The 144179-nt window shown below is 43.8% G+C and overlaps 2 protein-coding genes across 4 annotated transcripts; both read right to left on the reverse strand.

Annotated features, from left to right (window-relative positions):
* Positions 1-2628: 2628 nt before the first annotated feature.
* Positions 2629-95908, reverse strand: C2H3orf20 (chromosome 2 C3orf20 homolog). 3 transcript variants are annotated; one of them, XM_025376587.1, is made up of 17 exons: positions 95755-95908; positions 87937-87993; positions 87079-87295; positions 85902-86042; positions 80191-80310; positions 66746-66878; positions 65404-65685; positions 55938-56090; positions 54698-54818; positions 47734-47865; positions 41762-41885; positions 40074-40326; positions 11027-11330; positions 8723-8830; positions 7103-7245; positions 3475-3609; positions 2629-2874 (listed from the first exon to the last, which is right to left on the reverse strand). In XM_025376587.1, the coding sequence occupies exons 3-17, from the start codon at positions 87194-87196 to the stop codon at positions 2790-2792; spliced, it is 2352 nt and encodes a 783-aa protein (XP_025232372.1). In that variant the 5' UTR covers positions 87197-87295; positions 87937-87993; positions 95755-95908; the 3' UTR covers positions 2629-2789. The 3 variants fall into 3 exon arrangements, with proteins under 3 accessions (XP_025232372.1, XP_025232371.1, XP_025232369.1); XM_025376586.1 differs by having other exon boundaries at positions 87937-88098; XM_025376584.1 differs by having other exon boundaries at positions 87079-87692; positions 87937-88098.
* A 2118-nt stretch (positions 95909-98026) lies between these two features.
* On the reverse strand, positions 98027-119350 carry CCDC174 (coiled-coil domain containing 174). The gene is made up of 11 exons (XM_025377803.1): positions 119224-119350; positions 116527-116631; positions 115410-115510; positions 112093-112151; positions 109266-109443; positions 105871-105966; positions 104052-104194; positions 103477-103571; positions 102815-102947; positions 100599-100751; positions 98027-99789 (listed from the first exon to the last, which is right to left on the reverse strand). The coding sequence occupies exons 1-11, from the start codon at positions 119263-119265 to the stop codon at positions 99491-99493; spliced, it is 1404 nt and encodes a 467-aa protein (XP_025233588.1). The 5' UTR covers positions 119266-119350; the 3' UTR covers positions 98027-99490.
* Positions 119351-144179: the final 24829 nt, after the last annotated feature.

Raw genomic sequence — 144179 nt, forward strand, 5'->3', positions numbered from 1 at the left:
GACACTCACAAGTGCCAGGATAGTTTATGAATGATGCCATAGCAACACCCTGAACGTTACGTTATATGATTCCTGGAACTCCCTGCCCCTTTTCCAGAAAGTTCACAAATAACCCACCACTTATGTAGCATATAATTAAGAGTGGGTATAAACTAGCCCTGCTCTGTCTATGGAGCAGCCATTTTGCTGTAGCTGTTGCTGTAATAAACTTGCTTTCTTTCACTGTGGGCTGCTTCCTAAGCAAAGCCAAAAACTATCCTGAGTTGAGCCCCAATTTTGGGGTTCACCTGCAGATCAAGGGATCAGACACCATGATCCCTGGGTTTCCTCCTTGTACTAGTTTTTCTTGGATGCCTGAGCAAGAAGGGAGAGACTCTGCTCCCATTTCCCAGAGGCCATGTGCTGCTGACCATTCCATGTCTCCCTGACAGGCTGATAACCTGGGAGGTGAGTAATGGGATGCCAGCTACTCAGACACAGGACACACACAGCAACGCCTCCTCACAAAACCTGCCCTGTAGGTTTTAGCTCTAGCTGCACCCTCACTTCCTCCAAGGAGTCTTCCTAAAAACTGAGTCTTGGCTAGAGGAAAGAGCTACTCCGTGGATGGAAGAGACGGGAAGGTAGTTGGTAGAGGCTGCCTGCAAAGACTGGGGGTGAGGCAGCAGCAGATGTGCCAGTGTTTGCCCTAGAGCATTCATGTGCATTGGGCCACAGCTTTTTCCTGAGAAAGACTTGGACCTCCCTATAGCCAGAACACCAACAGAAGGAAGCCTGAAGAGTCCAAAAACAGTTTATGGCTCAGTTCTCAGTTAATTGAGCACCTTTCCATCGTGCCTGGTTTGTTGGGGGCATCTTTGAGGGGTGAAGCCTTATCCTACTCTCCTGGGGTTTCCATGGAGAGAGGCTTCCCCTTTTCTCCCTCCTCCCTAAGGTGCATTTGATTCTGCAGCCCTGGACATTCGCTGGGCCTGTTCCACCAATGGGAGGCGTCCTGCCCATGAGCAGCTCAGTTTTGCCCCTTTCAGTGTGGTGAGCACCGTGGGCAGGGCCAGGGCCTGCCGTTCAGAGACAGGTCTGTGTGCACAGTGCACGTGGCTGTTGACGTGCACATGCAGACTGCTTGGCATATCCACGCAAGCACACCTGAGCATACTGCCCACACGGCAGGTCTAGGGTGGCAGGGGAGAGGCTTTGTTTCAGGCCCTTAATGAGCCAAGGTCTCCATTCCAGCCTTTACCAAGGTCTTGCCTTAGGGGCTGGAAGGTGCCAGCCTGCAAGGACAGAGGTGGAACTTCTTCCCTTGCCCTCCAATCCTTATCTGTCCTTGTGCTGAGAAGGGGAGGAGGAGAGAGTTGTTAGAGTCCCTGGAACCTGTGATAAACATCAAGGTCCTTCAATATCAAAGATACAAGCTTACAAATATTGCAAGTCATTTCAAATTCATTTCTAGAAGAACAAGTGTATAATTCAAAAACCATTTTTGAATGATACAAAGGATAAACATTAAAGCTTGAAAAATTCAGATTAAAAAAGCTTATATTACAGAGGAAACATAAGCATTTCTAAGTGCAGCATCTCACTAAATGCTGCCTGCAGCTCAAGGCCTGAACTCTGCTCTGGGCTGGGAGAACAAGGCTGACCTTCTGGAGTCCTCAGCTGCTCCCGGAAAGGGCTCCGGTGAACCCAGACAAGACAGCCCAGAGCCGTGGGCCTAGAGCAGGGGTTCTCTCTGTTCCTCACAGGCACCCTCAGGGGCATGGGGAAACTTAGCACCCCAGAGGGGGTACTGTCTTGGGCCCCTTGCTGCTGGTAGGGATTTCTAAGGCCTGTGGCTCAGGGAAGAAGCCCAAAATGCACCAAATGGCACTGTGGCTGGGCTCAGTGGGGATGTCGGCCCCCAGGAGGCCACAGGGCTCTGGCTTTCAGGGAGTCACTGAAGGGTCCCTAGGGGTGAGCACTCTGTCATTCAGTCTCCCAGCCTGCACCATTCCCATCTTACTCAGATCCCCTCTCAGTGATTTCTTCCCCGTCACCCTCTTCACTCCCTCCTCACTCCACACTTGCTTCTTCCTGCCCCCTCCCTTCTTACTTGTTCCCCTCTCCCTCCCCTCCGCTCCTTACTTGTTCCCCTCCCCACTCCCCTTTCCTTGTTCCCCTCCCCTTCCTCCTCCCTCCTTGTTTATTTGTCCTACTCTTCCTCTCTCCTTCTCCCTCCTCCATCTTCTTTCTTACCCTCTCCCTTGCCCGCTCACTTGTGTCTTCCTCTGTCTCCTTGCTCCTCCTCTCATTTCTCCCTTTGTCTCTTCTTCCCTGTCTTTGGCCTTTCTCTCTGCCTCTTCACTGTTCTGTTCTTGCTGTGTTTTCCACCTAGGCTATAGACTGAGCCTCCCCCACCCAGGAAGGGTAGGAGACCCAGTTCAGTCCCATCTGAGCATCCTAGGCGTTACTGGGACACCTATCCTGGAGCTACCCCTTGGAGGGAAACATTTCTTTCCTTGAGCGTGGGAGGGCCTCAGCTGACTTAACTGGCCGCAGAGGAAGCTCTGTATTGGGGAAACCGAGTTTCCAAAGACTTGACCTGGAACAAGTCTGTTGGGGGCCTCACAGCAGACAGACTGAGCTGGGTCTGTCCTTCCCCAGAGCCTCACCCTGATGCTGGAGGTCCGCTGGTTTATTACAGAGGCTTGGAGGACAGGGTGGGAGACCGGGGAGGCAGGGCTGGGCTGGCAGGAAGCCCCAGCACCCCGGTCCGGGGCCTGGCTCACTTGGCTGCCGCCAGGATGGCACTACTTCTTGGAGGCCTGCTTCTTCCCGCTGGTTACCTTGCTGTTCCTCCTGAGAGGATGTAGCTCCACTTCAGGCTCTCTTGCCCTAAAGATCAAAATAGAGAAAGCGACTGCTGAGGGCTGGGCGGGGGAAGGGCTGTTCTTCACAGTGCCCAGAGCCCAGGCCTGATAGGGCCAGGAGGGGCAAAGCCCTCTCCCTTGCACAGGTGAGGCTGTCTGGGTGCTGCTCCAACCAGAGCGTCCCGGTGGCACCTGTGACCTTTCTACATGCTCCTAATTTTGCTTTTCTATCTTCATGAGAAATATGTGATCTCCACGCCATGCTGAATGCGTGATTCATTTCATGGTTACCAGCACCAGTAGTCAGGGGCTTTTAACAGGTGCAGCAAGTTTCTTGCAAAGAGACAGCAGGGCCGTCTCCACCCTTCTCAGACTAATGGGTCTGGGCTGTGGGGTTTTGCTGCAAAGTCCTCAAAGAGCCTCTATCTCTACCACCCAGACCACTGCGAGCAGCTCCAGGGCAGCCTGCATGCCCGCCCAGTATTGTGTTGATTACACAGGCTAGATGTCAGGGATGGTTGGACATGACCCAGGCCTGGGGGGAAGTGACTTGCCCAAGGCCAAATAGCCCCGAGGTGGCCTGCTGTGTGCCATGCCCATTCTGGCAGCGGGTGTGGTCACCTACTTCTCAGCCTCCAGAGGTAACTCCTTCTCCACATAGTCTTCCAGGGCCAATGAGGAGCTGCTTCCTTGGATATCTTCTGACTCGGCTTTCTTGGCTGATTCAGAATCCTCCAGGCTCAGCACAGAGCTGGGAACACTGCAGGGGAGGCAGGGTTGGGGGGCAGTGCTCAGGGCCCAGGGTGTGCTGCACGCTGTCCCGTCAGTGTTCTGGGAGCCTAGACAGACAAGGACACACGTGCTCCTCCTCCTGAGGGCGGCGAAGGGAGAATCTGACCTCTTCAGGGACCCAGTGACACGCTGGAGGTTGGCTTCCCTGGCTTCTGTTTTGGGCTGGATTGGCCCTAACCCACAGGCTGCTATACCCACACCCCAACACTGACCATGGCAAATGCCTGCGGTGGGGTGGGAGGGCTCCATAAGTGACCACAGGAGAGATGACAGGAGGCAAAGGAAATGTGTCATCATGTGTAACATTGTGGGCTGAACACATGCCCCCCAAATACATATGTAGAAATCCTAAACCCCGAGACCCCAGAATGTGGCCTTATTTGGAAATAGGGTTGTTGCAGACATCATTAGTTAAGATGAGGCCATACTGGAGGAGGGTGGGTCCAGTCCAGCATGACTGATGTTCCTTTACAAAGGGGAAATTTGGGAGAACGCCATGTGAGGATCACAGTTCTGTGGCCACAGGCCAAGGAGCTACCAGGAGCGGGGAGCAAGGCCTGGGACGGAGCCGCCTAGCGGCTTCTGGGAGAGCGTGGCCCTGCCCACACCTTGGTCCAAGCTTCTGGCATCCAGATTACAGGAACGGCTGCTATGGCAATGCTTTCAATTAAAGATTCCATTTCCTTTTTTTACCTAAGTGCTCTTAAACCATCAACCCACTTTATTCTAGGATTAGGAGGAGTCCTACTGGTTAATAGTTTCACAAATCTGCCTCTTTCCATTTCCAAGAACCTAGACCATCTTGTGTGCATGTTTCTAGTTTGTACGTATGCGTGTATGTTTCTATCTAGTTTGTGTGTGTCTGGTTTGTGTATGTGTGTATAGTGTATGCATGTGTATTTATGTCTAGTTTGTGTATACTTCTGTGTCTAGTTTGTGTGTGTTTGTGCATCTAGTATGTGCTGGAATCTAATGTGTGTGTGTACATGTGTGTCTAGTTTACATGGGTGTTTATAGTTTGTATGTATGCGTATAATTTGTATATGTGTGTATCTGGTTTGTGTGTGTGTGTGTGTGTGTCTAGTTTTCTGATTCTTTCCTCACCATTCCTGAACAATTGTTGAAGACTACCATTGTTGTAAGCATACCATTAAGTCCTTTCAGAATCCTTAGATATAACAGATAAGGAGACCAGAGCTCATTTTAATGATAATAATATCACTAACAAGGGTAGGTGGTAATCTCAGTAAATGTGAGCTATGTGCCAGCACTTCCCATGTGCTGACTCCTCTAATCCCCATAACCCAATACAGTGAGTCTCACTCTACAGACAAAGAAGCTGGCGCACTGAGAGGGTGAGTGTTTTGCACAGGTCACACAGCTATAAAAGGTGGCCAGATTCCTTAAGCTGTCATTTCCTACTAAACAGTGTCTTCCTTTTGAAGACATCTAGAACCAAATAAGAGCTATGTCTCTTTGTAACTACTTTCTGGCATCCCCCACTGTGATCGTCTGAATGTCTATGTTCCCCCAAATTGATATGCTGAAATCCTTATCCCCAAGGTGATGGTGTTGGCAGGCAGGGCCTTTGGGAGGTAAGGCGGTTATGAGGGTGGGACCCTCATGAATGGGATTAGTGTCCTTATACAAGAGGCCCCAGAGAGACCCTCGTCCTTTCTGCCATGCAAGGACACAGCAAGAAGGTGCCATCTATGAACAGGAAGCAGCCCCTGCCAGACACTAAATCCACTGGCGCCTTGGTCTTGGACTTACCAGCCTACAGACAGTGGGAAATAAATGTGCAACAGGCTAAGACATTCACTCCCTGTGCACCATACCAGGCTAGCCTTCTTCTGAATGTTTCTGAAAATGCCCTTGCTGGTCCTCTTTGGCATCTTCCTGTAGCCTCAGCTCATCTTCAGCCTGGGCCCTTCCCAACAGCATCCCCCTGTCCTGTCCTGTCCTGTCCTGACCTTGGTGCGTCTGTCTTTCTCCCTGGGATTGTTGGTGACTGGTCTTCAAGGACCACCAAGCCCTCTCCCTCTTGGAGTCTCAGGCAGTGGAGTCTCAGTGACTTTTCTGTCTGCACCTTTCAGCATCTGCCCCTCCTTACCCTCCACAGGCTCCTCCTGGGCCTGCCTTCCCTGCTGAGTGCTCTGAGTTGCGGGGGTCACTTGGCATGACCTCCTCAGTTCCTCCAGAAGTGGGTTCCCCAACTTGGACAAGACCCAGACTCAGCTTACTGCAGTGAGATGGGCATTAAGGACTCCTAGAAAACTGAGGGTCCTGTGTGGGAGTTGGGGGGTGCCCAGACTCAGTGCTGTGGGGGTGCGGTCACAGGACTTAGGGCTGCATACCCCAGGTCTGCGTATAAATAACTTTCCACATGCCTCATCATTTGCTTCACAGTTCACAAAGCTCTTTAACAAACACACTTTCATGAGATCCTCACAGCCTCTCAAGGTGGGCATTATTTCCTCATTTTGAAGATGAGGAAACAGAGGATTAGGGAGGTAAACTGATTCCCCACAGTCACCCAGCCAGTAGAGTGCAGCAGGGGCTCCAACCTCATCCTGCAAGTGTCTCACTACACCGTGCTGCCCAGGCGGTCTCAGATCTGCTCATGCTCCCCTAATGCAGTCTTCAGGCGCTTCATGCAGCGCAGGCTCCTTCCTGGACTAGGCTGTATTCTTCTCGAGCCACTCAAAGCTAGGTCTCTCGGCTCAAGAAGATCATCTCATGAGAGCTGGGCCCAGAAGGTGCTCAACAAGTTGGCATCACCTTGTTGAAAAGCCCAAGCTCAGAAGCCCAGAGGCAGATTTAAGCTAGCACTTCCTGTTATAGGGGCCTGGGATCACTTCACGGATGGCCTTTGTCTGTGTGGGGAGGCTGAGGCAGGAGGATCACTTGAGCCCAGTCATTCAAGGATGCAGTGAGCTATGATCGTGCCACTGTACTCCAGCCTGGGCGACAGAGTTGAGACCCTCTCTCAAAACAAACGAAAAACCAAAGCAGAAGCGGGGCCCAGCTTGCACATGAGGTGGTGGTAGGGTGTGGTGGGACAGAGAGGGGGGTGTAGCCAGAGCTCCTGCCCACCAAACCTGTCTAGATTATTCCAACAGAAACAGGCACTATGCAAGCATTCCCATGTCCCCAAGATCTCCAAGAGGGCCCTTTTCCCAAACTTGTGTCCCAAAGAAACCCACAACATGGCCTTGCTCACACACCGCCTCCCACTCTGCACCCGCTCCCATCCCTCCCCTGCCCACCTGTGAAGTCCTCCTGCTGCAGTTTTTGCCATGTGTGCCACAGGTGGAGGCCTCCCACCTCCAACCCCCCTCCCCACTCCATCCCTTCCACCCCGCCTGCTCCCCTCAGTTCCCCTTTCACAGCCCAAGTCTCCTTTCTGCCCTCCATCCCTCCCCAGGCCCATCCCTCAACCTGCGTGTTTCCTGTTTTACTTGAATTTGTAGTCGTCCGGCAGGAAGTAGCCCATCTTGCAATCCTTTTGAGACCGGAAGATCTGTTTCAGCAGATTCTGCTTGCTGAGGCCATATCCATTCAAAACACGGCCCCCAAAAAGGAGCTTTCCCCCGGCAAACATCTGTTGACAGGAAGGAAACGAGGAGAGATCCTCAGCACATCAGCACAGCAGTGTCCACTGATAAGACACGCGAGTTTGGAATTTCACTAGGACAGTGCCACAGGCCTCTGAGAGCTTGCACCGTGAGGCAGGCCTTGGGCGGCTGGGGAAGGAGTGCTGCCCTCCATGAGTTGCCGAGGGAGGTAGGCTGAGTCCAGCCCCTGTCCAGCCTGGGATGGTGAGGTTGCCCTATGACTTGGGGGCCTGGGCAGGGTTTTGGCTCAGCCATACCTCCCTGGGCAACCTGGGGAGGGCAGCTCTCCTTCCCTTCTGCCTGCTTGACCACCCAGCTCACATGCACTTCACATACAGCCCCACAGAACCCTGCGGCCAGAAAGCTGGTCCCCTGCTGTGTATGTACCTTTCAGCTCACCCCATGGAATGGGAGCCCCTTGAGGGCAGGGCTCCCACCCCTACAGGTCAGTCCCCAACAGGTAGACACCTATCCAAATATTTCTGTGCAAAAATATTCATGACAGCGTTATTTGTTATGGCAAAAAAAATAAAATAAAAATAAAAATAACTTAAATGTCAATAAAAGCAGCACAAATAGATAAAATGACAGACTCTTCACTTTGGGAGGCCAAGGCGGGCGGATCCCAAGGTCAGGGGTTCGAGACCAGCCTGGCCCATATGGTGAAACCCCATCTCTACTAAAAATACAAAAATTAGCTGGGCGTGATGGCGGGCACCTGTAGTCCCAGCTACTTGGGAAGCTGAGGCAGGATAATCACTTGAACCCAGGGGGCGGAGATTGCAGTGAGCCGAGATTGTGCCACTGCACTCCAGCCTGGGTGAGAGTGTGAGCCTTTGTCTCAAAAAAAAAAAAAAAAAAAATGACAGACTCTTACACAGTGGTTAAAACTCAGGTGTTACAAACTATATAAGGACATGGGGAAATGCTCATGGTATTTTAATTTAAAAAGAAGAATTGCAAAGAATATATGCAGAAAAGGACTGCAAAGGTCAGACACCAAAATGTTAGCATGTGGTGGTCCTTGCAGGTGCCAGGTACATATCTGTGGGATGAGCAAATGAGACTCTCTGAGTGATCTGATGATGTCATTATTTTCTAAATTGTATTTTCTAAGCTTTCCATAATGAGCATGTGTAAGTATTTACAGTGAACGTTTTTAGGATAAAGCCATTTAAAAACAAACAGATGAAGGGAATTTGATTTGTTAGGATGAATGTCACCTGTCCCTTCAGTCTCCTGGGATGGAGGACACATGGGGTCCTGGGCTCCAGCCCCAGCTCTATGTGCTGGGTGACTCTTGGTCAGTCTTCCTGCTCTCTGGGCCTCAGCCAGGGTGGGGAGATAATTCCACAGCCCCTCCCTTCTTCTCCTCTCTCCTCCTCCCACATTTGTGATTCTACAGGAGCAGAGGTGGCTGCAGCTGGGTGGCAGGCAGTGGATGGCAAGTTCCTGCTGGCTCACCAGAATCATCCCCTGCACCACAGAGTTCTTCTTCACCATCAGAGGAGGGTCCTCCTGCAGAGGGCTGTCCAGGTCATACTGCAGCAGGCGGTAGGAGTCATACCGGCACTGCCAGGAGAGAAATATGAGAACTGGTCACCCCCATGCCAAGAAGATGTACCTGAATTGCCATATTCCTGGCTAGGCCAGGTTCCCCCTGAGTCCTGGAGCCCTGTACAACTCCCTCTCTCCAACTCCTCCTGCTCCAGGAGCCCTTGGGCCTGCATGCACACCTCCCATGACTGTCCCTTGAGGATGTCCCTGGATCTGATTAGAGCCCGCTAGGGGAGAAGGCCATTTCTGAGGTGGCTGCCCCACATGTGACGCCCACTAGCCTGGCCCTCTGGGGTCCACAGAATGTGACTGCTCCCTTGCCCTCGGGGTAGCACTGCAGAGGTTTGAAGATGGGAACTGTGTTCTTGGGTGGACCCGTTTCCAGGCTTTTGAGTCTACTTTACACAGCATAAAGAATTCCTCCACTCCCTACCCACTGCTGGCAAGCCCCTCAGGACCCTCCCAGTCACTATATCCAGGGAGAGGACCTGAGCTGAACCCATACCTCAAGGTAGGGTCTGGGCAATTCAGAGGAAAGCTGGCCTCTCGCCTCTCCTTTCTGGATGCCTCAGATCTATTAATACAGCCAATGTGCTGTCTTCCTGTTTTATCTGCCTTTGTTTCCAGGTGCCTCCAGCTATCCTTTCACTCTCCAATATGAAACTCAGAACCACACCCAATGTTCTAGCTGTCAGGGAAAGAGAAAGCGGGGAACATTTCTGCATTCACCAAAGACACCCTAATCTGACACCTGCTTCCAAGTCTGTCCTCTAGGCCTGCTGCTCACTGCTTTATGAACTGCCTCAGGCCACGCCCTGTCCTCACTCACGCTGCCCATGGCTGGGGTCGGCCACCTGAGCACTCCAATTGCTTAGGGACAACTATTAGCAAACAACAACTAGCCCCATGATAAGCGAAAGTCAGTTCTAAGCTCCCCCGTGGGCAGGATTTTATCTGTCTCTACATGGACAGACACACAGAAGGAACTCAATACATGCTCACTGGATTCAACTAAATTGGAGGTTGGCTCTGGAAAACAAACATGGCTTTGCTGTATGGGACAAGTGAAAAGGCTTGTGGCTGAATCTATACTCTTGGACTGAGATGGTCAAAGGGCTACTGGTGTCTGCTCAGAAGGTCTGGAGCACAGACCCGAGGGTGGGCATGCCAGAGTCAGGGAGGGGCTGCTCCTGGGAGGAGGGTGTCCATGCAGAACTCCCACCCCTGGTGTACATGAAAACCCAGAACTCTGCAGAAATGGGCAAACACAGCAGATACTAGGAGACTGGAGGGCAAAGAGGGCTTGAAGGAAGTCACCACGTGGACACCCAGCTCATGTGCTCATGTGCCATCCTTTGCTCCAGTTGGTCTGGGGTTGGGGCCAGCCTTCAAACTGTGCCAATGCTGCTGGGAATGACTGCACGCTTGGAGGGTTACATAGGCCTGATAGGTGGGAACAATTCTACTGCAGCAATGAGTAGGCTGGAGTGCGTTCCATGGGCCCGAAGACTCCCTTTAGACCTCAACCACAATCAGCTGGGACCTTGAGCCGTGCTTCTCTCCTGTCCCCCTTCGCACAGGCCACCGCCTCTTCCAGGAACATTAATCACCTGCCAAAACCCCACTCAACCTGGACAGCCCTCCGGACCCCCAGGAGGCAGCAGGCACATGTTCCCAGGCTCCTGCGTGCCCAGAGCTCTCCTCTCACGGCCTCACTGGTGGTGCTGGAGTTGCTGCCACACTGGGAGCTCCTCTAGGGCCCAGTTTGCATCTGAGTCATGCTGGGTTCCCAGGGCCTGGCCCATGCCCAGCACACAGTGGGTACTTGTGACAGTCTACAAATATTTTCAGAGCCCTGAGGATTCAGTGGTGAGGATGGCCCATGCTCTAAATATTCACACCAACAAACAGTCACAAACTGGAAGGAAAGGACAGTGCCCTGATTTTGTCTCAAGGGTCAGAAGAGGGCCTGACCCTTACATGGTGACATTCACCCTGGAGCTAGAGGATGAGTGGGAAGGAGAGAAGCAGGGGGAGGGAGGACACTGCAGACAGGAGAGTACACACAAAGGCCCCAAGGAGAAAGGAGCTGAAGGAGGATGGCCCCTCAGGCAGGTGCTCAGCCAGTCCTAGCACTGTGGGGGTCTTCTCGGACTGCCCCACTACCCCTACCCCTGGCCTCCAGGACCTCCTCAATGGGCCCGGACCAACCTGGATGCAGGGGGAGCCGCGGCCCCGCTGCTGGTGGCTGTAGAGCGTGTTCAGCAGCCACTGGAGCTGCCCAGTGCTGGTGTAGTTCTGGCTTGAGATGATGCCAAATACCAGCACCTGGCTGGGGTCTCGGGGCGCCAGCAGGAAGCGCTCCAGCTCCACGTCAGAGACCAGGGGCGCCTTCACCAGGCACCTGCAGCCAGCACGGGCGTCTTCCTTAAGCATGAGCTTCCGCAGCACCACTGGGCAGTCTGAGGGCGAGGCCGCCCACCTGGTGGGGCTGCGCCCCTCGCGGGCCTTCCCTCTGCAAGGAGGAGCACAGTGCACAGGGGCCCTCAGCAGGTGGTGGAGGTCTGTGGTTCCCAGAGCCCCCTGGCTCCTGACGGTCAAAGGGCCTGCTGCAGGCAGATTTTAGTCTGGGCCCTGCTGCCAATGTGCTGCACCACCTTGGACAGGTCCCCTAACCTCTCTGGGCCTCTTTCTACGATGCAAAATGAGAATAACAAGTTACTCCTTCACCCATCCATTTGGTCAAAAAATGCTTTAGTGTCATCCTTAACTCCTTTCTCTCACACCCAACACATCCCATCTAATCTGTCAGCAAGCCTGTCCTCTCTACACTCAAGACAGACCCACAATCTGACTTTTCCTGCCCTCCAGCCCCATGGAGGTGGTCCAAGCCTCCTTCATTCTTGCCTGGCTGCCTGCAAATGCCTCCTAATGGGTCCTGTGTTTTCTTCCCCGGCCTGTCTTCAGTGTGTTCTCTGACAGAGGGATCCTGTTAAAACCTAGCTCACGTCATGTCACTACTCTCTTCAAAACCCTCCCGTGGCTTTCTACCTTTTACAGAACAAAAGCTGAAGTCCCTGCCATGTGCTTCAAGGCTGTAAGAATCTGTCCCCTGCATTTTGTCCTTCTTACATCTCTTACTCTCCAGGATTCCCGCCTTTGCTCACTGCACTTCGGCCACACTGGCCTCCACTTGTCCTTTGGTCTTGGAGGACAGTGGCCTTTGCTGTTCCTCCATAGAGCCATCTATGTCACTCTCTCAAGGCTCTATCCAAATGTTACCTTCTTAATGACATTTTCTGAGTGCCCTATTTCATTCCTTTTCTCCCAAGACTCTTTCCCTTCCCTGTTTTATTTTTCTTCTTAGCATTGCTTGCTATCTAACATATCTTTTACTTTTAAATTTTATTATTGCACTTCTCTGTCCTACTAGACTGCAAGTTCCATGAGTTCATGAATTTCGTGTGTTTTGTTCAGTGGAATAAAGCAGTAGCATTTGAAAAATAGTAAAGATTCAATAAATATTCAAACCAATATTCGTTGGGCCCCTACTATGTGCCAAACACTGTACTGGGTTGTTGTGAGGGTTGTGGTATTTACATGGGAATAAGCACCACCCAAATAGAAAGTGTTGCTGTGATTCTACCTTTATCAACGTCTATTCCAAGACTGTGGATGCTGATGCTGTAAAATGCTAAACATGACGAAAGGCAGTAGCATGTTTAGCATTTTACAGCATCACAATCTTGGAATAGACATAGTCTTGGTTAACTTTATAACAACTCTGTGCAATAGGCAGGACAGAAACTCTTATTGCCATTTACAGATCAGAAAACAGAAGGTTCCCACCAGGTGAATGGGTGCCCAAGTTCATATGATAATTAAGTGGCAAGGGCTAGGATTAGAAACCAGGACATCCTGAAACAAGAGCAATGCAAGATGAGCATTATTTCTCAGGGGCTATTAATAGTGATAAGTACTTGCTGAACAAACTTGTTAAGAATATGTCTTATTCAAGAACCTGCATATCTGGAGCAGAGCAGGGGGTGGGGGAGGCTGGATCTATTAATTATAACTTATCCAGGGATAAGTTCAAAATAATCAAAAGTTTAAATGTGGGGCAATTAAGCCATAACATTTCTACTAGAAAATATGGGGAAATTATTCTATAATTTTAGAGCAGGGAAGGCTTTTTATAATTATGACTAAAAAATCCAGAAGTCATAGTAGAAAAAGACTGATAAAGTCAACTACATGAAAGAAAAAAGCCTCCAGAATCCCTCTGTGACAAAAAAATACACAAACAAAAAAACCCAAAACTATCATAATCAAAGATGAAAGACAAATGACAAACTGAGAAACATATTTGAAACTCCTAACATAGAATAGTGGTCAATGTCTCCACTATGTAAAATACTACAAATCAATTAGAAAAAGTTAATAACCCAATAAAATATGGACAAAGGTAGTGAACAAATAATTCACGGAAAAGAATATAGGTTTTAAAAATTAGAAAGGAGGGAGGGCTGGGTGCAGAGGCTCACACCTGTAATCTCGGCACTTTGGGAGGCTGAGGCAGGAGGATCACTTGAGGCCAGGAGTTCCAGACAAGGCTGGGCAACATAGCAAGACATCATCTCTACTAAAAATTAAAAAATTAGCCAGCCATCGTGGCACATGCCTGTGGTCCCAGCTTCTCGGGAGGCTGAGGTGGGAGAAATGCTGGAGCCCAGGAGTTCGAAGTTACAGTGAGCCATGATCACACCACTGCACTCCAGCCTGGCAGACAGAGCAAGACCCTGTCTCTAAAATAAATAAAAATAAAAATTTAAAAATAAACTCATAAAAAGAGGGGAGTGAAGCCACTAAAAATGGTTGTTACTCTAATTTTGGAACTCAGAAACCACATCCGTTGACTAGATCAACAATGAAGCTGGCAAACACTGTCAGAAACAACTTTATCCAGAGTTCTGGTATCTAATGAAAAAACGTGCAACAACCAGAGGAATGCTTAAATAAGAAAGATGCTGCTAAATTTTGGTAAGACAGCATTGTAGCATTTTTAGCTTACTCCCCTACCATCCTTCATAGCCCTGCTCAGTAGCATCCACGGAATGACAGCCCCTGTTCCTGGTGCACCTTGCTAGTACTGGAGGGGACAATATGAACCTTGTTCTCAAGCAATTGCAGTTCTGTGGGCTGGCCTGTCTGGAGGTTCCCTGAGGGATCAGCTCAGAGCTTGACTTTGTTTTATCTGCCTTGCAACTTTCTCAGGGCTGGAGCAGCCCCTCCTGGGAAGCATCTGTCAGGTGCATTTAAAGAGAAAGATACCAGACACGGCCTCCTGGTGCAAGGGGTAACAGATGAGGCACAGATAGGTAGGCTAAAATGTCTGGGAAGAAAGAGGTTGGGGAAGGAGGTATATGGGAGAATAAGGCTTTGAAAGGCTCACATGCATACCAGGGAATATAGGTACCAGGTTTGGAACCATGTTTTGAAAAGGCCTGAGAACACACTAAGCTTTCATCTCTGGCTGACCATTGGACTTTTTGAAAGTAGAAGGTGAAGGCTAATGCAGATTAGTCTTGATGTGAAGAGCCTGACTAAAAGCACTGAATGAATGCCTCAATACACAGCCAATCTGCAAAGACTGGACGAGTTTTGTTTTTGTTTTTGTTTGGGCTCCAGATAATCTCTATTAAATCACTAGCTGATCCCTTACCTAACTGAATGGAGACTACACATTACAAATGTCTTTATAAAGATAGTTTGGAAAAGTAACTAAACAACAAACAGCTACAAACTACAACAAGGAGCAACAACAAATCATAAGGAAAAGGGGAAATTTGATTTCCAGGGTTACCAAATTCTAATATTTAAAATGTTCAGTTTTCAACAACAACCAAAAAAAAAAACCTGAGGTGTGCAAAGAAACAAAAAAGCATAGACCACTCAAAGGAAAAAAATGTACTAGAAACTGTCCCCAAGGAAACCCAGAGATTGGACTTACTAGACAAAGACTTTAAATCAATAGCTTAACTATATATATATTTTTTATTATTATACTTTAAGTTCTAGGGTACATGTGCACAATGTGCAGGTTTGTTACATAGGTATACATGTGCCATGTTGGTGTGCTGCATCCATTAACTCATCATTTACGTTAGGTATTACTCCTAACGCTATTCCTTCCCCAGCCCCTGATCCCCCAATAGGCCCTGGTGTGTAATGTTCCCCTCCCCATGTCCATGTGCTCTCATTGTTCAACTCCCACTTATGAGTGAGAACATGTAGTGTTTGGTTTTCTGTCCTTGTGATATTTTGCTGAGAATGATGGTTTCCAGCTTCATCCAGGTCCCTGCAAAGGACATGAACTCATCCTTTTTTATGGCTGTATAGTATTCCATGGTGTATGTGTGCCACATTTTCTTTATCCAGTCTATTATTGACGGACATTTGGGTTGGTTCCAAGCCTTTGCTATTGTGAGTAGTGCAGCAATAAACACATGTGTACATGTGTCTTTATAGTAGCATGATTTATAATCCTTCGGGTATATACCCAGTAATCAGATTGCTGGGTCAAAAATATTTCTAATCCTAGATCCTTGAGGAATTGCCACACTGTCTTCCACAATGGTTGAACTAATTTACAGTCCCACCAATAGTGTAAAAGTGTTCCTATTTCTCCACATCCTCTCCAGCACCTGTTGTTTCCTGACTTTTTAATGATCACCATTCTAACTGGCATGAGATGGTATCTCACTGTCATTTTGATTTGCATTTCTCTGACGACCAGTGATGATGAACATTTTTTCATATGTCTGTTGGCTACATAAATGTCTTCTTTTGAGAAGTGTCTGTTCATATCCTTTGCCCACTTTTTGATGGGGTTGTTTGTTTTTTTCTTGTAAATTTGTTTAAGTTCTTTGTAGATTCCGGATATTAGCTCTTTGTCAGATGGATAGATTGCAAAACTTTTCTCCCATTCTGTAGGTTGCCTGTTCACTCTGATGATAGTTTCTTTTGCTGTGCAGAAGTTCTTTAGTTTAATTAGATCTCATTTGTCTATTTTGGCTTTTGTTGCCATTGCTTTTGATGTTTTAGTCATGAAGTCTTTGCCCATGCCTATGTCCTGAATGGTATTGCCTAGGTTTTCTTCTAGGTTTTTTACGGTTTCAGGTCTTACATTTAAGTTTTTAATCCATCTTGAGTTAATTTTTGTATAAGGTGCAAGGAAAAGATCCAGTTTCAGCTTTTGACATGTGGCTAGCCAGTTTTCCCAGCATCATTTACTAAATAGGGAATCCTTTCCCCATTACTTGTATTTGTCAGGTTTGTCAAAGATCAGATGGTTGCAGATATGTGGTGTTATTTCTGAGACCTCTGTCCTGTTCCATTGGTCTATATATCTGTTTTGGTACCAGTACCATGCTGTTTTGGTTACTGTAGCCTTGTAGTGCAGCTTGAAGTCAGGTAGTGTGATGCCTCCAGCTTTGTTCTTTTTGCTTAGGATTGTCTTGGCTATGCGGGCTTTTTTTTGGTTCCATTTGAAATTTAAAGTAGTTTTTTCCAATTCTGTGAAGAAAGTCGTGGTAGCTTGATGGGGATAGCATTTAATTTATAAATTATCTTGGTTAGTATGGCCATTTTCACGATATTGATTCTTCTTATCCATGAGCATGGAATGTTCTTCCATTTGTTTGTGCCCTCTTTTATTTCGTTGAGAAGTGGTTTGTAGTTCTCCTTGAAGAGGTCCTTCATATCTCTTGTAAGTTGGATTCCTAGGTATTTTATTCTCTTTGTAGTAATTGTGAATGGGAGTTCACTCATGATTTGGCTCTCTGTTTGTCTGTTCTTGGTGTATAGGAATGCTTGTGATTTTCCCACATTGATTTTGTATCCTGGGACTTTGCTGAAGTTGCTTATCAGCTTAAGGAGATTTTGGGCCAAGATGATGGGGTTTTCCAAATATACAATCACGTCATCTGCAGAGACAATTTGACTTCATCTTTTCCTAATTGAATATCCTTTATTTCCTTCTCTTACCCGTCACTCACGGCTTCCCTTGGCTAGGAAAGGGAAAATCCCTGGACCCCTTGTGCTTCCTGGGTGAGGCAACACCCTGCCCTGCTTCAGCTTGCCCTCTGTAGGCTGCACCCACTGTCCAACCAGTCCCAGTGAGGTGAACCAGGTACCTCAGTTGGAGATGCAGAAATCACCCATCTTCTATGTTGATCTCGCTGAGAGCTACAGACCAGAGCTGTTTCTATTCAGCCATCTTCAACCACTTGACTATATTTAAAGAGCTAAAGGAAACCATGGAAAAACAACTAAAGGAAACCAGGAGAACAATATCTCACCAAATAGAAAATATCAATACAGAGACAGAAACTACGAAAAGTAATCAATCAGAAATTCTAGAGTTAAGTAAAATAACTAAAATAAAAATTCAATGATAGATCTAAGCAGGCAGAAGAAAGTGTCAGCAAACTTGAAGATAGGATAATTAAGATTATTTAGTTTGAGGAGCAGAAAGAAAAAAGAATGAAGAACAATTAACAGAGCCTAAGATACCTGTGGGACAGCATCAAACATACCCAAGATACATAACGGGAATCCCAGAAGGACAGGAAAGAAGCAGAAAGAATATTTGAAGAAATAATTGCCTAAAACTCTCCAAATTTGATGAAAGACATAAATCTACATATCTAAAAAGCTTAACAAATTCAAAGTGGGACAAATTCAAAGAGATCTACATTGACACACATTATCATAAAATTATCAAAAGACAAAAATCTTGAAAACAATGGGAGAAGCAACTCATCAAGTTCAAGGAATCCTCAATAAGATTAATAGCCAATTACTCATGAGAAATTATGGCTGCTAGAAGGCAGTGGGAGGACATATTTAAAGTGCTGAAAGAAAAACAAGAAAATAAAACCCTTGTCAGCCTATAATTTTTTTTTTTTTTTCATTTTTTTTTTTCTTTTATTGAGACAGGGTCTCATTCTGTTATCTGGACTAGAATGCAGTAGCATGATCATAGCTCGCTGCAGCCTCAACCTCCAGGGCACAATGATTCTCCCATCTCAGCTTCCTGAGTAGCTAGGATGACAGGCATGTGATACTACTCCTGGCTGTTTTGTAGAGACAGGTTTTTTGTAGAGACAGGTTTTCACCATGTTGCTCAGGCTGGTTTCAAACTCCTGGACTCAAGAGATCTGCCTGCCTAGGCCTCCCAAAGTGCTGGAATTACAGGCATGAGCCACCACACCCAGCTTCAGCCTAGAATTCTATATACAGCAAAGCTATCCTTCAAAAATGAAGGAGAAAGTAAGACATTCTCAGATAAATGGTTTGTTGACGGTAGGCCTGCACCACAAAACATGCCATTGAGTCCAGGTTGAAATGCAAAGATACTAGATGGTAACTTGAAGCTATATGAAGAAATAACGAACACTGATAAAGGTAACTACATAGGTAAACATAAAAGAAGTATTGTCATATTTTTCAGTTTGTAACTTTTATGTTTTTTCTGTTTTATTTAAAAGACAAATACATAAAACAACAATTGTACATATGTGTTAATGGGCACACAATGCATAAAGATGTTATTTATAACAATGTCAACATAAAGTGGAGAGGTGGGAATGAAGCTGTACAGGAGCAGAGAACTTTGTATGTTACTAAAGCTAAGTTGGTATTAATTCAAACTAGATTGTTACACATTTAAGATGTTACTTATAATCATCAGGGTAACCACCAAGAAAATAACTAAAATATATAGAAAAATAAATGAGAAGGAATTCAAAACCATACAGCAAAAAAATCAACTAAACGTAAAAAAGGCAATGATGGAGGAATTGAAAAACAGAAAGATTTCTAGAAAACTAACAGCAAGATGGCAGAAGTCCTTCCTAGTCAGTAATTACTTTAAACATAAATGGATTAAAGTCTTAAACAAAACTCAGATCAGTGGAATGGCAATCCAACTGTAATCCAACTACATGCTCCCTACATGAGATGCATTTTAGATTCAAACATACAACTAAAGTTGCATGCAGTAGCACGTGTCTGCAGTTCCAGCTACTTGGGAGGCTGAGGTGGGAGGCTCTCTTGAGCCCAGGAGTTTGAGGCCAGCCTTGGCAACATAGTGATACCCCATCTCTAAACAAACAAACATACAGCTAAGTTGAAAATGAAAGATTGAAAACAAACATTCCAAGCAAATAATAACCTAAAGGAAAAAAAACCCAGGAGTTTGGTTATACTAATATCAGACAAAAATAGACGTTAAGTAAAAAATTATTATGGGAGACAAATGAGGGCATTATATATTGAGAGGACAGTTACTCTATCTAGAAATATAACAATTGCAAACATATACACATGGAACAATAGAGTCCCTAAATACATGAAGCGAAACTTGACAGAATTGAAGGAAGAAATAGGCAGTTTTATAGTAACAGTTAGATACTTTAACATCCCACTTTTGATAATGGATAGGATAACTAGACAAAAGATAAAAAAGGAAATAGAAAACTTGAAGAACATTATAAACCAACTAGAACTAATGGACAAATACAGAACATTCGATCCAAGCACAGCAAAACATACATTCTTCTCTATTGCACATGGAACATTCTTCAGGACAGACTATATACTAGACCACAAAACAAATCTCAATAAATTTTAAAAGACTGAAAACATTATAAAGTTTTTTTTTGAGCACAATGATACGAAATTAGAAATCAATAACAGAAAGAAATTTGGAAAATTCACAAATATGTGAAAATTAAGCAACACATTATTAACCAACAAATGGGTCAAAGAAGGAATCTCAAGGGAAATTAGAAAACACTTTAAGGAAATGAAAACAAAAACAACGTACCAAAACTTAAGGGATGCACTGAGAGCAGTCCTCAGGAATATTTATAGCTGTAAATGCCTACATTAAAAGAGAAGAAAATCTCAAACCAATAATCTAACCTAACCTTAAAGTAGAAAAAGAAGAACAAACTAAACCCAAAGCTGGCAGAGGGAAGAAATAATAATGATCGGAGTCAGTTGAGGTAAATAAATAAAGAATAGATAAACCATAGAGAGAAACAACAAAACAGATTTTGGTTCTCTGTATAGAGCAGACTAAATATTTAGCTAGACTGACTAAAAGAGAAGAGATGCAAATTACTAAAATAAAAAATGAAAGTGGGTCATTACTACCAACCTTACAGAATTTAAAAATTATAAGAGAAAATTGTGAACAATTGTATGCCAACAAATTAGATAATCTAAAAGAAATGGACACATTTCTAAGACACGCAAATGATCAAAACTAACTCAAGAAGAAATATATAACCTGAATAAGCCTCTAACAAGTAAAAAGATTGAATCAGTAATCAAAAACCTCTCAAGAAAAGCCTGGAACTAGATATTTTCACTTGTGAATTCTACCTAAAATTTAAAGAAGAACTAACACCAAAACTTCTCAAACTCACCTAATAACAAAAGAAACGGAAACCTCAGCATTACCCTGATACTAAAGCCAGACAAAGACACTACAAAAAAGAAAAACAGACAAATATCCCTTATTAATATAGATGTAAAAATTCTCAGCAAAATACCAGCAAAGAAAAGTTTGACTAAGATGTCATATTAAAATTATTTATAGAATATATATCATATATATATAATATAAAGCCTGCCTTTGTCTTCCTAGCCTCAACATTTTTTAAAAAAGGTCAAATCTGAGATTCCTATGGGATCAATTACTATTCTTGCTGCACTTATGTAAATGACCAGACTAAAATTGCTGAGACTAAACTTATTTTACAAATAAAATTGCCTTACTCTGATTGTCGTTGGTAGAAATTGGGATGACTGAAGAGAAAAATTATGTTTCCAAAGAAAAACTATAATATACCTGTTATTAGATTGTAGCCCTGTGCATTGTTTTCAAGTTTTTATTATCTACCTGTAGACTAGACGGGATCCTAAATTTGTCTAGGCTTCTTCAATCCAGTTTTCTCTCATTGAATTACTAAGGACAGGAACTGCTCTTTCCTAAAGACCTGTAAACTGAGGCTAGATAATTTGGTGTAAACTTCAAAAGACAAGGTTTATGCTTAATGGGTGGGCCACACAGAGAGTTTAACAAAGTCAGCTGGTGCCATAACCACCATAACCAGAGATATTCAAGCTGCAATATTGCCAACTTCATGCTATAGATAGCTTTTCCCAAGATGCCAAACAAGACTTCATATCATAATGAGACTCTTACCCCTTGTAATACCTACCTTTTTCACTGAACAGAGTAATGGCTGTAATCAAAATTTCAGAGTCAGTAACTGCTATGAGTAACTTGACAGAACCTAACGTAATAAATCCTTTAGGCCACCTAGTCGGTAACTTTGACAACATCCCTAACTTGTTCAGATTGCATTAGAAGTCCCTTTTAGAGTTGCCACCCTTTGCTTTAATTCAGCCCAGTCATAAAATGCTACTCAATGGCTACAACAGTTCTCACCTAGTTCCCAGTTCCCCCATGGTCTTTTGATTTGTTTAGTTAATTGCCCTTAGGCTTGGGCTCTTGGTTCAAAACTGAATTTAGGATACTGTTGCTGGTTATTTTTTGTATTATGATCTTTAAGCTCTGTTCTTGTTGTCTGTCTAATATTTGTAAAGCCAGTTCTTCAAACAGGATAATGTTAGCTCAACATTTTGAGATGATTGCTTAATGCCCATGGGTTTAAGAAGACAGAACTCAATGACAAACTCCAGGCAAAACTGCCCAAATAAAGTTTTTTTCCTTCCTTATGGCCTCTTTGTTGCTCAATTGTGTCTACGGTCCTTGACTTTGACTCCATTACCTTCCCCACAATGTGAGACCGGAGACCACTGGAACAGGTCCATCCTGGCACTGAGGGACAACTAGCCTAACTTCAAGATAGTTGATCAGTGATGCTTTCAGAAAAAGATCTTGACCAAGAGGAGGAGATGTGAAAATGGATAATATATGTTGCAGTTATCTTGTCGTAACCAATTAAATTAAAGACCACGGGGAAAAAACAGTTGGGGCACAAGAGCCTGCTCAGGGATTATACCACAACCCATTTGCTGAAATGACCTCCTATAACCTTAAGACTAAATTTACCTAGTAGCAGCTTAAGTGAACTGCTGTGACTCTAAGACTACTTTTACCTACTGCTATCACTCACCAATCAGAGTTTGCCAGATCCCCAAAACTTTGCTAATGCCAAGGAGCTTTTCTTCCAAACAATATGTAACATTTATCTTTCGAATAAAACCCCCAACCTTCTTTGTTATTGGACATATCAAAGACCGCCTGGTTTGTGTGTATGCCTGCAATTGCAATTTTGTTTTCCCAAATAAAAGCTCTTCTTTAGAGATTCATCTCTATATTTTTATTTGACTTTGACAGTATGATTCCTTTTATGTAAAACATGGAGAATGGGCAAATTCATAGAGACAGAAAGCAGGTTAGTAGTTTCTAGGGAAGGGAGAATGGGAAGCGACTGTTTAATGGGTACAAAGTTTCCTTTTGGGGTGATTAAAAAAAGTTTTGGAATTAAATAGTGGTGATTGTTGTATGATGCTGTGAGTATATTAAATTCTGCTGAATTGCACACTACATTAAACGGTTAAAATGGTCAATTTTATATTATGTATATGTTGCATGTAACTCATAAAAATTATGTAAAGAAGCTCAACTTCACCTTTAATAATATAAATACAAATTAAAACTATACTAAGGTAACATACTTTGCTGATGAGAATGTAAATTGGTATAATCTTATGGTGATTAATTTGACACCATCTCTGAAAATTATAAATGCACATGACCTTTGGTATAATAATTTCACCTTTAGGAATTTATTTACAGATATAGTGGTACAAGTGTGGTATCACAAATGTATATGGTTACTACCTCCATTGCTTGGAATAGAAAAAAAGGATTGGGCTAATCACGGAACACCTATACAGCGGGTATTATATAGCAAGATGTAAAATAATGACAGCTATTCATGACATATTGTGAAAAAGTAAAGTTCAGAACAGTGTTTTTAATATAATGCTTTTTAAGCCAGCAAAGGGGAAGAAACAAGGCATATTTGCACTTGCTTGCATGGGCATAAGGAAACTCTAGTTGGGTTTTGCCAGTAGCGGCACCCGCAGGAGATCAGAGGGAAGGAAGAGCATAAGGTTGGAGAGCCACTTCCCTAGTTCCCTCCCTGTGGGGTCATGCACCTCTCAACTGCAGGCCAATGGCTCTGTCAGAAGGTCCTCCCTCACTGCTCTCTCTCTGTCTGGGTTCTGTAATTTGTCCCGCACATCAAATCTATCGTCTTCAGCCTGGCCTCACCAACTGCTCCCCTTCCTGCTCTAACAGGCAAACAGACTTGTCAGTTGCTTCCTTACTTCCCACTAACGTCCCTGAGGATATCTGGAAACATTAACACATGACTACATTTTCACAGCACTCACTCTTATAAAAGCACATTTTCACAACTAAGAAACAGTCTTCGCTATTCACAGGAACCTGGAGAGTACATAGGAAGGAGGAATTACTATCCCAATGATATTGTTTGGCTGTGTCTCCACCGAAATCTCAACTTGAACTGTATCTCCCAGAATTCCCACGTGTTGTGGGAGGAACCCAGTGGGGAGGTAACTGAATCATGTGGGCTGATCTTTCCCATGCTATTCTTGTGATAGTGAATAAATCTCATGAGATCTGATGGGTTTATCAGGGGTTTCTGCTTTTGCTTCTTCCTCGTTTTCTCTTGTCGCCGCCATGCAAGAAGAGTCTTTCACTTCCCACCATGATTCTGAGGCCTCCCCAGCCATGTGGAACTATAAGTCCAATTAAACCTTTTTTCATTCCCAGTTTCGAGTATGTCTTTATTAGCAGTGTGAGAACGAACTAATACAGTAAACTGGTACCAGTAGAGTGGGGCATTGCTGAAAAGATACCCAAAAATGTGGAAGCGACTATGGAACTGGGTAACAGGAAAGGTTGGAACAGTTTGAAGGGCTCAGAAGACAGGAAAATGTGGGAAATTTTGGAACTTCCTAGAGACTTGTTGAATGGCTTTGCCCAAAATGTTGACAGCGATACGGACAATAAAATTCAGGCTGAGGTGGTCTCAGATGGAGATGAGGAACTTTTTGGGAAGTGGATCAAAGGTGACTCTTGTTATGTTTTAGCAAAGAGACTGGTGGCATTTTGCCCCTGCCCTAGAGATTTGTGGAACTTTGAACTTGAGAGAGATGATTTAGAGTATCCGGTGGAAGAAATTTCTAAGCAGCAAAGCATTCAAGAGGTAACTTGGGTGTTGTTAAAGGCATTCAGTTTTATAAGGGAAGCAGAGCATAAAGTTTGGAAAATTTGCAGCCTGACTATGTCATAGAAAAGAAAAACCCATTTTCTGGGAAGAAATTCAAGCTGGCTGCAGAAGTTTGCATAAGTATCTAGGAGCCTAATGTTAATTTCCAAGACCATGGGGAAAATGTCTCCAGGCCATGTCAGAGAACTTCCTGATAGCCCCTCCCATCAGACCTGCAGGCCCAGGAGGACAAAGTGGTTTTGTGGGCTGGGCCCAGGGTCCCCATGCTGTGTGCAGCTTAGGGACTTGGTGCCCTGTGTCCCAGCTGCTCCAGCAGTGGCTGAAAGGGACCAACATATAGCTTGGGCTATGGCTTCAGAGGGTAGAAGCCCCAAGCTTTGGCAGCTTCCACATGGAGTTGAGCATGTGGGTGCACAGAAGTCAAGAACTGAGGTTTGGGAACCTCCGCCTAGATTTCAGAAGATGTATGGAAACGCCTGCATGCCCAGGCAAAAGTTTGCTGCAGGGGCAGGGTCCTCATGGAGAACCTCTGCTAGGGCAGTGCAGAAGGGAAATGTGGGGTCAGAGCCTCCACACAAAGTCCCTACTGGGACACTGCCTAGTGGAGCTATGAGAAGAGGGCCATTGTCCTCCAGGACCCAGAATGGTAGATCCAACGACAGCTTGCACCATGCACCTGGAAAAGCCGCTCAAAACCAGCCCGTGAGAGGAGCCAGGAGAGAGGCTGTATCCTGCAAAGTCACAGGGGCAGAGCTGCCCAAGACCATGGGAACCCACCTCTTGCATCAGCCTGACCTGGATGTGAGACCTGGAGTCAAAGGAGGTCATTTTGGAGCTTTAAAATTTGACTGTCCCACTAGATTTCAGACTCTCTTGGGCCCTGTAACCCCTTTGTTTTGGCCAATTTCTCCCATTTGGAATGGCTATATTTACCCAATACCTATACTCCCATTGTATCTAGGAAGTAGCTAGCTTGCTTTTGATTTTACAGGCTCATAGGCAGAAGGGACTTGCCTTGTCTCAGATGACACTTTGGACTGGACTTTTGGGTTAATGCTGAAATGAGTTAAGACTTTGGGGGACTGTTGGGAAGGCATGATTAATTTTGAAATGTGAGGACATGAGATTTAGAGGGGCCAGGGGTGGAATTATACGGTTTGGCTGTGTCTCCACTGAAATCTCAACTTGAATTGTATCTCCCAGAATTCCCACTTGTTGTGGGAGGGACCCAGTGGGGAGGTAATTGAATCACATGGGCTGTTCTTTCTCATGCTATTCTTGTGATAGTGAATAAATCTCATGAGATCTGATGGGTTTATCAGGGGTTTCTGCTGTTGCTCCTTCCTCATTTTCTCTTGCTGCCACCATATAAGAAGAGCCATTAGCCTCCCACCATGATTCGGAGGCCTCTGCAGCCATGTGGAGCTGTGAGTCCAATTAAACCTTTTTTTGTTCCCAGTTTCGGGTATGTCTTTATCAGCAGCGTGAAAACGAACTAATACAACCAACTTGACAGAAACTGAGATTTTGAAAGTCTCAATGTCTTAGACAAGAAAATCTGCTCCTAAAGAGGCCAATTCTCATAACATCTTCAGGATTTTAGAACTAGGTTCTATGAAGTGAGAAGACTTAGCTCTGAGATTAAAGGAGAAAAGGACTCAGAAGCCCACTGACCAATCTTGCAAAAATTCATACCAGTGGTTCTGATTGGATACTGGGGTCTCTCCATCTGGGCCAGTGTCCCCACTCACATACATCTCAATGTACCCTGATGGGGATACATTTGCAATTTGTACATTTATTCTCATCTAACCCCTCCCAAACCTACTTTTCCCTCAGTCTTCGCATCTGAGTCAGTGACGCCATTATTACTCAGTTATTTAAGCCAAAAATCTAAAAGTCCTCCATAAATTTAAAATTCTCTTTTCCCTACTACCATCTTTGACAGCATATCACTAATGTTACTTTCTAGGTTGGTGCAAAAGTAATTGTAGTTTTTGTCATTAAACGTAATGACAATTAGTTTTGCACAAACCTAATTGATTACTAAAATAGTCTTCTAACTAGTTTGCTTCCACTTTTGCTGAGGTAGGAGGCATAAGTCAGAAACAAGACCAAATTGAGGACTAGCTAAAGCAGGGATGAGGTAGAAGCAGCTTTCCATCAGACATGCCTACCAGTGTGTCATGTCAGTTTACCATTGCCGTGGCAACACCTGGGAGTTACTGCCCTTTTCTATGGAAATGACCTGATGACCCAAAAGTTACTACCTCTATCCTAGAAATTTCTGCGTAACCCACCACTTAATCTATATGTAATTAAAAGCGGGTATAAATATGACTGCAAAACTGCCCTGAGTTACTACTCTCAGCACGCTCCCTATGGGGTTTCCCTGCTCTGCAGGAGCAGTCAGAGAGCTGTAACACTGCCAGAGCTGTAACACCTCTTCAATAAAGCTGTTTTCTTCCACCACTAGTTTGCACTTTTAATTCTTTTCTGGGCAAAGCCAAGAATCCCCACAGAACAATCACAGGTGTTTCACTTCCGACAATGGCTGACTTAGGGTATTTTAGACCAAGCCTCCTTCTCAGAAAACACAGAAAGTTCAACACAGCGTATATTTAAAGTATGTCTAAGTGCATTAGAGTCACAAGTCAGTGAGGATTTTCAGGGCTAGGATCTGGAAAAAGAGAGAAACTAAGGAAAGTGAGCATGACATTTAGAACTCTTTTACCCTTCAAGGCAAGTGCTGATTTTGAAAGTAAAGTAAACCTAGGGATGACAGGCAGAGAAGCCAAGCAGAGCTCCTGACATGTTCATGAAGCTGGAGAGAGAAAAAGCGGGAATTCAGGGCCCACCAAGGTAGAAGACTCTGATAAACAACCCTGGCTTTCTGTTGAGGACCTGAAGAGCTATATGAGGAGTAAAGGTGAAACAAAAATAGACAAGAGCTCACAAAGGCTGAAGCACAGTTTCAATCCTTGTTTGGATGAGAGTCATCTGCCCCCAGCCTACTTCCCTGTTGAAAGCAAAGATAAGTCCTCTCCAGAAGAACATGATATCATCCAGAGTCTTAAATTATGTCTACAGTTTTTCATACACAATATCTGGCATACTAAAGCATATTAGATACAAAGTCAAGGATTGGCTGAAAATAATGAGAAACAGACTTATAGAAATGCAGATATTAGAATTATCTGACATAAGCTTTACAGTAGCTATGATTAAAATGTACAATTAAATAAGAAACAAGATGGAGAATTTCAGCAGAGTATAAGAATAAAAATGAATCCACTGGAAATTCTAAAACTGAAAAATAGAATACAATCAAGAACTCAAAAGATGAGTTTTATCAGCAGATTAGATACAGTTTAAAAAAAAGCATTAGTAAATTGGAAGACAGGTCAGTAGAAAATACCTAGGCTGACCAAAAGGGAAAAAAAGGATGAAATATACAGAACAGAGAAAAAGAAATACAGACATACTTCATCTTACTGTGTTCTACTTTATTGCATGTTGCAGATGCTGTGTTTTTTCAGAAATTGAGTATTAGTGGCAACCTTGTGTTGAGCAAGTCTATTGGCATCATTTTTCCAATAGCATGTGCTCACTTCATGTCTCTGTGTCACATTTTGGTAATTCCTGAAATATTTCAAAATTTATTATTATTATATCTATTATGGTAATCTGTGTTAAGTGATCTTTGATGTTACTATTGTAATTGTTTGGGAACACCAATGAACCATGCCCATATAAGATAGCAAACTTAATTGACAAATATTGTGTGTGTTCTAACTGCTCCACCAACCAGCCATTCCCCTGTTTCTCTCCATCTCCTTGGGCTTCCCTATTCCCTGAGGCATAACAATATTGAAATCAGACCAACTATTATAGTAACTCTATAACGATTTCTAAGAATTCAAGTGAAAAGAAGAGTTGCATGCACCTCACTTTAAATCAAAAGCTAGAAATGATTAACCTTAGTGAGGAAGGCAAGTTGAAAGCTGAGATAGGTTGAAATCTAGGCCTCCTGTGCCAGTCAGCCAAGTTGTGAATGCAAAGAAAAGTTCATGAGGAAATTAAAAGTGCTATTCCAATGAATGCACAAGTAAGACAGCAAAACAGCCTTATTGCTGATATGGAGAAAATTTTAGTGGTCTGCATAGAAGAGCAAATCAGCTATAATATTCTTATTAGCCAGTGCCTAATCTGGAGCAAGGCCCAAGCTCTCTTTAGTTCTATGAAGGCTGAGAGAGGTGAGGAAGCCACAAAGGAAAAATTGTAAGCTAGCAGAGGTTATTCATGAGATTTAAGGAATGAAACCATCTCCATAACACAAAAGTACAAGGTGAAACAGCAAGTGCTGATTAAGAAGCTACAGCAAGTTATACAGAAGATCTAGATAAGATCATTGATGAAGGTGACTATACTAAACAACAGATTATAAATGTATACGAAACAGCCTTCTACTGGAAGAAGATGCCACCTAGGACGTACATAGCTAGAGAGAAGTCAAGGTCTGGCTTCAAAGCTTCAAAGGACAGGCTCTCTTTTTATTAGAGGCTAAGGCAGCTGGTGACTTTAGGCTAAAGCTCATTTACCATTCTGAAAACCCTAGAGCCCTTAAGAATGAGGCTAAATTTATTCTGCCTGTGCTATATAAATGGAACAATGAAGCCTGGATGAGAGCAATCTATTCACAGAATAGTATACTGAATATTTTAAGCCTACTGTTGAGACCTACTGCTCAGGAAAAAAGATTCCTTTCAAAATAATACTGCTCATTGACAATGCACCTGGCCACCCTAGAGTTCTAATGGAGATGTACAAGATTATTGTTTTTATGCCTACTAATATAGCATCCATCTTGCAGCCCACAGATCAAGTAGACTTTCCAGTCTTGTTACTTAAGAAATACATTTTATAAAGCTATAGATGCTGTAGGTAGTGATCCCTCCGATGGATCTGGGCAAAGTAAATTGAAAACCTTTGGAAAAGGATTCACCATTCTCGATGCCATTAAGAATATCTGTGAGCCAGGCACAGAGGCTCATGCCTGTAATTCTAGCACTTTGGGAGGCCAAGGCAGGTGGATCACCTGAGGTCAGGAGTTTGAGACTAGTCTGGCCAACATGGTGAAACCCCGTCTCTACTAAAAATACAAAAATTGGCTGGGCGCGATGGCTCACACCTGTAATCCCGGCGCTTTGGGAGGCCAAGGTGGGTGGATCACCTGAGGTTGGGAGTTCAAGACCAGCCTAACCAACATGGAGAAACCCCATCTCTACTAAAACAAAAATACAAAAAAATTAGCCAGGCATGGTGGCGCATGCCTGTAATCCCAGCTACTCAGGAGGCTGAGGCAGGAGAATGTCTTGAACCTAGGAGCCAGAGGTTGCGGTGAGCCAAGATCGTGCCATTGCACTCCAGCCTGGGTGACAAGAGAGAAACTCCATATAAAAAAAAAAAAGAAAAAAGAAAAAAGAAAAAAAAGCCGGGTGCGGTGGCTCATGCCTGTAATCCCAGCACTTTGGGAGGCCGAGGCGGGCAGATCATGAGATCAGGAGATCGAGACCATCCTGGCTAACAAAGTGAAACCCTATCTCTACTAAAAAAAATACAAAAAATTAGCCGGGTGTGGTGGCGGGCACCTGTAGTACCAGCTACTGGTGAGGCTGAGGCAGGAGAATGGCATGAACCTGGGAGGCAGAGCTTGCAATGAGCAGAGATCATGCCACTGCACTCCAGCCTGGGCAACAGAGTGAGACTCCATCTCAAAAAAAAAAAAAAGTTAGCTGGGCATGGTGGCAGGTGCCTGTAATCCCAGCTGTTCAGGAGGTTGAGGTAGGAGAATTGCTTGAACCCAGGGGGCAGAGGTTGCAGTGAGCCAAGATCACACCACTGCACTCCAGCCTGGGTGACAGAGTGAGACTCTCTCTCAAAAAAAAAAAAAAAAAAAAAAAAAAAAAAGAGTATTTGTGATTCATAGGAGGTCAAAATGTCAACATTAACAGGAATTTGGAAGAAATTGACTCCAACCTTCATGGATGACTCTGAGGAGTTCAAGACTCCNAAAAAAAAAAAAAAAAAAAAAAAAAAAAAAAAGAGTATTTGTGATTCATAGGAGGTCAAAATGTCAACATTAACAGGAATTTGGAAGAAATTGACTCCAACCTTCATGGATGACTCTGAGGAGTTCAAGACTCCAGTGGAGAAAGTAACTGGAAATGTGGCAGAAATAGCGACAGAGCTAGAATTAGAAGTGGAGGCTGAAGATGTGACTGAATTGCTGCAATCTTATGAATAAACTTAAACGGATGAAAAGTTGTTTCTCATGGATAAGCAAAGAAAGTGGTTTGTTGAGATAGAATCTACTCCTGGTGAAGATGCCATGAACACTGATGAAATAACAAAATATTTAGAATATTACATAAACTTAGTTGATAAAACAGCAGCAGAGTTTGAGAGGACTGACTCCAATTTTGAAAAAGTTCCACGGACAAAATTCAAACAGTATTAAATGCTACAGAGAAATCTTTTGTGAAAGGAAAAATTAATTAACGCGGCAAACGTTTTTGCTGTCTTCTTTTAAGAAATTACCATAGCCACTCTAACTTTCAGCAACCACCACCCCGATCAGTCAGCCTCAAGGCAAGACCCTCCACCAGCAAAAAGATTAGGACTTGCTGAAGTCTCAGATGTGCATTAGCATATCTTCAGCAATAAAATATTTTAAAATTATGGTATGTACATTGTGTTTTTAGAGGTAATGCTATTGCACACTTTATATACTATGGTATACTGTAAACATAGCTTTTATATGTACTGAAAAACCAAAAAATGTGTGTGATTTGCTTTATTGTAGAGGTCTGGAACCAAACCCACAATATTTCCAAGGTATGCTTGTACATGAAACTCAGTAAAAAGGTGTACCTGGAGTCCTAGATAGACAGAAAAGAAAGAGAAAGTGGAAAGGTGAGGAAGGAGGTAAAGAAGGAGGAAGCAAGGGGGAAAAAGAGAAAAAAGGGAGAGGAAAAAGAGAAAAAAGGGAGGAGAAAAAGAGAAAAGAGGAGAAATATTTAATGAAATAATGGCTGAGAATTTTTTCTAAATAATGAAAGCATCATATCAAGAAGTTCTACAAACAGGGTAAGTACAATGAAAATCACATTTAGGCACATCATAGAAAAGCCTTTAAAGAAACATCACTAACTAAAGGTGAGAGAAAAGACAGCCAGAGAAAAATAGACGCAATACTTTCAAAGAGCAACAATAAGACCAACATCTAAATCTTTAATAAAATGGTAGAAGCCAGAAAACAGCAGAAAGACATCTTCAAAGTGCTAAAAGAAAGTAATTGTCGGCCGGGCGCAGTGGCTCAAGCCTGTAACCCCAGCATTTTGGGAGGCCGAGACGGGCGGATCACGAGGTCAGGAGATCGAGACCATCCTGGCTAACATGGTGAAACCCCATCTCTACTAAAAAATACAAAAAACTAGCCAGGCGAGGTGGCGGGCGCCTGTAGTCCCAGCTACTCTGGAGGCTGAGGCAGGAGAATGGTGTAAACCCGGGAGGCGGAGTTTGCAGTGAGCTGAGATTCGGCCACCGCACTCCAGCCTAGGCGACAGAGTGAGACTCTGTCTCAAAAAAAAAAAAAAAAAAAAGAAAGCAATTGCCAATCATGGGAACATAGAAAATACCATTCAAAATGTAGGTAACGGGCCAGGCGCAGTGGCTCACACCTGCAATCCCAGCACTTTGGGAGGGTGAGGCAGGTGGATCACTTGAGGTCAGGAGTTTCAGCCCAGCCTGAGCAACATGGTAAAACCCCATGTCTACTAAAAATATGAAAATTAGCTGGGCATGGTGGCACATGCCTGTAGTCCCAGCTACTCAGCAGACTGAGGCACGAGAATCGCTTGATCCTGGGAAGCGGAGGTTGCAGTGAGCCGAGATCATGCCACTGCATTCCAGCGTGGGTGACAAAGTGAGACTCCGTCTCACAAAAAAAAAAAATGGCCGGGCGCGGTGGCTCATGCCTGTAATCCTAGCACTTTGGGAGGCCAAGGCAGGTGGATCACTTGAGATCAGGAGTTCAAGACTAGCCTGGCCAACATGGTGAAACCTCATCTCTACTAAAAATACAAAAATTAGCCAGGCATGGTGGCACATGCCTGTAATCCCAGCTACCCAGAAGGCTGAGGCAGGAGAATCGCTTGAACCAAGGAAGCAGAGGTTGCAGTGAGCCGAGATTGTGCCACTGCACTCCAGCCTGGGCAACAGAGCAAGACTCTGTCTCAAAAAAAAAAAAAGTGCAACAAAAACATATTCAATCAAAAACCAAAAAATTCCAGCATACTTTAAGGAGAATTTGAAGACAGCTATTCAGACAGAAGGAAAATGATCCCAAATGGAAGCATGAAGAAAAAAGAAAAGAAGGCACAAATGTCTAATATTAGTTAATGTGAAAAGGAGTATCATCACAGATCTTACAGTCACTTAAAATATCACAAGAGAATATTTTGAAAAACTTTATTTCAACATATTTAAACATTTGGATGAAAGATTCCTAGAAAAAGCCAACTTACCAAAATCAACATAAAAAGAAATTTAAAATCTGAATAGTCTTATGTGTAAAATAAAGAACAATGAAAAGAGTAAATATGTGGGCAAATCTAAATATAAACTGTATAAATACGTTAATAATAGGCCAGGTGCGGTGGCTCACGCCTGTAATCCCAGCACTTTGGGAGGCTGAGGCAGGTGGATCACTTGAGGTCAGGAGTTCAAGACTAGCCTGGCCAACGTGGTGAAATCCCATCTCTACTGAAAATACAAAAAATTAGCCAGGCATGGTGGTGGGCATCTGTAATCCCAGCTACTTGGGAGGCTGAAGTGGGAGAATCATTTGAACCCAGGAGGTGGAGGCTGCAGTGAGCTGTGATCATACCACTGCACTCCACCCTGGGTGACAGAGTGAGACTTCGTCTCAAAAAAAAAAAAAAAAAAATTCATAATAGTGTCTTATGGGGTGGTTTATAACATATATATAGAATTAAAACATATGACAATAGTGCAAAATAAGGGGTAAATGGACAAAGTATTCTAAGACCATTGCATTGTCTGCAAAGTGGTAAAAATGCTAGATTATATCATACTTTAGTAATTAATCATGGATTTGTGTTATAGTCTCTCGAGTAACCACTAAAGAAATACTAAAGTAATGTTTACAAATTTAAATAATAGATGGAGAAACTTAGAATAAAAACACAAAAAAAACTTTCATTAATACACAATCAGGCAAAAAAGGAAAGAATAAAGAATACAGAGCAAGTGAGTCAAACAGCAAACAAACAGTAAGGTGGTACAGATATTTAAGTAATTATATTAATGTAAAAATATTAGCCCAAATATTTAAGTAATTATATTAATGTAAAAGGATTAAATACTCTAATTAAAAGACAAAGATTGAAGGACTGAATTTAATTAAAAAACAAGAAATAAATAATTATTTCAAGAGACCGACCTTAAAATAAAGGAGCAGAAAGGGTGAGAGTAAAAAATTAAAAAATGAAAAAAGATATATTATGAAAAATAACAAAAAAGAAAATTCATGCAATTATACTAATACTAGAGAATATAGGATGTAATACACAAAGCATTTCTAGAGATAAAGAGAGTTCTTAATACAAAGAAAAATTCACAATGTTTACAATTCTAAGTTTGCATTTGTCTAATAACATAGTTTCAAAATACATACAGCAAAAATTGACAGAAATAAAAGGAGAAATAGAGAGCTCCAAAATTATCATGAAAGATATTAACACACTTCTATCAGTAAATGATACAAATAAGAAAGTATTTATAAGTATATATAAGAGTTAAGCAATATGATTAATAAATTAAATTAATAGGCCAGGTGCAGTGGCTCATGCCTGTAATCCCAGCACTTTGGGAGGCCGAGCCGGGCAGATCACGAGGTCAGGAGATCGAGACCATTCTGGCTAACACGGTGAAACCCCGTCTCTACTAAAAATACAAAAAATTAGCTGGGTGTGGCGGCGGGCGCCTGTAGTCCCAGCTACTCGGGAGGCTGAGGCAGGACAATGGCGTGAACCTGGGAGGCGGAGCTTGCAGTGAACTGAGATCGCACCACTGCACTGCAGCCTGGGCGACAGAGAAAGACTCCATCTCAAAAAAAAAAAAAAATTAAATTAATTTGACCTGACATTTATAAAATGCTGTACCAAAAAACTGCAGAATATGCATCATTTTAGCTCCACATGAAACATTTACCAAAATTGACTATGTGCTGGGCCACAAAACAAGTCTAAGCAAATTTCAGAGGATTGAAATTATGCAGTTGTTTTCTCTGACCACACACAATTTAATGTTAAAAAGAAAAAAATGATAACTAGACAATCCCCAAATGGTATAATTACGTTACACACTCTAAATATCCAATGGGACAAGAAAGAAATAATGAAAAATTACAAAATATTTTGAGCTTAATAATTACCATATGGCATATCAAAGCTTGTGGGATGCAGCTAAAACTGGACTTTGAGGGAAATTTATAATATTATATGTATTTATTCAAAAAAGATAAAGAAAAAGTCCAATTATCTAAGCATCCACCTCAGGAAGTCAGAAAAAGAATTAAAAAAGAAAGTAGACAGAAGGAAATAATAAAGATAAGAGTAAAAGTTAATGAAATAATAAGACAAATGTATGAGAAGATCAACAAAATTAAAATTTGGTTCTTTGGAAACACTAACAAATCAATAAATCCTGGGACTAATCAACGAGAAAAGAAAAATGGCAAAAATAATTAACACTAGTAGTGTAAAAGAGGGTATCACTAGAGATCAACATAGTCATTTAAAATATTGCAAGAGGATCTTTTTAAAAACTTCAACATAGGCCGGGCATGGTGGCTCATGCCTGTAATCCCAGCACTTTGGGAGGCCAAGGCGGGCGGATCATGAAGTCAGGAGATCAAGACCATCCTGGTCAACATGGTGAAACCCTGTCTCTATTAAAATAGAAAAATTAGCTGGGTGTGGTGCTACATGCCTGCAATCCCAGCTACTTGGGGGGCTGAGGCAAGAGAATTGCTTGAACCCGGGAGGCAGAGGTTGCCCTGAGCCAAGATGGCGCCATTGCACTCCAGCCTGGCGACAGAGCGAGACTCCGTCTTAAAAAAAAAAAAAAACTTCAACATATTTAAACATTTAGATAAAACGGTAAATTCCTAGAAAAATCCAACTTATCATAATAAACACAAAAATCTGAATAGTCCTATATCTACTAAAAATAAAAATTTTAATTAAAAACTTCCACTGAAAGAAAATCCCAGGAAGAGGTGACTTCACTGGCAAATTCTATCAAATATTTAGGGAAGAAATAATCCATATGTACATAAAGTCCACTAGATAATAGATAAAGAAGAAATACTTCTGACCATAACATGACAAGAAAGGAAAAATTATTGACCAGTCTGCCTTATAAGCACAGATGCAAAAACTCCTAAAGTAGTAGCAAATCAAATCTAGAAGGAAATATACATAAAAAGGAAATATATCATAACCAAGTTGAGTTTATGTCAGGAATATAAGATTGGTTGGACATCCGAAATATATCCATATTAACATCAACAGAATTCACCACAATAATAGAATAAAGGAGGAAAATTATATGCTTGTCTCAATGGACAAAAACATTACAAGAAAGGAAAACTACAGACCAATAACCATTATGAGTATAGATGAAAAATTCTTCAACAAGATACCAGCAAATTGAATCCAGCAATACAGAAAAAGAATAATACATTATGATCAAGTGGAGTTTATCCCAGGAATGCAAGACTGGTTCAACATGTGAAATCAAAGTAATTCACCATATTAACAAAACAGAGTCTAGAAAGAGACCCAAAGGTGCAAAGATAATTTAATGGAGAAATTTATCTTTAAAAAAAAAACTGTTGGAACAATTGACTATCCATATGTAAAACAAACTTCAATTCATACTTCATACCTTATATAAAAATTAACTCAAAATGGATCATAGACCTAAAACATAAACTATAATAAGCTTTTAGAAGAAAACATAGGAGAAATTTTTGTGACATTGGGTTAGGCCAGAATTCTCAATCTTGGCACTATCGACATTTTGAATGTCATAATTCTTTGTTATGTGGAGCTGTTTTGTGTATTGCTGGATGTTTAGCAGCATCTCTGTCCTCAACTCACTAGATGGCAGTAGCGCCCCCTCCCTAGTCATGATAATAAAAAAAGTTTCCAAACATTGTCAAATGTCCCCCATGGGGCAAACTCATCTCTGGTTGAGAAACACTGGGTTAAACAAAGGGTTTTTAGACATGACAACAAATCACAATCCAGAAAAGAAAAAACCCATTTCAATCAGACTTCATCCAAATACATTTTACTCTGCAATTACACTGTTAAGAGAATAAAAAATTAAGTCAAAGACCGAAGAAAATATTTCAAGTCACATATCTGATAAAAGACTTATACCCAGAATAAAGAACTCTCAAAACTCACAATAAGAAAACAATCCAATTTTGAAATGTGCAAAAGATTTGGCTACTTCCCCAAAGAAAATATACGAACGGTAAATAAACCATGAAAAGATGCTCAACAACTTTAGTTTATAGGGAAATACAAATTCAAATGATAATGGGATATTACCGCATGTCTATTGAATGGCCAAAAAACCAAAAACAACAAAAAACAAACCCCAACAATACCAAGTGCTAACAAAGATTTGGAGCAACTGGAACTCTCATACATTGTTGGTGGACATGGATAATGGTAGAGCTACTTTCACAGCTGGCATTCTTACAAAGTTAAACATGCATTTACTATAAAACCAGGCAATCTAGCTCTTAAGTATTTACCTAAGTGAAATGAAAACTTAGGCTCACATAAAAGCCTGCTCATGAGTATTTATAGCAGTTTTATCATAATCAGAGAAAGCTGAAAACAATCCAAATGTCTTTCAGTGGTTGAATGGATAAACAAATTTTGCCCATCCATGCCATGTATTATATACAGAAAAAAATTAACATTACAAGGCTTGAGGCTGTTATCTTTAGACAAACTTCTTTACAACATTAGCCCTTGGCTGGTGTCTGGGAACTTGGCACCCTGCTCTATGCCTAGACTGCAAACAATGTGATTTACGCTGAACACCGGTTTTCCTTCTGGCAGCCTGGAATTTTGCTAGTTGCTAGGCTTAGGGTGCCTATGCGACCAGTAACCACTAAAAAGCCTGGGTTTTGGTCCCCAGTGGGCTTCCTTAGCAGAAACATTGCACACATGTTACTGCATTTTTTTTCTGCTAGAGAAAGGAGCATGCTAGGTGTGTCCTCTCACTGTGCACCAGAAGACATACCTGTGTCCTTCAGATTCTACCTGTATCTTTTTCCTTTGCTGATCATATCATGTATCCTTTCACTATAATAAACCTTATCCATGAATACAACTATACAATAAGTCTCATGGGTCCTAGTAAATCTCCAAATGTGGGGGTGGCGTTGGCACCCCCGAGACAGAACACTACTCAGCAATAAAAAGAAATGAACCGTTGATCCATGTAACAATATGGATGAATCCTGCATGTATTACACTAAGTTAAAGAAGATAGATTCAAAAGGCTGTATACAGTATAATTACATTTACATGACATTCTGGAAAATGCAAAACTATATCTACAAAGAACAGATTAGTGGTTGTCAGGGATTAAGGGTGAGGGAAGGGTTTGACTACAAAGGAACAGCATAAGGGAATTTCTTTCTCTTGGTTGGTGGTTGATGGAATTGTCCTGCATCTTCGCTGTGGTGTACGTATGTATAGTGAAAAACAGAGTATATATAGGGTTTGGTACTGTTCACAGTTTCAGGCATCCACTGTGGGTCTTGGAAAGTATCCCGAGGATAAGAAGGACTGCTGTATTTAAAACTGTCAATGAACAATGGAGGGTGCTCAGCCTCTATAGTCATCAGGGAAATGCAAATAAAAAACCATTTCATCACTAAGACAACACATTTCATTATTACAGAATGGCTGTATTAAAATGATTGACCATACCAAGCACTGGTGAAGATGTGGAGCAACTGAACTCTCAGAAACACTGCTGGTGGGAGCAGAACGTAAAACCACCATGGCGGAAAACGGACAGTCTGTACAAGAAGCTGAACATACACATACTCAGTGACAGCAATTTCACTGAGTATGCCAATCAATAGTGGCACAGTTTGCTATTACCAAAACAACCAAATATTCATTAACATAGAATGCATACTTTCTGGTGTATTTACAATAGATTATTATCAAGTAATGAAAAAGAAGAAACTATTGCTATACATAACATGCACACATCTCACAATCATCATGTTGAGACAAAGACGCCAGACACCAAAGACGACACACCAAAGAGATCTATTTTAATCAGGTTTTAGAAAACAATAAAAACTAATCTCTGGTGTTAGCAATCTGCCACCTCGGAAGGAAGGTGAGACTGGTCATTTGGATGGGATAAAAAGGGGCTTCTAAGGAGCTGGTAATGCTCTATTTCTTGACTTGGTGGTTATAGGATATGTTTACTTCGTGATATTAATTGAGCTACACACTTAGGATTTGCTCATTTTTCTGTATGCATTTTACATTTTTAAAAAAGTTAAAACATGAAAAATATTTTAATACTTTTTTAAAGTTAAAAAGAGATAAATCCCAAGCTGGGTGCACTGGCTCACGCCTGTAATCCCAGCACTTTGGGAGCCCAGGTGGGTGGATCACATGAGGTCAGGAGTTCGAGACCAGCCTTGCCAACATGGCAAAACCCTGTCTCTACTAAAAACACAAAAATTAGGCAGGCGTGGTGGCGCATGCCTGTTGTCCCAGCACTAGGGAAGCTGAGGCAGGAGAACCCAGGAGACAGAGGTTGCGGTGAGCTGAGATCATGCCACTACACTCCAGCCTGGGTGACAGAGCGAGAATCTGTCTGGAAAAAAAAAAAAAAAGATAAATCTGATGATGTCACTTCCTTATGGAATAGCCTTCCATAACACTATCAAGACTACATGACCAAACTCCTGCCTACATCTCGGTCCTTAATTCGCATCGTTATCCCCTTCTTCACCACACTCCAGCCTCACTAGCCTTCTTACTCTCTCATGCATACCAACCTCACTCCTGTCTCAGTGTCTTTGGACTTGCTGGGCCCTTGGCCTGGTGTTCCTTCCCCATATCTGTTCCTGGCCACCTGTTTATCATCCTTTGCATCTGGGTTTCAATATAATCTCTGAACTGCCTTCCCTCACCCTCTACCACAGCCCATCCCACCTCACTTTCCAGCCATTCTCTATCCCAGATGCCAGGCAACATTTTCTATAGAGAGCCAGGTAGTGAATACCTGAGGCTTTGCAGGCCTGACCTCAATATGTCCACTGTCATGAGGAAGCGGCTGTAGATGATATGTGAATGAGTGGGTGTAGCCATGTTCCCAGAAAACCTTATTTATGGATACCGAGTTTAAATTTTTATATCATTTCCCCTGTCATGAAATCTTTTGATTTTTTTTTCTCCTTCAAGCACTTAAAAATATAAAAACCATTCTTAGCTCACCCACAAAAATTGGCAACTGGGCCAAATTTGGTCCATAGCCAACCCCTGCCCTAACCCCTTACTCCGATTCTTTTCTTCCTAGTCCTTATCGCTGCCTAAAATTATTTCATTTGTTCCTCGCTTTACTTGCTCTTGGAATTTAAGCTCCAAAAGAGAGGGGCCCCACCTGTTGGGTTCACTATCCTGTGCCCACTGCCCATCACAACACCCGATGCTGTGGAAGACGTGAAAGACCAAGCCAACCTGGATGTGACCTTGGCTTTGGTGTGGATTTTGGTGGTCTTCTTCCGAACTGGGCTCACAGAAGCAGACTCAGGCTCATCCTTCAAAGTCTCTGCAACTGAGGATTCCAGTTGGCCTGACGGAGATCGTAAAAGATTTTCTCCTGAGTGTAAACTTAGCTTGGGGAGCCGCTCGGGATGAGTTCCAGATTTCATCTTGAACCGAACAAATTCTGCCTCCTCCTTTTTGGTGGGATATTCAATGGTAAACAGACCTGTTAAAAAGACACTGCTGTCATTTTCCCTTCATGGCCAGGACTCCTCTGTCCCTGGTCCCACACTGGAAACATCTAAGTGCACCTTGGCTCACCCCCATCTCCTCCCCTCCGCTCTCACTGATTCTCCGGCACCTCCCCTCTGCTGTCCAGTACAGTGCTCCTGTCCCAGCACACTCATCAGTGACACTGCCAAATGTTGGGTTGTAAGAATGTAAGAATGAATAGGTCTCCTTTCGTACTCATTCTTCAAGACACCTAGCTTCAATCTCACTCTCCCCACCCACGCTGGGGCCTGTTCCATTCAGCCTGTGTGTGTCCTCCCCAGCACCGAATGTAAAGGCTAACTACACAATACATTCCTGGGCCATGCTGTTCCTTCCTTGAGAGTGTTGTTCCCTGTGTCTCCAGCTTTAAGTCAATTCTATCTACTTTCTTGGTTATATTGTATTTATTTATATTCTTGTCTTGCTTTCCCTACTAGACTGGAAAACTTCTAAGGCCAGGGACCTCTCGTCTCTTCACTCACCAGCATTTCTCAAATGTAGGTGCTGAGCATGCAGAGGTACCCCAAGACAGAATTCCCAGCCTCCGGAAATTCCGAGTGGGGGAGCAGGATGGGGGACCTAGTCACAATGCTAAGTAGTAAGATGTATAATTAGAACATGTACAAAGTGCTGTGGGATCCTTTCTTTCATGTGGGTGGAAAAAAAAGAAAAAATAAATAATTAAGTGCTATGGGAGCCCAAAGGAAGTGTGACCCATTCTGCTAGGGAAGTCAAGGAAGGCTTCCCAGAGAAGGGGCGATCGAAGTCTCTGGGGATAAGGAGAAACTCCCCTCCATGCCCAGCCAGGGGGTGGCACAGAATAGGGGTCAATGTATCTTGTTCCCAGGGCCATCAGCAGTCCGTAGAGGGGCTCAGAGGTGGAAGGGTCCTGAGGCCCCCAACACTGGCCTTGGGGCATCTCTGTGGGCCTAACAGGGACAGCCTAGAGAGGTGACTGCATTTTTCTCTTCTGAGATCCACAAACAGAATGGAGGAGCAGGGGCTCCAAATGGATGATGGGTGATATGTGAGACGGAGCTAAAGGTGAATGTAGATGTGGGGTGGGGACCAAGAGGGACGCAGCCAGCCACTGAGAAACCCAGGAAAATAAGACAATCTCATGGAGATGTGCAAGACACTCCGGGAGAGAGCTCAGAAGTGCAAGTGGGCCCACGTCACTATTCCTAGCTGTGTGGCCTTAAGTCATCTGAGCCCAATGATCCCACCTGAAATGGGGAAATATCTCTGCCATGCCTACTTCCCTGAAGATTCAGACTGAAGATGGAATGGGCGGTAAAGTAAAGGTCTGTCCCTTGAGATGACCTGCTGGAATCTCAGGACTGGGGAGGCCAGCAGATAGGCCTTCGCCCACCTTTTAGCCTCCTTACCTGCGGCCAGCAAGACAGAGTTAATGAACTGAGTCACTGTCTTCTGAAACCGCTTCTTGATCTCAGCCAGGGCTCGGTTCATCTTATGCACCTTGTCGTCCATGTTGCTGATTCTGCGGTTCAGCTGCAGAGAGGCAAAGGAGGGGGCACGTGTCACCCGCCCCTCGAGGAGCCAGCTGCCTAGCCCAGGATAACTAACACTTGCTCTGGTTCAGAGGATGTGCTACTGCCCGCCCCACAACCCCTACCTGGAACACACCTCTCTCCCTCTCAGCCCAGTGAGTTCCTGCACACAGGCCCAGGCCCGACTCATGGCCTCTCCTGGGAGGGTTTTCCCTGATTCGACTGGGAAGAACTGCTTCTTGCCTTGGACTCTCATCATGCTCAATGCAGCTTGAAGACGGAAGTTAGCACTTTGCCAAGTGATAGCTGTGTTTGAGCCTATCTTCCCACTAGACTGCAAGCTTCTGGAGGGAAGGGACCGAGTCTTGGTCTCCTGTGTGTCTGAGTGCTTGTCACGCAGGCGCTCAGTAAATGCTATTGCATTCATGAGTAAGTGGACGATAAAGCCCTCTGCAGAGCTTTCTCTGCCGGCCTCCCTCTGCAGTGGATGCTGCGGTGCATCCCCCAGGAGCCCCTTCATCCCTCCAGCTGTCAAAACAGTGGCTGCTGACAGTGCCCAGCTGAGAGCCTGCCTCTGGCCAAGGTTACAGAGGCTGACTGGTCACTGCAGGCCACAAAGGCCCAGGACTCTTGCTTCCATTTGGGATTATGCTGAAGGATCATTCTGGCTGCAGGGCTCCCCACGGGATTGCTGAGGACTCTGCCATGGCTGCCCTCTCTCTCTGCCTTCCTTCAGACCCTCAAAGGGGCTGTTCCCAAGAGCAGTCCCCAGTAAACTCCTGCATACTTGGCTCCATTTCACAGTCTTGGTCAACATCTGCTTCGGCTTTCTATAATGCAGCACTGTTTTCAGAATCTGCCTCAGTGTATTGGTCTGTTTGTCCCTATGTTACATTTCCTTAAGACAGTTATGCTCTTTGAATTACTGCGTCATTTTAAATAACCTCTCAGTCTTCTACTACACTTACGTTGGGTTTTCCAGGAGACCCAACCTAAGACCTGCTCTGAACAGCTGGGGCATGTCAGTGGCACTGCAAAATCAGGCCCAGATTCCAGAGGTAGTTACATTCGATCTTTCTCTCTAGGAAGCCTTCCGATTTCCTCAGCCAACAGCAACTGCTCCCTCTGCTGAACTTCCACACGTGTCCCTTCCTGTTCTTTCTGCCCTGGGTCCTGTTCATTTTCTTTTTTTTCCACTTCCTTTGTCCCTAAACTCATTTAGCTCCTTGAGAGGAAGATCTATCATCTCTACATCTCCCACGTAACACAGAGAAGGTAGGAAAAAACATTTCTCCTATGGAATTTAAGCCTCAAGTGGCAAGAGTGGGGTGGGCAGTATCAGATTTCCTGATGAACAACAAAGTCAGCCCATGAGTTCTTTATGCTGCAGGCAGGAAATCTATGAAGGATGTCCCCAACAAATGGCAAAGCCTCAACCATCCTTCTGATTCTTGGCCCCAGTTGCTGCTTCTGTGCTCATCTTATTTATTTATTTATTTGAAATTTATACCCAGCCTCTTTCCAAAAAGGACCTGAGGTGGCACACTGGGCTAATAAAGCATTTAAACAGAGGCTGTTGTCTCGCTTCCTAAGTGCTGCCTTGATGGAAATATTTAGTGAGGAGCCAGGCCTCAGGGCTGTAAAAGCTGGGACCGCTATTCTGCCTGTCTCTCTGATGGGTGGCTCTTTCCAGGGCAATGGGTGTCTGGGGAAGACATTTAACAAGCTTCTCAGTGACAGGGACTTGGAGGGAGGAGGCTGCTCCCGCCCCCACCTCCAGCCTTACAGGGCGACCATGGTTTTGCTAACGAGTGATCACCAACCCCAAATAAACACCCACAGAAGGAACTGAATGGACTGTAAAAGTGGGGGTGTGTTAAAGCAGAGTGGGCCCTTATGCATCACCACACGGATGAGAAAACTGAGACCCAGACAGGGAAGGGACTGGTCCAAGGCCCTATGGCCTCTTCCTAGCCGAGGCCTTCTGCCAGCCCCAACACTCAGCACATTTTCTTGGAAGCTCCCTGCAGCTCTCACGGTCCAAGAATCCAAGATAAGCTAATTTTCTAAGCCTCAGGATTTCATGTAAAATATCCTGAGATGCTTAACCATGTGGTTAAGGACAACATTTGGAAATCCCATTACCCACAAGAAAACATATTTACTCATTGTTTCTGTTTATCTTGTTAGAAAGTTGTCATACATAATACATATGCTTGCACTCTCAAAAGAGGTTATGATCAGAATTATTTTTTTGGCAAGTCAATCTTGGTCAACATCTGCTTCAGCTTTCTATAATGCAGCACTGTTTTCAGAATCTGCCTCAGTGTATTGGTCTGTTTGTCCCTATGTTACATTTCCTTAAGACAGTTATGCTCTTTGAATTACTGTGTCATTTTAAATAACCTCCCAGTCTTCTACTGCACTGTCAAACCATGCCTTGATAAGCTTCCCTTAATAGAGACTCTACCTTCTAGCCCAGCATGCTCCACTAGAAATATAATGTGAGCTACACGTGTAGTTGAAAACGGTCCTAGTAGCCACATTAAAAACATTTTTAAGAGGGAAAATTAATTCTAATTATCTATTGATTTAAACCAGTATATCAAAAATAGGGTTATATCAACATATCATCAAAATAGTCAATTATTGAGAAATTTTACATTCTCAATTCACACTAAATCTTTTTTCTTTCTTTCTTTCTTTCTTTTTTTTTTTTTAGAGATGGAGTCTCGCTCTGTTGCCCAGGCTGGAGTGCAGTGGCTCGATCTCCACTCACTGCAAGCTCCGCCTCCCGGGTTCACACCATTCTTCTGCCTCAACCTCCCCAGTAGCTGGGACTACAGGTGCCCGCCATCACACCTGGCTAATTTTTTGTATTTTTAGTAGAGACAGGCTTTCACCGTATTAGCCAGGATGGTCTCCATCTGCTGACCTCGTGATCCGTCCACCTTGGCCTCCCAAAGTGCTGGGATTACAGGCGTGAGCCACTGTGCCTGGCCAGCACTAAGTCTTTGAAATGCAGTGTGTGTTTCCATGAAGAGCCCATCTCCATTTGGACTTGTCACATTTCAAGGGCTCAATCGCCATGTGTGACTCATGGCTACAATATCGGACAGCACAGCTCTAGACTTCTAATTCCATCTTGAGGAGGTTGCTTTAAGGTAAGAAAATAAGACTTGAATTCCTAGGGGCTTTTCTAGGCCTAAGGGGCTAGTTGGGTACACAGACTGAGAGTGATTTCTCTCAGCTGCTCATGGGGGTCTTGAATTGCTTATATCTTGGTTCTCAGCTGCATTCCAAATTTCAGAGATAATCAGACAAGAGGTTGCCAGAAAAATGAAGCATTGCTGCAATTTTATGAGAATAAATAATTTTCTAATATCCATTGCCTTTGATAAGAAAAGTAGATTCACACTTTTAAAACGCAATCTAAAAAGGTTTCCAAGAAACATAGATAGGTGACTTTGTACCCGGTGCATACTTAATCACTTAACAATAACTTTTTCTGGCCAGGCACGGTGGCTCACGCCTGTAATCCCAGCACTTTGGGAAGCTGAGGTGGGTGGATCATTTGAGGTCAGGAGTTTGAGACCAGCCTGGCCAACATGGTGAAACCCCGTCTCTACTAAAAACACAAAAATGAGCTGGCGTGGTGGTGCGCACCTGTAATCCCGGCTGCTCGGGAGCCTGAGGGCATGAGGATTGCTTGAACCTGGGAGGCAGAGGCTGCAGTGAGCCAAGATTGCACTACTGCACTCCAGCCTGGGTGACAGACAAGGCTTGGTCTCAATTAAATAACAATAGAATAGAATAGAATAGAATAGAATAGAATAGAATAGAATAGAATAGAATAAAACCAATGGCCTTTCATGGTGAGAGTGTGGAACCAAATTGACAGGGCAGATGTATCAATAAGCAAGATCATTCATCTCAGCCCAAATGGACTCAAATTCTTGCCTGTAGTTTGCTCTTTGAAGTAACCAATGCATGCTGGATTCACAGGTACCTGCGTTTCTCCAGTGCTTCCTCTTCTCCTCTCCTACCAGATTCCACACGACCCTCTGGCACACAAGAGTCAAGCTAGATGATAATTGGTGCCCATGCTTTTGCCCCTTCCATTATATTGAGAGAATTTCAGAGTTTAGAGGGAATGAGACTTCTTTATTTCTACATCTCCAGCAGCCAACTTGGCCTGCTGCAAGTGATAATAAATGTTTACTGAATTTGTTAATGGATTAATGAAGGTGAAATGCTGCTGGAATGAAAATGTAGGGGGGGAGAAAAAAAAACAGATGCAATGTTTTCCTCCAGGAGTAACAAAGGAGACCCCTAACAAATGCCCACACCCTATGTCCTTATTGGACATTGGGTTGGTTGCCCTTGCTGGGCTCTGCCAGCTTTGAGCATCTGTCAGCTTGTGGCATACAGTGGCAAGTGCCCACACAGCTTAAGAGCTTCTTGCTCAGGATGATCATATAATCTATCATCCAAACCAGGACACTTCTGAGGGGAACACATAGTGCCGTTTACAATTGCTCCAGGTGTGTAATTGCTCCGGTATAAACTGGGACTGGCTCTAGGCAAATTGAGAAGTGTGGTCACCCTGCTTTTGCTTCTAGGAGCCTTCCCTTAGTGGGCAGAGTGCCCTGTGGGGAGCTCAAATAGTCTGCTCTACCCACCTAAGCTTTGGTTACCCCCATCTTGTGTTGAGGTCAAGTGTTCTCTTTCGGGATATACACTCAGGGTGTAGGGACTGTGTCCTCTTAATCCTCTCCACCTCTCTCCCTGATGTTGCCTTGACATCACCAGGTACACAGTAGGATCCATTATGACCCATTGAATGGAAGAATTGGACTCCCAGTCACCACAGTATTCTCATCCACCCAAAAAATATTTGGTAAAGACTTAATTTGAAGTAGTCCTCATGCTGGGGGCCCTGGGACAACAGACATCAGAGGGAATCACAGGGAATTTTCAATTTGTAGGGCAGATAGACTTGAAAATAAAGGAGTCTAGAATGGAGGTTGTCACTGCTAGCGGGGCTGAGCAGAGGGAGAGACTAACTCTACTTGGGATGGGAAGAGGGTGGTAGAGAAGGTCATCAACATGCACTGGTAGTTATTCTACTCAGTATCATTTCTTCTGGTAACAGCACTTTGATTTTCCTTTAGGGAAACTCTTCTGCCTTATCCTTTGCCCAGGTGGTTCATTTGAGACTAATCTTACACCTTGGCCCCAGGATGGACATAAGCCTCAAGCTTGGCCAATGGGAGCAATACATACGCCTGGCCACAGGAAATGTTTCACATATGGGCAGTTAATAGAGCCAATGAGTGTTGATGCTGGCATTTCTACTGGAGTGTGTAGGAAAGAGAAGTCCTTCTTCTTCCAGGGGCACTAAAGCTGGTATAATAATAGCCCAGAGATGTTCATGGTCATCTTGTCATCAACAGGAAAAATCTCCTTGAGAAGGAAGCCAACAAAGAGGAAAGCAGAGCCAAGAGATGGGAAGATCTGGTGGAATCATTTCAGGGCCTGGATCCAGCCATGCCTGAAGGTGCATATTGACAGACTTCTCAGTTTATTGAGCCACTATATTTTTTTTCATGCTTAAGCTAGTCCACACTGGATTCTGTCACTTACAACTGGGAGACTCTTAATTGATATAAGAAGTTTCACAGAGAAGGTGGTACTAAGAGTAGGCAGTGAATAATGGCAGAGGAAGAGGCAGGGCTTTGCATGGGAGGGTGGTGGGGAGTAAGGGCAAAAGCCCTGAAATGTGAAAAAGCAACTCACGTTGAGATGCCCAGGGGTCAGGGCAGGGTGCCTGGTCTGCCTTGCCTTACCCGTTTTTCATATGCCATTCCATGAGGACAGTTGTTTGCCGACACAGCAAGTGTTACTGTCTCATTCAGGGAGGTGAAGGTGACCGTGATGGAGTCCTGTCCCAGCACCTTTAGCTTCATTTCCTCATTCACCTGTAGATGAAGAAACAGTACTCAGAGAATCCCTGCTTCTATGGCCCCAGCCACCCCTTCCTGACCCACTACAAAGCACAAAGCCCCTGTTGGCTCGGGGCAGAAGATTTGTAAGAGCTTTCCAGTTCTTAGGTTAGAATTCAGCTTCATGGAGAAGACAGAACAATTCCAGGCTCCCCTGGGGGACCCACTGAAAAAGTAAATGATGCTTTCTTATTCCTGCTCCTTCCCTTTCCAACTCAAGCATGAAACCCACTGTGACTGGCAGATGAATCAGCTTCAGTTCTGGTAAAGATGAATTGGGAATGCAGCTTGGATCAGAGGGTAACCCTTTATCCCTGAATCAGACAGATGTGTCCACTCAGGCACCAGGTCTGACTCTGACTCTTGTCCTACAGCGGTAGGAAGGTGACCACTTGGCAGGAAGCACTGGAAAGCCGGCTGAAGATGAGTGGGAAGATGTCAAAGAGGACCCAGAAGGGCCTGGGCCACACATACTCAGCCCCTTCCCCTAAAGTCAACAAGTATGTCATTACTCTTCCCCTGAGGAGGAGCCAAAGATGGGTGGAAAAGGGGCAGCTACTCTTTATTATCACTTCCAAAAGAGTGGGATTTCCTTTAAGCAGTACCAGACTGGAGATTGTGGGGGAATGAGTTGCCCTTATAACAACTCACTCCTTACTGAGAGTTCTGTGGTCTATGGGTGAGTCCCAGTTCTGCCTCCTGATAACAAGCCAGTTGGCTTCGCTGAATCTTAACTTCTTCCACATGAAATCACTGAGTGGCTATTATCAGGATCAAATGAGATAAAAATGCTGGAAGTGGCTTTGTAAGCCATTAAAGCCTATGCCCAGCATGAGCAGATATTGTCAGGGCAAGGTACAATTTGAGGTAGAGCAACTCACATTTAAGGCTGTTGAACAATTTGCATGTGCAGAGCACAATTTATATGCAGGGACCCTCCCGGAGAGCCTCAGAGTGTGCAGCCCTACACTGCTGTGCTTCTCTCAGTCTTCAATGCCCCTGACCTACAATATCCCCTTACCTACAAATACCCCCAGGATGCCTCTGAACCAAAAACAAAACAAAACAAAACCACTCTCTGCTTTGCTCCTTCCATTTCCTTCTACTATTTCAGTTGCTTACCCCAGGGTCTACACTTAACTTCCTTACTTCTGAGTTTCTTCCTCACACCCTGCAGCCTGGAGACTAGTTCCCTCCAGCACCCTGAAAGCACTGAACTATGACATGCCAAGTCTTTTGACATCTTCAAACTTGATCACTCTCACTTAAAAGAAACTGTCGGCCGGGTGCGGTGGCTCACGCCTATAATCCCAGCACTTTGGGAGGCCAAGGTGGGCAGATCACGAGGTCAGGAGATCAAGACCATCCTGGCTAACATGGTGAAACCCCGTCTCTACTAAAAATACAAAAAAAATTAGCCAGGCATGGTGGTGGGCGCCTGTAGTCCCAGCTACTCAGGAGGCTGAGGCAGGAGAATAGTGTGAACCTGGGAGGTGGAGCTTGCAGTGAGCTGAGATCACACCACTGCATTCCAGCCTGGGTGACAGAGTGAGACTCTGTCTCAAAAAAAAAAAAGAAAGAAAGAAAGAAACCCTCCTTTCTCTTGTCCTCCTTCTAGAGAGATGTAGTATAGAGCCATGGTTGGGAGCTCAAGCTTAGCAGTTGAGCAGGGGTCAAATCCCAGCCTTGCCATTTACCAGTTGGGCAATTCTAGACACATTGGTTAGCTTCTCTGAGCCTGGGGACAATAATAGTAAAAAGTAAGGTAAAAGTAAAAAGTTTTATCCCATGAAATTTTCTCATGGGATGGTTAGCCAATTTCAGCAGATTTCATAGCTTAGCATAGTACAGCTTTTATTTATTAATTTTGCCCCCTGGATGGTTTCTCTTTCTCTCCCCCAAACGCCCAAGTATGGCAGCTCTATAAACCACAGACTTGTCTTCTTGAGAGTTTATTAGCCAGCCCATTATACTTATCCATTATCCCCAATCTCTCACACTAGGTCAGGGTCCATGTCACAGTAGCCCAGAGAGATATGGCCACTGAACCAAATAAGCATGTCTAAAATCATTTTGGTCACTGATCCTCTCAGAAACTTCTCTGTTTCCGCCCAGACACATAATCCATCATGGAGTCATCTACAATTCTCTTTTCCTTTCATCTACCCCTTACAGGCCATGCCTGTGCACCACTGAGTTATTTTATTGAAATGACCCCTTTAAAAAATATTGCTGCTATTTTTAATGCTGTTGGGTCTGGCTAGTAACTCCCCAACTAGTTTCTCCACTAGCCCACCCACTGGTCTCTCTCCAGTCAACCAAAAATGCTAGACTGAGCATTTCAGTCCTCAGCTTAAAAATTAACCAGCTGGTTCTACTCCCGGTATAGCTGAGTCAGTGTCTGACAGGCTGCCTTCCTCATAGATAACTATAAGCTTGAAAAAATTAAAAAAAAAAAAAGCAATGACGTAAAGGCTATGAAGAGTGAACAAATGCAGGCAGACTTTGAAGAGGAGTCAAAATTTAAAAGAAAGGAGCAGCATGGGATAAGGTTTTGTTTTGCAGCTTTAGCTTGAGGGCAGGCCACAGTCATGGCCAAACTCCACCATCTTTCTGGCCTGAAGAACCCAGAGGACAGAACCTGGAGCAACCACAGTCATGGGAAACTGTAGAAAGAATTCCAGAAAGGACAGCACCAGAGAAGGAGAGGCCAGAATTCTGTGTATAAACTGTCCCTGTCTCTGGCTGATCCTTGAACCATGCTTGAGCAGGGAAGACTCAAGACACCTTACGCTTGAAGAAACAAACAAACAAACAGAAAAACTGAACGGAGATGTGAGCTTCTGCAAGTGAAACAAAGTTTGTGGTTTCAGTCTAACCAAGTTCATTGCCTATTAAAACAAGAATATCAACACTCTTCAGAGAAATACACCAGAATTCAGACACTCCACTACGTAACATTCATAATGTCCACCTACAGTCCAAAATTATTCAATATGTGAAGAACCAGTGAAGTGTGAGCTGTTCTCAAGGCAACAGATAATCAACAGAGGCCAACTCTGTCTGATAACACCCAGACATTGAAATTTTCAGACAAGGACTTTAAAACACTGATTTAACTACACTAGATGAGGTAAGGGAAAATGTACTTGTAAGAAATTATAAAATACAGAATCTCAGCAGAGAAATAAAAAAATATAAAAGTAACTAAGTGGAAATTCTAGAGCTGAAAATATGTAAATCTGAAATTTTAAATTATTATATTATTATCGTAATAGTAGAATGGAGATGACAGAATAAATTCACTGAACTTGAAGACAGATCAAGAGAAATTACCCAATCTCAAAAGTAAAGAGAAAAATAATGTGAATAACAACAACATAAGAGAGCTTCAGGAACCCTTGGGACAATATCAAAAGGTCTAAAATAGACATAATTAGAGTCTCAGAAGAAAAGGAGAAAGATTGGAGCAGGTTTTTTTTTCTTTCTTTTTTTTTTTTGAAACGGAGTCTCGCTCTGTCACCCAGGCTGGAGCGCAGTGGCCGGATCTCAGCTCACTGCAAGCTCCACCTCCCAGGTTTACTCCATTCGCCATTCTCCTGCCTCAGCCTCCCGAGTAGCTGGGACTACAGGCGCCCGCCACCTCGCCCAGCTAGTTTTTTGTATTTTTCAGTAGAGACGGGGTTTCACCAGGTTAGCCAGGATGGTCTCGATCTCCTGACCTCGTGATCTGCCCATCTCGGCCTCCCAAAGTGCTGGGATTACAGGCTTGAGCCACCGCGCCCGGCCTGCAGGTTTTTTTTTCTAAAGAAGATTTAGAAGATTCCCCAAATTTGATGAAACAAATTTAAATGAATTTACAGACTCAAGAAGCTCAGTAAATGGAATAAATATGAAGACAACTACACCTAAATGTATCAGTTAAACTTAGAAAACCAAAGAAAAGAGAAAATCTTGCAAGCAGGTAAAGAAAATAAACAGTGACTTGAATAACTACAGACTTCTTATAAACGATGGAAGACAGACACAGTGGAACATCTTTAAAATGCTGAAAGAAAATAAAAATCGGCCGGGCGCGGTGGCTCAAGCCTGTAATCCCAGCACTTTGGGAGGCCGAGGCGGGTGGATCACGAGGTCAGGAGATCGAGACCATCCTGGCTAACATGGTGAAACCCCGTCTCTACTAAAAATACAAAAAACTAGCCAGGCGTGGTGGCGGGCGCCTGTAGTCCCAGCTACTCGGAGGCTGAGGCGGGAGAATGGCGTGAACCCGGGAGGCGGAGCTTGCAGTGAGCCGAGATCGCGCCACTGCACTCCAGCCTGGGCGACACAGCGAGACTCCGTCTCAAAAAAAAAAAAAAAAAAAAAAAAAAAAGAAAATAAAAATCATCCCAGAATCATATCCAGCAAAAATATCCTTTAATAAAGAGTTTTTTTTTTATCATGAAAGAAAACAGAGACTACATTGCCAGAAGATACACACTTCAAGAAAGCCAAAGGAAGTTCTTCCGGCTGAAGAGAAATGGTACCAGAGGGAAACCTGGATCCTCAAAGAGTAATGAAGAACAATGGAAATAGTAAACATCTGGGTAAAAACAAATTGGCCCCTGCAGCCTCCAAGACAGCATGCAAACTCCCCAGCCTGACATCCAGTGCCTCCCGCCTCCACCTGACACCATACATACCTCTTGCTCCACCTGTCTTTCACAAGAAGCACTTGTGACCTCTTAAAAATTACACATTTAGTCCCAACTTCAACCTTTGCAGATTCTGCTCCCACTACTTAGAAGATATTTTGCCTTCTCCTCCTCTCTATGTGAATCACACACACTCACCCCCATGCTACAACCCCAGGGCCACCTTCTTTTCCAGGCCACTCCTGACTTCACATGCCTCTATTGTGCTTTTCTGCATGCAGCTCCAGGAAATATATTACAGTGAACTAAAATGCATTACTAACACACTTTACTGATGTCAAAGCACTTTCCCCTCCATTATTTCATTTCTTCTCATGAAAGTACCATGAGGCCGGAGGGCAGTTCTGGTGACCCACTTTGTATAGATGAGACAACTGAGACTCAGAGAAGCTGAAAGGTTTTTGCAAAGTTGCACAGCCACAGTCTGGCAAAGTTGGCACTAGTACTTAGCTCCTCAAATTCTTTTCACAGTTCTCTGCTTGGCCACACTAACACACAACTTATGATGCCTGCCTTCAACTGATTTCTAATCTTGGATTATAAACTTTTCATACAGCTATGAAAAGTTAAACATTAAGTAAACAACACAACACACCCCTAGACTGGGGATCTCAGACCTGGCCACGCCTCAGAAATGTTTGCGAAAACCACAGAAATCCAAAACTCCTAACATACCAACTGAGTCAGGGTTGCTCTGGGGCTGTGCCTGGGATCTTTATTTTATAAAAAGTCCCAGAGGTGATTCTGATACGCAGCCAGAGACGAGAACCTCTTCCTAACATTAATTACCAAGTGACTCATCCAAACTGTGTGCACTGTGGGAAGAGAGAAATGGGTGTGGGATGGGATGGCACAAAGGAGGGGAGTCTGGGCAGGGCTTTGAAGGAATTTGGGAGGCCATTTGCACTGGCAAAGAGAGGAGGGGGTGCATTTCAGGCCAAAGGAGTAGGAAAGGTGAGACATGTTCAAGGGAGTGAATATTCCTGAGCAGAGGTGTGGTCTGAGGAATCAGAGCATAAGGAGAGTCAGTGGCCAGTGTAGAGGATGAACCAAGAGAACAAGAAACAGGAGACTCCAGGGGTCTGGAGCCCTCCCATGCACTCCGAGTGCTTGTGTCCGCAACCTTACTGTGGGGCTTTTCTCTCAGGCCAGCTTGAGTGGATGCTATGTTCTGTGATCTTTCTCTGAATCCCAGCACTCCCTTCTCTCACAGTTCTTACCTGTGTCTAATCTGTGTTCTTATTACTCCCTTAGACTTCTGAGTTCCTTGATAAGTTTTGTTTCTCCTTCCATCCTCTGATTGGTGATTCTCAGCTGGGGGCAATTTTGCCCCCCAGAGGCTACATTTGGTGATGCCTGAAGATATTTTTGGTTGTCACAACTGGAGAAGGGGATACTACTGGAATCTAGTGGGATGCTAAACATCCTACAATGCACAGTTCTACCAAAGAAGTATCCATCTCAAAATGTCATTAGTGTCAATGATGAGGAACTCTGCCACAGATAAGTGACAAGCACACTTAGTTGCTTTATTAATAAGTTTACTAATATATTATTAATAATTCAGCCCTCTTTATTATATGTTATTTAATTAATCTTCGGTGAATAATTATCTGAACAGCCAAATGAATGAAAAGAGTTTGTATCTATCAGTCACTTTTGACTTCTAGATTGTTTTATTTTATAGATAATAAAATAAAATAAAAACAAAAACTGAGGAGACCAATATAGAATTGCTAATTTTTATTATTGCCACACATAGGCATTAAAAATAAAGCTATCAACTACTATAACCGTGACTTCATAAAACATATTTTAACAGTAAAAATAGAATAATATTAATAATAAAAATTACACAGGAAGGATATTACCAAGAAATGTCTGTAAAGCAGCCAATAGTTTAGGCTGGTGAAAAGTTCCCTTCAGCCAACCTGGACCACCATCCACCAACTTGGGAGCCTCTGAATAAGATTATGAGCTCCTTCAGGGCAGGATTCCTGTCTTATGGGTAGCCCTGGGCTTTTAATGCTAGGCAGTGCATGGCAGGATGCCAAGGCCCTCCCTGTGACAGTGATGCTCACTGCCACCCAACCTGTGCTGCCCATCCATACCTTGTATTCCAGGGAAAGCAGAGTCTCCGTCCTGGAAGTCCAGCTCCATTTGTGGACTACATAGCCCTGCTGGTCATTGGTGGTCCCACCTTCCTCATCCAAGATTAATACATATGGGCAACTAGGAGAGATACAGAAGTGAGTAGCTGCCACTGGGCCCCTGAAGGAAGCTCTCATCACTGCAGGCTATGGGCAGGCAGGTCTGTAAGACTCAGTTCCAGGCTGGAGGAATGGTGGAACCCTGCAGGCAGCCTCACTTTCCCCACTTGCTATGGTCTGAGGCCCCTTAACACCTGTTGATGCTACTGGAGGAGCCCATTCTGAGAGAGATGATGAAGGCTCAGGTTAAACACAAGAGGGGAAGAAATGGGATTTGTGCTCTGTTGCCTAGTAGCCCAAGTGTATAATAGGCACCAAGATGGGAACTGGAATACCTATAACATAAGAGTAAGTCATTTCTTCCAAGAACAGTTCCTTATAAAAAGTCAGGCAAATCCAGACATGGTGGCTTATGCCACCCAGTGTCATCCCAGCACTTTGAGGGGCTGAGGCAGGAGGACTGTTTGAGGCCAGGAGTTTGAGATCATCCTGGTCAACACAGTGAGACTCTGTCTCTACAAAAAGTTTAAAAAATTATCTAGGCATTGTGGCGCATGTCTGTAGTCCCAGCTAACCCAGGAGGCTGAGGTGAAAGGATCACCTGAGCCCAGGAGTTCGAGGCTGCAGTGAGCTATAATCATGCCACTGCACTTCAACCTGGGTGACAGAGTGAGAGCAAGACCCTGTCTCAAAACAAAAACTAAAACAAAACAAAAAAGAAAAGCCAGACAATATCAACTTTTGGCTGGCAAGAATATGCACTTCTCTTAAAAGATGCCACAGAAGTAGTGTGTTCATGCCTCTCCGTCCACTCCTGGTACAAAACATTTTTTCCACTAAATAATTCTTCCATTAATATAACTAACAATCAAGATCTTAGTACTCTGGGGTACCAAGTGGAGTAGGACTTGGGAAGGTGTCCTTCTCATTGGCTGTGGCATAGACACAGCAAGGAAAGGCTGAGCCTTAAAGTTCCTATGTCCCTGCAGAAACAGCCTCAGCCCTGCCTCACTGCCTTACTAGACCTCTGGACACCGCCTGGCTTCTTCTTTAACCAGGGACTCATAGTCACCACTTCAGTCCTCCCTCCATCACCCTCAGAGGTACTTCCATGAGACTAGTACTCTTCCAGTCTACTTACCTGGTTTTTAGGTTGTAGTGAACACAGCCCTGACCTTCAGCATTGAATAGGGCCAGCAAGGAGAAGCCAGGTATGTCATTAAAGAGGCAAGTGATGGTTCTCCCTCTGCAGCATGTGGGGATCTGACATATAGCGATGTTTCCAGAGGGATAGCTGGCAGAAATGTTCAGGTAGAACTAACAGAAAACCCCCCTCTCAGTTGTCCCATTGAAGCAAGTCCACATGTCAAAGTGGTAGCTATTTGGTGCATCATTCTCCATCTTCAAACACCCTCCTTGCATTTTGCATAGGTAACAATTATATGATCATGGAACCCAATAATGACCTAGCTGTTTTTCTGTATCTTCTTTCTATTTTCTCACAACCACCTTGTGGTAGGTAGTATTATCTTCCTCTCACAGATGAGTAGGGTCCCCCTGGGTCTAATGGGTTTCCTGAGACATGGAACTTTCAGTGTAAAACCTAAAAAGTCCCAGGCAAACCAGGATGAGTTGGTCACCCTATAGATGAGGAATCCAAAGTGCAGAAAATTATCTGCCTCATGTCACATCACAAGGAAGTGGCAGAGCCAGGACTTGATCTCTAAGGCCAGCAATATTTCTAATGCTGTCAGGCTGCTCCCACTTCTGACAAATCAAGGGGGACAGGTAATGTCTCCCTGTTCATTTTCTAGTAAAGAGGCCCCAAGAAGCACTGGTCCTGACTAAGGAGGACATGGTATGGGCAGGACATTCCTGTGTGCAGGAATTTCACAAGCAGTACTCCAGACACAGACGCATTTCAGAATGAAAGCAGAAAGAAAAGGAAATGAAGAAAAATGAAGATTCTCAGGGACCTACAGGAGGCCATCAAGCTTACCAACATATGAATAATAGGAGTCCCAGAAGGAGAGACAAGAGAAATTAGGGTAGAAGGAATATCTGAAGAAATAATGCTGAAAACTCCCCAAATTTGATGAAAGACAATAATATACATGTTCAAGAAGCTTAACAAACTCCAAGGAGGATAAATTCAAAGATATTCTCATTGAGACACATTATAATTCAACTGTCAAAAGACAAATACAAAGAAGGAATCTTGAAAGCAGCAAGAAAAAAGAGATTCATCATATATAAGAGACCTTCAATAAGATTAATGGCTGATTTCTCATCAGAAACCATGGGGTTAAGAAGGCAGCAATATGAAATACCTAAAGACCTCAAAGGAAAAAAATAAAACTGTTAACCAACAATTCCATATCAAGCAAAATTATCCTTCAAAAATGAAGAAATTAAAACATTCCCAGATAAACAAATATTGAGGAAGTTAATCACTAGTAGACCTGCCCTGCAAAAAAACACTGAAGGGAATCCTTCAGGCTGAAATGAAAGGACATTTGTATGAAATGAAACTCATACAAAGAAAAAAAGAACACTGGTAAAGTTAACTATATAAGTAAATATAAAATCCAGTATTGTATTTTCAGCATATAATTTTTCTTTTTTTCCTATATGACTTGAAAGATAAATGCATAAACAATAATTGTAAACCTATGTTAATGGGCACACAATGTATCTATAAAACATAATTCTTTGATAACAACATAAAGGGGAAGGGATAGAGCTATATAGGAGCAGAGTTTTATATATTATTGTGGCAAGTTATTAATTCAAACTAGTGTGTTAATTGTAATACACAGGTATATTAGTTTCCTAGGGCTATCATAACAAAGTACGATAAACTGGATGGCTAAAAGCAACATAAATTTATAATCTCACAGTTCCAGAGGCTGAACATCCAAGATCAAGGTGTCAACAGGGTTATGCTTTGGAAGGCTCTGGGGAAGAATCCTTCCTTGCCCCTTACAGTTCCTGGTGATTGCCAGAAATCTTTGGTATTCTTTGGATTGTACATGCTTCATTTCAATCTCTGCCTCAGTCATCATATAGCTTTCTTCTGTGTGTGTGTGTGTGTGTGTGTGTGTGTGTGTCTGTCTGCTCTTCTTATAAGGACACTAGTCATTGCAGTAGGGCCCACCCCAACAATATGACTGCATCTTAAAATTTACAACTTCAGAGCCCCTATTTCCAAATGTGGTAATATCCTGAGGTTCCATGTGGTTACAAATTTTGGGAGACACCATTCAACCCATTATACCAAGATAACCCTAAGGAAATAACTTAAAAATATGGAGAAAAGAAAACGAGAAGTAAATCAAAATGGCATGCTATAAAAAGTCAGACACAAAAAGAGAAAGTAACGAAGGAACTGAGAAACAAAGATGGTATAAGACATATAGAAAACAAATAGAAAACTTAAAGAATTAAGTCCTTCTGTATCAGCAATTACTTTAAACAGAAATAGATTAAACTCTCTAATCAAAAAGGCCAGAGCTGAGACATGAGAATCGCTTGAGCCCAGGAGGTGGCGGCTGCAATGAGCCAAGATTGCACCACTGCACTCCAGCCTGGGCGATAGAGTGAGACTCAGTCTCAAAAAAAAAAAAAAAAAAAAAAAGGCTGGCAGGATAAATTTTTAAAAACCAAAACACAGTTCAACCATATGCTGTGTCTAAGGGACTCACTTTAGATCCAAAGACAAAACTTGGTTGAAAGTGAAATGATAGAAAAAGATATTCTATGCAAATTGTAACCAAAAGGGAGTAGGGGTGAATATACTAATACCATGCAAAATAGATGTTAAGTTAAACATTTTTACAAGTGACAAAGAAGGACATTACATATTGAGAGAAGGGTGAATACCTTAAGAATATGTAACAATTATAGAGATATACACACCTAATAACAGAGCCTCAATATATATATAAATTTAAAAACTGACAGAATTAAAGGAAGAAATAGTTCTACAAAAATAGTTGGAGACTTCACTACCTCATGTTCAATAATGGATAGAACAACTAGACAGAAGATCAATAAAGAAATAGAGGGCTTAGGCAGCTTGCAGTAGCTCACGCTTGTAATCCCAGCACTTTGGGAGGCCAAGGCGGATGGATCACCTGAGTTCAGGAGTTTGAGACCAGCCTGGCCAACATAGTGAAACCCCATCTCCACTAAAAATACAAAAAAATTTAGCTGGGCATGGTGGTGTACACCTGTAATCCCAGCTATTCAGGAGGCTGAGGCAGGAGAATCACTTGAACCCGGGAGGCAGAGGTTGCAGCCAGCCAAGATTGCACCACTGCACCCCAGTCTGGGTGACAGAGTGAGACTCCACCTCAAAAAAAAAAAAAAAAAAAAAAAGAAAGAAATAGAGGATTTGAACATACAGAATCCCACCCAACAACAGCAGAACACACATTCTTCTCACACTCACATGGATCATTCTCCAGTACAGACAATATGTTAGGCCACAAAACAGGTCTCAATAAATTGAAACCATAGAAAGTATCTTTTTTGATCACAATGGAATGAAACTAGAAATCACTAACAAAAGAAAATTGTGAAAATTCACAAATACATGAAAATTAACACACAAACAATAGGTGGATAAAAAAATCACAAGGGAAATTATAAAATACTTTGAAGTGAATGAAAACAAAACACAACATATCAAAACTGATGTGAGAAAGGCAAAGCAACACTCAGAAACAAATTTATAGCTGCAAATACCAACATTAAAGAAAATGAAGATCTCAAATCAATAACCCAATTTTCTACCTTAAGGAACTAGAAAAAGAAAAGCAAACTAAAGCAAAGCTAGCAGATGGAAGAAAACAATAAAAAAATCAGAGGGGAGAAAAACAGAATTGAGAATAGAAAAATAGAATGAACAAAACCAAAAGTTGCATCTTTGATAAATCAAGAAAGCACAAACTTCTAGCAGACTGACTAAAAAAAAGACTCAAATTCCTAAAATCAGAAATGAAAATGGGACCTTACAGAAATAAAAAAAAATCCTAATAATACAACAATATGAACAGCTGTATACCATAAAGTTAGATAACCTAGATGGACAAATTCCTAGAAACACATAAACTACCAGAAGTGACTCAAAAAGAAATAAAAAACCTAAATAGAACTATAGCAAGTGAGGAGATTAAATCAGTAATGAAAAATCTCCCAACAAAGAAAAGCCTAGCACCAGATGGCTTCACTGGTGAATTCTACCAGACATTTAAAGAATTAATACCAATCCTCCTCAAGCTCTTCCAAAAAATAGAAGAGCAGACCTGAACACTTCCTAACTCATTCTATGAGGCCAGGGTTATCTTGATACCAAAGTCAGACAAATACATAAAAATAAAACTTCCCATATCCCTTATGAATATAAACATAAAGTATCTTAACAAAATACCAGCAAACCAAATTTAGCATCAGCCTATCAAAAGGATTATACACCATGAGCAGGTGTGGTTTATCCCAGGAATGCAAGTATGGTTCAACACACAAAAATCAATGTAATGTACCATAGTAATAAAATGGCAGGGGTTGCGGGGGGAATCATGATCATTTTAACTGATGAAGAAAAAGCATTTGACAAAATTCAATACCTTTTCATGATTAAAAAAACACTCAACAAATTCAGAATAGAAGGGAACTCCTGCAACATATTAAAAGCCATATATGGAAAAACTCACAACTAACATCATAATCAATGATGAAAGAATGAAAACTTTTCCTCTAATATAAAGAACAAGACAAGTAGGCCTGCTTTCACCAGTTCTAATCAAAATTGTACTGAAAGTTCTGGCCACAGCAAATAGCGACAACAACAACAAAATAATAAAAAGCCTCAAAATTGGAAAGGAAGAAGTAAAATTACCTCTGTTGGCAGATGACATGATTTCATATATAGAAAATTCTAAAGAATCCACACAAAAAAATCTAGAGCTAACACATAAATTTAGAAAAGTTACAGATATAAGATCAACACACACAAAAGAGTTGCCCTCATGAACACAGGATGTCTTTCCTGTGTTTTTTAGGTCTTCTTTAATTTAATTTGGCAATGTTTTATAGTTTTCAGTGTACAAGTTCTGTACCTCTTTGTTATTTATTCCTAAGTATTTTAATCTTTCTGATCCTGTTGTAAATGGCATAATTTCCTTTTGTTCATTGCTTTTTGTTCTTGTTTATACACCATTTTGTACTGCTTGTTGCCAGTGCTCATGGGTTGGAAGAATTAATATTGTTGGCCAGGTGTGGTGGCTCATGCCTGTAATCCCCGTACTTTGGGAGGCAGAAGTGGGTGGATCACTTGAGGTCAGGAGTTTGAGATCAGCCTGGCCATCATGGCCAAACCTCATCTCTACTAAAAACACAAAAATTAGCCAGGCGTGGTGACACACACCTGTAGTCCCAGCTATCTGGGAGGCTGAGGCAGGAGAATTGCTTGAGCCTGGGAGGCAGAGGTTGCAGTGAGCCGAGATGGCACCACTGTACTCTGGCCTGGGTGACAGAGCAAGACTCAGTCTCAAAAACAAACAAACAAACAAACAAAAAACTATTAATGGTATCACTCCCCAAAGTGATCTACAGAATCAAAGCAATGCCTATCAAAATCTTATTGGCTTTTTTTTGTAGAAATGGAAAACCTGACTGAAAATTTACATGAAATGGTAAGAGATTCCAAGCAACCAAAATAGTCTTGAAAAAAAAAAAAAAAAAGTGGGAGACTCACACTACCTTATTGCAAAACTTACTACAAAACTACAATAGCCAAAACAGTGTGGTACAGGCATAAAGACAGACATATGTGTTAATGGCTTAGAATTGACAGTCCAAAAATAAACCCATACATCTATAGTTCTATAGTCAATTGATTTTTGACAAGGGTGCCATGATCATTCAATGGGGAAAGAATGCCTCTTAAATAAATGGTACTGGGACAATTAGCTATCCACACACAAAGGAAAGAAACTGGAACCTTATCTTATACCACATACAAAAATTAACTCAAAATGCTTCAAAGACCATAAGACCTATAAGTATAAACCTCTTAGAAAAAAACACAGGGGGCCGGGCATGGTGGCTCATGCCTGTAATCCCAGCACTTTGGGAGGCCAAGGTGGGTGGATCACTTGAGGTCAGGAGTGAGTTCAAGACCAGCCTGACCAACATGGAGAAACCCCATCTCTATTAAAAATACAAAATTAGTCCAGCATGGTGGTGCGTACCTGTAATCCCAGCTACTCGGGAGGCTGAGGCAGAAGAAACACTTGAACCCAGGAGGCGGAGGTTGTGGTGAGCTGGATCACGCCATTGTACTCCAGCCTGGGCAACAAGAACAAAACTCTGTCTCAAAAAAAAAAAAAAAAAAAAAAAAAAAAAGAAGAGGAAAACACAGGCGTAAATGTTATAACCTTGGATTTGGCGATGGTTTTTTAGACATAAAGCCAAATGCATAAGCAGCAAAAGAAAGGTGGAAAAAATTGGACTTCATCAAAATTTAAAAGTTTTTGTGCATTAAATGATGCTACTGAGAAAGTGAAAAGACATCTGACAGTACAGGAAAAAATACTTGCAAAGCATATATCCGATAAGCATCTAGTATATATACACAATATGTAAAGAACCCTTACAACTTGTTTTAAAGAAAGACAACTCAATCAAAACATGAGCAAGGACTTCAATATACATTTCTCCAAAGAAGATGTACCAAAACACACACACACACACACACACACACACACACACGAAAAGATGCTCTACGCCATTCATCATTAGGTAAATATAAGTTAAAACCACAGTAAGATACCACTCACACCCACTAGAATGAATGAATGCAGTGAACATTGAGACGGGTCTGGGGTCTGAAGCTGCCAAGTGCAAACCAATTACAGCTTAGAGCTTTATGATATTCCCATTGCAGACATACCTTTTTTTTTTTTTTTTTTTGAGATGGAGTCTTGCTCTGTCGCCCAAGCTGGAGTGCAGTGGCTCGATCTCGACTCACTGCAAGCTTCGCCTCCTGAGTTCATGCCATTCTCCTGCCTCAGCCTCCTGAGTAGCTGGGACTACAGGTGCCCGCCATCACGCCCGGCTAATTTTTTGTATTTTTAGTAGAGACGGGGTTTCACCATGTTAGCCAGGATGGTCTCAATCTTCTGACCTCATAATCCGCCCGCCTCGGCCTCCCAAAGTGCTGGGATTACAGGCGTGAGCCACCACGCCCGGCCCAGACATATCATTTTTGCCTGAGTGCTTGACCAGCAATCTCTATGAAAACAGAATCGACTACTGAACCCAGTGTTCTATGGAAGCCATTAGGTGAAAGAAGAGCTTTCCAAACATTTTCTGTACTTGAGAGGGATCAAATAGCTGCACATGTGTTCTGACTATTTGAACACGGTAACACAGAATTTCTCCTTTAAGATCACTGGGTTCAACTTCCTCATCTTATAATCAAGGGAAGTGAGGCACAGAGATCAAGTGACTTGTGTAGGGTCACCAAGAAGAACTGAGCTTAGAGCCCTAGTCTTTTAGGACTCCCAAAGAGAAGAGCATTAATTGCCAGGAGGTGAGCACTGCTGGCGTGTGAGTCAAGAGTGCCAGCAGCAATGGATCAAAAGTTTGGGGGATCTCTCAGACCATTTGGGGGTAGGGGTTGGGAAGGTGTTCAGAATTCTGGGACAAGCGAGAGAACAGAGATTCCTGCAGGCTAGGGTACTGTGCTCTTATCATACACAAGCCCACCCTCTTTCTGAAGCCCCTGATAGAAGACTAATTCATAGACACAGCTTCATGAGGAGCTCAGGGAGATCATCCTATTAAATGCAGCGAAGAGTCAGAAAGAAGTGGGGGTGGGGCACAAGACAACCCATTGCAAGCAGCAGCTGCTCTCGAAGGAGTCAGCTGTGTTCAATACTGTGGACGTGTTGCAAGCAGGGCCGAGCAGAGTGTGATGAATGGATTCATTTACGGTCTGAGAAACAATGAGACTTCTTTGACAGAGCGCTTAAATCCTCAATTCCCAGTTCAGTCAAGAGGAGGACAAAGGAAGCAAGGAGGCTGCTGCCAGGAGAGCCTAGTTGGGGGCCTTGGCCTTTGTGAAAGTGGTTGAGACAGCCCAGAGACCCATCCTCTCCTCCAAGAAAGGGGCAGGGGATCCTGAGTGCCCAGTGATTGTATTATTAAAATGAGATCCACTTCCATCGCCCTCTACCCTGCTCTGTGCTGGAGGAAATAATCCTTAAAGGTATAAAAATGGTACCCAAGAGAGGACCCTAAATTGAGGCAACGAGGCCCTGAACCCAGGCCTAGCTTGGCCACAGAATTCCTTTTGTGGCATACAGTCAGTTACACCATGCCTTTGGGTCTCAGTTTACCCATTTCTGCAGTGAAGGGGCAGAAACAAATGACTGTGTTTTCCATCCGTGACATTTTATGTAACTCCAGACTGCGTAACCTGGAATAAGTGCTTTGCCCTCTCAGGCCTCAGAGTCCTTGTGGCCAATGAAAGACATCTGTGATCTGGTCCAGCTCTAGAACATGTTGGGTTTGGGCAACAGGACCTCCAAAAAGAACATAGGGTACAAGGTGACTTCCAACCCAGACATTCTCTAAAGGGAGCCCTCTCTTTTGCTTTTATCACCCAAATTCAAACTCCTTCTCTTCACTTTAAAAGGAGCAATTAAAGTTGCTCCCTCTGAAGTACAAATGGTCTATTAACTTCATTATCTGAATTCATTGCACGTGATAGCTACTCGATACACATCTGTGAATGAAGAAAATAATCAGACTCAAATCACTCTGAGGTATGCACAGCCCTCAGGGCTCACCCTCCAAGGAGATTTGTCTTTTCAAACTCAGATCCAAATACAGGCTTTGGAGGTTGGTAAATGCCCTGCAATCACAGGTAACGCCTTATAGGTATGTGTAGATAAGTGCTTATTTCTAGGGAGAAGGTCTATAGCTTTCATCAGATTCTCAAAGAGAAAATGTTTCTCCTTTTGTTGCTCCTACATCCAAGGTTGGGACACAGCTAGCACTAGGCTCATGAGCCCAGTCAGATCTCAGCTGCAGAGCAGTCAGGGCCCAGGAGATAGCGTATTTGGGGTGAGGTCTCAGGCTCCAAGGATGTGGATGGGTGAAGTATGCAAGGACCACAGGGCTTAACCACTGAGCCAGGGAGAGAAGGATGAAGGTTCCCAATTGTTTAAGGCCTCCTAACTCCCTCCTCTCCACTAGAGATGATTTATTTTGTGTCTTTAACCTTGTCTCAACTGAGAGGTCCTCAAAGGCAGGGACTTTGTCTGCATTCACAGCCTGCACTGACAAGCTTCTCACAGGTAGCTGGGGTTTGGTATGTTCATGTTGATCTGAACTGAACTTGAGGCTTGAAACTTCTTACCTCCTCCTCTGACCTCCTGAGTTTGATCTAGACAAACTTTTAATACCCAAGAGACCCACCACCAGGTTTCTCTGATAACTAAAAGGCCCAAGGAAATATTTAGGCTGTGTCAAGTCCTGGAGTTCTCTGGGGTTGAGTAGCTGGGGAAATAGGGTGGCACCAAATAAAAGGATACTAAACAAAGGAGGAGCCGTCATAGAAGGTGTAATGAAACTTGAAGGCCTTCTTGGGCGCCTTCCCCTCTTGACAATGCCGACTGACGAGATGGTTGGCGGATGATGGGTGAGGTGTGGGGGTGAGAGTCTGAGCACTTGCGGTGGGAGGGTAATGTAAACCTGGGGTCTGAGAGTCTCCTTTGCGGGCCATCATTAGATGAGAGGGCATCTTTGCCTTGTAGTTTCGTAAGATCATGGGGTAGGAGATATTCCTCCCTTTCCACGTGGCCCTTTCGGCTTCTCTGCAGAGAAGGAGACCAATATATTGTCTAGCCTCTTGGTTCTCACGCACCAGGGATGCTCTCTACAGCCCCTCCTTAGTACCCAAGACCCCTATCCCATTCCCCTGTCCCCAAAGTACACGTCCCCAACCCACGCTCCCTCGTCCATAAAGGTAGTTTTTGGGAAGAACTGGGAAGTTCCCAGTGCCCGTCTAAGAACAGCCCTTGCCTGATTTCCACCTGAGCCTGAGGGTGAGGACCTATGGAGTGGGACTGTGTGTGGAAGTATGGGGGCGGTCCTGAGGGTTTGAAGACCTTGCTCACCCCAGTCCTGAGGTTTCAGGGAACAGAGCTTCCTTCCAGAGTGTCACAGTGAGGAGGCAAACAGTGGCTGCCCTCTCCCCATGTTCCAGCCCAGCGACCCCCCAGAGATATATATGACTAAGCTATTAGATGTGAACAGGCGCTTAAGTCCTTTACACCCAATGGCCTGGGCCCTGAGAGAAATGTTGAGTAAATTGCTAGGGCTTGTGGGATGGCTCCACAGAATGATAAAAACCACTAACTTTTTTCTGGTTTGTTTTGAGAGGTTTTTGTTTGTCTTGTAGAACATCTGGCAAATTAAGTTAAGAAACAAACAGGGCACAAAAGCCCTAAATGTAAGGAGTCATGCAACAGGGCATCCCCGGCAAGGTGTTGCAGAGGTAGAGAGCATTGCTGAGCAGGGGCAGGAGGCAGGCCACTGGAGCTGTGTGAGCTCAGGCAATTTCTTACTCACATATCTGCTTAGGCTGCCTCAGTTTCCCCATCCACAAAATGGGCATCAATCTTGTCTTCCTTGCATGGTTGCAGTGATATTGTAGGCAGGATGGTGAGCAAGGAAGGACAGGGGTGTGTGTCTGCCTGTGAGGGACGCTGCACCTGTGGCTGTCATGGGGAGTACCGCATAACCCATGCTCTCAGGCAGCATGTCTCCCACACTTCTGTGACTGGACACTCACATATACACAGGGACTCCCAGCTGGGGGCCGGGCTTTCTCAGAACCCTTGCCTCCCCTGACCCAAGCACTTAGGTGCTCACATGTGGCGACACAACTCCTGCAGCTTCTCCCGGGCCTCAGGGCAGGGGTCGCTGAACTCCAGGCTGTTGGCAGGGGTTCCCACTCCTCGATGCGGGGGCAGCATGCTGACATCTTCTATAGTTCTAGATTTTCCTGTAATTGGAGGGCAAGAAGTTACAGAGATGCCCAAGACCATGGGAACCCACCTTTTGCATCAGTGTGACCTGGATGTGAGACTTGGAGTCAAAGGAGATCATTTTGGAGCTTTAAAATTCGTCCCGCTGGATTTTGGACTTGCATGGGCCCTGTAACCCCTTTGTTTTGGCCATTTTTTTCCCATTTGGAATGGCTGTATTTACTCAATACCTGCATCCCCACTGTATCTAGGAAGTAACTAGCTTGCTTTTGATTTTACAGGCTCATAGGTGAAAGGAACTTGCCTGTCTCAGATGAGACTTTGGACTGTTGGGTTAATGGTGAAATGAGTCAAGACTTTGGGGGACTGTTGGGAAGGCATGATTGCTTTTGAAATGTGAGAACATGGTCAGGCATGGTGGCTCGTGCCTGCAATCCCAGCACTTTGGGAGGCCGAGGCAAGCAGATCACCTGAGATCAGGAGTTCGAGACCAGCCTGGCCAACATGGTGAAACCCCATCTCTACAAAAAATACAAAAATTAACTGGGCGTGCTGGTATACACCTGTAGTTCCAGCTACTCAGGAGGCTGAGGCAATAGAATCTCCTGAACCTGGGAGGTGGAGGTTGCAGTGAACCGAGACCACACCACTGCACTCTAGCCTGGGTGACAGAGTGAGACTCCATCTCAAAAAAAAAAAAAAAAAGGAAATGTGAGGATATGAGATTTGGAGGAGCCAGGGGCAGAATGATATGGTTTGGCTGTGTCCCTACCCAAATCTTAACTTGAATTGTATCTCCCAGAATTCCCACTTGTTGTGGGAGGAACCCAAGGGGAGGTAATTGAATCATGGGGGCCGGTCTTTCCTGTGCTATTCTCATAATAGTGAATACGTTTCATGAGACCTGATGGGTTCATCAGGCATTTCCGCTTTTGCTTCTTCCTCATTTTCTCTTGCTGCCATGTAAGGAGTGCCTTTCACCTCCTGCCATGATTCTGAGGCCTCCTCAGCTATATGGAACTGTAAGTCCAACTAAACCTCTTTTTCTTCCCAGTCTTGGATATGTCTTTATCAGCAGCATGAAAACTAATATAGGAGGGGTTTTAGAAAATGGTTTTTCAAGACATTGTGTTTACTAGGGGACATGGGGCCAGGAAGAGCAGGAGAGCAGCATCCTCTAAATGTCAGAATATTGGGGGTATCATTGATGCTCACCAGGAATTGTTGACTGGTCAGTTATCAAAGAGAGATGTTACTCATACTGTGAGTCATCCATGATGGATGTGTCAGGGACTGACTTGTGCAAAGTGATGACACTGGCCATGTCTCCCTGGGTTCCAGGAAAAGAGCATTTCTGGGGCTCGACTGCCCTTACTGAATTGGACCCTTTTGATTCTCCTGATTAAAGACACAAAGTTTCTCTTTCTTCTCAATCAGCTTGAAAACTTCTCTGATGATGGCTAATCTTGGGTCTTCTGGAGGGAGCCCAAGTGCCACAGGCAGAGATCACTGTCATCTGAGTTTCTGCAGACTAGATGACAATGATCTGCATGACCTGGATGACAACGATCTGTGCCTGTGATACTAATTTTCACAGCTGTCCTCCATGACAGGTGGTGTGAGGATGTGGTCATGTGGAGTCATGGCAGTGATCCTCCCACCCTAGGTTCCAGGGGCATCTATTTAGTCATTTGTGTCAGGTCCTACCTACACTGAACCTCTGACTCCCACCCAGTTGCAGCCTTGTAGTATGCAGGCTCAACTTCACCTTAGATTTGAGGATGAAACCTGGCTTTGGGTGGGGGCATTTCTCAGGCTCTAACTGAAGCCCTGAGGTCCTCAGAATGGAGCTTTCCTTGCTGTTGGTGAAGCCTGGAGGTTGTTGGCCAGTGCTTGGGGACCATCTCTGGTATCTGCCACCCTGAGTGGTTTCTGGTCGCTTTCCCCACTTCTCCTGCCAACAGGGACCAGAGACTGAACCCTGAACTTAAGCCTAGGGCCTGAGGTCCAGCGACCTGCTGGCGGGCCACCTGGAGCATCTGCTGGATTAAGCCTCTATGTCTGACCTGCCCCAGGTGCCTTGGGCTCCTCAAAGGTGATGGTCTCTTGCTCTGATTAGGAACTGCCATTAACAGTTCTCTTCTTGTAACGTTGGATACCTTCCAGAAATAGCTGCTGTCCCCTCAGGGAGTAAGCCCAACTCCTGGAGCTGGTGCTCAAAGTCAGCCTGGCCCCAGAACTGCCAGCAGGTGAGCTGGAATAGTATATGGATATGGAATGGATGGTGGAGGCCCCCAAACCCAAAGTGACTTCAAACCAGAATGGCTATAGCAAAATCAGGCATCATTCATACATATGTCATAGGACAACAGGCATAAACTGGGACATTGCTGGGCTAGCTTGGACCCACAGTTACTTATGAGCTATGAGGCAAGGCTAATCACCCATCCTAGCATGCACATATGAGCCTAATTGCTAAACAAGATTAAGGCCCTATAATGCAGCATCACGGAATATACATCCCAGTGTCAATGGACACAACAAGGCGGCTAAAAGTTGGGTGGCAAAGGAAAGCAGCCACATAGACAAGAGGCCAATAGACATGCAGCAGTTCCCCCAATCCTTGAGAGACACATTCCAGGACCCCTAGTAAATGCCTGAAAGCATGGATAGTACCAAACCTGTATATGCTATGTTTTTTACATGCACACCTATGATAAAGTTTAATTGATAAGTTAGACCCTAAGAGATTAACAATAACTCCTACTAAAATAGAACAATTAAAACAACATATTGTAATAAAAGTTAGGTGGAGGGGTGGGGAACGATGGCCAAATAGAAGGCTCTACTGATTGTCCTCCCCACAGGAACACCAAATTTAACAACTACCTACACAAAAAAAGCATCTTCAAAATAGCCAAAAACCAGGTAAGCACTCATAGTACCTGATTTTAACTTCATATTGCTGAAAGAGGCACTGGAGAGGTAGGAAAGACAGTCTTGAATTGCTGACACAACCCCTCCCCATCCCTGGCAGCAGCTACATGGCACAGAGAGAGGATCTATGCATTTGGGAGAGGGAGAGTGCAGTGATTGTCAGACTTTGCATTGAACTCAGTGCTTTCCCGTCACAGTGGAAAGCAAAAGCAGGCTGAACTCAGCTGAAGCTCACTCATGGAGGGAGCATTTAGACCTGCCCTAGCCAAAGGGAAATCACCCATCCCAGTGGCCGCATCCTGCCTTTTGGCACGCCTGTCCACTGTGGGCTCTGGAGTTCTAAATAAACTTGAAAGGCAACCTAGGCCGCAAGGACTACAACTCCCAGGCAAGCCTTAGTGCTGAGCTGGGCTCAGAGCCAGTGGATTTAGAGGGTACGCAACCTACTAAGGCACCAGCTGGGGCAGCTAAGGGAGTGCTTGTGACACCCCTCCCCCAAGCCCAAGTGCCACAGTTCATGGCTCCAAAAAAGACCCCTTTCTTCCACTTGAGGAGAGAAGAGGGAAGAGTAAAAAGGACTTCATTTAACCTCTTGGATACCAGTTTAGCCACAGTAGGATAGGGTACCAGTCAGTGTCATGAGGCCCCCATTCCAGGCCCTAGCTCCCAGATTACATTTCTAGATACATCCTGGGCCAGAAGGGAACCTACTTCCTTGAAGGGAAGGACCCAGTCCTGGCAGGACCCATCACCTGCTGACTGAATAACCAGCAGTGATACCCAGGTAGTAGGCTGTGGACCTTGGGTGACACTCTGAGACATGCTGGCTTCAGGAGAGACTCAGCACATTCTCAGATATGGTGGTCACAGTGAGGGACTCCTTCTGCTTGAGAAAAGCAGAGGGAAACGTAAAGAGGACTCTGTCTTGCACCTTATGTACTAGCTCAGCAATGAGGAGGCAGAGCACTAAGGGGCTCTGATTCCATGCCTTGGCTCTTGGATGGCATTTCTATACCTGTCCTGGGGCACAGGGGAGCCCACTGCCCTGAAGAGTGAGTCCCAGGCCTAACTGAAGAGTCCTTGGACCTTAAGTGAACAGTTGCAGTAGCCTGGCAGTACTCCCCATGGACCTGGTGGTGGTGGCCAAAGCGTGAGACTCCTCTGCCTGTGGAAGAGGGAGGGAAGAGTGGGAAGGACTGTGTCTCATGGTTTGAGTGCCAGCTCAGCCACAGTACAATAGAATATCAGGTAGATTTTGAAGGTGTTTTACTCTAGTCCTGGCTCCCAGACAACATCTCTGGACCTGCCTGGGGCCTGTGGGAACTTTCTGCCCTAAAGGGAAGAACAGAAACCTGGCTGGCTTCACCACCTGCTGATTGTAGATCCCTAGGGGCCTTCAGCAAATATAGGCAGTAGTCTGGCAGTAGTTACAGCAGGTCTTGGGCAAGACCCAGTGCTGTGCTAGCTTTAGGTTTCATCCAGTGCAGTCCCAGTGGTGGTGGCCACAGGGGTAACTTGTGTCACCCCATCCCCAGCTCCAGGTGGCTCAGCACAGAGAGAGACTCCATTTGTTTGGGGGAAAGCAGGGAAGAGAACAAGTGTCTCTGCGATAATCTAGAGAATTCTCCTGGATCTTATCCAAGATCACCAAGGCAGTACCTCTCTGAGTCAGAAAGAACCACAATGTTACTGGGCTTGGGTTGCCCCCTAATGCAGATATGGCTTAGGTCACAACACCCAAGCCCTTTCAAATACCTGGAAAGCCTTCCCAAGAAGGAAAAGTACAAACAACCCCAGACTGTGAAGACTACAATAAATACCTAACTCTTCAATGCCAACACTGATGAACATCCACAGGCATCAAGGCCATCCAGGAAGATATGATTTCACAAAATGAACTAAACAAGGCACCAGTGACCAATCCTGGAGAAACAGATATGTTACCTTTCAGACAGAGAATTTAAAATAGCTGCTTTGAGGAAACTCAAAGAAATTCAAGATAACACAGAGAAAGAATTCAGAATTCTATCATTTAACGAAGAGATTGAAGACAGTGTGGCGATTCCTCAAGGATCTAGAACTAGAACTACCATTTGATCCAGCCATCCCATTACTGGGTATATACCCAAAGGATTATAAATCATGCTACTATAAAGACACATGCACACATATGTTTATTGCAGCACAATTCACAATAACGAAGACTTGGAACCAACCCAAATGTCCATCAGTGATAGACTGGATTAAGAAAATGTGGCACATATATATCATGGAATACTATGCAGCCATAAAAAAGGATGAGTTCATGTCCTTTGCAGGGACATGGATGAAGCTGGAAACCATCATTCTCAGCAAACTATCACAAGGACAGAAAACCAAACACCGCACTCACAGGTGGGAATTGAACAATGAGATCACTTGGCCACAGGGCAGGGAACATCACACACGAGGGCTTGTTGCGGGGGTTGGAGGCTGGGGGAAGGATAGCGTTCAGAGAAATACCTAATGTAAATGATGAGTTGATGGGCAGCAAACCAACATGGCACATGTACACCTATGTATCAAACCTGCACATTGTGCACATACACCCTAGAACTTAAAGTATAATAAAAAATAATAATAATAGGCTAGGCGTGACGGCTTACGCCTGTAATCCCAGCACTTTGGGAGGCCGAGGCGGGCGGATCACAAGGTCAGGAGATCGAAACCATCCTAGCTAACATGGTGAAACTCTGTACTAAAACATATACAAAAAAATTAGCCGGGCATGGTGGCAGGCGCCTGTAGTCCCAGCTACTCGGGAGGCTGAGGCAGGAGAATGGCGTGAACCTGGGAGGCGGAGCTTGCAGTGAGCCGAGATCGTGCCACTGCACTCCAGCCTGGGCGACAGAGCAAGACTCCATCTCAAAAATAAATAAATAAATAAATAATTAATTAATTAATTAATTTTTAAAGAGACTGAAATAATTTTAAAGAATCAAGCAGAAATTCTGGATTCAAAAATACAATTGACATTCTGAGAAATTAGTCAGAATCTTTTATCAGCAGAATTTATCAAGCAGAAGAAAGAATTAGTGAGCTTGAAGACATGCTGTTTGAAAATATACAGTCAGAGGAGACAAAAGAAAAAAGAATAAAGAATGAAACATGGCTACAAGGTCTAGAAAATAACCTCAAAAGGGCAAATTTAAGAGTTATTGGCCTTAAAGATGAGGTAGAGAAAGAGACAGGGGTAGAAAGTTTATTCAAAGAAATAACAACAGAGAACTTCCCAAACCTAGAGAAAGATACCAAAATTCAAGTACAAGAAGGTCATAGAACACTAAGCAGATTTAACCCAAAGAAGACTACTTTAAGGCATTTAATAACCAAACTCCCAAAGGTCAAGGATCCTAAGAAAGGATACTAAAAGCAGCAAGAGGAAAGAAACAAATAACATACAATGGAGCTCCATTTGTCTGGCAGCAGACTTTTCAGTGGAAATGTTACAGGCCAGGAGAGAGTGGCATGACATATTTAAAGGGTTGAAGGAAAAAACCTTTTACCCTAGAATAGTATATCTTGTGAAAATACCTTTCAAACATGAAGAAATAAAGACTTTCCTAGACAAACAAAAGCTGAGGAATTTCATCAACACCAGACCTCTTCTACATGAAATCCTAAAGCCAGTACTTCAATCAGAAAGAAAAGGTGTTAGTATAAAACTCACTGGTAATAGTACAGAGAAAACCAGAATATTACAACACTGTTACTAAGGTGTGTAAGCTACTACTATCTCAAGTAGAAAGACTAAAAGACAAATCCATAAAAAATAATAGCTACAGGTCAGCGTGGTGGCTCACGCCTATAATCCCAGCACTTTGGGAGGCCGAGGCAGGCAGATCACTTGAGGTCCAGGAGTTCGAGATCAGCCTGGCCAACATAGTGAAACCCCCATCTCTACTAAAAATACAAAAATTAGCTGGGTGTGGTGGTATGCGCCTGTAGTCCCAGCTACTTGGGAGGCTGAGGCAGGAGAATTGCTTGAACTCAGGAGAAGGAGGTTGCAGTCAGCCAAGACGTGCCACTGCACTGCAGCCTGGGTGACAGACCGTGACTCCGTCTCAAAAAATAATAATAATAATAATAGCTACAACAACGTTTCAAGATATAGTACAATAAGATATAAATAGAAATAACAAAAAGTTAAAATGTGGGGAGATGAAGTTAAGGTGTAGAGTTTTATTAGTTTTCTCTTTGGTTGTTTGTTTCTTTGTTTATGCAAACAGTGTGAAGTTATTATCAGCTTAAAATAATGAGTCATAAGATAGTATTTGCAAGCCTCATGGTAAACTCAAATCAAAAAACACATAATGGGTACACAAAAAATAAAAAACAAGAAATTTAATCATACCACAAGAGAAAATCACTTTCAGTAAAAGGAAGACAGGAGCGAAGGAAAGAAGAGTAAGACCACAAAACAACCAGAGAACAACCAAATGGCAGGAGTAAGTCCTTACTTATCAATAATAACATTGAATGTAAATGGACTAAACTCTCCAATCAAAAGACATAGAGTTGTTGGATGGATAAAAAAATAAGACCCCATGATCAGAAGCACACTCCACTTATAAAGACACACATAGACTGAAAATAAAGGAATGAAAAAAAGATGTTACATGCAAATGGAAATCAAAAAAGAACAGGAGTAGCTATACTTAGACAAAATAGATTTTGAAACAAAAACTATAGAAAGAGACAAGGAAGGTCACTATATAATAAGTCAATTCAGCAAGAAGATGTAACAACTATAAATATATATATACCCAACACTGGAGCAGCCAGACACATAAAGCAAATATTATTAGAGCTAAAGAGAGAGAAAGACCCCAGTAAAATAATAGCTGGAGATAGCAACACCCTGCTTTCAGCATTGGACAGATCTTCCAGACAGAAAATCAACAAAGAAACATCAGACTTAATCTGTATTATAGACCAAATGGACCTAATAGATATTTACAGAACATTTCATCCAATGGCTGCAAAATACACATTCTTCTCCTTAGCACATGGATCATTTTCAAAGCTAGATCATATGTTAGCTTACAAAACAAGTCTTAAAACATTAAAAAAAAAAAACCTGAAATAACAGCAACCATATTCTCTGATCACAATGGAATAAAACTAGAAATCAAGAAGAGGAATTTTGGAAACAACATAAATTCATGGAAATTAAACAACATGCTCCTGAATGACCAGTGGGTCAATGAAGAAATTAAGAAGGAAATTTTAAAAAATTCTTGAAGCAAAAGACAATGGAAACACAACATACCAAAACCTATGGGATACAGTGAAAGCAGTATTAAGAGGAAAATTTATAGCTGTTAAGTGCCTACATCAAAAAGAAGAAAAACTTCAGCCCAGGCACGGTGGCTTATGCCTGTAATCCCAGCACTTTGAGAGGCCAAGGAAGGTGGATCACTTGAGGTCAGAAGTTCAAGACCAGCCTGGTCAACATGGTGCAACCCTGTCTCTACTAAAAATACAAAAATTACCCAGACATGGTGGTGCGCGTCTGTAATCCCAGCTACTCAGGAGGCTGAGGCAGGAGAATGGCTTGAACTCGGGAGGCAGAGGTTGCAGTGAACTGAGATCATACCACTGCACTCCAGCCTGGGGCAACAGAGTGAGACTTCATCTCCAAAAAAAAAAAAAAAGAGAGAAGAAGAAGAAAAACTTCAAATAAGCAACCCAATGATGCAACTTAAAGAACTAGAAAAGCAAGAGCAAACCAAACACAAAATTAGTGGAAGAAAAGAAATAATAAAGATAAGATCAGAAATAAATAAAATGGAAACAAGGAAAACAATACAAGAGATCAATAAAAACAAAAGCTGTTTTTTAAAAAAGTTAAACAAATTTGACAAGCCTTTAGCCAGACTAAGAAAAAAAGAGAGAAGACCCAATTAAATAAAACCAGAGATGAAAAAGGAGGCAATTGATATTGCAAAAATTCAAAGGATCATTAGTCCCTATTATGAGCAACTATATGTCAATAAATTGGGAAATCTAGAAGAAATGGATAAATTCCTAGACACATACAACCTACCAAGACTAAGCCATGAAGAAATCCAAAACCTGAACAGACCAATAACAAGTAACGAGATTGAAACTATAATAAAAAGTCTCCCAGAAAAGAAAAGCCTGGGACCCAAGAGCTTCACTGTCAAATTCTACCAAACATTTAAAGAACGTACCAATCCTACTCAAACTTTTCTGAAAAATAGAGGAGGAAGGAATACTTATAAACTCATTCTATGATGCCAGTATTACTCTGATACCAAAACCAGACAAAGACACATCAAAAAAAAGAAAACTACAGGCCAATACCACTGACGAATATTGGTGCAAAAATCCTCAATACTAGCAAATTGAATTCAACAACACATTAAAAAGATCATTCATCATGACCAAGTGGGATTTATCTCTGGGATGCAAGGATGGTTCAACATATGCAAATCAATCAATGTGATACATCCTATCAACAGAATGAAGTACAAAAACCCTGTGGCCATTTCAACTGATACTGGAAAAGCATTTGATAAAATTCAACATCCCTTCATGATAAAAACCCTCAAAAAACTGGGTATAGAAGGAATATGCTTTAACACAGTAAAAGCCATATATGACAGACTCATACCTAGTATCACACTGAATGGGGAAAAACTGAATCTTTCCTCTAAAATCAGGAACACGACAAGAACGCTCACTTTCACCACTATTATTCAATATAGTACTGGGAATCCTGGCTAGAGCAATCAGAAAAGAGAAAGAAATAAAGGGCATCCAAATTGGAAAGGAAGAAGTCAAACTGTCCTTGTTTGCAGATCATATGATCTTATATTTGGAAAAACCTAAAGACTCCACCAAAAAATTATTAGAACCGATAAACTCAGTAAGGTTGCAGGATACAAAAATCAACATAACAAAATCAGTAGCATTTCTATATACCAACAGTGGATAGTCTGAAAAAGAAACTAAGAAAGTAATTCCATTTAAAATAGTCACGAACTAAACAAAGAAATGAAAGATTTCTACAATGAAAACTATAAAACACTGATGCAAAAAAACTGAAGATGACATCAAAAAATGGAAAGCTATTCCATGTTCATGGATTGGAAGAATAAATACTGTTAAAATGTCCGTACTACCCAAAGCAATCTACAGATTTAATGCAATCCCTATCAAAATACCAATGGCAATCTTCACAGAAATAGAAAAAAACATTCCTAAAGTTTATATGGAACCACAAAAGCCCTAGAATAGCCAAAGCTATCATAAATAAAAATAACAAAACTAGAGGAATCACTTTACCTGACTTCAAATTATACTACAGAGCTATAGTAACCAAAACAGCATGGTACTGGCATAAAAACAGACACGTAGGCCAGTGAAACACAATACAGAGACCCAAAATAAATCTATACATCTACAATGAACCTATTTATGAAAAAGGTGCCAAGAACATACACTGGGGAAAGAACGATCTTTTCAATAAATGGTGCTGGGAAAACTGGATATCCATATACAGAAGAACCCCTATCTCTCACCATATACAAAAATAAAATCAAAATGGATTAAAGACTTAAATCTCAGGCCAAATCCCACAAACTATTAACTACTAATAGAAAACATTAGGGGAAACTCTCCAGGACAGTGGAGTGGGCAAAGATTTCTTGAGTAATACCCCACAAGCACAGGCAACCAAAACAAAAATGGACAAATCAGATCACATCAAGTTAAAAAGCTTCTGCACAGCAAAGGAAACAATCAACAAAGTGAAGAGACAAACCACAGACTGGGAGAAAATATTTGCAAACTACCCATTCGATAAAGGATTAATGACCAGAATACATAAGGAGCTCAAACAACTCAATAGGAAAAAAAAAATCTAATAATCTGATTGAACGAGCTTTCAAACTCATTCTTCTCAAAAAAAGACATATAAATGGCAAATAAGTGTATGAAAAAGTGCCCAACATCACTCATAGAGAAATGCAAATTAAAACTACAAGGTGATATCATCTCACCCAGTTAAAACGGCTTTTGTCTGAAAGAGAGGCAACAACAAATGCTGGTGAAGATGTGGAGAAAAAGAAACCCTCATAACAGTTGGTGGGAATGTCAATTAGCACAACCACAGTTTGGGGGTTCCTCAAAAAAATAAAGATAGAGCTACTATACAATCCAGTAATTCCACTCCTAAGTATATACCTGAAAGGACAGAAATCAGTATAATAAAGAGATACCTGCACTCCCATGTTTAGGGCAGCACCTTTCATAATAGCCAAGATTTGGAAGCAATCTAAGTATCAATCAACAACAGATAAATGGATGAAGAAGTGTGGTACCTACATATAATGGAGTACTAGTCAGCCATAAAAAGAGAATGAGATCCTGTCATTTGCAACAACATGAATGAAACTGGAGATCATTATGTTAAGTGAAATAAGCCAGGCACAGAAAGGCAAACTTCGTATGTTCTACTTTATCAGAGCTAAAAATTAAAACAATTAAACTCATGGAGATAGAGAGCAGATAGTTACCAGAGGCTGGGAAGGGTAGTGTGGAGTGGGAAGGGCTAATGGATACAAAAAAATAGTAAGAATGAATAAGACCTAGTAGTTGATAGCATTCAGGATGATTATAGTCAAACATAATTTAATTATATATTTTTAAATAACTAAAAGAGCACAATTGAATTGTTCGTAACATAAATGCATAAGGTGATGGACACCCCATTTAACTTGATGTGATTACTGCGTGCCTGTATCAAAATATCTCACATAACCCATAAATATATATACCAACTATACCCACAAAAATTTAAAATTAAAAAGAGTTATGTGAATGTGGTCTCTCTCTCTGCCTCAAAATATCTTAATATTTTTGGACTGTGGTTGACCATGGGTAACTGAAACCACAGAAAGGGGAAACCCTGGATAAGGAGGACTTCTGTATTTAACTTTTGCTTTGAAACAACCTTGCTCAAGACATCACCCTCAGGTTCATTAAGCAGAAAAAGTCATTAAATCACCAGGTGTCTTGAGGGTACTTCCTTTTCCCTCAAACTGACTGTGGGATCACAGGGCCAGATCTAGGGCCAGCTCAGGAGGGCACATGGTAATGGAGTACCAAGCCAGGCGCATATGCAGTGGGGTGCTGGCAATGGTGCTGTGGGTTATTGTACCACAATGAGATGAAGCACATATCAACACAGGTAAAGCAGTCAGGAAGGTGTGGCAGCCGCCGAAGCTACTCCATGCCCAGAAGCTGAGGAGGTCAGCTCCTTTAAGCAAGGCATTTTCTGTCTTACAAGTCCACATCTGTATCCCCAGCATTTGGTACAGAGACTGACAGTTAGCAAGTGTTCAATAACCGTTTGTTCATTAATGGAAAGAGTATAGGATCAGCTTGATATGGTGAGTGATGAAATACAAGGCACACCCATGATGACCATCTCCCTTTTACCGACATGGAGGTGAGGGCTGAGGAAGGTGGGTCACACAGCCAGCCAGGGGTGGGGGCATAGAGGAAATCCAAGCTCCTTGGCTTCCAGCCTTACCTCCAGTGTCAGTGGGAATCAACTGGACAGCTTGAGCATTCCTGCCTACCATCCACCCCCTCTCACCACCTTCAGGAACGTGGTCCTCTCCTACCTACCCTGTCCCCACAACCCATCTGTCATGGCTAGCAGGGTGGACTTGGGAGTTCTGCCAGGCTTTTCCCTGCTCTCTGCAGCCCCAGCCTGTCTCTCCTCTGAGCTTCTTCTTGAGCAGGTGTTGTTAGACTGCTTGTCTTCATCTGCTACCTGTTCTCTTCCTGAAGCCTCTCCTGTGTGTGTCTTCCTCAGTAGAATAGGAGTATCTTCTATGTCTTTGTTTCCTGCCCACACAAACTTGCCCAGTTTGGGATGTGCAACTGAGGTCTACCAGGTTTGATATCCAAATGCCTCTCTTCAGATACTAGTTCCCTCACTTGCTGCGTGACTGGACAAAGCTGTCTGAGCAGAGGCGTGAGTTTGGGATACTGTAGGGGGTGGAAGAGATGGGTTTGGTGGGATGTTGTCCCAGGGGAGGGACACCACATCACTGGGAAAGCAGGGCACGAGCAAACTGAAATGATGAGCCCGTGCTATGCAGTGATAGGGCTGGCTGTGACAACCTTTCCATGAGCAAATCTGTGTGGACAGCTGCTGGATCTCCAGGTGGAGCCACTATGTATCCTTCCAATCAGAAGACCAAATCAAACCATCCCACCAACCTACACAGGGTAGACAGAAACCTATCCCCCACCCCACTGCCACCACCAATGAATGGTAGGCTATGAGGTCTTGCTAGCAACCATTGTTACCTATTTTCTTCTTGGCTTCTTTTCCAGTAGAGAGGGAAAAGCTCAGACAGGCTGTGGAAGAGTGGTAGATCAGCTGGTAAGGCGAGTTCACCCCAATGGCGGATATGTTTGCGAGGGACTCTGGAGTGGGAGAGAGAGAGATTCTTCTTTAAACTGTTTACTTTTAATTTTATTAGCCAAAAATGTAACATGGATTTCTTATTCTAGTAGTATGGTGGGTCAGATACTGTAAAGTGACGCATTGTTACAAAACACCTAGATCTTGGAAGAAGGAGATTTTGCAATGCACCGGCAGAGCAATTAGGGGAAATCTTTATAGTTCCCCTCTGCTAGTGCCTCTCCTCCCCAACCCTCAAGATGCGGACCGGAACAAGGAACAGCAAGCAAGCACAAAAGGTGATATTACTCCAAGGGCAAAGGCAGATATCGGTGCTACACCAGGTTGAGAGGATAAGCCTTGGGCCAGTAAGAAGGAAATTAAGAATCATCTATTCCCCCTTATCTAAGCCACAGAAATCAGATGCTTCTTCAATAATATATCAGTCTCTTGCAGAATCACACCATCTTGTGTAGAATCATTTGATGTCTGACCACTTAAGAATTAAAATGTAGCACCCTTATGGCTAGTGGAAAATCTTGCTCATTCTTACACAAACCTCACCAAATCATTTGTTTATTCTTCCCCCAAATATAGTCATTTCACTGGTTAGGCATGAAACCATTGTTAGAAAATGTTAGGTGGTTCACTCACCACAGCTCACTCAAATTCAAAAAGAAAATGGCAAACTGGACCTCCTGAGCGGACAAAGACTACAAAGATTCCACAATGGATGATAAAACACAAAAGTAATCACCTCTGCGAGTGATCCAGAAGCTGAAATTAAAACAACTTTCAGGACTTTCTAACTTGGTAGAAATGAAAAGAACTAACAATGGCCAGTAATGGTAAAGAAGGAATAAAACCCATCAACCCTGTTGGTGTAGAGAGAATCCAAATTAAGTGTGATTTCAGAAGAAGAGCTATGTATATACTGAGACCTCTGCTCTAATAATCCCACCCCTGGGAAGTTAACCAAATACAACAGAAATAAGAAGCCACGTGCATAAAGTTGCCTATTACAATGCATATTATACAAATAACAAAAAGCCTGGAAACCTAAACATTTAGGTAAATGTGGAACATGAACATTACAAGGAGTCTATGCCCACTCAAACTGACAATTATTTAAAGTATACAGCCATGTTGGAAAACAGTTGTACTCTGTTAAGTAAAAGAAACTAAGAAACAGAAAAACTGCAATATCCTAAAAATATATATACATACATGAGCACAGGAACCACAGAGGAAACTGCCAAGGTGAAAAGTAGCTCTTATATAAAGATAGCAGGATTGTTTCCTCTTTTTTGCATTTTTATTAATAATATTGTCATCAACTAAAAATAAAGGAGCAGTCTGGTTTTCTTCAGTGACAAGCCAGGGCTAGTAGGTATCAGGACAGGAGGGAAGACTACTTAGCACAGGAGATATTCCAGATACACAGATACAGCTTTTTTTTTTTTTTGACAGTCTCACTTTGTCATCCAGGCTGGAGTGCAGTGGCACAATCTCAGCTCACTGCAACCTCTGCTTCCCAGGTTCAAGCGATTCTCCTGCCTCAGCCTCCCGAGTAGCTGGGACTACAGATGTATGCCACCATGGCTGGCTAATTTTTTAATATATTTTTAGTAGAGACAGGGTTTCACCATGTTGGCCTGGCTGGTCTTGAACTCCTGGCCTCAAGCAATCCTCCTGCCTCAGCCTCCCAAAATGCTGGGATTACAGTCGTGAGCCACCACACTTGGCCTGATAACAACTTTAAAAGTTGTTAACTCTTTTAACTTTTAACCAGCTTTTGTCTACCTCACATAAGAGGATGGTCCCAAAAACACATAATTCATGCAAAAAAAATCACCAGAGTTTGAGTCTTCTTTTTTATGCCCCAGGAGCACTATCTAAGTAAAGTCCTTTTAGGATGAACGAGTGTTTTTCCAAAAGAAATGGATCACTCTGTTTTTGTTTTGCTACTTAGATTTTTGTCTTTAAACTCGAGGCTTATTTAAAGAGGGGAGCATCTGCATCAGCAAGTGCCAACAAGACAGGAAGGCTTGCTAGGGAGTGTGATGGAGAGGGGCACTCTCAGCAATCGGCTGCTGCAGCAGGACAGCAAGATGCAGAGATCACCCAAAAGGCCCCCTGCCCCCGCCAGCTCAGCTTAACTCACTTCCCATTCTTCTCCATTAGATGAATCACAACCCACATGGGATGCCAGAAGCCACTGCGCCTCCCTCATCCTGAAAGAATGCTGAAACACTTTATGAGAAGGAGGTTAGTGGTGAGGACCATTTTCCTTTTAAAGGTGAGGAGACATGATATTTTGTTAGGAGTAGCTCAGGCAGATATGAGGCCCAAGGGTTGGGCTGGAGCTACCTTGACATCTGTCATGGGGCTCTCATGCACATGCAACGGACTACTTAGCAGCTGTGCCCCCAAATGAGGGAGATCTCTAAGCCCCAAAACAGAATGCAAGGTGCAGAGCTCTGTCTGGTGATCACCACCTGCACAAATAATTACAGCACAACTAGAGGGCCTGTGGTCTCAGAGTCTAGCTGATCCTAAACAAAACAGGCACAGTGTAACTTCCCCTAAAACCGAGATCTTCATTTCATGGTAAACACTGGGGGGAAGAGTGTTTTATCACAACTTTGTATTAGAAAAGGAAGCCAAAATTTATCAAAATAACATTTGATCTTGTATTTTAAAAAATTAGTTGGTACTCTAAGAACACATTAAGTCTTACAAAGCAAGTAAAAATGACTGCTGGGTGTTTTGAGGCAGTAGGGTTTCTTTCTTCCTGAATGATTGTATCACGGCAATAAAACATAAGGCCCTTCATCTTTTCCTTTTGCAAAATTATTGAAGATCTTTACTGCTCTTTATTTTTTCTGGAGTCATGGTCCTGTATTCAGTTTTCCCTTCTGTGGCAGGCGGCTAGTGCTGCTTCGCCCCATCAGGCATCAGGGGCATTGGAGGGGCATTCTGCAGCTCTCCAGCATCACTTTCATTGACTTCATGAAATCTTACCTTTTTTCCCCCAAGATCTGCAATTTTTCTATGTAATTTATTTGCACTGTATGTGTGTATTACCAGATGTTTAATCTCTGACCATCAAGGAAGCCTGACAAAGACACTGACTCAGTGGACAGGGAGAGAGGCTAAATGGGGACTGACTCTACAGGTAAGGGCAAATTGTTGGGAGATAGAATTTTTTTATGCTTCCTATAAAACCTCACATCAGTGAGTACTTTTAGGCATTCAAAATGAACACCTGTGTATTCACCAAGCTTAAGACATAAAACATTGCAGAGCAAAAACCAAATAACTTCATTTAAAAATGCATTAAGGACTCAAATAGACATTTCTCAAAAGAAGAGACACAAATGGCCAATAGTTATATGAAAAAAATGCTCAATGTCAGTAATCATCAGAAAAATGCAAATCAAGACCACAATGAGATACCACGTTACATCTTTTAGAATGGCTATTACCAAAATGACAAAAACTAACAAGTGCTGGCAAGAGTGTGGAGAAAAGGTAACCCTTGTACGCAGCTGGTGGGAATGGAGACTGGTGCTGCTGTCATGGAAAACAGTATGGAGTTCCTCCGAAATTTAAAAATGGAACTACCATATGATCCAGCAATTAACTTCTGGGTATTTATCCAAATAAAAGAAATCAGTATTTCAAAGCGATATCTGCACTCCTATACTCATTACAGTATTATTCACAATAGCCAAGATATGGAAACAACCTAAGTGTCCATCAAAGGATAAATGGATAAAGAAAATGTCACACACACAGACACACACACACACACACACACATGAATAGGATTCAGCTATTAAAAAAGGAAATCCTGGGCTGGGCATGGTGGCTCATGCCTGTAATCCCAGCACTTTGGGAGGCCAAGGCAGACAGATCATGAGGTCAAGAGATCGAGACCATCCTGGCCAACATGGTGAAACCCTGTCTCTACTAAAAATACAAAAATTAGCTGGGTGTGGTGGCGCATGCCTGTAGTCCCAGCTACTCAGGAGGCTGAGGCAGGAGAATCGCTTGAACCTGGGAGGTAGAGGCTGCAGTGAGCCAAGATCGTGCCACTGCACTCCAGCCTGGCGACAGAGCAAGACTCCGTCTCAAAAAAAAAAAAAAAAAGTTAATCCTGCCATTTGCTACAACATGAGTGAACCTAGAATATATTATATGCTGAATGAAAAAAAGAAAAGCCGAAAAAAAAAAAAGACAAATCCTGTATGACCTCACGTATATGAGGAATCTAATAAAGTCAAACTCAAACTCATAGAAGCAGAGAGTGAATGGTGGTTCACAGGACTGGAGGGTGGCAGCCGGGGAGTGGGAAGATATTAGTCAAAGGGTACCAACTTTCACTTATAAGAGGAATGAGTTCTGGAGAACTAATATACAGCATGGTGACTGCAGTTAATATCACTGTATTGCACACTCAAAATTTGCTTGGGAAGTACATTTTGTGTTCTCAACACACACACACACACGCGCACACACACACACACACAGAGAAAGAGAGAGACAGAGAGACACAGTTCACTGGGTGAGAAAAAAGCAACAAAAAGAACATTACAGACTCAATTGCTTGCTGTCTTCCAGATCCTGTTCCCCTTCTCTCTCCCCAGAGATCACTTCCTCAAATTTCCCCCTTCATGTTTTTATACTTGTGCTTTGTGTAATATACCTACGATATATTACTACTTTACATGCTTTTAAACTTTGAAAAATAATATCATCCCATAGCTTCCTCTTTTTTTCCTTAATACTATCATTGGAGATTTCTCTCTGTGAATATCTATGCTTTAGTGCCTCACTCATTTTCCTGATTCATTATGTCCCACTGTCTAAATGGACCTTAATTTATATCTTTTTCTCTTGTTCATAAACATTCGGATTAATTTTTGCCATTCCAAAGAATTCTGCAATAAACATTTATTTTTTATTTTTAATTTAAAGACAGAGTCTCACTATGTTGCCCAAGCTGGTCTTGAACTCCTGGAGTCAAGGGATCCTACTGCCTTGGCCTCCCAAAGTGCTGGGATTACAGGCATAAGCCACCATGCCTGCCTGCAATAAACATTCTTGTATGACTTCTTGAATATGTGTGTGAGCTTCCCTCGGGCTGTATGACTCAAGTGCAGCCTGTGGACTGCCACTGACCCATACAGGCCATGACCAGGTGAGCACAAAAACTGAAGGTGAGCACTGAGAGGCCTGTGCAGCAACTTGACACTGCTGTGACATTTATCGTATGTTTAAAAGGGTCGGTCTACAACAGATTGGACATTTTAAACATGAGTCTTTCACTGCACATAGCTTGAGAGCACAGCTCTAGGGAACAACCTCTAAGAGGAGCTGCTGGGTTGTGAGGTGTAGCCATCGCCCACTCAGCAGATACCACCAAACCACTCTCCACGGGAATTGCACCAATTCATCCACTCACCTGTAGCATTTGAAACCTGTTGCTCCACATCCACCTCAATTCTTAGAAATGTCAAACCTTCAAACTGGGGGTTTTGCCTTTCCATTGCATTCCTGCTGATATTGTTTGCACTTCCCACCTAAGGGCTGAAGCTCAAGTACCCACCTTTCCACAACTGTCCGCTGCTGTAGCCACTTCTCCCAGCTGTGCCGATCAGGCAGTTGAAGGCCATCTCCTTGGCATTGAGGTGGAGGAGCTGGCTGGCCTCCACAAAGCGCCTGGTGATGTCCAAGGGGTTGGCACCCACTAAAGCAATGAGAGAAAGCAACACATGTCCCTCCTAGCATGGGGCTAATGCTTCCAGTAAAGGACCTCTGTAGATGGCCCAGGAAAGAAGGGTAGAGTAGAGCACTATTCCTAGGGTATGCAGGGGTGAGGGGGCTACTGCGAAAGGCTCTCAAGCTCTCAGGACCTTTCAGGTGTTGCTTTGCTCTCCTCCCTCTGCCTGTCTCTCTTCCTACCCATAGGCCTGGGTACCAACGCTATTGGTTTCTGAAATGACGCAGCATCCAGAAGTCTTGATCACTGGTGCTGCTCTAGGTCCTGGCCTTGATCCTGGGATGGCACCCTCACTTTGGAAGGACGCTGGTTCTTTTTTTTTTTTTTTGAAATGGAGTCTCACTCTATTGCCCAGGCTGGCGTGCAGTGGCATGATCCCGGCTCACTGCAACCTCGGCCTCCTGGGTTTAAGCAATTCTCCTGCCTCGGCCTCCCGAGCAGCTGGGATTACAGGTGTGCACCACCACGCCTAGCTAATTTTTATATTTTTAGTAGAGTCAGGGTGTCACCATATTGGCTGGGCTGGTCTCGAACTCCTGACCTTGTGATCCTCCTGCCTCGGGTTCCCAAAGTGCTGAGATTACAGGGGTGAGCCACCACGTCTGGCCTGGGACCCTGATTCTTATGACTCCCCCTCATTCTGGCTCTACTGGGCTCTGTCTGGCTACTTCCCAATCGGCCCTCCTGATTTGAAAACTTCACATGCCACCCAGACATGGGTGCTGTCTCCCCACCTCAGCATCATTCTCACAAATACTACTCCTCAGTGCCTCTGACCTCACACCATTCCTATTGCTAACCTTCAAATCTGGACTCTGCAAAGGTGGGGCAATGGCAGGAAAAATGGGAGAACAGGGAGGAGTGAGAGGATGATTCCAGGAGCTGCAGAGGGAAGGCATCCAATTCCTACAGCATACCCACGGTTGCCACCTGTTCCAGCACGTGCCTCTGAGACTGTCTGTAGTGGGTGTGGTGGGCACATACACAAACATCTGGGCCTTACCCGACATAGACTCCACCATGGCCTTCATCTTCAGTTTGAGGAGCTCCGTCAGCAGGTGGATGGACTGCTGCTGAAACCTGTTCAGGGTCTCCTGCTGGGCGCGCGCCTGATGGGCCATGGTGGGAGTGAGGGTGGAGCGCTTGGCAGTGGTTGCCAGCAGCACTGGATATGGTGGTGCTGGTGGTGGTGGAGGTAGTGGCTTCTTCAGTGTGGGGACCTGCACAAAGGTGGGTTCCATGAGCACCACCAGGGGGGCTCCAAAGCTGACCTCCAGGCCCAAGATGTCGGACGGGGTAGGCACTGAAGGGTCACTGATGAGCTCTTCCCAAGTGAACTCAAAGATGTTTCTGATGCCCTTTGGTATAGAAATGCCTGCATTCTGGCAGATCATGAGGAGTTTGGAGATGCGGGCCAGTAGCTTGGGGGCCATGGCTGTGTACTGCTGGTATAATTCTAGGTTACTCTTGATGTAACTCATGAGAGGGACCTTCAGCTATAAAGAGAGCTCTCTGAGAGGTGACTGAGAGCAAAAGTTCTTCCCTATGGTGAAGGCTTGGAGATGGACAGAATGGATGTGCTGAAATGACCCTTACAGGTCATTGAGCCAGTGGTTCCTATCCAGAAAGGACAAGAAAAGAGTTAGTCACTCTCCCCATAGTAGGGCAAGAGGATGTCCCCCTCCCTTACCTACCCAGAGACACCATCAGAGAGACCAATGTTAATGAGTCACTTTGGGAAGGGTCTGGTGATAAGTATGGTTCCAGGAAAGCTTCAAGGACAGTCACACAAACTGGGTATAGGACCCTGGGGGGCTGGAGGAATGGAAAGGCTGGGGAAGAGAGAAAGGTCCCATTGCACCTTTTGTAGTTAGAGATCCGAGGGTGGAAGATCTGCTTGTGGTCAATCAATAAGAACCTGCAAGAACAAAAAGATGTTTCACTGGTTCTCTTTGGAAGCGAGGGATGCAGAAGCTCCTGGTTGCAATGCCAAGTTAGGCTTGGAATTATCCAACACGTACATCTGAGGGCAGACAGGAAAGAATGAGAACAATGCATTTTCTAAGCTCAATCACTAATATCATTTGCCAGATTTCATCAAATCCAAGACATTCATGATCAAAGGATGCACCATCTTATAAGAAAAAAATGAATGTAATCTGCCATTGATTGTAAGACATACCATAATTTCAGAGATGTTCAAGTTGGAAAATACGTGCCTGAAAATCAATGGACTATAATAAATATTTTTCCACTTTAATACTACAGTAGTGTTTACCCTGACATATTTCTACATTGTGTTTTATTTTTACCTTCTTAACTTATATGAAAAATAGACCACTGGTTGAAGAGAGGAAGCATAAAGAACAATTTAATGAGCAAAAAAAAAAAAAAGCTAGAAAAACCTGTAAATACACTGGCAGAGTTTTGTAACCAGATACCGAAAGTTTCATTTTTCTGATCAAAATGAACCTGACAGCAGTCTTTAGTAATATATCAAATTAAAACTAGTCACATCTTATGCTACGCAAAAATGATTTGTTTCTTATAATTCCCAAGGGACTTTATGAGCGTGTGAGCCTTTGTGAAAGACTCAAGAATCCAGAGCACATAGCAAAGGTCAACCTGAGGGAGACTTAGAGGAGGAGGGGTGGGGAGGTCTGTCCCCTTTGCTGATGGCCATCTTTAGCACCTTGATGCAGAGTTAGTGAGTTGTTCCTGTTGTCCAACTCCAACGACCCTAACCAGCCCACTTACCACGAAGGGCTGCTGGCCCAAGGCTTCTGACCACACTTGTCAGTGAGTGCAGCTGTCCAACCATCTCTTCGACCACTTTTTATCCTGACAACCACTCCAGCCGACACACCTATGTCTTCTTTTCCACTAGACAATGCTCCCTTTCCCTTTTCAAACTCTGTCCCCCCCGGAGCCACCCCAAGTTCGCCATTCCAGGACAGCCTGCCTGGTGCCCACCTTCCGTGTTTACAGGATAGGCTCAGGGCCATGAACTTGTGTGTCAACCCAGTGGTGAGAAGGCTATCATCTTTCTTGTTTTTCTGAGGAATCAGAGCTCTTGGTCAGGAGTCACCATCTGCAGACTCCTGGCATGGAGGCCTTTCCAAACACCACATTACTTTTTCATGGTCTCTGACCTGCCTCTGTCCATCTATCAGTAACAAAATCTCCAAGGAACATGAGCCCCAAAGAGCAAACCCTTCTAGCATGCTGCTGTTTTGCAGATACAGTGGCTTCCTACGCCTATTTGTTGACCCCCTGACATCTCCATTCCTCAGCTTTGCAGACTGGGAAAAAGAGGCTTTGTTTTTGAAATTATAAGTCCACAGGACAAAGAAACCACTCAGAATTCCAGTCATCTGGGCAACCAGCCAGAGGGATCCGACCCTGACAGTGCAGGGCAGAGTTTTTCTTTTTTTAAAGTCAGGACTCAAATGAGAAGGAGGAGATAACTAATACAAATCTTGAAATATCAACTGGTTTGGGAAATTTGTCCCCCCTGCCTCCTGCCACCAGTTTCTTTGTTTTTGGAGGTTAATTTTGAAGATATATCTTACAGATAAAAGCTGAATTTTCGAACAGCTTTATTCAGATAGAATTCACATACAATCCACCCTTTTAAACGTGTGTACAATGGTTTTTAGTATATTCAGAGTTGTACAACCATTACTATCTAATTTTAGAACATTTTATTGCCCCCACACAAAACCCATCATCAGTCACTCCGTTTCCCCTCACCCTCAGGCAACCATTCATCTAGTTTCTGTCTCTATGGATTTGCCTGTTCTGGACATTTCATAAGAATAGGATCATCGACTCTGGTTTTTTGTGACTGTCTTCTTTCACTTGCTGTAATGTTTTTGAAATTCATCCATGTTATATAGCATGTATCAGTACTTCAATCCTTTTAATGGCAGAATAATAGTCCACTGTATGGATATACCACAATTTGTTGATCTACTCATTTGTTAATGGGCATTTTGGTTATTTTTATTTTTTGCCTTTTATGAATAGTGCTATGAATATGCATACATAAGCTTTTGTGTGGGTGTATGTTTTCATTCTCTTGCATATGTATACCTAAAAGTGGGATTGCTGGGTCATAGGGTAAGTCAGTATTTAATTTTGTGAGGGCCTGCCAGACTGCTGCATCATTTCACAGTCCCACCAGTGGCTTTATAAGAATTCAATTTCTCGGGCCGGGCGCGGTGGCTCAAGCCTGTAATCCCAGCACTTTGGGAGGCCGAGATGGGCTCATTACAAGGTCAGGAGATCAAGACCATCCTGGTTAACACGGTGAAACCCCGTCTCTACTAAAAAATACAAAAAACTAGCCCGGCGAGGTGGTGGGTGCCTGTAGTCCCAGCTACTCAGGAGGCTGAGGCAGGAGAATGGCGTAAACCTGGGAGGCGAAGCTTGCAGTGAGCTGAGATCCCGCCACTGTACCCCAGCCTGGGCAACACAGTGAGACTCCATCTCAAAAAAAAAAAAAAAAAAAAGAATTCAATTTCTCTTTGCCAGCACTTGTTATTATGTCTTTTTGACTCCAGTGCTATCTTCGTAGATGTGAAATTATGTCTCATTGTGGTTCTGATTTCTATTTCCCTAATGACTAATTTGTATTTCCCTAAGCATCTTTTCATATGCTTATCGGCCATTTTATATCTTTTTCTGAGAAATGTGTATTCAGATCTAAAATCTGTTTTAAAAAGCAGTGTCATTTTAAATTAAATGTGGAGATAACCTACGTTTATTCCGTGTATTTACATCTCTTCAAAACTCAGCTAGAGGTGACCATGTGACTACATCCTGACCTGAGATACAGATGAAGCTCCTGGGTAAAGGACCCTGAGAAATCTGTTTGAAGGAGGCTGCCTTCAGGGAAAGAACATTTTTTTTTTTTTTTTTTTTTTTTACGAGCTGACCTCTCTAGTCCTTCTTGCCTGAAATGGATAAGATGACTGCAGCTCCAGCAACCGTTTTGAGCCACAAGGTTACCCTGAAGAGGGAAACCTCGCATTAAAAATGGCCAAGTTGTGTGGCAGAACCTGGGCTCCTGATGACATTGTGGCACCCATGCCAGCACTTAACCATCCACCTCCAAGCTTTTCCCACATGCAAATGAACCTCTAATGCCTTTAAGCCACTTTATTCAGCTCTCTATTCTGGCCATTGAAAGTGATTCCCGACTGACCCCCAGCCATGTTAGATCATCACTCCTTCCTTCCTTTTCCATTTATCCAGTTTCTATTTTGTCATTCATTTTTCCATCACTGAGACCTGGATCTTGACCTCAAGTAGCTCAGCAGCTACCAGGCAGGGCTGACTTACAAAATCGACTTATGTGATAAGGGTCACACTACAGAAAAATGTACAAAGGCCATGAAAACAAAACAAAACAAAAAAAAAAAAAAGGAAAGAATTGGCACTAGACGGTGTTCTAAAAGATGAGTAAGAAGTTGCCAGGCAGATAGGAAGAAGACAGGCATTCTAGGAAGAAGGAACAGCACCTACCAAGAGATGGTGACATTGGAAGCATGGTGGGCTCCAAAGACTGCATGTACCTCGGTATGGCTGGGGTGTGGGGGGATCTGTGGGAGAGTAGCAGATGAAATTTGGAAAGTGGTCTAGAATCAGATCTTGCAGGGCCTTGTATATCATTCCCAAGAATTTGCATCGGCTATATAATCAAATACTCCATGCAAATACTGAAATGTATTGTCTTTAATGGCTAATTGTGTCCCATATGGTATCATCTCTGCAGTTGGAGGGCAGGGGCCACGTCTTCTCTTTTATAGTCTCTACCATGCTCAGCCCAGCGCTGCTACATGCCAGAAACGGAAAAATATCTGTGGTATTAAAGTCAGCCACATAGCCTAAGGGACCCATGCAGATGGCTATAAACAAAGCTTCAAGATGCAATTCCCACAAAGAAATAAAATGTATAAGAAATTTATAAAAGATATGAGGGATGACCATGGACGCAGCACCTTCTTCAGTCAACAATATGCTGCAGGTCTCCGCTGTTTCCAGTCAGCTTCTGGGACAGGGATGGGGAAGGCATGGGCCCTCCTCTTGAGGGCTCACAGTAGAGAGGGGAGACACACACACAGAAGGCTACAGTAAGTCAGAGTGCTCTCTGCAAGGCGGAATGGAAACTCAGAGAAGGAAGTGTCACTGGAAGGCCTAGAGTTAAGGTTCTCACGTCACATGAATGTGTGTTCAGGCGATGTGACCTTGAACCCAGCCTTTGATCTGTGTGATGTTCCCAATGGCCACATGTGACACTAGTCCCCACCTTCAAGGACTGTGAGGATTAGGGAGGTGGTGTGTGTGAAGGGCCAGCACACACACAGCACAGAGTTGAGTGATCAGTAAATGTTAAGTAGAAAAAAGGTCATTATTTGAAGTGGTCAAAGGTTGTATTCCAGGTGATGGGCACAGCTCTTGTATGGGCTGAAGGCTCCAAACGGCCCTGACAAGTTTGGGGAACAGCAAGGAACTGGAGGCTGCTACAGGGTAGTGTAGAGGTGAGGAGGGTAGGACCAGGTGAGAGGAGCCTGAGCTTGATCTTGTAGCTGATGGGAAACTACTGAAGTTGGCAAACAAAGGAGGCATCTGCATTGTAGACTGCTCCTTCCGCTGCTGGCAGCATGGAGGGAAGTACGGTGGGGTGAGTGCGAGATGGACAGCTGCTGCTAGGTGTTAGCCAAGGACGTGAGCTGCACCCACAGCACACTTACTTCTGCCTACGATCAAAAAGGAAGTTCAGGCCAGGCATGGTGGCTCACTCCTGTAATCTCAGCACTTTGGGAGGCCAAGGTGGGCAGATCACCTAAGGTCAGGAGTTCAAGATCAGCCTGGCCAACAGAGGTGAAACCCTGTCTCCAGTAAAAATACAAAATGTAGCTGGGTGTGCTGGTGTGCACCTGTAATCTCAGCTACTCAGGAGGCTGAGGCGGGAGAACTGCCTGAACCCGGGAGGCAGAGGTTGCAGTGAGTCGAGATCGTGCCATTGTACTCCAGCCTGGGCAACGGGAACGAAACCCCATCTCAAAAAAACAAAAAAAAACAAAAAAAAAAAACCAAAAAAACGGATTTCCAGTCCTAGGAGTACCTGGAAGGGTATAAAAAGACACAGACCCAGCAAACTGCCAGGGGTACATGGTGGCGCAAAAGCAGGACAAGGAGGAAAAGGGAAGTTCTGAATGAGCTTCAGGAAAATCAAGGGTACTCAATCAGAAGGCAGCTGAAGGGAAATGGGCATAGATTTAAAAGCAGAGAGATGGCATACCGCCACCCCTTTATGGGCACTGATCCAGAACACTTTCTTCGGTCAAAGCATACACAGCTGTATACTTAAGAAAATCAAACTAAGCCTCCTCAGGTTATCTGGTCGTGGCGTTCTTTGCTATTTTCTCTAGTTTCTGGCTCTCTGATTTTAATCAGAAATACTTCTGATAAGGGCAGCGAGTCCAGATGTCAGCGCGTGACTGCAATTTGTGAGCAGGCATGGCTTTAGGCTAGGACAGGTCTGAGAATCAGCCCTCATTAGATGCATAAAACAAATGGAGGTGGGCCTAGGAAAATGAATAGATGCTGTTCTCTGTACTGTTAAGCATATAAAACAGCATTCTGGACAGATGCTTGAATTCTCTTGGCAGAGAGAAGGAAAGAAGGGCTCGGCTAGAGAGAAATGGATCTTAGGGTGAGCAGGGTCGGGGCCACTGCACATAAGGTTGAGCTTAACTTCATGCAAAGCGAAGGTTTAATGTGACACTGGAATCTCATGGTAGCCATCCTGGAGTGGATTCACAAGGAGATTCACTGTGGTATCAAAGGGCCCTTACTGTGATGGGTCTCCTGACAAGACCCATCAAGAAACATAAAATCGACCACCTCTTTGACCCAGTGATCCCGCTAATGAAAGTGGCACCCCAGGGGACAGTTAGAAAACTGGGGGAGGAGTGTCGGGGAAGGTATCTGTATAAAGACCTATGTTTGTTAAATCGTACTAAAAGATGCTTATAGCCACTTCATTCCCTATAGTGAAATAATGATGTACGTTAAGCTGATGAACTATTAGGCAACAACTAAAAATAACTAGGAAGCTCGGTTTTAGAAATGTTAAAGAAAGAAGAACCAAATGGTGTGTATACACTGATTACACATTCCATGAAAACCTGTACAGATCATAAGTTGAACACAGAGATACAAAGCCTTTTCTTTTTAAGGAAAAGGTAATTCTTTTTGGAAAAACAATAAAACCTGGGTTCCCAGCAAAGACAGTGGCACAGTTACCAGACTATTTGCAACCTGGGAGACCTGCACTGGGAACAGGGCCCACTCTTGTATTTTTTGGTTTTCAAAAACTGTGAACAACTATGGCTGTGTGTGGAGAGGGTGGTGTGGGGTGGGGTGAGGGGAAGTGGACACTCTGTTCAACCTCAGGGAATAATGACCAAAAAAAAAAAAAAAGGCGGGGATAGGTGGAGGGGAAGGAATGCAGTACACAACAGAGAAAATGCTTAAAACCTGGCCAAACTGTTACCAAGCATGTGAGCTTTGAGTTAGGGAGAATGTAGCAATTAGAAATGTAGTGGACAAGCCTGTAATCCCAGCACTTTGGGAGGCCGAGGCGGGCGGATCACGAGGTCAGGAGATCGAGAGCATCCTGGCTGACACGGTGAAACCCCGTTTCTACTAAAAAATACAAAAAACTAGCCGGGCGAGGTGGCGGGCGCCTGTAGTCCCAGCTACTGGGGAGGCTGAGGCAGGAGAATGGCGTGAACCCGGGAGGCGGAGCTTGCAGTGAGCTGAGATCCGGCCACTGCACTCCAGCCTGGGCGGCAGAGCGAGACTCCGTCTCAAAAAAAAAAAAAAAAAAAAAAAAAAGAAATGTAGTGGAGGGCCGGGCATAGTGGCTCACACCTGTAATCCCAGCACTTTGGGAGGACGAGGCGGGCAGATCATCTGAGGTCAGGAGTTCGAGATCAGCCTGGCCAGCATGGGTGAAACCCCATTTCTACTAAAAATACAAAAGTTAGCTGGATGTGGTGGTATACATGCCTGTAATCCCACTACTTGGGAGGCTGAGGCAGGAGAATTGCTTGAAGCTGGGGAGAGGAGGTTGCAGTGAGTTGAGATTGTGCCAGTGCACTCCAGCCTGGGCAGCAGAGTGAGACTCCATCTCAGAAAAAAAAATAAAAATAAAATAAAAACAAAAACAAAAGAAATACAGTGGAGAAAGATGTTTCAATTGAGGGCAGAAGAGATGCAATATTTCTGGCTACTTCTACCACTGGACAAACGCTCACTTACTATGTATGAGTGACTATATAGATGCAGCCTGGGATTTATTAAGAAACACCATAACAAAACATCAATAGGCCAAGATGACAGGTTTTCACTACAACACCTTACTTCCTTTGAACATTTGGATTTTCTAGTTTTCCTAGACAATGACCTACACCAATCACACCATCCCTGGCCTCTTGCCCCCAGTACACACACCTTAAACATGAAGATAATGTCCACAGCCCACCGGGGCAAAACACCTGACCCAGCCAGCTAACGGGGCGAGCAGGCAGGATGACCGCGGTAGTTTCGTCTACTCTCATCTTTTCAGTGGGTCAATGAATTCCTTTCAATTATCATCACTTACCTTAGCCATGTAGTTTTTTACACGAACTGCTTGCCAAATAACCGACTTAGCTCAATTTACTGACTTAAAAGGACACAGTATGGCATGGGCAACTCCAGGTTGTGTTAACTGTGAAGACCAGTACCCATCCCCGTTCCAAATTCTAAACTCAACTACCTCATCTGCATGTCACAACAAGGTCAGCTGAAAACCTCCCTGAGGGCTGCACTTGAGCTTTCACAGGGAATAAACGGCCCCACAAGTCTGGTAAATGTATGGCTAAACGCAGCAGGAATCTCATGTATATGGATCTGAATGTTCTCCTTTGGGAATTCTGCAGCAAACAAAATGATTTATTGAACCAATTCAAACGAACTCTATCAAAACACACAAAGGCCTGGAGGAGAGATTACAATGAAAGTAATTCCAGGCAATTTTTGATCTAAAGCATTTTGCTTAGCTCAACAAAGGCACGAATGAGGTGTGGTCATGTTTTTCTATAGGAGGTTTTGCCACTACTTGCTCCCAAGTTAAACATGGTCACAGAGTACTGTGAATGTTTAATGTCTGCCTGGGAGAAATGTATTGGCCAATACTTTAGTTACTAATGGGAGGATTATGTCTAGTCGGACCACGAAGCGTGTAAAAGCAGATCACTTGGAGCCGCTGTGTCCAGGACAGCAGCACTAGATGCACGGACCCTTTGAGCATCTGAAACGAGGTTAGCATGACTAAGGAACTGGGTTTTATTTTTTCAAACTTGATATTCAATTCAGTTACTGAAAAACTTTACTATGTTTAAGTATCTTTGGAACAACTTGGATATGAATTTGTTTTTCAACCGCACATTTTATAAAACCTAAATACAGATCAAGTATTCCTGATGAAAAGTTAGCATCCAAATTGAGATATGCTATAACTGGATACACAGTGAGTTCTGAATTCTTAGCGTGAAAAAGAATAATTTCAGATCTCACTAATAATTTGCATGTATTGAGTACATGTTGGAATATTTTGGATATGGTGAGTTAAAAATAATTTCACTTTTTAAATATGGTTGCTAGAAAATTGAAAATGACACTCTGGGCTTATTTTTTTTAAATTTTGAGACGGAGTTTCGCTCTTGTTGCCCAGGCTGGAGTGCAATGGCACGATCTCGGCTCACTGCAACCTCCGCCTCCCAGGTTCAAGCGATTCTCCTGCCTCAGCCTCCCAAGTAGCTGGGATTATAGGCATGTGCCACAGGTTTATTTTTTATTTCTGTTGGAGGGTGCTGTTTTAAGAGTATGGAGCTGACATCTAAGAACTCTAATGCCATCTGCTGGATACACTGGTACAAGACAGGCCCGTGTCACACAGTAAGACTGATGGTGTGTCAATACTCAAAGAACTGGATCTGAAACAGAAAAGGGCTCACAAAACACTGAACTAAATTTGTACTGTTAAGAGAGGATTATAAATAGGTTTATTTAGTTTTTGAAATCCCAGAGAAAATGTGACTCAGTTATTAGACAACAGTTACCATGAGCCAACGAGCACAACTGCTTCGTCATCCACCCGAATGCCACAGGCATGGATGTGGTCACCTGGGCTGGACCCTTTGTGATGCTGGCTCCCATACCTACAACTCTTCCTGCTGCCTGCCTTGCCCCTATCTCCCTTCTCCTTTCCACTCCAGTCAGCCTCGGGTCCTTCTGCTCTGCGTTACACATACATCCTCTTTCCATCTTTTGTCTATTCATTATTTTCTTTCTACCCTTTCTTTTTTCTATTTTTCCTGTGATTCTAGCATGTCTAATAATTCTATTTTTCTTTTTAGTATTCCAATTTTTCTTTTTTTCTCCTCCCTCTTTATCCTACAAGCTGTTTCAGTTGGTTTTGTAGTTTTAGCTCTTACATTTAGGTCTTCAATTTATCGTGAGTTGATTTTTTGTATGTGGCATGAGGCAGAAGTCCAAACCCATTCTTTCGCATGGAATATTCAGTTATCCCAGAGCCATTTGTTGAAAAGACTGTTCTTTCCCCACTGGATGGTCCTGGCACCACTGTCAAAAATCAGTTGACCATGGATATATGTTTTATTTCTGGACTTTCGCCTCTATTCCACTGATCTATGTGTCTATTCTTATGCTACTACCACACTGTGTAGATTACTGTAGCTTTGTGGTTAGTCTTGAAATCAGAAGTGTGAGTCCTGTTTTTTCTCTAGATTGTTTTGGCTATTCTGGGTTCCTTGCATTTCCATGTGAATTTTAAGATTAGCTTGTCAATTTCTGCAAAAAAGGCAGCTGGGTTAGCTGGTTTTTATGTGTATTTATTAAAAAAAGCAATTACCCGATTAGGCCGACAGAATGATTAGGCTGACCATTAACAGGACTGGCACCTTTACCCTCGGTGTTTAGAGGTAAGTTTGTAAGAATTCAGGATGTTTGTCTAAGATTGCTTGATACTAGGGCAACAAAACCAAGAGCAGAGGGCACTGAAAAGACTGGGAGTCAGACATCAATTGTGTTTAAGTCTGAGATCTGCTTTTTAGGTACCATATGACCCTGCACGAGTCATCGACCCCTCCACACTCCAGTGTTATCTGTAATGAGGATGGGGCACTCCCTTCCACACTGCAGCACTGTGGGAACAGAAACAATGCCATTGCAGAGGACCCCCAGGGGACAGTCTCCTTCACTCACTCGTCTCCTTCCCACTCAAGGAACATCAAGGACTTGTGCTACCACATTCTCACAGCACTCACTGGCCTGGGAACCAGCTATGGGAGCCCTATGGGCCTGGTCATCAACTCTCAACTGCTTGTCTGCAGCTGTAGGAACCCTCTGAGGTGTGGCAGGCAGAGGATGGGGTGGGTGCCCAGGCACCTCGCTGAATTTCTGGAGCCCTGCCCACCCCCAACCCTCTCCTTGTTACTAATGACATGGGGACCCACCTGCTCCACTGTGCAGCCCCAAGTCTGATCCAAGTCAGGTTCCTGAACGTGAGGAAGCTGAGCATGGGGGCGACAGGGAGGTGGGATGCGCTGAAAAGCTGTAACCATTGCCGCTAAGGCGTATCAGTCTCTGACCAGGTCCAGCAGCCTCCACGTACGTCCGTCATTCAACACACATTTACTGAATGCCCACTGCACACAGAAGTGTAGGTAATAGGATGGTATGACAGTAAAAGTAAGTAAACAACTCCCACTTCTACCTTTCTGGACTATGAAGAGCTCCTCCTGGTCTTCCTTATCATTTCCTATGTGATTACTTCCGGGTCCTCTTGGAGAACAGAGCATTTTGCCTCCCATGCAGTCTGCCACTGCTTGACAGGGAGAAATTCCTCCTGACCTATGTTCCATCAGCTGATCTGGAAGCTGAACCCTTGGAATAAAGACACCTGCATGCTAGTATTTGCAAAAGGAATGGAAAAGAACCCTTAAATATGAGTAAGTCATGGGAGTAGGTATGAAACAGATAGGGTTTTAAGCACATCTCAGTGTCAAATTTTACAGAATAAATACTTCTATTCTATTGCAGTTCACGTGTAAATCCAGGTAGGTATGTCCATATCCCTCTTAGAACGAAATGAACAGCCAAGTGGCCAAAGTTTCCACGACTTTCCTCCTTACTGACCAATCCAATCTCAAGTGTGTGCCTCCTAGGAAAAGGAGAGGACAAAGGTACAAATTCAGTTCCTAAAGTCATTTCTTTCTCTCTGGGAGAGAAAGGCACTATCAAAGTACAAACCCAAGTCAGGGTGCTTTGAAAGATCAAGTCACTTGTTTGTAATAGGAAATCATGTCATCCAGAGTTTTGAAAGTAACTGTGGGGGCTTGTGGTGGGTTGTCGGGGGCAGGAGTGGGTGACATATGTGCAGGGCTAGGTCCGTGGCTCTGGTCAGAGCACTGCCCTGGGTCACTCTGTGCTGGCCCAGGCCTGCTCCATGCCTGGCTGCTGGAAAAACCAGTTCTCTTCTGACCCACAAAGTAATCTGACGGTGGGGCAAACTCAGGATCTCTCTCAGCCCGGAGATCTGACTGCCTCTTCGACCAGTATCCAAAGGAAAATTCTAGTAAAAATGAGAAAGAAAATTATTAGAACAGATTAACAAATCAGTTGAATTTATTGTTACTATTATCTAAGCGTTGCATATATTTCTTAAAAGCCACCACAAACTATCCAAAGAATAAGAATGGCAACAGTAAAACTATGTTACAAGGTATAAATAATACCTACAAACAGTATAAAAGCCCAGGCTAAGAAAAGGGAGTGACTACCTCGAGACGGGAAATACAGAAAAAGAGAAATACAGACAAATCATCTGCTTGACACGACACTGTAGGTATTTCATACCAAAATACAAATTTTGTCCTTTATTGAGTTTTGGAAGACACAAACGGGATCTGCCCAACCTTGTATGGTATTTCACCTCTATTTCTAACAGTGGCTCTTGCATTTCTCTTACTTTAGCTTTGGATCTTATCAGCTCAGACAGCATGGACTATATTCTACTGAAACGATTTTTTTCAAAGAGGCATAAACCATAGTCTTCCAAAGAGAGGCTGCTGTGGACACTCTGGAGAATTTACCGAAAAAATGTCCAGGAAAATTCCCCAGTGGAACCATGTGTGAATCCAGGTTAGTACACTGGCATGCAAACCATTTTCAACTGAACATAAAAGAGGCTGCAAAAAACAGAGCACATGAGAACACCAAACCTTCATAATACTTTAAAGGCAGATCCTGAGAAATGGCATTCCAAAGCTGTAAAACCACACGAGGCAGCACGAAGTTAAAACTTACCCCAAGTGCTTCTGGAAAAAAAACCATTTTCCATTCACTAGAGAGTTCTTACACCTCAGAGCCCACCTCCCTTACCTTTTCCGCGGTCCCACTCCCGGATGTGTGGCACTCCGGGCTTGGTGTCCTTCCTCTCCTGGACAATGACTTCTACCTTGCTACTCTGGGCAGCAGGACGTGGAGCTGGCACAGGCTCTGGCTCCAGTGGCAAAGGCCCAATAACATCTCCATCTATTTTTTGTAAGGGAATAAGACACTGTCATAACAAAGCCTAAAGCTATTTTTAAAAATATAGAACATGCTAATCCTGAAAGTAAAAGTAACCATCAATATTTATGAAGTACCTATCACGTCCCAGGCAGTGGATTAAGTCTTTTGTATACAACAGGTTATTTAATTCTTATAACAGTCCTAATAAAGTCAATATTTCCATGTTATCCCCATTTTATAGAGGGGGAAAATTAAGCTCCGAAATGGTACACAGGTAGAAAGTGATACGGGCTGGGGTCCTGGGCTGGGCTGGATGGATTTTAGTCTCTGTGCCCCTCACTATGCCACTCTGCTTCTCCAAACTGGCAATTGCAGGACCAGAAACCCCCAAATCACTCAACTAACATCACAATCTGAGGCGAAGCAAGCAGAGCCAAGGGGATGAAGAGTTGGGGTCTGGTGTAGGCTGTTCAATTTTGGTCACATTTTTTAAATGTAAAAGAAATATGGATTTTTAAAAAACACTGTGGTGGCACTTCACATTTTCCGGACATGACAGATGTTCAGGAGATGGAGCAAAATTAGTGAAACAATCTGCACAGCTTAACATGTTATAGAGACAGCATTTATCTGAAACTAAACAGATGGTTTTCAAATTCCCAAATGTTTCTGGTTTTGTTCAGACATTAGGAAACGGCCCATGGCTTCACATAAGCTTTGTGAGAGCTGGAGGGCTGTACGACCCCTCATACCCACACTCCCCCTTTTCCTTTGGGTAATAGAATGCCCCCAGGTTTCAGCTAAGCATGTGGCCAGCTTGCTGGAGAGGCCATTTCCCAGCTTCTCCTACAGTGAGGTGTGGCCCACAGGACTGAGCTCTGGCCAGCGGGATGTAAATGCATAGGTTGTATATAAGTTCCCACTCATATCTCTAAAAAGGAAGCTGGCTCCCTCCCTCGTCTCCTTGCCTACCCCTAGGCTGGATCATGAACAGGGGAGCAGGGGAGCAAGCTTTGTGCAGAAGAAAAAAATACTCTAGGAAATGGCAGAAATAGCAAGACTGGAGGAAGCCTGGGACTAGATGACCACCTGGGGCAAAGCTGCTCACTTACCCTGGATACCCACTCACCCACCCACCTCCAAGTTGTTAAGTAGAGAAATGGATCTCGGGCCAGGCACGGTGGCTCAAGCCTGTAATCCCAGCACTTTGGGAGGCCGAGAAGGGCGGATCACGAGGTCAGGAGATCGAGACCATCCTGGCTAACACGGTGAAACCCCGTCTCTACTAAAAAATACAAAAAACTAGCTGGGCGAGGTGGCGGGCGCCTGTAGTCCCAGCTAGTTGGGAGGCTGAGGCAGGAGAATGGCGTAAACCTGGGAGGCGGAGCTTGCAGTGAGCTGAGATGCGGCCACTGCACTCCAGCCTGGGCGACAGAGTAAGACTCTGTCTCAAAAAAAAAAAAAAAAAAAAAAAAGAGAAATGGATCTCTATTTTGTTTGAGCCATTCTATGTAGGAGTCTCTAGATTGATGGCAATTTAGCTTATACTACCACAACTTATACAATAAGCTAGTCTGACACAGCATTTAATAGTGTTTCCAAGGAGAACCATGCTCCAAGTTCCAAATCACCAACTTCTGCAGCACGGTTCTTTGGTAAGCTTTGGCAAGCTGTCGATATTCGTATTTCTAAATTCTTTTACTACATAACTTTATGAATATAAGTTTCTTTAAATATATATATAAAATAACCAATAGCAAAAAATGTAAGTCTAAAACATATATATGCAAAACTAAACTTTATCTTAAAATATCTCTTTACTAAGTCTCAGTTACAAGACTATGCCATTCTAAGACGCAACACAATGTATTGTTGCTTCATAGCCTCATCTATAGCCTAAAAACATTGAATGTCATTCTGCATCACTTTGGTTATAAAAATTGCTCCTGCCAGTACCTCAAAGGTATACTGTTTGCTTAGATATAAAACTAAATGGCTAATTTTCACGTTGCCAGCCCTATTAGCAAGACGTCAATGGAACAAAATTTTCCCTTTTGAAGTTCAGCAACATAGACATGATATACCTCTGTTTTCTTCCTCTGTTCCACCTTCTTTTGATTTTTTCATCTTTTTTTGTCGAAGTTTGGCAAGTCTTGCCTCCAAGATAGCCTTTCGCTTTTCCTTTATGTTTTCTCGTTTTGTTCTCTGATCTGTTGTCTGAATAGAAAATCAGAAAATTATTTGCTTGAAGCCAAATTTGCAATATTCCTGTTCAAAAAGATGAAATTTGCTTCTAAAAATAGACTAGCTAATTGATCTTCAGGCCACCTCTAAGAAGCTATCCTTGAGATCCTTACAATGAAGCCGTATGAAGTACTCTTATACGAACCCTCCGATGTCTTACAAAGTTTCGTAAGTGTTCAAAGAGCACCTTGCAAGCCTTAACACTCAAGAAAACCAACCCATTCCGTCCTACACCTTAATCCCTTAAGTAACTTACTATTTTCCCATCCAAGCCGCTCCAAAGTACCACATTTGGCACCAGATTTAAAACATCAAAGTTGCACAGGTTACTTGTGAGCAGTTATAAAATTTGAAACACAAAAATAGTATGGCAACTACCTTTATGCAATTCCAAATATCAATTTTAATTTCTAATTAATTTACTAGATTTTTCTGCAGTGTGGTCCAGCAAGAAACCAAGCGCTCGCATCCTTCCTCACAGCCGCTTGGGATTTATCTGTACCTGTTCACGCAGCATCTCTAAGGTTTTCATCTGCTTGTTTCTCAACTCTTTGTCTCGGGCAAAGGCAAAATACCCAACGCCGAGTTGCCGGGCCTCTGAAAGAAGTGCAAATTACCCAAATTACCCAAAATCAGACTGTCCTGATCATTCAACTACACTCAAGCCACATTTCCTATCAAAGCAAAAAGAAACACAGTGATATTCGGCACAAGTTTTAAAAAGAAAAAGAAAACAGCTAAGTGAAAAAACAAAACACCAAAGAAACAAAAGTTAGACCAAGTTTTCGTCCTGTTGGCCAAGGGAAGCATAACAAGCGTTCGTTTGCTTTCAGCCATGGGCTGTCGCCACTTCTCTTGGGAAACAATCCCTTGGATTACCAGACCCTCTGTCAGGAAGATATTCCCAATGTGAGTATTTTAAGGCTATGAAGTGAACAAAGGAAATATTTTCAATTTCCAAAGCAGGATCTTTAATTTCCATGTAAAAGCTATTGCTTTATGAATACTTCCCTTAATGTTTGCCATTAGTTTAAGATTAGAAAAAAGATTTGCAAAGCTGCAAGAAAATAGTCATACCATTTTCCCGAATGTCTTCATAATGTACGGGCCCCATGGGCCTCTTCAGGGCCTCTCTTTCTTCTTCCTCCCATTGCTGGCGCTGAAGTTCTTTTCTCATATCTTCAGATAACAGGGTTTTTTCATTAGCAGGACTAACAAAACTAGCAGGAAAACACAGCAAAAACTATCTTCAGGTAAGGACTGAGATATCAGTGTTTAAGTACAGTCAGTTGCATCATGGATAAGTAACACTACTTGATAAAGAAGACAGGGAACTACAGAGGCTTCTGACCCACAAGACTGCTAGAAAATCAATTACACAGCCTTCACCTTTTTTTCTTTTTTTTTTCTTTTCTTTTTTTTTGAGACTAGTCTTGCTCTGTCGCCCAGGCTGGAGTGCAGTGTCACAATCTCGGCTCACTAAAACCGCCGCTTCCCAAGTTCAAGAGATTCTCCTGCCTCAGCCTCCCGAGTAGCTGGGATTACAGGCACCTACCACCACATCCGGCTAATTTTTGTATTTTTAGTAGAGACAGGGGTTCACCATGTTGGCTAGGCTGGTTTTGAACTCCTAATCTCAGGTGATCTGCCTACCTTGGCCTCCCGAAGTGCTAGGATTACAGGCATGAGCCACTGCACCTGGCCAGCCTTCGCCCTTCTTACTCAAGCACGAGACTCGTTACGTTAGCATGACGGAATCTTGCCCGAGCACTCAAGACATAAAACTTTCCTTCCACCCAGGTCCTGGGCTGACCAGATGGGAGGTGGCCCAGGCAGGGAGGAGGAACTCTGGGTCTCCTCCTGTGGATGGTCTCTCATCTGGGGACATGAAAACTGCTTCACATTTTGGCCTGAGTGATGTCTCCTGTCCTTGCAGATGACCAGGCCCTGAGAAGCTCAAGGTTTCCACTCTCCCTTTCTTATGCCAAGCCAAAGGCTATCTGCTGGATGCCTGAACCTGCAGGACTTGGACAAGGTGGAGTTTCTCCCAACACTTCTCACATAAAAGTTCCTGTAGTAAGAGGAATTTATTCCCCTGGATGTTTCAGAGCTATCTCTTAGGTCTTGTGTTTTAGAGTTACCTCTCAGATTTTATGTTTTAGAGTTATCTCTTAGGTCCTGCTGAAAAATCTAGTTATAAGGTCCTTGGCCAGGCATGGTGGCTCACGCCTGTAATCCCAGCACTTTGGGAGGCCGAGGCGGGCGGATCACAAGGTCAGGAGATCGAGACCACGGTGAAACCCCGTCTCTACTAAAAAAATACAAAAAATTAGCCGGGCGTGGTGGCGGGCATCTGTGGTCCCAGCTACTCAGGAGGCTGAGGCAGGAGAATGGCGTGAACCTGGGAGGCGGAGCTTGCAGTGAGCCGAGATCGCGCCACTGCACTCCAGCCTGGGCGACAGAGCGAGACTCCGTCTCAAAGAAAAAAAAAAAAAAAAAAGGTCCTTATTTCAAAAATGCAATGATACATAAAGAAAAAGTGAATAAGTTCTCTCCCTGGAGCTACTTGCTTGTGGGAAAATCAAGTATAAATTCTCAAACCACTTTCTCCACAAAGGCTGGTTTGCTGGTTTGGTTTGGGCTTATTCTGTTACTCCGTAGTCAGACATCCTTCAAGGTGAAAGAGACAGCTCTACTCATCCACCAGTCAGGTTGTTCTCCAAGTGCGGATTATGTGTGTATGTGCATGCTAACCACTAAAAAGTGCTTCAATCAATCAATATCTCCTTACTGGAGCAACAGAGATCATTAATTATAAAACAGCCTCCCCTCACAAAACAATCCCTATGGCTGCATTTCAGACCTGGGCAGAGCTCTGCATACCACACACACTTACAGTCTCCCCTGAAGATTTTTATCCATCTCCAGCAGATCTGGCAAATCTTTTCTCATACAGCGCCGGGAACGCCCCAAAGAGTCCACATAATCCACCCTGAAATGAAAGCAAAAAGATGTGAAGGACTTGTACACGTGTACAAGCCCCTAAATCAGGGAGTAGGTGAACAGTGAAGGGGAAAGAGAAGCCTCACTACCAAGAAGAGGCCCCAGCCTCAGAGACCACCACCACTGATAGGAATATGCGTTTTAAAGCTGACACACAATAAGCTCATTGTGCTCCTTATTAAATATTAGTTTTAGAAACTGTTGACAATAATTTTGATCATTTATGTCTTTGATTTCACAGATAAATCACCCACACAGAATTTTGCTGCAGCATCTATGAACTTACTTTAATCTAGTTGAGACAATTCCAGACATTTTATCAGTATCTTAGTAACTTTGCCTTGTGCCTGAGATTTTCAACTTGCTCATTTCCTCACAGACTTCAAGTCAGACTTTTTCTTCTTTCTCTTATTTCCTCTAATTGGTATAATTCTACCCAATGTATTAGCAATCTCGTAATGTAAGAAATTCACAGTATTTTTCAGAGTTGGACTCTTCTTAATTAGGAGGAAGCCAAACACCATACCTCTCTCCTCATCTTTGCTCAAACTAGACAGTGGTTAGACAGCTAAGCCAGGCAGATAGCAAGGCAAAATGAAATATTCTGACTTCCTACAATAGAAAATATGGACGGATTTTCATGAAAAACATCTCATTTGTAATATGACGCAACAGATATTTTACTTTTTAAATTACGGGCAGAGAATCTCCTACAGCCTTTAGCAGGGTACTGAATACACACTTAAGGGTCCAATAAGTACTACCTGGCAGACCAATCTAAGGTCAGATTCGGCAGGTATGTGGCTTTGCTTTTGTTAGCAATTTTTTTTCCTCTCAAGCAATGCTGATTTCAACTGTTAGTTGTGATTTAAAAACTGAGTGTTTACTCTAGTACTGAAGCTGATTATCACAAGAAATAAAACCTCCAACTGCAGCAAGCAGTTTCTTTCTTCCTTTTTTTCCCCCCAAATGGATGGGGAAGAAAACCATCTAGCCAGATGGTCTGTGTAATTATTTACAGTATCTTGGAAAGATTTTCTACCACCTGGAATTTAACTATCAAAAGGATTTTACAAGCAATTACGATTCTGGAGCTTAATTTAAAAACAAAAAATTGTGTCAGAACTGCTTGCAGAGCGTCTTCCTTCACCATATGGTGGCATGTGACACCTTCAATTGCCCTCCAAACTCTTCAAATCACTGGCAAATTGCTTGTAATCACACAGGCATTAATAAGCAAAAATTTTTAAAAAGACATTAGACGTTTCAAAGGAGATGAGATTTCTGCTTTGAAAAGCAATCATAGACTATTCTGTTTCTGGAGAAGGCCTCCAAAACATACAGATCCCATTAAATAGAAGTGGCAAGACAGTAGTCAGCCAAGGCTCCATCTAATCAGCAATCACTCACTGAGCAACCCCTGCAGGCAAACAAAGCTTTCCTCAGGCAAGGAGAGTAATACAGGAGGGCTAACAGCCATGCCATCTTCCAAGGGTCTGGGGAAGTTAAGGCACACACCCATGAAATGCTTATTAACAACACTGGGTACATAAAGACTACCAAAAGTTTGCTAAAATCTTTTTCTGATAATGAGGCCTAGTATGTGTCAATAATAAATAATAGGTAATACCTGAAGAGCAGGAAGTATATTAAGTGCTACCTGACTTTAGATGAGAGAGCCATCACTTAGAGATTAGAAATGATAGGCCAGGCATGGTGGCTCACGCCTGTAATCCCAGCACTTTGGGAGGCCCAGGCGGGAGGATTGCTTGAGCCAAGGAGTTCAAGAAGAGCCCAGGCAACATAGTGAGACCCTGTTTCTACAAACAAAAAATTAAAAACTGAGGCAGGAGGATTGCTTCAGCCCAGGAGGTCGAGGCTACAATGAGCCATGATCATGCCACTGCACTCCCACGGGGTGACGGAGTGTGGAGACCTTGCCTCAAAAACAAATAAATAAAAAAGAAAGAAATGATGAAGAAAGGCACCAAAAGAAGAGACTGTATGTTCTTCTCTTTTGGTTCCTTATAGCTTGCAGGCTGTTCAAGCCTGTTCCAAATGGTACCTGTTCCAAATGGTACCAAATTATTTAGATGTAAGAAAGTAGGTAAGAAGATACCTGTTTTATCCCAATGAGAATGTTATTTCTGAACCAACATGGACACCCTCAGTGGAATGAAGATGCAGTTTCTCTGCCATCCACAGTAGCTGGGACTGCTCTCTTCAGCTCATCAATGACGGCCCACAGGGCCAAAGGCTGACAAAAGATCAATGCCTGCTGCAAAGAGTCCTGAGAAGTTCCTAACAAATGCCCACCATGAGGAGGCTATTCCAGCCTTGAAAGGAGGATGAGAAGGATCCCAAAGGCAAGAGGGTGTGTTCCCAGAAAATTGTCAGAGCATCAGTACAGCTCTCAGCAATTTCAAGAATGGCTGAATAGTTTCCAAACAATAATATCTTAGGTAGAAAAAAATCATTGTAACAGAATTCCCATTCTGGTCTCTCTACTTACTGATAGTCTCTTTAAGGAAAAGACGAGTTTGGTTCTTCTATCATTCATCTACATATAGGCAAAATTCAGGAAATGTCAATAACAAAGGTTTACAAAATGCCTGCTTATACTTCACAGGCAGCAGTTTCTTGTGTAGCCCAGAACACTCTTACTTCTTGAAGGGGGGTTAAAGTAAAGGGTCATGGGAATGAGGCAGTATAATCTCTATTTTATAAGGGAAGATCCTGAGCCTCAAAGACTGAGAAACCTGATTAAGATCATACAGTCAGTGAGAGGTACAGCTGGAACCGTCCAAGGCCCATGAGTCCACACCACACTGCCAAACAATGTCACAGTCAGAGTAAGACATACAGGGCCACCACTGCCGGCTTCCTTCTCCTAGATGGCAGCTCTCCACCATGTCAGAACGAGGACACGGGTAAGGCAGCAGCACAGGTACAAAAGGAAGGCGCTCTGCCCGCACTGTTTCATGTTAGTGATCCAGGCAAACCAAGTCTGCCAGGCAGAGTCTCCTCGGGCCTGGCATAGGGCTGGGCACACAGCAGGAGCTCAGTCAGTATTTGTAATTATATGTAATTATTGTAATTATGTCTTCATTTGAGCTACTGTTTTTACATCCATAATAACCTAATCTAACCTAACTTAAAAGGAAGTCTCAAAAGAACACCCAGAAACAATAAAGAGAAATGGCTTGATAACAACCCAACAAAATCACTCCCAAAATGTCAGCACAAGTCTGAGGACGTTCCTCAGAGCTAATCCATGATGTTACCAACCATTCTTCACTGGGGTCTTGGGGAGGAGGGATCTCTCCCTCAGGAAGGTTTTCCTCATCGTCGTCCCCTTCTCCTGCCTTTTGAGAATCTCTATGGGCACCAGATGCCTCCATTTCTTTGCGCTTGTCTATGATCTTCTGCGTGAAATCCACAAGGTACATATCCTCCACTTCTTCATCTACAACATAAAAATCAGTTTTCAGACATCAAAAAGGAAAATCACACATGGAATTGACAAGAAGCAGTCACATTCATTGCCTGGTGGCCCCATCACCCCTGATGGCTCATCAGACAATGCCTCCACTCCCCAAACGTTTACAAAGACACAGCCACCTTGGGAACTGACACATACTACACAAAAAAATCTTGAAAAAGCCTAAAGTTTTCTGTTGCCTCATCAATACACTACCTGAGTAAGCAAAACCATCTTAGAATGTCATTTTAAGATAACACAACAGTCTGATTTTATGCAACTCATCCAACCAATTACATCATACAGAAGCAAAACTGCATTTTCCATGTCATCAGATCAGGACAGTAGAACTTCTTGCTTTAGGTGTTACATATCTGTCTCATCATGTGGGCTAGATCACTAACCCTAATTATACTGTTGTGGTTTGGTAAATGTTTTAAAGATCATAATACAGGTAAAAGAAGTCATCTGAGTTCTTGTCAAGCCAATGAACACCAATTCCAGGCAAGGCATGGAGCGAGACCCTACAGGACATATACAGATATACAAGACACTCTGCCCACAGGACTTATGGTCCACTTAAGGAGCTAAAACACACACTGAAAGTTAAACAACAATCCGTGACACCTAATTTAACCCAGGATAGCTCATGTAGCACAAATTATGTATACCTAAAGTTTCACTACGCTGGATTTAGGACACAGTCATTTGAGTCTTTTTCTCTGATGACAGAGATTAAGCTACATTGAACTGACATTAGGCTTCCTATTACCAGTGGTGGTGTTTTCCCCACCTTAGGGTGAAGAAAAACTGAGGCTCCAAAACATAACTTGCCCAAACTTGTAGGTCTGACATATCTATCAGGAGGTGGGCTTGCTGGCTTTGACAAAATCAGGTCTCTACACTCACACTCCTTTGGACCTGATTTCTATATTAACAATATAAGTAAAGTTTGAATCAAAAGAGAAAAGACTTTAATAAAATAAACTTTTTTTTTTTGAGATGCGGTCTCACTCTGTCGCCCAGGCTGGAGTGCAGTGGTACCATCTTGACTCACTGCAACCTCCACCTCCCGGGTTCAAGTAATTCTCCTGCCTCAGCATGCCGAATAGCTGGGACTACAGGCGCCTGCCACCACGCCCGGCAAATTTTTGTATTTTTAGTAGAGACGGGGTTTCGCTTGGCCAGGTTGGTCTCAAACTCCTCACCTTGTGATCTGCCCGCCTCGGCCTCCCAAAGTGCGGGGATTGCAGGTGTGAGCCACCACGCCCAGCCTAAAATAAACTTATTTTTAAAAACCACAAAATTCCTGAAATAGAGAGGAGATGTAGTCTGAGTTATAAGGCCATAGGCTAGCGAGGCCTCCCAGTAGGCGGCCATCCTGCTGCCTCTTCAGGAAGAAGGCAAAGCCTCTCCTACAGTGCTTAGCTTTGTTGAGTGTCTGACCTTCCCGTGCTGGGCTCCTGCTGTACAGGGAACGTGCCCCTGCGGTCTGGGAAGCAGCAGCCAGGGACCTAGGACCAGCCTTGCCTCTCTCCTACTGTACCTGGGCCCCAGCCATGCTAGGCTAGGTGACTCTGTTGACCTCTGGCCCTGCCCTTCCTCAGCTGGTCTGCTCACCAATCTAGCCCTGCAGGATTCCTTTCTCCAGCTTGCCAAAGGTAAGCCCAACTTCTCCCAAAAGACTTCCCTGATTACATATTCACTTTCCCTGCCTTTTGGGAATGAAATAGGCACTGCCTCATAAAATCTCTTCTACTGTTGTCTAATTATGGATTGGGTTTTTTCTGGGGGATATGAGATAAGGGAGTTTTTTTTTTTTTTTTTAGAGACAGGGTCTCACTCTGTCACCTAGGCTGGATCATAGATCACTACACCCAGGATGCAGTGGCAGGATCAACAGCTCACTGTAACCTCAAACTCCTGAGCTCAAATCAAGCCTCACCCTCTTAAGTAGTGGGGCTATAGGCATGAACCACTATGTCCAGTTAATTTTTAAATTACTTTTTGTAGAGACAGAGTCTCACTATGTTGCCCAGGCTGGTCTCAAACTCCTGACCTCAGGTGATCTGCCCGCCTTGGCCTTCCAAAGTGCTGGAATTACAAGCGTAAGCCACTACACCCAAACAGATTTAGAGCAATTATAAGCACATCACAGAAAAAAAAAAAAATAGAAAATAGAGGGATAATAGGGAAAGAAAAAAGTAACTCTAGCACCTGACAGAACCACAATTCCACCCAGCCCCACCCACCCTGTTTTAGCACAGCTGTAATTGTAGGTAACTGACTCAGACCTTGTTCTGACTCAGACCTTGACTGACTCAGACCTTGTTCCCTAACTTTGCTTTGTTCTGTGCCATTTTCCTCGGGAGGATGACCCTGCCTTGAGGGCAGAGGCACAGGATCTGGCTTCCAGTACTTGTTTCTCCCTTCCAGGCACCTAACATGCTGCCAGGCACCCACCAGACACTTGGTAAATTATTGCTGATTTTCTTGTCTCTGTGCAGCCACAGAAAGTAAAATTTTGATGTCTAAATGTTCTCTCTACTCCTACAGTTATTTTAACAAATAATGTAATATCAAAGGGCTATATGAATTACAGAAAATGAAGTAGAAATAAAAAATTTTATTTACCTATAAAGTCTCCTTTAGTCATTTTTTCATATAATTTGGCTTTTTCTTCCAATTTTTCCCTAGGAGAAAAAAAATACAAGTATTAGAAATAGTCTTAAAGCTGTTCATCCTGGTTGCCCCCACACTCCCTGCCTGACAGGTATCATCTGCCCATGAGGCCCAGCCTCATGGGGTCAAGACAACCACAACCAGCACAGACCACACCATCCTGAGGAGACCCTCAGACCACCCTCCCCCATGTCTGCTCTGTCAAGGAAAACAGAAGCTCCGTGAGTGCATGGCCTGTGTCCTCTTATTCATCACTGGGTCCCAGGGCCTAAAATGACGCTTGGCACACAGCAGGTTCTCAATCAATATTTGATGAATGAATAAGTGAATCAACTGACTTAAGATTCCAACAACTTAACTGCCAACTTAAAACAAATATCAACATTCCAACAAAGCAGCCTCTCTGCTCACAGTAATCCTGATGACATGTATTTTTCAGTGGTACAGACCATGAGAGGGTGAGCAATTCTTTATTCTGGAAATACTTAATGATGGTAAAGAGAAGCCCCAAAGAGGTCATCTGCGAGTTCTCCTGTGAATGATCACTCTTAATCACAATGTCAGAAATATTCCTCTTTTATTTTACACATCCATTCGCCACGCACTTATTGCACACCTCCTACCTGCCAAGCACTGTTTTAGGTACTGAGGACTCACAGGAACAAGAAAAAGTCCCAGTTTCCTGGGAGTTTCCATTCTAGAGATGGAGAAGGACAATAAAGCTAAATAAATAAAGCAATGAAAAGGAGGATCTGAGACTGTGAGAAGAGCTGTAAAGGGAACAGACACATGCCAGCAGAGGCCCCCTGACCCGCAGTAATGCAGTGCATGATGGACCAGCTCACTCATATCAGGCTTCTAAGACCCCTATTTTGGAGGGCTCTTATGTAACTAGCTGATCATCAGAGGATCTTACTGTTTTAATGAAAAGAAAACTAAAAAAAATTTAAAAGTCAAACAAAACACAAAGCAACAAGTGTCAGGTTAGAGTGAGTGAGCAGGACACTAACTCGGAGAGGGCAGTCAGGGGAAACCTTTTTGAACATGACAACTTAGCCATGGTTTGCATAGCAAGCAGCCAACCACAGGAGGATCTGGGGGCAGGGGAGGCAGGGCAGAAAAAGGAAAGATTAAGTGAGAATGAGCTTGACATTTTCAAGGAAGAGAGACCAGTAGAGCAGAGGGCGCTGAGCAAAACAGAGAATGGTGCAAAATAGACAGAGACAGGCAAGGACGAGAGCACGTGAGAAAGGATATGAAACTTGGTGCGGTGTAGCAACAGTTTTCAGGGGTCAGGAACAGTCTACAAGTGGATAATCGAGATCAAGGAAGGTGTCAGGGAAACAGCCGCTGGATTTAGTGGATGAGGATGTCACCAGTGACTTTAAAGAACAATTTCTTCTGTTGAGTTAGAAAGATGGAATTCAGAGCATGACAGCAGGGACACTGTCTGCAACCTCTAAGTGCCAGACACTATGTATCTCCTTTAATTCCCTGAAGGACTTCATAACCTAAGTATTAACCACCTCACTTCACAGATAAAGAAAAGAGTCTTAATGGATAACTAATTTGCCCAAGGCCTTCCACCTCAAAAACGCCTGGGACTGTGCTTGTGTGTTCTGAGCTCTGGAGGGAGGCAGATGTCCTGCAGATGTCTTGACTCCCACAACACAGCAAAACCAAAGTGCTTCAGAAAAGTTACTGCATAGAAAAAGCACAGCAAAGTGCCAAGAAAAACTCTTGATATACAGAGCAAAATAATAAAAGATCATGGTACCTTTGGACAAAATTAAAATTCTGAGAATATGTCCAAGAGTGGGAAATGTCTCAAAACTGATATCTTTAAGTAAAGCCTGAGGTCTGTTGGGGACAGCTCAAATGTTAAGAAAAAAAGTCCACAAATGGGCTAATACTCTGCCTTCTATTTTCAGACCCAAGATAGCTGAGCAACCTTGGCAACTACTGTTTGTAACTACAGAATTTTATTATTCCATGTATCCAAAAGCATGTCATGCCAAACATTAAAGCCTGGGATTCTCTCTGAGAGTGAAGCTGTCTTTTCTTTAGAAAAATAATAAAGATGGAATGACAGAATTAGAAAAATCATCATTCTGAAACCAGCAATGTGATAAATGATAACTATGAAGACTCATTAATGGTAACAAATCATTGCATGGAAACGAGTTGGTGAAGAGGATATTCACACAGTCTCCAAATTTCCCACTTCAGATTACTATTAATTGCACTTCAGATTACTATTAATTACAAATTGAGGAGGCACCTTTACAGTGGTGAAATCAAGTATGCATACCTTAACCAAGTAATCAAACCTATCATCACCAATAATGACTCAAACTGACCTTATAAGCCTCCTGATGTGATTCAATGGGAAGGATACAACACCGTCTACATATTATTCTTACCAAAAACATTTCATGTGACTAATTGGTTGTGGGACATCGCAGAACTAACTGGCCTGGACCCTTAAAAACGTTAATGGCATAACAGACAACCAAAAGGCAAGGGAATTGTTCTAGATTTAAAAAGACTAAACAGACTTGACAACTACATACAATGTGTAATCTTTGAATCCTGGATTAATCTTTTTTTTTTTAATCTATAAAGTACATAATTGTACTGGGACAACTGGTGATATCTGAATATGGACCACAAAATAGGTAATACTCATTTATCAGTGTTAAAGTTCTTGGGTATGATAGTGGTATTGTGGTTATGTAGGAAAATGTCCTTGTTCTCAGAAGATATATGCTGAAAGATTTAGAGGGAAAGTATGATGCTTAACAAAGTCTCTCCATACACGCATGTGTATGTGTGAGAGAGAGGGAAAGCACCTGTGACAAGATGTTAACTAGGGAATTTAGGTGAAGAATACTAGAATGTTCTATGTACGCTTGAAGTTTTTCAAAATAAAAGGGTGGGGGGAAAATTTAGGGTTTCTAAATTCTAATGTCATCCCACCTAGCCCACACCATGGGGACACTTCTTAATAATGTATTGATAATCTTAGTGTCTAACAAAGGCTGAAAGCAGGAATGTTTCATCTTATAAACTGTGACTATGTCTTACCTTTTTATGATAAGACTACAGATATAGCTGCAAATTATATTATTTTTAGAGTACTTAGAGTATTGGGCTAGAAAGATGTTAAAAATAAAATTTATAAATCAAAAAGAACAAAATTTGAACTTCTATGTCTCTGCCTGGGCAGCCTCAAAGGTAACTATATTTACCAGAGTTTATAACTTTACCTTGCTTTGTCTAAAGTCTTCTGTTCTTCAATCTTCTGTTCAGCATCCTTCTCAGCTCGATTTGAAACGCCTACATTCTGTTTGCTCCAGATACTTGGTTTCTGGAGAATAATTTTAGAAGACAAAACAGAACCACATGATTGCCAAAAAAATCTACTTGTGCATCAGGAAAAAAAAAAAAAAACAAAGGAGATCATGAGATCTTATGAATCAATGGAGATAACTAGATAAGCTGTGTCCTACAAAGAAACTGATTATATGTGGCAAGCAGGAGCTAAAAAAAGAGCCCTCAATTACATAAATAACTTATTTATTTATTTATTTATTTTGAGACCGGATCTCACTCTGTCACCCAGGCTCGAGTGTGGTGGTGCGATCTCGGCTCACTGCAGCCTCAACATCCTGAGCTCAAGTGATCCCCCCACGTCAGCTTCCCCAGTAGCTGGGAATACAGATGTGCACCACCATGCCTGACTAATTTTTTTTTTTTGCAGAGATAGGGTTTTGCCATGTTGCTCAGGCTGGTCTTGAACTCCTGGGGTCAAGTGATCTGCCTGCCTCAGCCTTCCAAAGTGATGGGATTAGAGGCGTGGGCCACCACGCCCAGCCTAAAGAGCTTCTTGAGTGCAGAATCACTTCCTACTATCTTTTATCTCCTTAATGATTACAACCTAAATCAAGACTAATGAAAATGTACATATTACAGAGAATTAGTAATACAAATAGTAGACACTATTACCTATAAAACTGGAAAAATCATTCACAGCTCTTATTCACCCTGATATTTTCTGCTATATTCCTATATTATCTAATTGTTTATCTCTATTTGGATACCCAACACCTATAGAACCAGATAACCTTCCATCTGTTTATGAAATGTAAACAATCCACATTTTTCCAAAAGAAGTGCTAAAGAATTACCACATTACTATGCACTTTTATATAATCTTACTAATTTCTATTTTAATAACATTTCATGCAAATGTTAAACACAAGATAGAGATTTTTTCCTCAACATTTATGTGTACAGATACCACTGACAACCTTAAAACACTTAAATATGGTATAATTCTCCCATGTTTGGAACCAATGGAGATCATATGATCTTATTTTTTACCTTGTTAGTTGTTTTTGGTTTTCCAAAAACTCCAGAATCTTTTAGAAGTTTTTCTTGTTTGAATTCTTCTTGCTTTCGGAAGAGTTCAGCCTTAAGATCTACCAACTAGAATAAAAGCAGTAAGTAAACAAAAATATTAAATTTTTGCAGGTGACTGGATTGCTAAATTATTATAATTTCCAAAGGAATATTTCAAGTTCTGCTAAATGGACAAATATGGCTAAAAAACTAAATGTTTAAATAACTTAATGTTTAAATGTAGAATCCAGTACACAAATTAAGCTAAGTCATGTTTCATTCTACCTCTGCTGCAAATGCATTTTTACTCTAACTTTCAACACCTGAGGCTTTCCTTAGTCAAGAAGAAAGTGATAAAGCAAAATAAAATTAATGAAGTCTGCATCTTTTAGTTTCAGATTAAACTTGCGTTATTAAGCACCTTCTCTGTGACTAGCACTGCACTCATTTAATCATCACTACTTATTATTTCTACAGGGAAATGCCATTATTCCAAAACTATCTGAGCATCCAGTTTGTGCATGGTACTTAACACTGAAGAGCAGAACATAAACATGAATTAGACATACTCTCTACCTCAAAGAGCCTACAATGTAACAAGGAAAGTAATTTATAATACTAGCAAAATGTAACAAATGACTCTAGAATGGAAGAAAGTAGCATACAAGTTCAGATAAGGGAGCATTTCCTTACCAGCAGAGTGATCAGAGAAAGCTTTGAGCAGAGCCTTTAAAGACACATTATTTCAACAGCTAGAAATAAAATAGACTGGGTGAATTGTAACAGCTCCATGTCTGACTTAATCCATTTCAAAAACCGTAAGTTTGGCTGAATCTCACGGTTCAAGAAGAGGAAAGAAGGCCAAGGCATAGGGAGTGGGGCAGTTGGGTGAGTATTAGTGACTTTCCCTCAGCTACAGTTGTCACCCCTGCCTACTCTGCAAAAGATAAAACAACAGTTCCCTTTTTAAGGGTCCAGGTACAGCTGCTTATATGGATGGGCATTTGTAAATCACATACTTAATCACTGACTTAACCATGAGATTCTTAAAAAATCACTTTACTTGTTAAGGAAAACAAAAATGGCTGAGTTCAATTTTCATTTTGGAAGAAATTGATTTAAAAGGTAACCATTTAAAAATGCAAAGGGCAGTTTCACTGCAGACCCTAATACTGTAAATTCTTAAAAACAAATGAAAAACTTCTTTTTCTTCTCAGCTTACTTAACCACACCAAATTTTCCAGCCACATATCTTCCTAGTCTACAACGGCCTTTGACTTTAAAAGATGCTCAAAAAATTGTAAATTCTCAAATAGCATTCTTATTATAATTATTGCTAATTTTAGCCTATCAGTATAGGTTGGCTTTAATATTTATAGCTTTTTGGTTCCTGATCTTCAAACAAACATAATAACTAGTACCAATTTTAACCAATACTAGTTACCAATAATAACTAGTACTCAAATATTGGGACACCTATGTTTTCCTTCATACTCCCTTTGTGTACTAATACTCTTAAGTAAATTCAAGATTAAATCAAAGGTTGGGCAATTTGCTCTGATGATGAAAAGGCAGCAGCTCTGGAGTCAGCTAGACTGAATGAGCAAGGGTCTGTCACTAAGATTTCTTCCCCTGCCCCAGCCCCAGACGGAGTTTGGCTCTTGTTGCCCAGGCTGGAGTGCAATGGTGCAATCTCGGCTCACCGCAACCTCCGCCTCCAAGGTTCAAGCGATTCTCCTGCCTCAGCCTTCCGAGTAGCTGGCATTACAGGCATGCGCCACCACGCCCGGCTAATTTTTTTTATTTTTAGTAGAGACAGGGTTTCTCCATGTTGGTTAGGCTGGTCTCGAACTCCCGACCTCAGGTGATCCGCACGCCTCGGCCTCCCAAAGTGCTGGGATTACAGGCGCGAGCACAGGCCTGAGCCACTGCGCCCGGCTATCACTAAGATTTCTGTATGTAAGCTGGGGAAAGTTACTTCATCTTTCCGGGCCTCAATTTCATCATCTATAAAACGGAGATATTAATAGCACCTACCTCCTAAAGCCATTGGGAGGATTAGTGAGATAGTGCATATAAAGTGCTGGCACAAAATGTCTACTTAGAACACGTTTTCTTTCTAGGGTAGCTGATTTAATAAAACTGCTTACATCCTTTCAGACTTCACAGTTCCCTATGGCTGCATTAACAACTATTTAGTTCCAGGTGGGGTACGCTGGGCACTTTCGGCTCCTGTGGAATATGTCACACTCTAAAGTTCTGGGAGGACTTTGGGGGTCCCTGAATGGAGGAGAAACCAGGAAGAGGATATGTCTGCATAGCAAAAAGAAGCTACGGTTCCTCCCGACTGTAAGGGAGAAGGCTGGCGAGGTGCAGATCCTTGCGGGCAGGGCAGAGGGAGGTAGGGAGATTCCTAACCCATGGGACACCAGGTTCAGGTCCGTGTCTGAGGGTTCTGGTTCGGGCGCGTGTCAGAGAAGAGAAGCCCAGTTCAGGATCCTGTAAGAAAACTGAACCGGATCCCCGTTGGAGAAGAAAATCCAGGTCGGGGATTCCTGTTTGAGGGGAGAGGTCAGATCTCTGGGTCCCCGACTGAAGAAACAAGCTAGGTCGACATTCTTGTCTGATGGAGATAGGGTGAACCCGGAGCCCGTGGAGTTACCTCATACTCTCACTCACCGAGGAGGCCGTGACGTCCAAAGGTTTTTTCCTACGGTCCATGGTCGTGCCGCAGTGGCCCGGCCCAAGAAGAACCCTTCGCACCCGAAGCAGGCCTCGTAAACCTACCTCCGTCGCAACCGGAAGTGTCTTCGATAACGACACTGAGTTTGCGTGAGTTTGCGACGCGAGTTTGTCAGCTCAACGCCATCTTGAGAAGGTCAAAGTGTGGTGCGTATTACTTTCGCCATCATTTTGGAAAGGTCAGAGAGTGCGGAGGTTGACGCTAACTGGTAAGGTCATCTTGAGGGCGGAAGGTAACAAGATTAGCGTGGGCGCCATCTTGAGAAGGGCCGAAAAAGCTTTTGATTGTGATGGACGCCATATTGGGTGGGGCGGATGTGGGGTGGGGACAAAGATAACGCCGTCTTGGGTAAGGCTGACGCTTGAGTAAGTGAACTCGAGCGTCTCGGGAAAGGTGGATTGGGAGGACCGGAAGAATCTAACTACAATTCGACGACCTGCTGCCTGGCACTTTTCACACGTTAAATAGTTGGTTCTTACAAGAGCGTACGAGATAAGGATTATTATATTAATCTTAGCAGAAATAACAGGAATAATAGCTAACATTAATATAGTGCTTATTATGTGCCACTTTACATTATTTCAGCTCTTAAGAAAGTGAACTCCTCGGCCGGGCGCGGTGGCTCACGCCTGTAACCCCAGAACTTTGGGAGGCCGAGGCGGGTGAATCAGGAGGTCAGGAGTTTGAGACCAGCCTGACCAACATGGTGAAACCCCATCTCTACTGAAAATACAAAAAAAAAAAAAAAAAATTAGCGGGGCGTGGTGGTGCGCACCTGTATTCCCAGCTACTCAGAAGGCTGAGGCAGAAGAATTGCTTGAACTCGTGAGGTAGAGGTTGCAGTGAGTCAAGATGATGCCATTGCACTCCAGCCTGGGCACAGCAAGACTGGGTCTCAAAAAAAAAAAAAAAAAAGTGAACTCTAAAGCTGGCTTTCTGGGTTGGAATTGCTGCTTCACTGCTTACTGCCTGTGTGACCTTGGGCAAGTTACTTAACTTCCCTGTGCCTTAGTTTCCAAAGGGGGATATAATTTCATTTACCTCATGGGTCTTAGTGAAGATTAGATGAGTTAAATGAGCTAGTCTTGATAAACATGTTAATGATTATGGTAGACAGACTAATCACCCTTACCCCCACTCCTAGATGTCTACCTTCGAAAACCCAGAATCTGGATATATGGTGACCTTTATATAGCAAAAGGGAATTGGCAGAGATGATGAAATTAAAGCTATTGAGATGGGGAGCTAGCCTGGATTGTGCAGGTGGGTCCCCTATCATCGAACCATCCTTATAAGGGGTAGACAGGATGGCCAGAGTCAGAAAGAGATCAGAGATGCTTTGAAGAGGGAGAGTGGGACCACATGCCTAGGTATGCAGGAGGCCCCTAGAAAAAGCAGTTAAATGGGCCCTCCTCCAGAGTCTGCAGAAGGAATGCAGCATTGCTGACACGGTGATTTTAGTCTTGAACACTCATCTCAAACTTCTGACTTCCAGAATTCTACAAGAATTGTTTTAAGCCACCAAACTTGTGGCAATTTGTTACAGCAGCAAGGCGAAAGTGATCATAATGATTGTAACAGCAGCATTTAGTACATGTGGGGCACGTGTATGACTCTTTACGTAGATTATATTATATAATCCTTGCAAGAGTCCTAGAAGCGGAACTATTGTCCCCCATATTAGAAGAAAAATGAGGTTCATCACATCCTCATCTCATCTGGCTGTATGAAGAAAATGGGAAAAGGGAAAAGGAGAGGGGAATTGAGGCAGTTGACTGTGTTCAGTCTTATTTATTTATTTTCATTTGTTTATTTATCCGAGTCCGCCAGTCTCTGAAATTAGAACAGTAAGCAGTATGAGATAATCGGGCCTAGTAATGTTGTGATTCTCTTTTCTTAGTGGAGTGGAGTGTTCTGTCCCCACAAGAAGGATTATACCTCATAGACTTATCTTGTTCAGATTCTGTATTTACCCATTTTATTGAAACACATACTAAATTCCGTGTATTTTTGTTACAAATCTTCTGAAAGAAAATGTGAAACATTAAAAGGTATTAATAATAATTTTTTTAAAAAGGAAAAAAAGATTCAGTTGCTTAAATGGCATGCCAGAGGTCATTTCCCAGCTAGGAAGTGAGGAAGCCTTCAGTTAAAAAATAACTCAAAGGGCCGGGCGCGGTGGCTCAAGCCTGTAATCCCAGCACTTTGGGAGGCCGAGATGGGCGGATCACGAGGTCAGGAGATCGAGACCATCCTGGCTAACACGGTGAAACCCCGTCTCTACTAAAAAATACAAAAAACTAGCTGGGCGAGGTGGCGGGCGCCTGTAGTGCCAGCTACTCGGGAGGCTGAGGCAGGAGAATGGCGTAAACCCGGGAGGCGGAGCTTGCAGTGAGCTGAGATGCGGCCACTGCACTCCAGCCTGGGCGACAGAGCAAGACTCCGTCTCAAAACAAAACAAAACAAAACAAAAAAACTCAAAGACGCTGAGTTAATTATTGGCACGTTATTTACTTGTAACGAGTGGAACCAATATAGATTGATTTCATCTCAGAAAGCGAGGAAAGGATTTATATAGAAGAAACACAGCTTCTAAACTATGAATGTTGGTTTTCTTGCCTAGCCAGCCCCTGGCAATGAGGCCAGTGAGTGTTCTGATCCTGGGAAGCTAGAAAGAAGGTAATTCTAGTTGCATGTGAATGTCCCTGAAGACCATGAGAATTTAGCTTCCTCTGCATGATGCCTGACAGGGTCCTTGATTGTCATCTCCGTCTTGGCGATGCAGGTTTGCACCCTCACCCTTGTCAGAAATTCTTCCTAGAGTGGCATCCAGCTGATTGTAACCATCTTGCTCCTAAGCCACTTACATGACCAGGAGCAAGCTAGTGAGTCCCCTTTATTCCCAGGCTCACTCATTTTGCGGGCTACAAAAGCACAAAAAGATTTAATCTTGCCTTGACCAGAATGCTCCCCTGGCATGCAAATGATTTTTTCACATATCCCATTTCCTCAAACTCTCCTCTTCCTTTATGTGTTCCAAGAGTCTGGTTCTATCTGGATTTGCCTTCCTCTACCAAGTACAAAAATTGAAGGCCAGCCCAGTATATTCTTTACCCAGTTACCCTCTAAACACATGGACTTGGGTTTGTTCTGGAAGAAAGGGAGGTCAGGGACATCCTAGCCTGGTGAAAAGAGCACAGGATTTCCTCCAAGGCCACTAGCGCTCAGTTCCAGCTACGCTCCTTTAGTTTGGCACCTCCCATCTTCCCTCTGAGTCTCGGTTCTCTTACCCAGTTGGGCTCACAGGATGTTTGAGATAAAGAGTGTAGAAATGGTTTGCAAACTGAAAATGCTGTGCACGCATCACTTGCAGGATAGTTCTGCTCAGTGCCAGTTTTCTCACAGCAGAAGGCGTGTGCGTACCAACAGTCTGTGTTATGACACTGCATATTTTGCAGTGTTTTGACCTCCAGTTTGTCCTCACCCCTGTTGAGTTCCAAGAGAGTGGGACTGGGTGGGAGATCAATTATCTTCTTCCTTCTTATATCTTATTAGATTTTAATTATCTATGAAGTCTCCTAGGTGCTTTAAATAAAGGGGGAGAGAGGAAACCTGAAGCAGACGACAATTATTTCCCCCCGAGCATAGCCACCAAGGCATGCTCTTATTTTGAATCATCTGCAGTCATTTTCCAACATGAAGCCTCAGAAGGACATGATTGCAGGCTGGACTCACCGACTGTAGCCTGTGCGGCTATTGTAATGTTTTAATCAGTGATTAAGTCAAGAGGTTTAATTTAGTCCCGGGCTCCTTTAAGCTTGTGAAAATGGTTTTCTGCTTCCTCAAACTAAAAATGTGTCTCTCCCCCATGTGTCCAGACCAAAGCATCTTAACCTTTGTTCAATCTTCAACACCACTGGCTCTAACAATAAATTACTTAGCAGTGAATGAATTAGCTGAATCCAATGTGTGAAAAAAGATTAGGTTGGACCTAGGAAAATCAGCTTCTAAGCACGGGCACAGGGTGAGGCATAAAGATACCTGGACTCGTGCCCTGCATGACAAAGCAGCTAAGCTTCATTGGCGTCAGTCATGACATCTGTCATTGGCATTATCTCATTGAATTCCTGCGGCAACCTCAGGGGCAGATGCTATTATTATTCTCATTTTGTAGATGAAGAAAACTGAGATCCAGAGAAGGTAAATAACTTGTCCAAGGTCACACAGGCAGTCTTGGTCCCAGGATTTTAGTTGAGGCAGCCTAGCTCTGGGATCCCCACGCTGTCCTTCCTCCATCGCTGGATCTGAGACTACATTAGCTTTGCATTCATTCATTCATTCATTCGTTGATTAACTCTGTTGGGGAAAGGGGAAATTTTAGGGAGCTACCCCAGAATATTTCTGCAGGAGAGACCTGTCTTTAGGTCATTGCAAGCAGAGATGACTAAGGGGGTGAGTGCCAGGAGTTCTGATCATGCAAGCCAGAACTGGACAAGGATCCTTTGATATCATGGAGAGCCCAGCTGAGCTTGCAAATCTGGAGTAACAAGATGGCCTGTGGGGCTTTTTCTGCAGCCTGGGGAATTGGTGCCTGAGGCCATGGCTAAAAAAACGAGAAGTTGCTAAAAACTACAGCCTCAAACTGTTAATGGGGGCGCAAGTGAGTGCAGCCCCCCAGCTTCAACCCAGTGGCTTACTATGAGCAGGAGAAGATGCTTTACGGTGCTCAAATTCACCCGGCCCCACTGGATTTAGGGAGGCAGCAGGGAAGTGGGAGAGGGAAGTGTCCACGTTACGAGATGTTAGCCTCATAGAGAGGGAGGGGAGGGACATTTCTCTAAACTCCTAAAGCCAAGTGAGGGGCTTCAAAGATGAGGAACAGAGGTCAAATCAGAGACCTGGCAGTATCATGGTGGGGAGTCTTAAAGGTGACCCAGCTGAACCCAAGAAGTAGGGAAAAGCAGAGAAACGTCACAGCAAGAAGTAGGGAAAAGCAGAGAAACACCACAGCGAGAAGTAGGGAAAAGCAGAGAAACGCCACAGCAAGAGGTAGAGAAAGCAGAGAAACATGACAACTAGAAGCAGCCCTGGTCCTCGACCCTTCTTTTGGCCCTGCATTAGTTTCCTAGGGCCACCATAACAAAATATCACAGACTAGATGGCTTGAAACAACAGGAATTTATTGTCCACAGTTCCAGAGGCTGAAAGCCCTAAATCAAGGCATCGCAAGGCCAGGTTCCCTCTGAAAGCTGTAGGGGGAATCCTTCCTTTCCTCCTCTCAGCTCCTGATGGTGGGTGGCAGTCCTTGGCTTTCCTTGGCTTCTAGATGCGTCCCTCTAGCCCTGTCTTCACATGGCCTTCTCCCTGTGCCTGTCTTCACATGGCCGTCTTCTTACAAGGACACCGGTTATTTGAGGTTGGGGGCCCACTGTGCTCCAGTGTGACCTCATCTTAACTGATTGCATCTGTAACGACACTGTTTTGAAATAAGGCCACATTCTGAGATACTGGGGGATAGGACTTCAACAGATCTTCTTTTAGGGCGGGGTGCAATTCAACCCAGAACAGGCCCCCTGTGTCAGTCTTGAAAAGGACCAGCGGAGACCCTCAGTACCAATGGGAGAGGGGACCTGAGACCCGTCCCAGAGAGCTGGGGTTTATAAACTGGCTGAGAAGGGGACTGCTGGATGGGTCATGAAGGAATGACAGCGGTGGGGGGCCAGAGGGGCTGCCTGAAGTGGAGATGGGACAGAACAGAACTGCTCTGTGTGCACGCCCTGTCCAGGCCCAGCTGCTGGGGAGCTGGCTGCCCTTTCCTGCCAGTGAGGCCAGTCAGTGGGGTGCAGCAACCCTCACCCCCCACAGCAGGAAGGCGGAAACAAACTTTGGTTGGAACCACGGTGGGGCACAGGCAGGAACTAAAGGGTGAAAAGGAGAGCACTCACATTTGGGGAGGCACACAGAGGAGACCTTCTTGCCTTGTAGGGGCTCTGGGGAGCAGAGCTTTCTGGGTGGAGTATGGCCAGATGTCAGCAGTACCCAGGCCGGCAGGCTCACATGGCTAAAGGAGTCAGGATAGGATGGAGGCCAGAGAGCATGGAAGTGGGGCGCCCACATCTCCTGGTGCTTCACAGGCCACTTATAGGGACTTGGCATTTACTCTGTGTGAAGTGGGAACCATGGGGGTCACTGGGCAGAAGAGGTCTATGGCCCAACTTAGGGCTTCATGGGATCCCTGTGGCTGCCAGATTCAGAAGAGACTATTTTAGCCAAAACAGTTCCCTATCTGCATGCTTCCCATGGACACACAGCAAGGGAGGCGACAATATACCTCTGTTTTAAGGACAGGTGTATGCCTAAGAGACCAAACAGAACTTGCTTTATGTCCACTAGCTGTGAGCCTTCAGATACCAGCCACTCTGGTAAGTATGTTATGTATTTTTTTCTTTGAATAAACTTTAAAAAATTTTCAAACACCTTTGTACATACAGAAAATTTGCAAAGATAGTGCGGAATTCCCACACACCCCACACCATTTCCTGTGTTGCTAACACTTCATTGTCCATTCATCACAACTAAGAAACCAATCTTGGTTCATGCTGTTAATTAAACTCCACCCTTTACTGGATGTCACCAGTTTTTCCCAATGTTGTTCTCCAGACCAGGGTCCCACACAGGACACCACATTGAATTTAACTGTCACATCTCCTTAGTCTCCTCTGGTCGGTAACAAATTCTCAGACTTTCCTTGTTTCTGATGACCTCGATCGTTTTAAACAATATAGATCAGGTGTCTTACAGAATATGGCTCAATGTGGATGTATGTGATATTTTTCTCAGAGTTTGCATGGGATCATGAGTTTTGGGGAGGAATACCGCAGAGGTGAAGTGGCATTTTCATCGCATCATATCAGGGGTATGTGCTGTTGAAATGACTTCATGGATAGTAACCTTGGTCACCTGGCTCGAGGTAGTGTCTGCCAGGTTTCTCCACTGTAAAGTCACTTTTCCCCACTTTCCTTATCTACTCTTTGGAAGCAAGTCGCCTAGATCAGCCCACTCTCAAGAGGCACTGTAAATAGTTTTAAAATTTTATTTTTAATTGACAAATAATAGCTGTACATATGTATGGGGTACAAGTGATGTTTTGATAGATGTTGACAATGTGGAATGATTAAACCAGGTTAATTAACAAATCCATCACCTCACATACCTCTTTTTGTGGTTAAATCATTTAAAATTTACTCTTTTAGCAATTTTATAATGTATAATGCATTACTATTTATTATAGTCACCGTACTGTGCAGTAAATCGCTAATGCTTATTCCTCCTGTCCAACTGAGACTTTGTGCCCTTTGATCAACATCTCCTTTCCCCATCCACCCCTCTCCCACAGCTTCTGCTAACCACCATCCTACCCTCCACTTCTGTGAGTTCAGCTTTGTTCGATTCCACATGTAAGTAAGATCATGCAGTATTTGTCTTTCTGTGCTTGGCTTACTTAACTCAGCATAATGTCCTCCAGGTTCATCCACAGTGTCAAAAATGACAGATTCCCCCCTCCTTTTTAAGGCTGAATATTTTCCACTGCATGCATATATGCACCACATTTTCTTTATCCACTTATCTATTGATAGACATTTAGGCTGGTTTCATATCTTAGCTATTGTGAATAATGCTGCAATGAACAAGTGCCTACATCAAAAAAGAAGAAAGATTTATAACAAGTGCCTACATCAAAAAAGAAGAAAGACCTCAAATAAGTAACTTAACATTACAACTCAAGGAATTAGGAAAAGAACAAACTAAGCCCGCAATCAGGAGAAAGAAGGAAAGCATAAAGATCAGAGTGCTTTAGGTATTTGAACTCGTTTAAGTTTCACTGCAGCCTAAGCTGCAGGTATGTTAACATGTCCACCACACAGATGAGGGAATGGAGATTCAGGGAGGTCCACTGGCCCACCCGCCGGGATGCAGGAGCTCCTAAGCTCACAGTCCCATCTCTCGCCTGGTTCGCCACCTTCTCTGCATCCTCCCTGCTGTCTTTACCCTTCATACATGCAGAGATGGAAACAATCTAAGTTTCTGTGTGGCCCCAACAGTCTGATATGATACTGTACTTGAAAGAAAGAGGTCCTTCAATCACATTCTGTTTTGCAGACACACAGGTCTCAGCCTGGGGCCTGAGCTATTTATTGCAAATGCCCTGATACCCACTTTAATTTCCTGCCTGGTCTAGACAGACACAGATAGACACAGTGCTAGGAGGTGCTCTTGGGGGAGGGGTGTGCTTCTTGAAAGAAGGACCGTAAGAGTGGTGGCTGCCTCCCTCTTGGGTCCTGCAAGAGAGAGGCATCAGGAAGAACAGTCCTGGGGACAGTGACTTGAAGGAAGGGAGCTAGGGTCGCAGTTTTAAAGGAGGAACGAGGGCTTGCCAGCCGCTGTGGTGCTGTGTCAAGAGAGGGAGATGCAGAAGCTGCCTGGGGTAACCGAGCTTTGTTCTTGAGCACACACCTTCTTCATCCTTCCATTCCAAGGAGCCTCCACCCAGGCACCCCAATTCCACCTTCCTCCCAAGAGTTCATCCCTAAAAACAACAGCATGCAAGGACTTGACTGTCCTTACACTTTCATTCATGCATTTGGTAGTCAAGACACCTTATAAGTGACTGTTCTCTACTGCAAATTGGGCCAAGTGCTCTCTGTACACTATCCCATTTAATCCTCATAGCAACCTGTGAGTATTCGTATTCCCATTCTGCAGATGAGGATATGGAGGCCGGGAGAGTGAAGGGACTCACAGTTGGTGCTGGAACCAGAAGTAAAACCTGGGGCTGTCTGACTGCAAAGATGACTCTTTCTATCCATTATTTATCTGGTCCTCATGTTCCTCACACTCCAGAGGGAAGGCAGACACCAGCCCTACCACACTCCTACAAGGAGGCAGGGCACATTACATCATGGTCACTGCTGTGAAAGGATCATGGCAATGTGGTGCGATTAGAGAATCAAGAGGTGGGAATGACTCTAATAGAGACTGCGACAAGTGAAGGTGTCTCAGAGGAGGTGATATTTAAGCCATAACTGAATACATGGAAGAACAGGGAGAAATGTATTTAAGGATTTAACAACAAGTGTGAAGTCCTTAGGTTGGAAAGAGGTCCAGAAGTGGGTGACAGAAAGAAGTGGGATGTGAGGTAGAAGGGGTGGTGGGCAGGATCCAGGTCCTGTGGGGCTTTGTAGACCAAAGTAAGCAACTGGAAATTTATCCTGAGTGTGACAGAGGCCATTGGAGGGTTTTCAGCAGGACAATGACAACGTCCCTTCTCTCAAGGTGCCCACATTTTAGAGCAGGGCTTCTGAACTTCAGCACTACTGACATTTGGGGCTGAATAATTCTTAGTTGTGGGGGCTGTCCTGTGCATTGTAGGATATTTAGCCACATCCTTGATCTCTCCCCACTAGATGCCAGTACTAGCTCCGCACCCTAGTCCCAGTGGTGACAACCAAAAATATTTCCAAACATTGCCTCTTGGAGAACCACTGACTTAACATATCAGAGGTTTATTTGTTACTCTCCTACACATGGTGACTACATTTCTTAGTCTTTTTGTGCTGCCGTAACAAAATACCACAGTCTGGATAATTTATAATGAACAGAAATGGATTTTAGCACAGTACTGGAGGCTGGGAAGTCCAAGATCAAGGTGCTGGTGTCTTGTGAGGGCCTTCTTGCTGCATTATATGATGGAAGAACATCTTGTCAGCACAGGGTCAAAGGTAGAAGAACAAAAGAGAGCAAGAAGGGGCTAAATTTGCCTTTTTATGACAGCATTAATCCCATTCTTATGGCTTAATCCCCTCTTAAAGGTCCCACCTCTTAATACTGTTACAATGGCAATTATACTTCAACATGTGTTTTGGAGGTCACCTTATTCAAACCACAGCACCCAGGTATTGGGACTTACTGCATCAGGTGGCTCCACCATCTCAGATCCCTTTGCTTCTATATCATAGGCCAGGGATATACCACAGAAGATGGCCTGGGCTGTTTGATAGCCAGGTCTGGAAGCAAGTGTGTAAACTATTCCCATCCACATTCCACTGGCCAGAACTCAGTGTCATGGCCCCAGCCTGTCTGCAAGGCTCCTGGATCCAGGAGGAGCAGATGGTTTGGGCGGCATAAAGCCTTACCTCTGCACAATGAGCTAAGCATTTCCTGACATGCTCCATTGAATGCTCACAACACACAAGCAGGTGGTATTAAACCCATTCTTCCAAGACTGATCTGGAGAAGGTGTCAGTGGTCAGGGCAGGGACATGGGGTCCCAGGTGAAAGCACCCAGGACCAGGCTCCATGCAAAGCTCCCTGAGTCATGACATGAGGCTGACATATATGGTAGATGGCTGTGGTTTGTCTTGACAGCATCCCACCCTGCTTTACCAGCAAGAACCCCCAATTTTTGTCTGGGGAGCTAGCCTCCCACCATTTGTCCAGCTGAGGCTCCCCACTCAGGTTTAGCACATGACCCAAGTCTGAGCCAATAGGTGTGGTGCATTCCTCCAGGCACTGTGCCTGCTCTGCCAGAGCACATCTCAGGGTTGCTGCTGGGGATGAGGGGATAGAGACTTGCCTGTTCTCAGCTGGGCATGAGCCCAATGCTGCTAATGGCCTGCCTGGATATTTATTTATTTTTATTTTTTATTTTTTGGAGAAACATGTCTCACTCTCTTGCCCAGGCTGGTGTCGAACTCTTGACATCAAGTGATCTTCCTGCCTCAGCCTCCCAAACTGCTGGGATTACAGGTGTGAGCCACTGCACCCACTCACCCTCAAACTTTCTAATCACACAAACCAATAAATTTCCATTTTCTGTCATTTGCAACCAGGACAGTGTTGAGCAACATAGTATGTGTTCCCCTCAAGCCCAGAGAGACTTGGGAACTGGGAAGGGGCTGAATCTGCAGGGGAGATGACCTGTGGATCCACCCTTGGTATTATTGAGAATACCAGGGTTGGAGGCAGGATGCTGAGATCCAGGGCAACTAGAAAAGGACCCTAGTAACCCTAATATCAGGGCAAGGTCACCCTGGCATGCCACCCATGACTTAGAAGTTCAAATAAAGGAGTATTTATTTCTTTATGTTCCAGCATATGAATCACTAACCTAACTTTCCTTGACCACAACCCTGAGAAATAGATGCCTCTGTGAGCTCCATTTTACTGGTGAGAAGGCTCAGAGAGGCTAAGTGATTGACCCAAGGTCATGTAGTTTGTTAAATTGTAGAATTGGGACTTAAAACCACGTTTCTCTGACTCCACAGCCCATGTTTTGTTTTGTTATATTTTTCTATATAATAAAGTCTAACATCTTCCTAAACTTGTTTTGAAAGATAAAGCCTTTTGTTTTCACCCAAGGCTGGAATTTATCGGGCATCCAGGGCACCCAGAGATAGGCTCGGGGAAGCCAGACCATATCTCCCCTTTTCTCTTCCCTCCTAGTCCCCCTTTCTCAGGTCTGTGTTTGGGTAACACACGCCTTCTGTAGAGAGTACATATTTAAGCATTCCCAGGGCACACAACATCTGCTGCGTTGATACCAGCATTCCCTCCTGCAGGTGCGTGGTTCAGCGTGGGCGAGACAGAGTGTGGCGAAGACACGCTATAAATGTCAGCACAATATTCACACCCGACTGTCTAAGAATTAACAAGCCTTTGCAGAATGGCTTCTGTCGGCACCCCACTGTGTGGGGAGGACACACCCCCCTTCAGGCATGGTGCGTTTGCATGGTTGGCACAGAGAACACGTGAGATTGTGTTTCGGAGTTGTGTGTGCATGCATGATTTTGGATGTGAACACACTATCTGCACACACTTCACAATCAGAGCCGAGCAACCAAGCCTCCCAGGGCCAAGGGAGTGAGTCAGCCATTGGCTGCTGAGGAACAGAGAGGCATGATGATGACAATTTTTCTTCAGGTGGAATGCTGCTTCCTGCCGCTGGAAGAAAAAAAAAGTCCTCCTGGTAATTTAGAGGAAACAAACAAAAACACCCCAAATCAAACTCCAACTCTTATAAGCTCTAGGGAGGATCATTAGTGTGAGAAATATTTTATCATTAAAAAAATGGGTTTCTCTTTGTGTAAACAAATCAACAAAGAAGCCTGTTTATTTCTCACAATCAATTCTGGACAAATGTTATAGATGGAAAGTTTGTGTCCCCCTGAAATTCACATGTTGAAATCCTAAATTCCAACATGATGGTGTCAGAAGGTGGGTTCCTTATGAAAGAGGCCCCAGAGAACTCCCTCACCTCTTCTACCATGTGATGATAGCTAGAAGGTGCCATCTATGAACCAGAAAGCGGGCCCTCACCAAACACCAATTCTGCTGGCATCTTGACCTTAGACTTCCCAACCTTCTAAACTGTGAGAAATACATTTCTGTTGCTTATAAGCCACCCAATCTAAGGTATTCTGTTATCACAGCCCAAATGAACTAAACCAAGAAGCAAAAGTGTGAGTTTTGTAATGGCTTCTGCTTATTCTTCCCCTGGTCTCTTGGAAGGACCAACTTTTCACTCTCTCTGACCGTCTTCACCTGAGACAGGTTCCCAGACATTAATCTATTGCATTGTCATGGAATGAGACAAGACAGTGAGTATCTTGCTGGGACACAGAAATAGGGACAAGGCCCTTGATGCCAGGTCTAAAGGGCCAGTGGAGACCTGAAGTTTCTGTCTGTTCAGTATCCATTCTCCCTTCTGGCAGTAGCACCCCAATTTATTGTGGGAAGCCATAACTTTCTCACTCTCAGATTACATGGTTTAGGAGGAGTTGACCCCACATTTAGCTCTAAGGTTGCAGATTTGACCCAGGCCTAGCCACTCAGCAAATTCCATTGCCATAACCACTGTCATTAGTTTAAGATGGGCACATGACTCAAGTTAGTCCAGTTAGAGACAATCCTGGGACCTTAGCTGGAGCTTTTGAGCAAGAGAAGGCTTCTTTCCACTGATGTTGCTAACTGCAAAGAGGTGAGACTGGGGCTTCCAAAAGTCTTCTTACCACAAGAGGAAAGAGCCCATCACAGAATAAAGCTGACCTAAAAGAAAGCAGAGCTCAGACTGGGAGCAAGAGAAAGCTGCTGGTGACATCCATTGGGTACCTACATCCAGGCATGCCTGAAGCTATTATTATCCTGGGATTTATTGGTGCTCAAGGCAATAAATCTCCTTTTGTGTTCAAACCAGTGTGAGTTGGGTTTCTAACACTTTCAGCCAAAAGAATCCTGACTAAGAGAAGGCATTGATTTGACCAGAAGGTCAAAGCTCCCAGGAAGTTGAGGGCGGGGCTCGGTTTGAGAGCAGATTAAGGGAACTGCTTATGGCCAAGGAGTGGCAAAGCTTGAGTCTGACAGATGCTAAAAACTGAAGCCCAAGACTAAGAGTTTCCCTTCATATTGGGTGGTGATCAAAACTAGATGCTCTGTGAAAAGATACTCAACATCATTAACCATCAGAGAAATGCAAATCAAAACCACAATGAGATATCACTTCATACCCACTAGGATGGCTAGAATGGAAAAAACCTCAAAAACAGAGAATAAATATTGGCAATAATGTGAATAAATTGAAACTCTCATACATTGCTGGTGGGAATGTAAAATGGTGGAGTTACTTTGGAAAACAGTGTGGCAGTTCTTCAAACAGTTAAACATAGAATAACTATATGAGCCAGCAATTCCACTCCAACCTAGATAGTCTAGAGATCTGTGTCTTAGTCCATTTTGTGCTGCTATAACAATAGCACAGACTGGGTAATTTGTAATGAACAGAAACTTACTTGGTCACAGTTCTGAAGGCTGGAAAGTCCAAGACTGGGCGCCTGTATCTGGTGAGGGCCTTCTTGTTGCATCATAACATAGTGGAAGGCAACACATGGGCAAGAGAAAGCAAGACAGGGCAAGAGTGGGCTGATCTCGCTTTTATAACAAATCTACTCCTGCAAAAACTAACCCACTCCCACAGTAACAATATTAATCCATTCATGAGGGCAGGGCCCTCAGAACCTAAACACCTCCCATTAGGTTCCATCTCCCAACACTGCTGCATTGGAAATTAAGTTTCCAAGACATGACCCTTTGGGGACACATTTAAACCACAGCAAACTGAAAACATATTTGCACAAAATCTTGTACAGTGGATGAATATTCATAGAGCACTATTCACAATAGCCAAAGAGTGGAAACAACCCAAGTGTCCATCGATGAGTGAATGGATGAAGAAAGTGTGGTATATTCATACAAATTGTTCATTGTTAAAAATGAATGAAGTCCTTGCCAGTCATGCTACAAAATGGATAAACCTTGAAAACACTGCACTAAGTGACAGAAGCCAGTTACAAAAGGCCACTTGTTATATGATTCCATATATAAAATATCCAGAACAGACAAATTCATAGAGACACAAAGTAGATTGGTGATTTGCAGGGAATGGGAGAGGAGAATTGGGACTAACTGCTGAAGGATATGGGATTTCTTTGGGGAGGATGGAAATGTTCTGGAATTAGATAGTGGTAATGGCTGCACAACATAGTGAATGTACGAAAAACCACTGAAGTTTACACTTTAAAATAATGACTTTTATTTTATGTGAAGTGTCTCTAAATACATACTATATTAAAGAAAAAACTAGATGTCCTGGGAGGATCTGGAAGAAGCCAGGCAGCACCTAGTTCATGTGGATGAAGGTTGGTTAGAAGAAGGCAGCCCAGAAATGAATGGCTGGATAAGAATATAAGGGGTGTGTGGGATCTATGACTGACCTTATTTGTTGTACAAATGCCCTGTTTATGCATTGGTTGAATGCCCAGCACTTGACCTCCAAGAGCTCAGCATGGACGCTCCAGAAGTCAGCACTCTTCTGGGTTTGCCTCAGTATTGGGGAAATAGTCAGCCTCCAGCTTGCCCAGTGAAGAAAGCTCCTGCTCTCCAGGGAGCTAGAGCTCTGCCTAGATCAGAGGTGAAGAATGGCATACTCTGGTACCAGGAAAAAAACTTGCATGTGGCAGATAAAAACTGAGGTCAGGAACTCAGAGGACAAACGGGGTACCAGGATCTGTGGACTGAAGGACCATGCCATTTAACTCCAGCTCCCCTAGAAGAAACACTTTGGTAAGATCATCCCTCTGTGTGTGCTGTGCTGTAAGGCTTATGGATTCCCTTGATAATATCTGAAGTGATGCTGCCACTGTCAGTGCCCTCCTGCTGGCGACTTCTTATTGCAAACAATAAGAAGTCTGTGACTCTGCTTGCAGCGGTTCTCTGCCTGCAGGAGTAAGCTCAGCCCAAGCAAAGGGCAGGCTGGAAATGCCTGGGAGTGAATGCCCAGGAGCAGCCCTCAACTAGTGATCAATGGCAGCTGGTGCATAAATACCCCAGCTCCCTCACCCCTCGTGGGATGGGGGTTGCCGAACCACCACTCAAAGGTCTCCAGCAGGATTGAGCTTCAGTTGCCCACAGTGGTAACTTGCTCATTAGTACCATCATTGCTCTCTCTCACTTCCCTGTGTGTTTTTCTTGGCTTCTGGATTACCTACCGACTAAACCACTTGCATTGAAATCTTAGTCTCAGAGTCTGCTTCTAAGGGAACCCACACTCAGAAAAGAGGTAACATTTATTGAATGTTGACTATCTTCCAGGGATTGTGCTGAAGTTTACACAGAGTGTCTCATCTACCCTTACAGAACCTCTGAGTTTGGCATTATTATACTCACTTACCAGAGGTCTTAGCCAGCTCAAGCTGATGTAACAAACTATCATAGACTGGCTGGCTTAAACAACATACATTTATGTTTTGCAGTTCTGGAGGCTGGGAAGTCCAAGATCAAGGCAGCAGTAGATTCAGTGTCTGGAGAGGTCCTCCTTCCTGGTTTGCAGATGGGCATCTTATTATTGTGTCCTCACATGGCATAGAACAAAGAAAAAAGGTAAGCTCTGTTATGTCTTTTTATAAGGCACTAATCCCATCCGTGAGGATTCTATCCTAATGACCTAATCATCTCCCAAGGGCCCCACCTCCTAATGCCATCACATTGGGGATTAGGATTTCAGCATATGAATTTGTGGGGGAACAAAAGCATTCAGCCCATTGTACCAGATGAGGAAACTGAGGCTTGGAGAGGTGCAGCGACTTGCCTACTGGCCTGACAGCTCAGATTCAAACCCAGGCTCAGCTAGTTTCCAATAGAATCCTCTGCAGATTCATACAATGCCATGAACCTCCCTGTATGTAGGCTTGGTCTAAATCTCAAGTAGATTTTGTCTTGAGTGCTGATTCTGATTGGGCACTGTGTTGAGAAGGATTCTGAGGCACTATCCCAGCTCTGTGGTCAGGAGTGAACCTTCATCACTGGTGTCTTTCCAGCTTCTCTTTCTCCTTTATTCTGGAAAATGGCTCCTCTCTGACTTCATGTGGTTCTCTGGGCTGCCAGTCCTAGTAACAAACAACCCCCCTTCCACTGAATATATGACCCCAGCAGGCCAATCAGAAGCCTCCCCTGAAGTTTTCAGGATGGGGAAGGGAAGCGTGCTGTCCATCTTACCTCTGAATCATGAACTGGGAAGGAGGTAACTTCAGAGCTGCCAGCTGCCGTCCCCAGGAGCCCTGCCTGAAAGAATGCTTGCAAACATACAGATACCTAGAGGAGAAATGAAGAGGGGAGAGAGGGGTCCATGAGGTTCCCAGGAGGGCCCAGGGGCTGCGCTGCTGCCTGCAGCTTCTTCTTTGGTTTTCTGAGTTACTCCATTATCTATATAACAAACCCCCTTTTGCTCAAGCTGGTTGGTCATTTCCAACAAAAAGAGTCCTGACTAACACAGAGTGCCATCATTGATTAGTAATGTCTGCCTTGGGTGAGTGAGTGAGGAGCAGAGGTTCATACAGCATATATTTCCCATTCCTGGCTAAGAGTTTGTCTGAGACAGTGAACGTGTCCCATGACTAATATTCTTTAAATAATGGGAATATTACTTATCAATTCATTAACAAATATTTATTGAGTACATACATGCACACAGTCCTGTGCTAAGTGTCTCAGCACCGTAAGACAAGAAAGGTAAATAGAATTCACACTGAGCATCTGAGCATCTACCATATGCTTGTTGCTTCATATGTGTGCTTTGTAATTTCCTCTAACCATTATAACACCTGGGCCTGAATGGTTTAATTATCCCCACTTTATAGAAGTTGAACTGAGGATCTCAGCTAACTAGGGGCAAAGCCTGGACTCAAGTCCAAGCTTTTGATCTCTGGTCTGAGGCTCTTTCCACCACATCCCTCACTCTTTCATTTCCTGAGTTATTCCATATACATTGATTCTGGCTAATTATAAAAGCAATAGCAGCAGTGACAACAAGAATAACAGCTGGCACTTACATAATCTTTACTACACATAAGGCATGGTTCTAAGCCCTTTACCATACTTAACTCACTTGGCCATTTCCAATGTTAAGCAGAAAGGCAGGAAAACAGATAAATTCCATGTGTTTACCTACTTCAAGGAGATCGTGGTCTAGCAAACGAGACAAGCGCCTAGGTGGGTAATTGATAATTTTGTGTTCACATCCATACTCTCAACCCAAAGAATGTCAAGACTCAGTTCAGGCATCACGTCCTCCAGGAGACCTCCCCTGACTCCTGTTTGATGCTTCCCCTGGGCACCCATGGCTCCTAGGTGCTGGGAAGCCTTGTCTGGTTCATCTCCAACGTCCAGTTCCCAGCATAAGACCTTGCTACGCTGGGTGCTGGGAGTATTTGATTCATGACTGTATGTGGGGAAGTTCATGGGGATGGGTGGAGGCAGGAGATGGTGACTGTCCCATAGGGAGGGGGTTCACAGAGAAGGCTCCATCAAGAAGGGGTGCTGGGTCGACTCAGAGGCGAGAGGCACCAGGCCACTTTCATATTGGGAGGGCTCCTGATATCATAAATCATGGAGAAATAATGTCACAAAGTGGCATATTTTTAAACAGTTCAAGTGAATTAATGAAGACTTTTAACAACATAACCCCAAGGCACAAGAAGGTGTATGTGAGGGATGTGTTCCTGAAGACCTTGCATAACTCAAAATTCATAATTCAAGACCAACATGGACACTTCTGCTTACTGCCAGTGTGGCGCCACCGTGTGGCAACAGTGCAATGGGACCCACAGACCCAACCTGCCCACTATGAAAGTGCTACAGGACAACTGAATTTCCTGCCACTGCTCAGCGTGTGTGTGCGGAGCAGGAGATAGCGGGCAGGAAGATTTGTATTATTTCCAGTTTTGTATTTAGAATGATACTTCATTAATATTTTAACACAACACTGCCTCAAATTCACATAAAATGTAACCCCCATCTCAGGAACATCACCAGTGAATGTGTGAGGACCCTTGTGAATGTGAAGATGGGACAAGTTACCACTCTCCAGCCCTTGACAGCTCCTGGGAGCTGCCATGCTCACATTGTCCCATGGTGACACATCGTCCACATCCTCTTTCCCACTGGGTCCAGCCACCAAGGCATGGAAGCATGAAGCCAGGGTGGCCAGGTTCCACCACAAAAGCAGTGTGCCCCACAGGCCTGGGGGTACCATCCATGTGTAGCAATGACCCTAGCACAGCCCCATCAGAGGCAAACCCTTTGCTCTCAGGTGCTCTAGCAGCCCTACGTCGGTCTTAAGTTTTGGATCCAAGACAGCATCTCAGACTATTCAATCACTAATCCAATGAATGAATATTTATTGAGCATTTACTGTGTGCTGGCTACTGCTCTGGTGCCAGGAAAGTTCTTGCCCCATCTTGGGTCGAATATTCACATGGCCCATTTGGACAGTATTAAGGAAGTCCCAGGTCTTGGACTTTCTTGTGGGGGCAGAGATAAATCTTTCAATGCTCAACAGTATTTAAAAAGTACCTCCTACATGCAAGGAACTGTCCTAGGCACTGAGCAGTGAGCAAACCAGGTAAAGACCCTGCCCTCATGGAGCTGCCATTCTAGTGGGGAAACAGAAAATAAACAACAGAAATAAGTAAAATACACCCGACTTCAGCGATTCTATGATGCTGATTTCCCCCTGACATTTAACATTTCTGAAATCAGAGTGTGTCCTACATTCAATGGTATCTTAGTCTTGTTCTGCCGTTTAATTGGCATGTTTTTCTTTCTTCATGGTGCATAAACTAATAGCTCATCTTGCTACTGGTGACATCTGAATTTGATGAACTGCACAGTAAGTTAGACCGTGTTGAGAAATAAGAAGAAAGCCAAGCAGGGAAGGAAGGTGGGGGTGTTGTGGAGGGCAGCTGGATTTAGACAGTCCTGGAAGATAGGCAGAAGGTGAATTTCAGCAAAGACCTGCAGGAGGTGAGGGAGGGAGCCGCATGATGTCTGAGGGAAGAGCATTGCAGCAGAAGGAACAGCATATGTGAATGCCTCGAGGCAGCAGAGTGCCTGGAAGAGTGGGGAGGCCCATGTTGCTGGAGGGAAATGAGTGAGGGGAGGTGAATAGAGGATGAGTTCAGAGGGGGAACAGAGGCCAGGTTATTTTGCCTTTAAGAGCTTTGTGAGGACTTTGGTTTTTACTCTGAGTAAACTTCCAGAGCAATGTTGATCTTCTGACATCCACTTTGTGGATGAGGAAGTGGAGTTCCAGAGAAGATTTTTTAAATGTCCCAGACCAACTCAGCAGAGTGGTGGAGCTCAGATCCTGAGCCAAATCTAACTCTTAAGGCTGTGGTCTCTCTCGAGCAGGCAGATGAGTGACCAGTACACGGGAGAGAAGTGAGGGTGGTCGAGGGGCCAGCCAGGCCACAAGGCCTCAGCTAGCATAGAGGAGGCTCTAAAGTTCAGGCTGGTGGGTGGTGTGACTGCGGGACAGCCTCCTTGGAATCTGTCGTATAGAGTCCCCCAAATTCACACAAGGAGCACCCCTTCAGTGTGCAGTCCTTGCAAGGAGCTCTGGATTAAATGGGCCTGATTGTCAAGGCAGTGATACCACCAGAACATGAGTGTTTATCTTGTGGCTCAGAGACTTGGGTAAATACATTTAACAATTAGTGGCTAGTTTATGTAGTAGTAATGCCCTAATAAGCCAACTCACAGGACTATCTTGGGGACTTATTAAGTATTAGGAGCTCCAAGTTGGATGCATGGAGCACACAGTATTCCAGAAAATCCTCCCCTGCCCCTCAGGTGTAAGTAGACAGGGAGGGAACAGAGGGTTGCCCACATCCCAATCGTCCCTTCCTCTTTTCTTCCTCCCTTCCACTCTAGAGCAAGACTGAACCTTGCCAGTTTGAAGACCACAGGCCTTAGCTGTGGGTAGTGGCAGATGAGACAGGCCAACCATTCCAGAATGTTTCCCTTTTGTAAAAGATTGATTGTATTAATGGCCTCCCTGTGTCTGCATCTCTCTGCAATATGACCTTGCAGCTCCTCCCATATAAAGGGGAGTCTGTTTCCCTGTCACTTGAATGCAAGCTGACTTCCTGACTTGACTTGCCAGGAGAATGTGGCAGTTCTACACCAGTTCTAAGCCCAGGCCTGAAAGTGCTCACATGCTTGCTCTCGCTCTCATGCCATGAGAACAAATCCTCTCTGTAGCCTGCTGGAGGGTGCTGAACCACATGAAGGAGAGCCCAGGAGTCCCAGCATACATCCTGCACCAGCCTGAAGCAGTCATCTGACCCCCAAACAAGGGAGAGAGCCCAGGACAGATTGGCAGGGCTGCCTACCTGACTCTCAGCTCACCTCAGACATGTGAGCGATCACAGCTGAGACCAGAGGAATCACCCGGCTGATCTGTAGATCTGTAGTCTTATAAGCAACATTTACTGTTTTAAGCATTGAGTTTGTAGTGTTTGTTACACAGCAGTAGCTAACTGACAAGTTTCTGTTCTGAAGTAGTTCTTGATGGGCGGGGGTGGTGTGACTTAGGAAGACTTAAGATATAAAGTCTCATTGTCCTTTTTTTCTTGGCAGTCAGGAGGAAATAGGACTTCCAAAGATCTCTGAAGAAATGTCAGGATATTTGTATGTTACTGTAACAGGATAAAAATGTGACCAAAAATGACTGTGACAGGGAAAAGAGACATAACAAGAAAAATGTGTCAGGAGGCAGCATTCACTGACACGAAGTTCATGCACATCTTTTTCTCCCCGCAAGCAATGGGGATACCTGTATAAGCAAATACATTAATACTGCTGCTGTAACAGACACACTCCCTGGCGCTGACGAGTTCACCCACAGGATCCCTGCTGGGGTGGAAGGACGTGAGTATCCTTGTATCTGTGTTTGTTGACAGTCACTGAGAAGTGGCCAGCCTTACTGTTGCCCGTTTTTGCTGAGACCTCTATTGTCGTGGAAACTTCCTCAGCAAAGATTGCAGCCATGTAAAAAGGAAAAGAGATGGAGAGGTCTTTTTGAGTTCATCAGGAAACTCAGTGAAAATGTTGGCCCTGCAACAGGCTAGATCAGGTGTTTGTTTGTTTGTTTTTGAGATATAGAGTCTCCCTCTGTCACCCAGGCTGGAGTGCAGTGATGCAATCTCAGCTCACTGCCACCTCTGCCTCCTGGGTTTAAGCAATTCTCTGTCTCAGCCTCCCAACTAGCTGGGATTACAAGCATGTGCCACCAGGCCCAGCGAATTTTTTCTTTTTTTCTTTTTTTTTTTGAGACAGAGTCTTACTCTGTCCTCCAGGCTGGAGTGCAGTGGCGCAATCTCGGCTCACTGCAAGTTCTGCCTCCCGGGTTCACGCCATTCTCCTGTCTCAGCCTCCTGAGTAGCTGGGATTACAGGTGCCCACCACCACGCCCAGCTAATTTTTTGTGTTTTTAGTAGAGACGGGGTTTCACCGTGTTAGCCAGGATGGTCTCAACCTCCTGACCTCGCGATCCGCCCACCTCGGCCTCCCAAAGTGCTGGGATTACAGGTGTGAGCCACCGCACCCAGGTGAATTTTTGTATTTTTTAGTTGAGACGGAGTTTTGCTATGTTGGCCAGGCTGGTCTTGAACTCCTGGCCTCAAGTGATCTGCCTGTCTCGGACTCCCAAACTGCTGAGATTATAGGTGTGAGCCACCACAGCCAGCCTAAATCAGGTTTGTTCTCATGGCATGAGAGCGAGAGGAAGCACACAAGCTCCTGTCAGGCCTGAGCTCAGAACTGGCACACAGTCACCCCTGCCACATTCCCCTGGCCGAGTCAAGTCAGGAAGTCAGCTTGCATTCAAGTGATGGGAAACAGACTCTTTAATGGGAATAGCTTCAAGGCCACATTGCAGAGGGACTCTGACACAGGGAGACCTAAAGAAAAGGCACCAGCTACTTAAACTTTTTTATCAGTTCACAGATTTCTTCACTTTCCCCCTGGAGGTAGGTACTAGCATTACCATTTCATAGATAAGGACACTGAGGCTCAAAGCAGTGAACTCTGCAAGGCCCATAGCTGCGAGGGGCAGAGCAGAGTCCTTAGGCTCCAGCCTCTGTGTCTCATGCTCTCTTGGGGGCTGGGGGTTCCTGAAGTGATGGAATCAGCTTGCAATGGCCTAGTTCTTCGGCTTGGGGGTAGGTGCATGGGTATTCATTCATTGCATTACTGTTTCTCCTCTTTGTGTGTCTGAGATATTTTATAATTTTCTTAGAAGAAATGGAAAGTAATTACCTTGTGTTGTTTACCGAACGACAGATGCTGCATTTTGAGCCCCCAGTATATTCTTTACGAGCATCTTTGTGCAATAGTCATAAAAATTGAGGAAAACAGCAAGAAGGGCGAAGGGAAAAGCAAAGAGAAGAAACAATCCTGCAAGAACGGGGCCAACCAGCCACATCTGCCAGGGGCCACCCCAGGGTTTGCAGACCAGGTGCCTGAGATGCACTAGCAGTAAGGGTCTGTGATGCCCTGATTTCAGTATTTGGGCCTGTTTTCTATGAAGAGTGATTCCTAGCTTGGGAGGAAAAGGCTTCTGGCAGCCTCTGTCTGTGCTCTGCAGAAGGCCCCAGCCTCTTCAGGCCACACTGCCCTATCCATCTGGCAGTGCCGGAGGCCTTCTTCTTGCAGCTGGACGGGTCAGCAACTTCCTGCCCCTGGGAGCAGCCCTGACCAATGGCTGAAGATAGTGGGGAATAAACATGCCCGCTCCCTTTCCCCTCAGATACAACACTGTGAGCTCTGGTCCTCCCTGGCTCTCAGTACATCTCCATGGCATTCCGCTCCAGTTGCCCATGGAGGTGGCTGGCGCCTGAACTCTCTTGGTGAGCTGTCTTCCCCTCCCTGTGTCACTAGGCCCTCTCTTAGCAGTGCACCCTGCCTCCCCTCTCAAGGAAAATGCCTGCACTTGCATCCCTGCCTCAGGGTCTGCCTCTGAGGGAGCCTGAACCAAGACAGAGGAATATTTTCAACAAACCATAGAGGTGCTTTTGAGATCCTCCCCTCCCTGCCCCACTGAATTGAGAACTCGTTCAGCAAACCACCAGAACGTCCAGGTATGCCACCCTCTCTGCACAGGGGCAGTGGAGAGTGCACAGGTTCTGAGGCAGCAGCCTGGGATGAACCTCTAGCAATTCCGCTCACCAGCAGTGTCACCTCAGATAAGCTACTTAAGGACTCTGGGCTTAGTTTTGTCACTTGTCAAGGAGGAAGTCCTCCTCCCCCTCTGTCGTGAGGATTCAAGGAGAGACACATGGACTCACCCTGTGTCCAAACATGGACACTGAGCAAAACCTCAATTTATGGTTTTAAAGATGTCAAGAAGTATTACCTTAATATACATGTCACAAAAATCCTTGTCAGACTCTGTTCTGATTTACTTGCTATGTAGGTCACATAGCAAGTAAATGCCTAAAAAGTACAATTTAATGATCCTTTGGTAACTCCTCTTCCCCTGGGCTGGAATGATGTTCTGGAGTTATAAATTAGAAGAATGCTGGTACCCTACCTACCTGGAGGAGAGACATAAATCATGGTACACTGTGAAAACAGCACTTCAAGATGGCTGTGGTGGGCACTTGTGGGGTTTGGCTGCGGGATCCCCACAGGGCCTCTGGTTCTGGGACCCTCATTTCCCTCCAGAATCCGCCCCTGCCCACTCCAGACCTTCTGGCTCCACATGGGTGGCCATGTGACTCAGGCTGGGCCAATCAGAGCTGTTGATCCCCTGGCCCGAGTGATTGGTTCAAGAACCAGCACGTGACCCACGCTGGATCTATAAGAATCCATTCTGGGACCTTGTGTGGCTACCGGGAGAGGGAAGCTGTCTGTTGAACTTAAAGCAAGCAGGGTAAAGGCAGGGGCTCCTGGGGGCTGCTTGAGAGCGGAGGAAGGCGAGATCAATAGAGAGCTAGAGGCAGGGGCCCAGCAGCATGGTTTCACCCTTTGCCTCAGCTGCCTCGGAAGCCTGTGTCTAACACCTGAACTTTTCTACTACATGAGCCTGTGAATCCTCCTCCTCCTTTTTTTCCCCCTAAGCCATTTGCTGCCAAGAGTTCATGCCTTCTGTAAGGTCTGTGCAAGTCACAAAGAAGGCACGGGGAGGAGGTTAGCACTGCATGAAGGGAACTGAGAAGCCTTCTGAGAAAGGGAGCCTCTGATTTTAGGCTTCAAGGGATGAATAGAAGTGTTTTTTTGGTGACCAAAGCAGGGAAGGGCATTTGAGGCAGAGGAAATCGCACACAAAGGCGTGGAGGTGGAAACTGGGAGGGCTTCTGTGTGGCTGGTGTACCGAAGATGAGGCAGAGGTGTGAGCAGGGGCCAGATCATGGAGCTTGAATGCTGGGCTAGGAGGCTTCTCTCCTGTGGGAGGCTTGGGCGGGGGTTGGAGGTTTGGAGGCGGTGGGTGGGAGGGTGGGAG

Source organism: Theropithecus gelada, chromosome 2 (genome assembly GCF_003255815.1).
Source record: "Theropithecus gelada isolate Dixy chromosome 2, Tgel_1.0, whole genome shotgun sequence".
Taxonomy (NCBI): domain Eukaryota; kingdom Metazoa; phylum Chordata; class Mammalia; order Primates; family Cercopithecidae; genus Theropithecus; species Theropithecus gelada.

What these genes read in the sequence shown, in the direction of transcription:
- C2H3orf20 (XM_025376584.1), bottom strand. Translation starts at nt 87,556, where the DNA reads ATGAGTTACATCAAGAGTAACCTAGAATTATACCAGCAGTACACAGCC. An exon ending in CATGGTGGAGTCTATGTCGG is followed by an intron (nt 86,043 to 87,078) that starts GTAAGGCCCAGA and finishes TCATTGCTTTAG; the next exon opens with TGGGTGCCAACCCCTTGGAC. An exon ending in CAGGAGTTGTGTCGCCACAT is followed by an intron (nt 65,686 to 66,745) that starts GTGAGCACCTAA and finishes CCTTCTCTGCAG; the next exon opens with AGAAGCCGAAAGGGCCACGT.
- CCDC174 (XM_025377803.1), bottom strand. Translation starts at nt 119,265, where the DNA reads ATGGACCGTAGGAAAAAACCTTTGGACGTCACGGCCTCCTCG. An exon ending in GACTAAAGGAGACTTTATAG is followed by an intron (nt 109,444 to 112,092) that starts GTAAATAAAATT and finishes TTTATGTTGTAG; the next exon opens with ATGAAGAAGTGGAGGATATG. An exon ending in TAGAGATGCTGCGTGAACAG is followed by an intron (nt 102,948 to 103,476) that starts GTACAGATAAAT and finishes TTTTCTATTCAG; the next exon opens with ACAACAGATCAGAGAACAAA.